Consider the following 120,458-nt stretch of genomic DNA (forward strand, 5'->3'; position numbering starts at 1 on the left):
ATATCACGGAAAAAGAAAATTATAGGCCAGTATCACTGATGAACATAGATGCAAAAATCCTGAACAAAATACTAGCAAACAGAATCCAACAACACATTAAAATGATCATACACCATGATCAAGTGGGATTTATCCCAGGGATGCCAGGATTCTTCAATATATGCAAATCAATCAATGTGATACACCAAATTAACAAATTAAGGAATAAAAACCATATGATCATCTCAATAGATGCAGAAAAGCTTTTGACAAAATTCAACACCCATTTATGAAAAAAACTCTCCAGAAAGTGGGCATAGAGGGAACCTACCTCAACATAATAAAGGCCATATATGACAAACCCACAGCAAACATCATTCTCAATGGTGAAAAACTGAAACCATTTCCTGTAAGATCAGGAGCAAGACAAGGATGTCTACTCTCACCACTATTATTCAACATAGTTTTGGAAGTCCTAGCCATGGCAATCAGAGAAGAAAAATAAATAACACAAATTGGAAAAGAAGAAGTAAAACTGTCACTGTTTGCAGATGACATGATACTATACATAGAGAATCCTAAAGATGCCACCAGAAAACTACCAGAGCTAATCAATGACTTTGGTAAAGTAGAAAGATACAAAATTAATGCACAGAAATCTCTTGCATTCCTATACACTAACAATGAAAAATCTGAAAGAGAAATTAAGGAAACACTCCCATTTACCATTGCAACAAAAAGAATAAAATACCTAGGAATAAAACTACCTAATGAGACAAAAGACCTGTATGCAGAAAACTATGAGACACTGATGAAAGAAATTAAAGATGATACAAACAGATGGAGAGATATACCATGTTTTTGGATTGGAAAAATCAACATTGTGAAAATGACTCTACTATCCAAAGCAATCTACAAATTCAATGCAATCCGTATCAAACTACCAATGGCATTTTTCACAGAATTAGAACAAAAAATTGCACAATTTGTATGGAAACACAAAAAACCCTGAATAACCAAAGCAATCTTGAGAAAGAAAAACGGAGCTGGAGGAATCAGGCTCCCAGACTTCAGACTATACTACAAAGGTACAGTTATCAAGACAGTATGGTACTGGAACAAAAACAGAAATATAGATCAATGGAACAGGATAGAAAGCCCAGAGATAAACCCACGCACATATGGTCACCTTATCTTTGATAAAAGAGGTAAGAATATACAATGGAGAAAAGACAGTCTCTTCAATAAGTGGTGCTGGGAAAACTGTACAGCAACATGTAAAAGAATGAAATTCGAACACTCCCTAACACCGTACACAAAAATAAACTCAAAATGGATTAAAGACCTAAATGTAAGGCCAGACACTATAAAACTCTTAGAGGAAAACATAGGCAGGACACTCTGTGACATAAATCACAGCAAGATCCTTTTTGACCCACCTCCTAGAGAAATGGAAATTAAGACAAAAATAAACAAGTGGGACCTAGTGAAACTTAAAAGCTTTTGCACAGCAAAGGTAAACATAAGGCGAAAAGACAACCCTCAGAATGGGAGAAGATATTTGCAAACGAAGCAACTGACAAAGGATTGGTCTCCAAAATATACAAGGCAGCTCATGCAGCTCAATAACAAAAAAACAAACAACCCAATCCAAAAATAGGCAGAAGACCTAAATAGATATTTCTCCAAAGAAGACATACAGATTGCCAACAAACACATGGAAGGATGCTCAACATCACTATTCATTAGAGAATCGCAAATCAAAACTACAATGAGGTATCACCCCACACTGGTCAGAATGGCCATCATCCAAAAATCTTCAAACAGTAAATGCTGGAGAGGGTGTGGAGAAAAGGGAACCCTTTTGCACTGTTGGTGGGAATGTAAATTAATACAGCCACTACGGTGAAGAGTGTGGAGGTTCCTTAAAAAACTAAAAATAGAACTACCATATGACCCAGCACTCCCACTACTGGGCATATACCCTGAGAAAACCATAATTGAAAAAGAGACATGTACCACAATGTTCACTGCAGCACTATTTACAATAGCCAGGACATGGAAGCAACCTAAGTGTCCATCAACAGATGAATAGTTAAAGAAGATGTGGCACATATATACAATGGAATATTACACAGCCATAAAAAGAGATGAAATTGAGTTGTTTGTAGTGAGGTGGATGGACCTAGAGTCTGTCATACTGGGTGAAGTAAGTCAGAAGAGAAAAACAAATGCCATATGCTAACACATATATATGGAATCTAAAAACATATATATGGTTCTGATGAACCTAAGGGCAGGACAGGAATAAAGATGCAGATGTATGGAATGAACTTGAGGACACAGGGAGGGGGAAGGGTAAGTTGGGACAAAGTGAGAGAGTGGCATGGACGTATATACACTACCAAATGTAAAACAGATAGCTAGTGGGAAGCAGCCGCATAGCACAGGGAGATCAGCTCCGTGCTCTGTGACCACCTAGAGGGGTGGGGTAGGGAGGGTGGGAGGGAGACACAAGAGGGAAGGGGATATGGGGATGTATGTACATATAGCTGATTTACTTTGTTATAGAGCAGAAACTAATACAAAATTGTAAAGCAATTATACTCCAATAAGGATGTTAAAAAAAATAAAATTATGTAAGTAGTTATAGGGGGAATGTGACTGCATTTGTATTTGAGTGTCAGCGTTCATGAGATTGAACATATTCTCAGCTTTACTATAAAAGACATTTCATTCTGAATGAAAAAGAAGTGAGAGTTGAAATAATCTCATAGATGGTGCAAATGACAGTGTAAGGAAGGAGACTCTGGTGAGCAGCCTGGGGCGATCAGGAAGAGAGTAGATGCAGCTGGGCTTGTGGGAGGGGTGGACGATCCACAACATTTTCTACTCGTTTTTTAAATCCCTTTTCTTAATGTCAATTACCCATTTAATAAAACACTATAAAATAGAGATTCCTTTTCTAAAATAAGGAATGGGTTTAATCTAAATCTTATGTTCCACTTTATGAACAAATACACTTTAAAAAGTCATTTTAGGATAAGAGTACTGTACGGTGAACCTGCAGCCAAATGCCTATCAAGATCATGCTTTCCACGTAAGTGCTTAATTAGAACAGATACACCTGACTGATTATAATGTATAAACTGCAGTATCATAACCTATCATCACTAAGGTTAAATCAAGAATAAATACAGATTAGCATTTGGGTACAACCCCTTCCCACTCAATGAGTGACCTGATTATTTTCAAAATGTTTGCCTGCAGCTTCAGCATCTGTGCTGCCCTGTATAGCCCCGGTCCTCACCAACCGCTGGAGAAGCAAGGAGTGTTCCTGGGCAGTGGAATGTGGCGCTGGGGATGCGCTCCCTGTCTCCTGCTCTTCCTGATGGTGAGTGGATGCTCAGCTGCCGTTCACAGGACACTTACCATCCCCTCAAAGCGTCTCTCATTCTATAAAAGGAAAAAGAGTAAAGGAGGGAAAAGAAAGTCAAGGAGATGGAAGAGGAAAGCAGGAACAGAAAGATGAATTAGAAGGGCTGTGGTTTTGAAACACAAAGGCTGAGTAACAGAAAATGGAAACAGAATAAAGGCATAAAAAAATTAAAGCTATGGAACAAAGGAATATGAGCAATGAAATCTTAAATCTGAAAAAAAAAATGTTTGATGATAACAAGTAACAGGAGACAGCTCAAGAACATCCTGAAATTTCATAGATTATACTAAAGGAAGAACTGGACCAAAGTGTTACTCATGGTCATTTTATGTCTGTAAGAATGTTAAGTGTAAAAATTTAATTGACGAAAAACAACCTCGTAGGGGAAATCAAAGTGCTAGTTTGGTTTAATATGGGCCTGAACAAGCTGAATACACCCACTTTCTTCAAGTGCTTTGCAATAGTCAGTGGACTTTGTGGGTTCTTTGAGACCATCTGGGATCCCAGCCATACTTGGGATCTACTCACTTTATAGTATTGGTACAAAAGCCTTACAAACGCGGTTTGTGTAGAGAAAGCAGTGATATTATAGAAAGCCAGCATTCATACAAAAAATTCCAAAGGGAGCAGTAACATAAAATGATGAAAATGCCAAAGATATGAAAAATAAAGACAATTGTTACAAGACACAATAGCTCTGAATGTTTGCTTTTATGTGACAGATGTTTTTAACCAAAGCTCAAAGTTGGCAGTTTAAGTACACTTATGATTTTAATTTGTGTTCTATCCCCTTTTCATATTGATGTCTACTTACAACATCTGTGAAGTCTCTGTAACCTGAATTTGACAGGGGAAAGTGAACAGACTGCCTTTGGAGTGTTTCCATTAAGTCCACGTAATAGACTGTTAACAAAAATCTTAAATAGCTATTCTAATCATCAACAGCAATCTTACACAAATTAAATTAGACCCAAAGGGCCCGATTAACTTTAAAATGCCTTACAGGCATGTAACATAAGTTTAACTCTTTTTTTCCTTTGGAATAGAATAGGATTGTTCAGTGTGAGTCTGAGGTACAGTTAAAAAAAAAAGTTAGCGTGCATGTTGGACTCATAAGGACTTGGAGACAGGGTTTCATTTTCTTTATCAGGAAACCATACTTCTGTGCATAGAAATTCAGTTACGCCACAGCCAGGCTCTCTGTTTACATGCAAAGTAGATGCTTTGAAAGAAGTACGGAACACAGCTCCTCTCATAAGCTCAAGGAGGTCTTACTGGTAAAGAAAGGAGGCATATAACAATAGGCACTAACATTAAAATGATGCCATTAGCAGAGGTAAGAGCTGAGCTAGAATTTCTGCAGTTCAAACATACCTATCAAGAAATAAGCTGGATTCATGATTCAAAGTATAATTATACCATGCATCAAGGAAAAACCACTGCTATAAATATCTTCCATTCTTTGCTTTAACCAAATCCCCAGAGGCCTGTCCAAATGCATTTCTTGAATTTTCACTCATCCCAAATCCCAGCCATCATTTGTACATTTTGGTATAGTCTCCAATCCTCACACATAGTTGATAACTTCTTGTAGGCAACTTCCTTCCAGCTGCATGGAACATGTCATTTCCGCCCAAGTCAGTAGCAGTGAGTGAGAAACCCATTTCATATTAAAGAATATGAAATTACCAAAATTACCAAAACTACATTGTGGACATTTGAGGAACAAATGGCCTTTCAAGTCTTATAAAGCTATCAGAGACACCCATACTTGTCAACACCCCAGTGTTCTGGTGCCCTAACTGTAAGTGTTTTCAACCACTAGGAGTTGTTCTCTGTTCCCCACCTCCCCAGATACTGGATCAGAGTCATGGAAGATGTTCACTGCCTGCAGAATATTCATTAGTACCTTACAGAACCAAAATGCTTTTCAGAAACTTATCCCTCTTCTATACATCCCAAGGGATTTGATGACCACCTAGATCTCCAAGGATAGAACCGGATTCATTTAAGTCAATGGCAGTCACCCAGCCACTGTCATTAGGCCAGGGATGGGCATGTAATCTGAGATGGTATAGGCAGGAAAAAAAGAAGGACTTCTATTTCATGCTTCCATGTAAACCAGGAAGCATGTAGCTCCCATTGCCCCTGGCAGCCAAATTGTGAGCACGAAGAGAGCCAGTCTTAGGATGAAGCTAAGGCTGCTCTACCTTTGGAATCTGGTTATACAGTTAAATGTTCTTATAGTTCGTGCCAGCCTGAGTCAGGGATTTTAATTCCCTGCAGTTGAAAATACTCAACTGATTTAAGCGGTCTTGTGTGTAATTTGTACTTCAATGTCTCTGAATTTTTCCTAGAATTCAACCACCAGTTCATGGGGCCTGGGCCAAGAGGCTCTAAATAGTAGAGCATGTACTCCGTACTGTCTCCATTCTCTAGTGCTAGAGACCTTGTTTTGAACCAAGCATGGGCTTAGCTCTCTAAGAATGAGTTCGTCTCCCTAGAGAATTCTATCCTCATGCAACTACCCACCTGCCAAGTGTGTTCGGTTATGCCCTAAAAATATGTCAGGCTAGGCTCAAACTAGAACCCCTGTTAAATAAATAAATGTATTTTTATACATTTGAGCTAAAACCTACTTTTTTAGTTTTTCCATCTTCACCCCCCTCAATTTTAGATGAAACCTGGACTGAGGAAGGGGCCGGACTCAGGAAAACAACTGACGAGACCCTGAGCTGGGACTGAACCCATGTCCCTGCTCTCAGTTCAGGGCTCCGCCTGAGGCTCTGACACACTGTGCCTTCCAGCGTAACCCTAATGCCCTTTCCCAATGGCCCGGGAGCATTATACACGCATTACGTTGGGGATTTGGAATAAAATTGTTGAAATTCTGTATTTAAGAAGTCTGAATTTTTCATATCTGCCAAATTAGTTGTTAGTACAATTACTGCTGTTTTCTGAGAAATAGTGCTTAGAGGCAGTGAAAATCTAAAGAAGGACAAACCATTGGGAAAGGGCTCTAAACTCCAGGTTAAGGCTCAGCAGATGTTGTCTGACTGACGATAAGGTCAGTCCATTTATACCTGGGCTTCATAGCATAAGTGTGTTCTAAAGTAACTGAGTGGTCATTTAACAACAACAACAAAATTTATATATTTTAACAGAAAACAGAAGCAGAAAATGCATGCAGACTTTTGTTGTATACCTAATCCGTGTGAAATATTTAATTGTGAAGACGGCTGCCGAGCGAATCTTGGAAGCGTGGTTTTCAATATACACCCCTGACCTGCTCAAGGACACACACTGGCTTCTCCCCCCACTCCCTCCTCAAGTCTAGGATTCTCTGGCTGATTTTCAGAGCATCCTGTGACCACACACCACTAATCAACTATTTCACTTCACCACCTCCCGTGCTCTCCAAAACATCTGCACTATAGCCAGACCCTCCGTTTAACAACATTCTCTGATATTCAGGAATATTCCTCCCTCAGGCTTTAGCCCACATTTAGCAGACATCTGAAATGCCCTCAACCCTTCTCTGACTGTTCAAGTTCCATCCATCCCCCAAGACTCCTCATAAACCCCTCTTCATTACCAGTGAGCCCAGTCCACAGTCTTTACTACTGAAGTGCTTGGCCTTGATTATCAATTGCTGTGTTATGTTTTTCTAATTATTTCACATGCATGGACCTTTTCAAATTTGATTGTACACTTTTTAAGAATAAGCAATGATGTTATCCTTTCCCATATTCATTCTGCAGAGCACCTTGCACAGTGTGGAATGTGAAAGATCCTCTACAAATGCTTGTTGATGATGGAGAGAAGTAGCCTGGAATAGAGGTGGAGCAGTGCCGTACCCTGCTTCACTGGTGCCCCCAGAGCCTTGGTCGCCTCCGTCCTGCTCCACTAGCTTCTCATGTTAGGAAAAGCTCTTATGAGGACTGATGGCCAAGATTTCTTGTTCTCTTCCTCTTTGTCCTTTCTTCCTTGCTGTAGATTCTGAGTAGATCAGTTAAGATCTTCAGATCTATAGAGTTGGCAGACAGAATCTCAAATTTCAAAGGACATCTATGACATAGATAATCCCTTCTAGTTCCAAGTAGGCTAGGATCTAAGCTGTTTCAGCAAAGCTCTTGTTCTCAAAATCCCCAGGCAATCTTGAACATCTTGCAGAGATATGAAGTTATTTCTCATGTCTAAGCTAAATCTCTTTGGCTGCAACTCAAGTCTGTTCCCTTTATCACAGCCCTAAGTAGATATAGGGACTAGGGCTTTCTTTGCTGAAAACCATGTCCACACCATATAACTGATTTTTTAAAACGTATTTACCAGCCTATCTTCTTTACAAATTAAGGACATGGTGTTGTGTTTTATATCTGGTCTCAGTTTTAAAGTAAATGGTTATCTGTAGTACTGACTATAATAAGGCAAGTCCTTTAAATTTTCAAACACTGGGGAAGTACAGAGAAATTTTGTCACATTTGCTTTAAATATTTTAAATATTAAGATATTATGGGTATAGTTGATGCTGCCTTTGTACCATTGTCTCTTCTCTCTCTCTTGAAACAAAGTGCATATTCTTCCTGCCCAGTTTAAAAATCATATATGTGTATATATCATGTGCATATATCATATGCACATATCATACATATGTGTGTATATATAGGGATATATAGCAGTCATTTCCTCATTACATATCTTCCAATTTATCACTTCTCTATTGACTGTGTCCAGTATAGAATTTATTCTACTTAATGCATTTATTTTAATGACTGTATTTTTCATTTTTAGGAATCTAAATGGATTTTTAAAAATATACCATTGTTCTTCCTTTATTTCTACCAATTTTTAAATTTTATAATATCTTGTCACTTCTTATGAGGGCATTCCTTTATCTCTTTGGGACTCTAAGACATTTATATTAACACGAGTTTCAGATTGCTCTGTTATTTTTGTACCCTGTTGAGAGAATCCAGGTTCCTATAGTAGATTCTGTGGGCCGTGTTTTACTCAGTAATTATCCTCTTCCACATGTGTTTTGGAATTCCAGCTTCCAGGTTCATCTTAAAAGGTAGGTTTTCCTTCTGTTTATCGTCCTCATCCTTACCTCCTGTTCCACTTCTGCCCCCTTATCTAGTAATCTTGTGATTTCCTCCACTCAGCTCCCAACTCAGAGCCAAGTCTTATATCTGTAGCTCAGGCCTCCTACCCTTGGTCATACTGGGGATACCCAAGGTCCGGTCACCTAGTCACGGATGGCTTTGCCAGGTCCTGGCTTCGAGTCTATGTCTACATCTTCCCTCATCCCATTATCCTGCGTTTCATCCATCCTTACCTCATTTCCTGGTTTGAAATAATGAGGCCACCCTGACCCCTGTCTCACATGGGGTACGTTTATTCCTGGTACCCACCAGAATGGAACTCCCAGCTGCCTATGCCTGCCTCTGAGCCCAGACTGTAGGCCTGCAGGGCCAGTTCCAACCTACTGTTCTGTATTTCCCTCCTTCCCATAGGGATGCTTGTCTGGCTTTACAACATGATCTATGCCTTTTCAGTTTTTACATCATGTCTATAAATGCTATCTGTTTGGACTAGTGTAGGCGGATACTTGAAGTATGAACTCACTGTGCAGTGTGAGCTGATGTGCTCACACTGCACAGTGGAGCGGCCAAGAACGTTGGAACGGCCAAGAGAGAACCTGGAGCACGAATGGAAGGAATGGCCTCAGTGAGGCTTAATTTGGTAAATAATTTAATAACCAGTAGGAACTTGGACATGGAAGATGAGAATCAACGAGTAGTTGCTTCACTAAGACATTCTGAGAATTCATAGAATGTCAACAAATTCTTGAGAAGACTATTTGTACTTTACAGGTTGTACTTAGAAGGTTTAAAACCTTTAGATAAAATTATCTTTATAAGCCAAAATAAATCATAATTAATACTTACTAGTTATTTTTCCTTTCATAATTATTCTACAGCAATTGCTCTAATTTTTAGACTTCAAAAAATTTACTTATTCATCCACTAACAAGAATTTACTGAGCATTGATTATGTGCCAGTTTCTGTGCTATGAGAAGATAAGACAAGATAGACAGGGTCCCTGCCCTCATGGACTTTACAGATATTAACTAAATATGTAACCACAGGGACAAGTTTAATTAGTGCTGCGACAAGTGCTCTCCAGTGCCCTTTTTCATCTTCTTCACATATGTGGCTCCTTCCTTCCTGCAGGGTCTCAATGAAAATGTCATATCCTCTGAGAATCTTCTCCCCACCTGCGATTATTCTCTGGTACAGCTCAGAGCCCTGATTTAAGATGCTATCACAATTTACTCTTATTTTGGTTATTTTAGACAGTCTGTCATCCTAACTAGACTAAAAGCTCCACAAGGACAAGGAGCCTGTCTATTGTCCTACCATCTTTGCTGTCACTTGCCAGCCCCTAGCACAACGCCTGGCCCATAGATGGGACTCAACAAACATTTGCTGAATGAGTGAGTGAATACGTGAGCCACGAAGAGAAGGAGACCTAAGAAATGAGTAGTCTTTGGCCAGGAAAGGAGGACGTGAGAGGACTTTTGGGTGGGAGTGGGAAGAACTTCCTGGCAGAGGGAACACCTTGTGCCCAATTTTTGAGGGTAGAAGGAACACGGCATGTTGCAGAGGCAGAAAGAAGACCTGAGAGGCTGGGGTCACGGTGACCTAGTGGTGGGCAGGGGTCAGCTCATCTTGGTGTTGAATGCCAAGTTGAGGATTTTAAATTTTATTTGTTGGAAATTGTTGGAATTTCCAACATTGCTGGAAATAAAGGGGGTTTAAGCAAGGCAGTGACTTGTTCAGGTTTTCACATCATCCACATTTCAAGTGCTTAAAAGCCACAAGTGGCTAGCAGCTACCTTAACAGAGAGCACAGATATAGAGCATTTCCATCATTGCAGAAAGATCCTTTGGATAACACTGTGGGAAAAATTGGACACTTGCTGTGTGGTAAGTGGGTTGGATTGGAGGGGATATTTCCAGGGTACAATAAAACTTGAACCTATGCAATGGCAAATCTAAGAACTTTTTGCAGTGGCAAAAAAATATATTTAAAAGTATAGCCTAGTTGAAAACAAATTTTGCGTTTTGAAAGGACAATTTAATGGTTCTGAAAAGTACCAGTGCTTATATACTCATAAAACCAAGCTGTTCTCAAACATTTTGAGAAACTCTCAAAACATTTTGAGATCGAGTTCTAAAATTTGCACTGTTTTCTAAAACAAATATATCTAAAGATTGGTCTGGAGATAATGAACAGAAATCTATTAGCAAATTTACTAATTAGGGTCATGTCTACGCTTCTACGGAAACATTAAACATTTGTTTATTTGAAGTAAAGTCTCTTTAGTCAACTACCATAAATATTGGCTGCCTGTCAGAAATGATGTACCCGAATTTCACATGTTTTACATTTCCTAATAGTGACTTAGCCCACACAATATTTTTATATGACGACAGCTGTCATGAAAGCAGAGTATCTTGTATATACATTGGCTTTTGATTAATGAGCTAAATGGTGGTTCCCTGTTTAAAGTCATTAGGCCTTATGTATGTTTAGCCAAAGCTCACTCAGAGTTGACAATGATGTTGATTATGTCATCCACATGTTAGGGTGTAGCCAAAATGATCATATTACTGATTAGCAGTGCTCTTTTAACTGTACATCACAACCCGTTACTAGGTTGTGAAATCAACTTAGTAAATGTTATCAGCATTGAATAAAGAAAAGAAATCTAATAGCCTAGAATTAGAGTCCATTGAACATAATGTGTGTAAGTATTGGTTTGTGAAACTTCTGTTTTATTTGTATGTGTGTGTTTTGTGTGACGGCTGGGTGATGCTGTAAAGTATATTTCTTACTGTGGATTACAGTGGAAAGCTTTTGAGCGACACTGGGCTTCTTTCACGTTTTTAGTTGCAACTATGCTTGGTTGTTCTACCTTTTTCCCTTTTCTTATGCTTTATTACACTCTTAGCACTCCTTGGTCAGCCCTCTGGGGAATCCCATTTTACCCCCTCCCATGGCATGTAAGGTTCTCACTTCTCCAAACTCATCTCCTGCTACCTCTTCCCCTTGCTCACCCCATTCAAGCCACGCAGCCTCCTTTGCTGTCCTCGAATGTGCCATAAAAGCTGCAGTCTGGAGCCTTTGCACTGGCTGTTCCCTGTGCCTGAACACCCTTCCCTCAGATATATGCATGCCTAACTCCCTTTCTTCCTTCAAGTCTTTGCTCAAATGTTACCCTCTTAATGAGGCCCACCCTGATTGCTTTATTTAAAACTGCAACCCTCTGAGTTCTCACAAGGCCACTTGCCCTGTTGTATTTCTTCCCTACACACTACTGGCCCTCTTCTACTGCACTATAGAATGTGTTTATTAGGTATATAGCTTCTCTGTCTCCCTCTGCTAGATGTAAACCCCAGGAGGGTAGGCATTTTTATATGTTTTATTTACTGATATAGCCCAAGCAACCAAAACAGTGTCTGGCACAGAGTAGGTGTCAGTAATATTGTAGAATTAATTTAGATTGGCCCAAGTGGAGAGAGAGAGAGAATGAGAAGTACCAAGCACCAAATACAAAGTAACAACCAGGAGATTGTTATTTCATTATTAGGTTATTTCCTGCCTTTTATCAAAAATTTCTAAAAATTGAAGTTTGTACGTACTTTTAAAGGACAATTGTTTTATTAAGTTCTTAAAAAAAATAGGAATATTTAATAAACTAATGAAGGAAGACTGAGTTTTCAGGAATGTCACATGGTCACTGTAATTACAAAAGTCAACATGAAATTGACTATTATTCTGTAGAAGATGCAGCAGTTCCTCTTGAAATAGTCACTCATTACTTATTTTTGCTGTTGAACAAAACATGGGGTGGAATTCACATTACCAGAAAAATTGTTAATCTTTTGCAACAGATCAGCTATATTTAGCAGTTGCAGTTCCTATTTTCAGCTAGTTCAACAGAATTAGTTAATAAAATATCTTATTACTATTTGAAGAGTATTTTACTTGTAGGCAGAGAACAGCAGCAATGTACTGTTTTGACGTTATACATGAATGTGTATCTTTTAAGTCGCTTAATTATGAAATTATTAGTAAAAGCAATCAGGACTTACCAAAAAGAGAACCAGAATATTATTGTTTTAGCACCTAGGAGGAAGCACAGAGTAAAAAACAAAAACAACCTAGAAATTAATAATATTGCTATTATCAAATTAAAAATATTAACTGAACAATTTTGGAAAATATATCAAAGTAGAAAGAAATGATTAAAGGACAACTATGGTTAGATGTTAGTCACCAATCTTTTATTTTTATTATTCTTCTTAGTTGTAATCATATTCTCTATACAAGTTTGTACCCTGCTTTTGAAAATTAATATTTAAATGAAAAAAATTTTTTAATTAAAAAAATAAAAACTATGATGGATTTTGTAAACAGGAAAAATAAAGAAGTCAGTATGTTTAAAAAAATAACAATAAAATAAATGAAAAATAGCCAGCATTTTGGCATTTCTCCATTCGTTAACTTGTTAGGTAACTCATAGCATAAAAAACATGTCTCAAAAACTCTGCACTGCAGAAAATATTAAAAGCACATATAAAAGCAAAGTGAGAATAACTAGGACATCGAGCTATTGAAATTTTCTGAAGTGTATGGTGATTGCTTAGGCTGTCATGCAGCAAAATATGTAATTATCTGACTATCTGATTCACTTGACCATGGTGGCCTAGCCCTATAGGTAGTTCAGTTGCAAAAGTACATCTTGGAGCTTGAATTGCCTGAATTTTCTTACTACCTTAATTTTATGTGAATGTATGTCAGGTTTATAAATGTACACACACACACACACACACACACATACACACAGGGAAATGAGTAAACACAGTGGCAACCCCAAGTTTAGCCCAAGACCACCAGGAACACCCCTGCAGTTGAATGGGAGAACACAGGCCATGGGAAGTCAGGGGCGTCTTACTAGATGGAGGATGTTGGGAGGAAGCTTTGGAGGGTTGGGCTCTGGTTGGGGGACTTGGGGAGGGTCTAAGGATGCAGGGATCCACTCTAGTTTGGGTGCTGTTAGAAAGTGGTGTCCCAATAAATCTCCTCTACAGGGAGGGGGGAGCTGGGGTGAGGATGAAGCTGGAATTAGTAAAGAAGTAGCAGTCACTCATTTCAGCTAACAGATGAAGTGTTCAGTATTTTGTAGGTGGCAGAGTGACCTGTGTTTGTCTGTGCTTTGCCCAAATCATGAAGTGGCCTTGCTCTGTCCTCATTTTATTGTGGTCTCAGGACAGCCTTGTCTGAGGCGGGTGTTCTGGGAGATTTGTTTAAGATACTGGGAGAGTCACCATGATCCAGCTGGGAGCCCCAGGCCAGCTTCTGAATGTCTGGGGCTGCTCTTCTTTCTTTCTCAATAGCTTCAGTCATTCTTGTTGTTCTATAACTGGCAGATCTCACAGTTTTATATGTGGGTATTTGCATACAAATTATGCAACCTTTTGCAACAAGTAGGATCCTGTTTTGGGTTGGGTTGGATAAGAGAGTGAATATAAAGGAAATATTCTCCCCAGAAAGAATGGTTCAGTACCACTGCTTGGTCTCTTTTCTAAATAGTTGGCCCTTTTGAGAGCTGATGCCTTTCTCCTCCACATATGATTCTCCAGTACCGTGTCACCTTCCCTGTTGTCCCTAGATGAGCATTTGGCAACAAGACAAAACACAAGGCAACAATTCTTTCTTAGGATGAAAGTGATGATAAACATGGATTTTCATTCTTACTTTGTTTTGAAAGAAGAATTCTCATAAGTGTTTAATAATCAGAGGAAAAAAAAATCACTACCCTTAGTTCAAGCTCTCTCTGTTCTGGTCACCACTAAGCACTGGTAGAGGTCACTGGACTCTGAACTGTTTTTAAAAATTTTCCCCAGTTCCTTTTATTTTTCCACTAGAAAATGAACATTTCTTATTTCTGGCATTTAGAAGAGTTTCTATGTTTCTCTACTCAGAGGTATTAATGTTGCTGTTCCCTTCTTATTCCTTGAAGAACGACCTGCTTGTCTCTTTGCGTGTTAGTATAACTAGTATAAAAATTAATTTATGGAATATTTTATGATATACTAGATGTAATCACTTTGTTCTTGTTTATAAAACTTAGGAATGGCACAGGCTACACTGACTGTTACCATAACTGCCTATCTATCCACATACATGTTTATTCAAAAATATTTGTGGAGCATATGCTATGTGCCCATACAGCTTTGTCCTAGGCATTGGGACACTAGGGAAGGAGGGAGGGAAGGTTAAGAGCACAATTTCTGGGTTGGAATTCCTGCTCTGCCACTTGCTGGTTGTGTGTGTTGGGTAATTAGTTGATCTCTCTAAACTTTACATTCTTCCTCTGTAAAACGTGGGGATCATACTGATACTTCCCCTTAAGACTTTTGGGAGGACTGAAAGAGTCAGAGTTACATGTTCAGCGCAGTACTTGTCACAGTTGGTATGCAGTGAAAGGCATCATTATTTTTTGAGGATAAACTGGTGAATTATTAGATGCTGTCCTTCCTCAAGGAACTGACTGAAAATCAGGCTCACTCCTTAGTGAGGTAACTGAGAAGACTGGAGGCATCTCATTCATGGGGAGGATGTTTGGAGACAGGAAGTGGAGTGCAATGAGAAGGTTTTGTCTCAGTTAGCCTGATACATGATGAAATGTTGTCTAGGCGAAGTGGAGGGTGAGAGAAAAGGCAGAGGAATGAGGCTAGTTGAGAGGAGCGTGGTTCCGACATTAGGAACACAGTGTCAAGTGCTGGATGTGACAGAGGGGGCAGTTGCTCACGGCCAGACTGTGGTCAAGGTGGGGAGGGAGGGAGGCGGTAGAAACTGTGGCTGGAGGGGCAAGTGAGAACCAGATCTCACGGGCCATGTGTTCCAAGCTTAGTACCTTGGACTTTACCCTGAAGACAATAGGAATCTTGAGCCAGTCTCCAACATCACCACTGGTCCTCCTTCCAAGAAGGTACTTAAATAATTTTTTTAAGTGAATAAATGAAATTGCTTAGAGATGTTTGTTGCAGCACATTTTTTTAAAAAAAGTTTTCATCCTTGGACCTAAATGTCAGAGAATGTATTATACTCTCATTCATAGGACATAGTGACAGTCATCCACGTGCACCCTGGCCCCTTTTGATTTTTCTTGCCTTCTCATTCCTTATCCATCCCCAATCCTATTCCCCTCCCTTTTAAAGGCACCCATTTTTTATGTGATACATGGCCTTAAATGTGCATATATCCTTCTAAAAGATATAATGTTGTTTTATGTGTGTTTTTAATTTACCTACATGGTTTTCTGCCATAAATCTCTTCCTACTTCTTTGTTTCCCTCTTGATATAAAGCATCCATGCTGCAACGTGTGCATCTAGTTCATTGCGTGTACCTCTAGTTCATTGCTTCAAACTGCTGCATAGTCCATATATAGTATACATTGTAGCATTTTTTAGAATAACATTTTGAAATAATCTAAATATTGTACACTAAGGATTGGTCAAGTAACCTTGGTACATTAGCAATGTGAAATAGCATGTCTTCAATGACAGTTCTGGATGCCATGGGAAATGTATTCATGGCAATGTTAAGGTACAAAAGCAGACAAAACTGTCTTTGCATTGTGAAAACAACCACATAAAAACACATGTTCAAACAGCCAACGGCTGGAAAGGATCAGAAAACGATGAAAACAGCTCTAGAGCAATACCAATCTGCTGCCTGCCCCAGAGTTAGCATCTGGGTCCCCCTCCTCAACCAGAAAGGCTTCCTCTCTGCCAGGTGTGTCCTGCAGTCAACTTGAGCTGCATTTGTCTCCCCTCATGGGAAACAGGACTGAAATAAAAATATCTTTTCAGGGCTTCCCTGGTGGCGCAGTGGTTGAGAGTCCGCCTGCCTATGCAGGGGACACGGGATCGTGCCCCGGTCCGGGAAGATCCCACATGCCGCAGAGCGGCTGGGCCCATGAGCCATGGCCGCTGAGCCTGTACGTCCGGAGCCTGTGCTCCGCAACGGAAGAGGCCACAACAGTGAGAGGCCTGCATACTGCCAAAAAAAAAAAAAAAAAAATATATATATATATATCTTTTCAGAAGGCTGAGATCTAGTGCTGCACAATTTAACTCCCTTCAAGATTAAGCAAAAAAAGTTAAGTGCATTAAGAGTTATGTATATTCTCTTCCATTTGTGCAAAAAAAAAAAAAACACATAAACTTGTTTTTTAATGTAAAAATTCTGAAGAACAGACAAGAAACTGTTAACAGTGATTGCCCCTGGGGAGGGGGACTGGGGATCTGGGATAGCAGGGAGTCATACTATTCTGAAATATGAGACAAATATTATCTTCTTTTCTAAAACCATGTACTATTAAAATTTTATTTTTAAAAGTTTAAATCCCGAAATTTCATGACTCTTAACTTTTTGAACATCGCTTTTAAAAGTCTTAATTTTTAACTCATTACAAATCAATGTCTTCCAAAACAACAAATGCACGTTTTGAGCCTCAAACTGTGCCCCTCTTTTTAGTAATGAGGACTAACCCCAATTTGAGGACCGCTTTACATGCATTTTGTTATGAATCACAAAGCACACCAGATTCTGACATTAATTCCAACGCAGAATGCAAATGATGTAAAGAAACGTTGACAAGGAACGGTGGCATTAGGATTCCGATGTGATAGCTGTTGTCCTTAACGTGGATTTGCTCCGGGCTTTTCCTCCCGCTAGGTGTGCGCGAGTCCGCCAGCCCTCAGAGGTGGTAGGCGTCATCCCTCCGGGAGCCCCTCTCCGCAGAGACTCGGCCTCGGCCCGCTCTCCGCAGGGTGGGGAGTCCCTGGGCGGAGGGCCGCTGGGCGCGGTGACCGGGCGCCCCGAGACTGAGGCCACCCCGCCCGCCGCCGCCGCCGCCGCCGCCGCCGCCAACCTGGGTCGCCGCCCCCCGCGCCGCGTCACTGGGCGCCGCGGGTGAGCACCTACCATTGGCCGAGCCGCGGAGGGGAGAGGCCGTGACCCTTCCCCGCCGGCGGGCGACGCGCCAGTGGGCCGGCGGCCTGGGCCTGGCGCTCAGTTTAAAAGCTTAACCGGGACCGCTGGCGGGCTCCGGAAACGAAACGAAATTCGCCCCGCTGGCCGCCCTCCGGGCCCCGCCAGTCCTTCCGCGCGCCGCGCTCCCCGGAATCGACCCTTCTCCCGCCATTTGCCACCGGGCTCTCGCTGAGCCCGCCCTCCCAGGGCTCAGAGGCCTGCAGCCGCCGGAACCGAACGGGCGGCATGGCGGCAGGCGTGGACTGCGGAGAAGGGGCTAGCGCCCGGCAGCACGTGTTCCTAGTCCCAGGTAAACACGCCCGTCCCGGGACGGCGGCGCGCCCGGCCCAGGCCGGGCCTCCGGCCCCGGGCGGCCCGGCGCTAGAGCGCGCCAAACAGCGGCTGGGGCGGCTCCCGGGCGGGTTCTCGGCGGCGGCGGGGCGCGCCCCCTCTGGCCCGCGGCCCCCGAGCGCGCACCCCAGAGTGTTCACGGGTCAGCGCAGAGCCGAGGCGCAGCCGGAACAGGCCCTGCGCGCCCCTCGGCCGCGCGGGCGGGACCCGAGTGCCTCGCGGAACACGTGGTTCCTCATCTTGGTTACGAGTGCCAGCAGCTCCGCTTTTCAAAACCTCAGCAGGAAGCGCAGAAACCGACCAAGCGGATTTTCCCCGTTCTGGTTCTTTGTGGATCCATCGGGTGGGCTGGAGGGAGCGGCCCAGGTGGGAGGAGAGCAGTGCGGGTTCAGGGCCTCGAGGCCTGGAGGTGTCTGCTCTTGGGGTGTAATTAGGAATCCCCCACTCGACAGCTGGCTTGGCGGCTGAGTCCTACTGGATCGGAACTTAGGATCCAGTAGGTCCACATTGGCCTGGAGGCTGCGCTGTCTTAACAGGATCCCAGCCCTGGGACAGGCCTTGGTTTGTGAGGCAGGAGGGGAGCTGGATGGTGGCAGGGGTTAGGACAGGGGTGGTTCAGAGAGGTTCAGGCAAGTAGCTAATGACAGAAATGCTGGAGCCAGTATTGTCAGCCTCCCCCGGGATGATGACCACATCCAGGGTCTGCTGGGGCTCGGGATGATGGACATCAGTTGCCACCTATGATGGCATGAGGTGGCAGAGTAAATGGAGTTTGGGACCAGGGAGTGCAAGACAGAAAGGTTTGGCCTTTTCATAGGATGAAACATTGATTTGACGGCATAACATTGGCTATAAGGAAAACCCATTGTCTTCTTTATGTAACTTTGATATTTAGCTTAGCAAATACAGTATTTTTGCAGTAAATGATACTCTGATAACTATATAGTCGCCCAGTAATCTAGATTTTTATGATGGATATTGAAAATAGTTACATGACCACCTGTCAAGACTATGTGTGCATGTTTAACTTTTTCTCCCTTTATAAAGAAGTGTACCATACATAACGTGTACCAGTTTAAGTGTGCAACTCAATGAACTTTTCATATGTATACACCCCTGTAACCATTCCCCAGGTCAAGACCTAGAACTTTTCCAGTGAGCTCCTCTTGCCTGTTGGTAGATAGCCTCAGTAACCTCTATGCTGACCTCTGTCACCAGAAATTTGTTCTGCCTGTTTGGATAAGTGTGTGTTAACTTTGTACCTGGCATCGTTTACTCAGCTGAGGTCCACCCATATTCTGTGGAGCAGTAGTCTGGTTTGTTGGTTGGTTTGTGTTTTCTTTGCTGGGTGTATTTTATTGTATGCATATTCATAATATTTATCTCCACTACTGTGGGTGGATGTTCGGATTATTTCCCGTTTGTAACTATTACGAGTTACACTTCTAGGAACACTCTTTTATGAGGCTTTTGGTAGATGGAAGCGCTCATTTCTCTGCAGTATAGACCCAGGAGTGGAATTGCCGGTCCTGGATATTGTATGGTCAGCTTTGGTAGACTCTGCTCAACAGTTTTCCAAAGTGCTTGTACTGATATATACTCCCAGCTGTTTGTGAGAGTTCCCGTTGCTCCATATCCTCACTAGAGATGTTTGTAGTTTGTATAGGAAAAGTTAGTGCAAAATTCAGGGTTTTCACAGAATCTAGTAAAGGGCTACCTGATACATGCTTTACAGTAGAAAACATCTCTTCTCACTGTTGTCACATCAATTCAATGAGATTTTAACAGTGGGAACTCATTCAGAATCAAGTGCATTATTTTTATTCAGATACACACAATGGCTGAGAATAATTTGAATTTCTTATCTTGTTCTATTTAATCAGTATTGAAATTTTCATTCTTAAAGTATGTCTGTATCCTCACCGTATTAAACACAAAAACCTTTAAGATCATTTAATATTGATCGCATCTCTGATAACTGTTGGTTTAATATGTCTACTGTCAGGCGGCGAGAAGAATTTCAGTCTAGTTCCTGTTCAAAGCTGAGTTGAATTGTGACCTTCCAACTCATTGGAGGAGGCTGAGCCAGCTGTTAAGGAACTGTTAAAGAAGAACAGTGTAGTCAGGCAGGCTGGTTCTGTAGGACTTAGAACTTGAGCTTCTAGTGCCTGTAATTCTTCTAGCTGGACTTTACTGCCATCTGCAGGCCCTGGGTGTAGAAATGCTGGTGGTCTGATAGTTAACTGCTGTGCAACTATGCTTCTCAATCTTGAGGGCATCAGTCATCTGGGGAGCTGGGCCCCATCCCCAGAGTCTCTGATTCAGTAGGTCTGGGGTGGGGGCCCTGAGAATGTGCATTTCTAACAAGTTCCCCCCGCCCCCAGCCCAGTGCTGCTGGTGCTGCTGGTCAGAGGACACCACTAGGAACCACTGAAGTAGGACCAGCCCTAGGGAGCTGGATTGGGAGATAGGAACAGCCAGCCTCAGATTTAGCTGTCTTTCTGGTGGGTCAGAATTTTCATGGTCAGGGGAGTGCATGTAAGTACAGGGTATGAGGCCCATCTTCACAGATGTATTTGTTGTTTTTTCCAGCCTATGGGAAGTCATCCCCAGTAAGTTATGCATTTAAGAGATGGAGACTATACCCTACCATAGGGCTGTATTATATAGTAACAGAGGTCTCTCTGCCACTCGTTTTCAGTTTGTCTGGAAAAGTCAAATATCTCAGAAAAACAAAAGCTGAAACTTGGAAGGGATACTTGGAGGTGGTCAGACATAGCCTTGATTTTCATAGGCCAGTGGAGATAGAGCTGCCTTCCGTTTCAGCAGGGTAAGCATTCCTTGCACTTTGGGATGATCTCAAACATTTCTCCCACACTCCCTGGAATACTAGCCTATTCGCAGCTTTGGTTACTGTAAGAGACCGTGAACATCTCAACTTTTTGGAATAAGGTAGAAGTTTCCATCTCTCTTTGCTGCCCTAAAAGTAAATGTTTAAGTTATATTTTTAATATTTTTCTCTAGTCCAAGTTTTGTACGTTTGTCAGTCCTAATAAGTTGGAGTGGATGCCAGCGTGAGAGGCCAGCGGGAACAGATTCACTGAATGTAGGAGAGAAGACTGTGTTATATGCTTCTGTGGCTGAACTCTGTTACTTAGCCATCTCCAAGGAAATGTTAAAGCATTGGGAAACCCTAATGTTACTTGAGGAAAAAGGGAAAGACAGAAATGATCTCAGGATCCACTTAGGCTGAAATCATCCCCCAGTCAGCCCCCTGATTAAAGAGCCTCCAGGTCAAACTGGAATTCAGATAACATCTTCAACTGTAGACAAGTTTTGCAATAAACTTATTCCCCTTCATTTTATGAAAATACACATTTAAAAGTATTTTAGGAAGAGTATTTCTCTTTGTTATTTTTTTCCCCCAAGATAGCATAAGTAATGCCAGTTTCTGGGGGGTAGAGGAAGGGGTACCCTTTGGGAGATAATCCCAGGCCTGCCTGCCTACCTTAGACATTCCAAATACAGTAATGACCCTTTTATGTGAGGTGCCATGATAATCACCATAAAATGTCATATTTGTCTCTCCAAAAGGAACACAAAAATAGATTTGTATAACTGCAAGCTTTAGAACTGTATTCTAATTAAAGGATTAAAAAAGAAATCAAATTTAAAAGGAAAAACTAATTTCCTATTTAATAATGGAGAAAATTTATGTTATTTCTGATTAGAGACTTGTAGCTTTTTAATAAGCCCACAAGAAACACCTCTTGTTTGAAAAGTAGAAGTTTAAAGTATGTGGCAAAGGAAGAATTACTATAGACCCAAATGACTTTTCAATGACCCTAAAAAAAAAATAAAACTTTTCCTCTTTTACCTGAGGGCATGTGGTTAGTCTCAGAAGAAGAAGCAAGTATTTTGTTCTTTGTCAACAGTGTTTGCTTGTATGTATGTTTGTGTTTAGAAATATACCTTGTGGGCTGAAAGCTTCCCTACTTTGAGAAGAGCTTTTTCACCAGGGAGGAACCTGCATTAACTTGGCCAGAGATAGGGAACCTGGAGGATTCAAGTGCTGACTTTAGACAACTTCTGAATCATTCAGCTCAGCTTCTTGGAAGATTTGTCATTTACTGAATAGTCTCCTGCAGGCTGTCAGCCGTTAGGGAGTCTCTGAGTTTTCCAGCACAGAGTGTATTTAACATTTTCCACACAAATCCTGAATCTGGCTTTGTCTTTATGAAACGTTTTTGGAGGGAACCCGACTGACCTTTCTCAGATGGCCACTCACTGGATCTGCTCCCCTTGCTATCCGAGCACATTCTGAAGTGGATGGACTTAATCAGTTGCCAATTGGTATAACTGGGCTGTTTCCAGAGCCTGATCTTGTCATGCTAGTAATTGTTCCAAAAGGCCCCTGGACGTTTATAAGTCAGAACTCATGACTCCCACATATTTATCCTCCAGGGCAGAAAAAAATTCATAAAAGGAAAGTAAGAAATGTTCATGATTTTTTTTCCACTTCAGTTGTGGAATAGGGGCTGAATGGGTTTTCCCCGTATCCTCTGAGCTTTAACCATGATGTTAAGAAACAAACAAACAACAGTGTTCTTGAAAGCCTGGCTGTAATAAAACACACCTAAAACTAGATTTATGCTATTTATGAGCTCTGTGTCCTTGGACAGATTGCATGCTCATTGTAAAGCCTCGATTTCCTCATCTCTGCAGTGGGGAGAACAGTACCGGTCTCACGGGGTTGTTGTCTGTTGGTTTGAATTACACATACACTCTCTCTTGCACCCCAAGCTTTTAGCCTCCCTGGCCTGGGACAGAGCAGGCATTCAGTAAACATTTGCTAAAAGAATAAATGGCTCACATTCTGTTTCTCCCTGCAGCCTTTGTCTTTGCTCACGCTGTCCTTTTTCTTCCCTTTCCATTTCCATCAACTTTAGTTTCCATGAAGCTAAGACATTTGTATGTATCACAAAGTGAATTCCAGTGTTCTTTTTTCTATTTCTGCCTTTATTTTACTATCTATTCTTACAACGTATTTATTGGAACACCCACTAAAATACTTAGCGATATTGAGGTTGCATAACTTCTCTTTCTTTGAGTGCGCATGACTTTGTGTCTGCCTGGACCCCTACCCACTCTTTCCCACGTTCTCTGCTTGGCAACTGCGTACTTATCTTTTAAACCCAGTGCAAGTGTCACCTCTTCCTGGAAGCCTTCCTTCTGGGCCTCTCCCCGTTAGTGTGCAAGTTAGTGGTACCTCTTAGACCACCTACACATTTCATCGTCGTTATTCAGTTCACTGTCATTTTTATATGAGTATGTATGTATTGGACGCCCAGTACCTGCCAGAAGCTGGGGAGGATCCAGGCACGTTCTCCCCGGGTGGCCCCCGTTAGCTCCTCATTGGTGGGCTCATTGGCCTTAAGCTTCTGAAAGCAAGCATGCCACCTAGGCCTTCCAGCCTTCAGAGGTCCTTTATATTTGTTTTTAAAATATCTTTGAAAGTGCCTTTCTGTTCTAGGTATGACTGTTCGCTAAAGTGGAGTGAGCTCAATGGTGAAAGGGTCCGATATGCTCTGAGCCTGTTTCCTTACCTGCCTCTGGAACTGCTAGAATCCAGGCTGGCTGAGGGCTCCCCAGCCAGAGCTGATTTCCCTGCGAGGGCCTGAAGTCCTCACAACATTTGGCAAGACTCTCTTCCATTGTCAGTTGCTCTTTTAACTTCAGTTCTGACCATCTAACTCTTCACTTACACGTTTTTTTCCCAGTGGTTTTTTTTTTTCATTAACTTTTTTTATTAGAGCAGTAGTACGTACCCAGTGTAGAAATTTTAGTAATGCAGAAAAGTATACAGAAGAAAAGAATTTGTCCATCATCCTGCCACTGAAAAATAACAATTTTGGAAATATTTTTTCCAGGCTTTTTGTGTTGTATGTATCATAGAATGAATTCCAGTGTTCTTAAATTTTTTCTCATTTTTCTATTTCTGCCTTTATTTCACTATTTACTCTTACTTCTTATTTGAGGGAACACTGACTAAAACACTCAGGGACACTGAGGTTACACAAGAGTACTGTCTGGTTCTGTTTACTATAGTTCTACATAGAATTAGAAAAAGATGGTTAGACTGATTTAATGGGGAGCTAGGGGGCTGAAATTTTTTTCTTTTAATTTTGATAAAGACAGAAACTCAGACAGTGACATGAATAAAGCTGACAGAGAATCTGTAGGTCATATTTTGAGCACTGAAGAGGCTTGTTATGAGTTTACTTACAACAAATATACCAAATAAGAAGTATTGCTTCACAGAGTAGGCAGTACATACTTGAAATGGATTATCTTTTTTTTTTTATATCTTTATTGGAGTACAATTGCTTTACAATGTTGTGTTAGTTTCTGCTGTATAACAAAGTGAATCAGCTATACATATACATATATCCCCATATCCCTTCCCTCTTGTGTCTCCCACCCACCCTCACTATCCTACCCCTCCAGGTGGTCACAAAGCACCGAGCTGATCTCTCTGTGCTATGCGGCTGCTTCCCACTAGCTAGCTATTTTACATTTGGTCGTGTATGTAGGTCAGTGCCACTCTCTCACTTCGTCCCAGCTTACCCTTCCCCCTCCCCGTGTCCTCAAGTCCATTCCATACGTCTGCGTCTTTATTCCTGGCCTGCCCCTACGTTCATCAGAACCATATTTTTTTTAGATTCCATATATATGTGTTAGCATACGGTATTTGTTTTTCTCTTCCCTTTTTTTTTTTTTTGTGGTACGCAGGCCTCTCATTGCTGCGGCCTCTCCCGTTGCGGAGCACAGGCTCCGGACGCACAGCCTCAGCGGCCATGGCTCACGGGGCCAGCCGCTCCGTGGCACGTGGCATCCTCCCAGACCGGGGCACGAACCCGCATCCCCTGCATCGGCAGGCGGACTCCCAACCACTTCGCCACCAGGGAAGCCCCTGTTTTTCTCTTTCTGATTTACTTCACTCTGTATGACAGACTCTGGGTCCATCCACCTCACTACAAATAACTCAATTTCATTTCTTTTTATGGCTGAGTAATATTCCGTTGTATATATGTGCCACATCTTCTTTAACCATTCATCTGTCGATGGACATTTAGGTTGCTTCCATGTCCTGGCTATTGTAAATAGTGCTGCAGTGAACATTGCGGTACATGTCTCTTTTTCAATTATGTTTTCTCAGGGTATATGCCCAGTAGTGGGATTGCTGGGTCATATGGTAGTTCTACTTTTAGCTTTTTAAGGAACCTCCATACTGTTCTCCATAGTGGCTGTACCAATTTACATTCCCACCAACAGTGCAAGAGCGTTCCCTTTTCTCCACACCCCCTCCAGCATTTATTGTTTGTAGATTTTTTGATGATGGCCATTCTCACTGGTGTGAGGTGATACCTCATTGTAGTTTTGTTTTGCATTTCTGTAATGATTAGTGATGTTGAGCATTCTTTCATGTGTTTGTTGGCAATCTGTGTATCTTCTTTGGAAAAATGTCTATTTAGGCCTTCCGCCCATTTTTGCACTGCGTTGTTTGTTTTTTTGATATTGAGCTGCATGATCTGCTTGTATATTTTGGAGATTAATCCTTTGTCAGTTGCTTCATTTGCAAATATTTTCTCCCATTCTGAGGGTTGTCTTTTCGTCTTGATTATGGTTTCCTTTGCTGTGCAAAAGCTTTTAAGTTTCATTAGGTCCCACTTGTTTATTTTTGTTTTTATTTCCATTTCTCTAGGAGGTAGGTCAAAAAGGATCTTGCTGTGATCTGTGTCATAGAGTGTCCTGCCTATGTTTTCCTCTAAGAGTTTTATAGTGTCTGGCCTTACATTTAGGTCTTTAATCCATTTTGAGTTTATTTTTGTGTATGGTGTTAGGGAGTGTTCTAATTTCATTCTTTTACATGTAGCTGTCTAGTTTTCCCAGCACCACTTACTGAAGAGGGTGTCTTTTCTCCATTTTATATTCTTGCCTTCTTTATCAAAGATAAGGTGACCATATGTGCGTGGATTTATCTCTGGGCTTTCTATTCTGTTCCACTGATCTATATTTCTGTTTTTGTTCCAGTACCATACTGTCTTGATAACTGTAGCTTTGTAGTGTAGTCTGAAGTCAGGGAGCCTGATTCCTCCAGCTCCGTTTTTCTTTTTTTTCTTTTTTTGTGGTACGCGGGCCTCTCACTGTTGTGGCCTCTCCCATTGCGGAGCACAGGCTCCGGACGCGCAGGCTCAGTGGTCGTGGCTCACGGGCCTAGCCGCTCTGTGGCATGTGGGATCTTCCCGGACCGGGGCATGAACCCCCATCCCCTGCATCGGCTGGCGGACTTTCAACCACCGCGCCACCAGGGAAACCCTCCATTTTTCTTTCTCAGGATCCCTTTGGCTATTTGGGGTCTTTTGTGTTTCCATACAAATTGTGAAATTTTTGTTCTAGTTCTGTGAAAAATGCCATTGGTAGTTTGATAGGGATTGCATTGAATCTGTAGATTGCTTTGGGTAGTATAGTCATTTTCTTCCAATCCAAGAACATTGTATCCATCTGTTTGTATCATCTTTAATTTCTTTCATCAGTGTCTTATAGTGTTCTGCATACAGGTCTTTTGTCTCCTTAGGTAGGTTTATTCCTAGGTATTTTATTCTTTTTGTTGTAATGGTAAATGGGAGTGTTTCCTTAATTTCTCTTTCAGGTTTTTCATTGTTAGTATATAGGAATGCAAGAGACTTCTGTGCATTAATTTTGTATTCTGCTACGCTACCAAATTCATTGATTAGTTCTGGTAGTTTTCTGGTGGCATTTTTAGAATTCTCTATGTATAGTATCATGTCATCTGCAAACAGTGACAGTTTTACTTCTTTTCTGATTTGGATTCCTTTTATTTCTTTTTCTTCTCTAATTATTGTGATGAAAATTTCCGAAACTATGTTGAATAATAGTGGTGAGAGTGGGCAACCTTGTATTGTTCCTGATATTAGAGGAAATGGTGTCAGTTTTTCACCATTAGGAATGATGTTGGCTGCAGGCTTGTCATAGATGGGCTTTATTATGTTGAGGTAGGTTCCCTCTTTGCCCACTTTCTAGAGAGTTTTTATCATAAATGGGTCTTGAATTTTGTTGAAAGTTTTTTCTGTATCTGTTGAGATTATCATATAGTTTTTATCCTTCAGTTTGTTAATATGGTGTATCCCATTGATTGATTTGCATATATTGAAGAATCCTTGCCTTCCTGGGGTAAAGCCCACTTGATCATAATGTATGATCCTTTTAATATGCTGTTGGATTTGTTTCGTAGTATTTTATTGAGGATTTTTGCATCTATGTTCATCAGTGATATTGGCCTTGGATTATCTTGAGGAGTGGATAAAGACTGAAAATACAATCAGATGCAGGAGGGGTGAAGATAAATTCACAGAACCATAGTGAACATACAGCCTGGCCAGGATGTTTTGAAAGCCATTTGAGCTTGAATTTTTGAAGACAAGCATGGTTTTCTGCAAACGACCTTGGTGTGTTTGCCATAAATAGGATGCCAGTTTGAACGGACCATGAGTCTACCTTAGTATGGTAATTACTCTTTCTTTAGTGTGGGGCCAATGCATCCTGATTGTGTATTAGAAAGCGTGACTGATGCTTCTTCAGGACTTCCTTAGCAGGGCCACGTGTTCCTAAGAAGGGCCGGCTGTGTTGGGGGCAGGGTGGCGGGCTGGTGGAGAGCTCAGAGACCTCTGGAATAGGGCATTGCAGTACCAGGAGGTCCAGGGTTTCTGCCTCTCTCAGTGTTAACTTCCTTGTCTCAAATCAACTTCTTCCGATTCCTGTCAAACAGGCTGCATACACCCTGCACCCAAGCCCCAAGCCTCCTGGTGTCTGCTGGGAGAAGCGACCCCTCTTTTCTTAGTTCTTTGTTTACGGTTTTCAAGACAGGCTTCTGACCAGCCCCTGAGATCACTTGTAACCCTAGCCTCTACCCACTATGAGCTGTAGCCAGGGAGTGGTGAGCTCCACTACCATTACAGGTGGGAGAGAGCGATGGCAGAGGGCGCTGAGGGTAGGGAGTGTTTTGTCCAGAGGAAGGAAAAGGTGCAGGATGGACAGCACAAGAGCCGACCACTGCCCTCCCTCTCCAGTGAGACCCGCTCCGGCCAGGAGCCTCAGCCACGTCACCCAGCCTGTCTCAGTCCAGCATTCTGAGTTTCCTGTTAATTGGTGGTCTTTGAATGGCATAGAGATATGGCAGAAGTTTATTGTATGGAGAATTGGGTTTGGCTATAACTTATACTCTCCTTCCTTTGCCAAGGTTTATATAATTTTTAGGAAACCTGTCTCCTAGGCCCATATCTTCTATCTCTTATACCATTGTAATACACTCTGATGATATTGTGTGTTATTGTATTTGACCCTCACAGTGACCATGGGAAGTAGGCAACACAAGCTTTATTATCACCATTTTACAAGACTCAGAGAAGTCAAATAATCTGCCCAACACTCAACAGGAATTAAGTGGCAAAGACTGTCAGCTCTCCTGTGTCCTCAGGGCCCCTGCTCTGTGCGCAAGGCCACTCTGCTGGCCGATGATGGTCCTTGCCCCTGTGGGAGAGGTGGGAGGACAGGAGGGCTGGGTGTCCTCTGTTGTCAGTTTGATGACCAGGAACCAGGCACACCTCCTCTCCGTGAGCCAGTGCTATTGTCATTGGACGTCCCAGTCAGGTCTGTCCTTTCTATCTCACCAGAATTTTCCTGCTTCCCGGATGTCTCAAGGCCTCGGCTCCATCTCTATATGTTGCTGTTCTTTGTGGCTTTGAGTTGGCTACAAACTTGAAGTTCTGCATCAGTTTCTTCTTCAGTGCACAAGCCATTCCTAGAAATGTGGCCATTGATAGGTCAGCCCTAAAAGAATGGAGATTTTATCTTCTATGGTCTTGGCAAAGGCCATTTTCTTCAAAACTTCAAAATGAAAAGATACTCTTAGAGGAACCCGGTACTTGGAAATTCTTTTTCTATTGCATGCCACTCTCTAGCTTTTCTTGGTTTGCCTCCTGTAGTGTTTGAGGAAGCTGAGAGCTTCAAAGCCAGGAAAATGACCCAGATCTCTTTGATGGCAGTACTAACATCTTGGGAAAGGAAGGCATATAGTTATTACTGAAATTAGCATTCCTGGAAGCGGCAAGTAACTTGGAAATTATGCTGATTTGTCTTGCATGCATCGTATTTGTGTCCTAGCAAAGCGTTCCCAAGGAGGTATCTCTGCCAATGAGGCAGAAGGGAACCGGTGGGTCTGAATATATTCTAATGGCTGAAGTCTAAAGAAAATGAACTGGGACCTGTTTAGGGCATATTGCATGAGTGTGAGAGTGATAATCTCTCTCTCTCTCTCTCTCTCTTTTTTTTTTTCCTATTGGATCTTCATAAGAAACCTGAATAGCCTTGATATGGTATCTAAAAATAAAATGAGTGGTGCTTTGATGTCTGTTCTTTCTTCTCCATTTAACAGGGGGGGTGTGTTTCTCAGAGCTTATCTGCTATGTGCCAAAAATCGGACAGGGTCACGAACAAATGCCCATTGCTTCCAAGTCATAAGAACACTTGGCAAAAAGGTGGCTCTCTCTCTCTCTCTCCTGTCTCGTGTCTTTGAACTTTAAACGATATGAAGAAACTTGTCTTAACCAAGAGAGGGATAAGAACGAGCTGCCAAGTTTAAAAACTAGTTGATAAATAACTTCATATCAAGTGTACAACACCCCATACTGTATACTCTGCAGATGAAAAATAACGTTCCATTTCGGCTTGTACAATACTTCACGAGTAACTTTTCAAACATACTGAATGTTTAAGTCTATGCATTGATAATGTGCTGTGCACTCTAATTTTTAAGCATTAAGATGTCATAGATAATTGGGGGCAGAGGATATATGCAGCTGTGCATAGGGTATTGTAATCGCTAATAACATCAGTTTCCTTTTTTTCCCATTGGTCAAATTTGACTTTATCTGTTTTTATCACCAGATGTTTCTTGTATCCCACAACAAATTTCTCTCATCCTTCTTTTATCTATTTTTTGATCCTTTCCTTTTCTCTTTCTCACTTTCCTTAGCTCCCCCTCCTTCTCTTCCTTCTGCTGCACCCCTGACACTTGGGGGGTACTGGCTGGATTGGAGTGGGGCAACTGATGAAAAAGAAGCCTCTGAGGAGGACAGGACAGGAGGGGGACAGATGAGTTTGAGATGTTGTGTCATAGGAGAACAGTTATACCAAGATAATTATTGTGCTTCACAGCCACAGTTTTGTTTCCTGAGTTAAGAAGGAAGGATGGGACTTCAGATTAAGAGATTCTCTAGGGCTTCCCTGGTGGCGCAGTGGTTGAGAGTCCGCCTGCCGATGCAGGGGACACGGGTTCATGCCCCGGTCCGGGAAGATCCCACATGCCGTGAAGCGGCTGGGCCCGTGAGCCATGGCCGCTGAGCCTGCGTGTCCGGAGCCTGTGCTCCGCAACGGGAGAAAAAAGAGAGATTCTCTAAAGTGTCATAGTTTAAAATGTTTGTTGCCTGATTTAAATCTTGGCTCTGTGTATAGGTGAATAGCTCTGTGACCTTGGACAGGTTTCCTAACTTTAGGCAAATTTATCATCTACAAAACTGGGAGTTAAAATGGTACCTACCTCATAGAGATATTACAAGGATTATATGAGGATTATATATACATATAATCTGATGAATATATACGTGTATATATATATATATACACACATACCTCATATATATATATAATGTCTGGTATACAGTAAATGCTGCATACATATTAGCTTTTATTTGTTATTTTACATTCACTGGACACAGTTGTCTCTTTGTCATGGGTATATTTTCTTTAAAGTTCAAATGTCAGGAAAGTAGCAATCAGAGTTTCCTTTCTGTTGAGGTATTTAGATCAGGATGGTAAACAGATGGAAGATTTGCCGCTAGAGTTCGTGGTGACCAGTGGGACATAAAATTGGATCTTTATAGAGAAGGCAGAGACCATAAGAAAACTGTGTGGAATTGGTTAGACATCAACTCAAGAGGCAGGGCTTGACATAATTGGAAGTTTAAGATATTATTGAATCTGAAATGCCGAAAGAGACTGAGGACCTGCTTCTGATTTGTCTGATTTTTTTCTGTTTTTGTAAAATACTCTTTTAGCCAACATGGCTTATGTCATCTCTTATGTAAGAGAAAACAGTCAAAAAAAGAAAGTGTAAAGCTTACTCTTTAAAAAATGAAATGTGAAGTCTTATTTTATTCAGCATGGTTTTAAAAGACGGTGTTTCACATGAGTAAATTTTCCATATAAATGAAGTTTGGCTCCTTAAATATAAAAACTTGCTTTTATCATTTCTTACTGAGCTTGTTCTAAAAATCAAACAACACATTCATGTAACATTTATCGAGCATATTCCATGTGCCAGAAACTGCTGGGTACTTTACTATATGTTATCCTAATTTTTGCACATAAAATGCATTGTGTTCTGGCTTCTTAAAAAGAATACACAAGCATAATTTTATTGCGCTTTGCTTTATTGCACTTCACAGATACTGCATGTTTTTACAGATTGACAGATTGTGGCAACTCTGCGTTGGGTAAGTCTACTGGCGACATTTCTCCAACAGCATTTGTTCACTTCATGTCTCTATGTCGCATTTGGTAATTCTTAGAATATTTCAGAGTTTTTCATTATGACTGTATTTGTTATGTTGATCAGAGTGATCTTTGTTGTTGTTACTACTGCAAGATTACGACTCACTGAAAGATCCAATGATAGCATTTTTTAGCAAAATTTTTAAATTAAGATGTACTTTTTTTAAGCATAATGCTATTACACACTTAACAGACTACACTATAGTATAAACATAACTTTTATGTGCACACTGGGAAACCAAAAAATTCTTGTGACTCACTTTATTGCGATATAAGCTTTATTGTGATATTCACTTTATTGCAGTGGTCTAGAACTGAACCCACAGTATCTCCGAGGTGTTCCCATACTGGTCCTAATTTAGTCTGCTCTTGGAAAGCTAATTGTTAGGCCCTTTGGTAGTTCTGTGCTTGGAATTCTTGACTTTTCTATTTTGATCTTAATATTCCCAACACATTCTTAATGTTTCCACATAGTTAAGAGCAAGGACACTGGTTCTTAACTGAGTGCTTATTGCATGTTCTAGCCACTTTCACATTTATTTAAGCCTAACAAAAACCTGTAAAATAATTACTATGCCCGTTTTGTAAATGAAATAAGTGAGGCATGAGAGGTTGAATATCTTGCCCAAGGTTACACTACTGAGTAAGAAGAGGAGCTGGGAATGGATTATGGATCTGTCTGACTTCAGATCTTGTGTTCTTTCTATGCTGACATGACAAAGAAATAGGTATCAGTTAAAAATAGGTTTATAGAAGAAAACCCTTCTTTACAGTCCCAATCCTACTTTTCTGATTCTTTCCCATTATTCTAAAAGCAGATATTTTTTGCTTTCCTAATTAATTTACCTATCCTTCAGCTGTGCTGATGTTGCAGGTAAAAGTTAGAAAAACGATGGAGCTTCCAAGCCTGGTGGGTGAGGAGCTAGCCCATGGGATAACCCAGGATTTTCCAAATTTAAATGAAAAATTTTAAACTATCTTTTTTTTTTTTTTTTTTTTTGCGGTACGCAGGCCTCTCACTGTTGTGGCCTCTCCCATTGCGGAGCACAGGCTCCGGACGCATAGGCTCAGCAGCCATGGCTCACGGGCCCAGCCGCTCCGCGGCATGTGGGATCTTCCCAGACCGGGGCACGAACCCGTGTCCCTTGCATCGGCAGGCGGGCTCTCAACCACTGCGCCACCAGGGAAGCCCTAAACTGTCTATCTTTGACAGAGCCTTTAGCTTATAGTCAAAAGTAATTTTGTGTGCTTAAGGGACACACACAAAACTATCAACTAAGGGATATATTAGAAGTATTATAACAATATGAGTTATTTTTTCATACTAAGTCTTCAAAATCTGATGGCGGTAGATCCACTCCTCCGTAAAAGCAGTGAAAACATTGGCAAAGATGTCCAAAATCAACTTTTTCAGAACTCTTGAAATTAGCCAAAGGCTTCCAACAATCCGAGGAGTGTTTATTCAAGAAAAACTGCTGAATCTCACTGAGCAAGGTTTGTGGCATTGCAACTTGAACTGCTCCCATCTCCCTTTGCTCAGATCTACCGTAACCTTGAAAACCAGCAGGCTTGCAACCACTGGATGGGCAGGCCATGTTTGGGGCTCCTCAAAAAAAAGTCCCATTCCCAGAGCATTATCCCTATTTGACCTGTCTTCCAGCTCCCTGGAAAAGCCCTGTTCACAGGGCATTGTTGTCATTTGACCTGACTGGAGCTCAGAACTCACTCGGCAGGAAAACCCTATCCCCAGGACCTTTGTCAAAAACACTCAGCGGCAATTGATACTCAGCTGCTGAGGGGGCAATGCCAGTTGCGGAAATGAGAACATGGCCAAAAACTTAAAAGGAAGATACGGGAATAAAATCTCTGTAAAAGGCTTTGAAAAGCTCTGACATATTCCTAGGGAATTACAGCACTGTGCACACATGCAAGGCTGTGTGCATACCTAGGAAAGACCTGAGAAGCCCGATTCTCTCACCTCTGACTGACCTTGAGGCCCAAGGGAAGCAGTAAATAAAAGCTAAGGCAGAAGTTTAAATTGCCTGAGTGTTGAAGGCATGCCCCAACACATATGAAGATCCCCTCAGCAAATGTTGGGAGACTTTTTGGTTCAAAACTTTTAAGGATATCTCAGACCAGTCATTAGCTAACGCTAAGCTAACTGAGACATCAGTGTTTGCAGACAACAGGGAATAGAGACTACAGGATTTGTCCAGAAAAGTCACTAAACAAACAAATTGTAACAATTGCAGCGATGACCAAAAGCAGTAACAACAATAAGTCTTAGAGAGTTAGGTAAAGGGACTCTGATTTCCAGAATTGTCACATTTATTGTTATATTATCTAAAATGTGCAGTTTTCAATAAAAAGATATGAGACACATGAAGATATAAGAAAGTATGCCTCATACACAGGGGGAAAAAAGTAATCAATAGAAACTGCTCCTGAGGGGTCCAAGATGTTGGACTTATTCTACAAAGATTTTAATCAGCTATTATAAATATACTCAAAGAACTAAAGTAAACTATGTCTAAAGAATTAAAAGAAAGTATGACAATAAAATCTCACAAAATAGAGTATATCAATAAAGAGATAGAAATTACAAAAGAATATATAAATTCTGGAGTTGAAAATTACAATGACTGAAAAGAAAATTTCATTAGCAGGCTCAACAGCAGATTTAAGCTAGAAGAGGAAAGAAACAGCAAACTTGAAGATTGATCAATTGATATTATCCAGCCTGAGGAATAGAAAGAAAAAAGAATTGAGAAAACTGAACAGTCTCAGAGACCTGTAGTACACCATCAAGCATATCAGAATATTTATAATGGGTCCCAGAGGAGGAGAGAAAAAGAAAGGGGGACAAAGAATATTTAAACAATTAATAGTGAAACATTTCTCAAAATTTTTTTTTTTTTGCGGTACACAGGCCTCTCACTGTTGTGGCCTCTCCCATTGTGGAGCACAGGCTCCAGACGCGCAGGCTCAGTGGCCATGGCTCATGGGCCCAGCTGCTCCGTGGCATGTGGGATCTTCCCGGACTGGGGCACGAACCCGTGTCCCCTGCATCGGCAGGCGGACTCTCAACCACTGCGCCACCAGGGAAGCCCACATTTCTCAAATTTGATGACAATATACACATTTAAGAAGCTCAGTAAACTCCAAGGGGGTAAACTAAAGGGGATCCACACCTACTCACATCATAGTCAAACCATCAAAAGACAGACACGAAGAGAGAATCTTGAAAGCATCAAGAGAAAGATGACTTATCAAATACAGGGAGCCTCAATAAGATTTAACAACTGACTTCTCAGTAGAAACCATAGAGGCTGGAAGTTAGTGGGATGACATATTAAAGATGCTGAAAGAAAAACTGTCAACCAAGGGTTCTCTGTCTGATAAAACTATCCTTCAGAACTGTGGGAGAAACTAAAGCATTCCTAGATAAAGAAAAACTAAGACCTGAAAATCACAATGGGGTCCTTCAGATTAAAAGGAAAAGACACTGGATGGTAACTTGAATCTGCATAAAGACTATAGATCACTGGTAGAGATAAATACATAGATAAAAATATAAAAGGCAGTACAGATGTATTTTTGTTTGCAACTCTTTTCTCTCTCTGATTTAAAATACAACCTCATGCGGCAATAATTATAAAACTGTTGATGGGCTTATATAAAGATGTAATTTGTACGATAATAATAGTACAAATGAGGGGGTAATACATTGCAGGGAAATTTCTTTATGATATTGAAAATTTCAAGTTAGCATTAATCTGAACTACGTTCTTGCAAGTTAAGATGCTGATTGTAATTCCCAGGACAACCACTAAGAAAATAACTCCCCCTAAAATATAGTGAAAGAAATGACAAGGGAATTAAAATTGTGTGCTAGAAAATATCTATTTAACGGGAAAGAAGTCAGTAATAGGGGAAAAGAGGAACAAAAACTTCATGACATATAGAAAACAAAGAGTTAAATGGCAGATGTAAATCTTACCTTATCAGTAATTACATGAAATGTAAATGTATTAAAAGTTGTTACTGGACAGAAAAGGGGATAATTATAATGATAATTAGGAAGCTATAATAATTATAAACATATGCACCTAATGACAGAGCCCCAAAATGCATGAAGCAAAAACTGACTGAAAAGAACGGTAATGTGGAAAACTGAGCAATAATAGTGGGAGATTTCAATAACTCATTTCAATATGGATAAAACAACTAGGAGGAAGAGCATCGAGGAAATAGAAGTCTTGACCAACTCTGTAAACCAGCAAGACCTAAGAGACATCTATAGAGCATTGCACTCAACAACAACATTCTCCAGAACAGACCATAATCTAGGCCATAAAACAAACCCCAATAAATTTCAAAGGACTGAAATCATACAACATATGCTCTCTAAAAATAGTGAAACGAAAATAAGCAATTAATAGAAGAAAATTTGGGGAATTCGGGCTTCCCTGGTGGTGCAGTGGTTGAGAGTCCGCCTGCTGACGCAGGGGACATGGGTTCATGCCCCGGTCCGGGAAGATCCCACGTGCCGCGGAGCGGCTGGGCCCATGAGCCATGGCCACTGAGCCTGCGCGTCCAGAGCCTGTGCTCCGCAGCGGGAGGGGCCACAGCAGTGGGAGGCCCGTGTACCACAAAAAAAAAAAAAAAAAAAAAAGGGAATTCACAAATATGTGGAAATTTTAAGCAGCATACTCCTAAATAATCAATGGATCAAGGGAGAAATTACAAAGGAAACTAGAAAGTACTTTGAAAAGAAAGAAAATGGAGCACAGTAATGTAAGGAATGGAAGTAAAGCAGCGTTCAGAGTGAAATATATAGCTGTACATGCCTATATTAAAAAAGAAGAAAGATCTCACATCAATAACCTTATCTTTCATCTTAAGAAACTAGAAAAAGAAGAACAAACTGAACCCAAAGCAAACTAGGGGAAGAAATAAAGATTACAGAAAAACAACACAGAAAAATCAGTGAAGTCAAAGGAGGCCATTTTGAAAAGATCAACAAAATTGGCAAATCTTTAGCTAGACTGACCAAGAAAAGGAAAATTCAAATTACTAAAATCCGGAATGAGAGAGTACATCATTGCCGATCTTATAGAAATATTCAATAAAAAAGGAACATAAGGGAATACTATGAACAACTGTATGCCAACAAAGTAGATAATTTAGATGAAATGGACAAATCCCTAGAAAGGCATAAACTACAAAAACGGACTCAAGAAGAAATAGACAATCTGAACCGACCTATAGCAGGTAGAGAGATTAGATTAGTAAATTAAAACCATTCCATAGAAAAAAGCCCAGTCCCAGATAGCTTCATTGGCAAAATCTTCTAAATAATGAACAAATTAATACCAGTTCTTTACAAGTTTCTCCCCAAAAATGGAAGAAGAGAGACTACCTCCCAACTCATTCTGTGAGGCCAGTGTTACCCTCATACCAAAACCAGACAAAGATGTCATAAGAAAAGAAAACTACAGAATATATCCCTTATGAACATAGATGCAAAAATCCTCAAAAAGTAACAAACCAAATCCAGGAGTATGTAAAAAGGATTATACACCGTGACCAAGTGGGATTTGTTCTAGGAATACAAAGTTGGTTCAACATACCAAAATCAGTCAATGTAATATATTGTACTATTTCAATAAAATAAAGGCCCCAAACCACATAATCATCTCAACAGCCACAGAAAAAGCATTTGAGAAAATACTCTTTCGTGATAACAACACTCAAAAAATTAGGAATAGGAAACTTTCTCAGTCTGTTAAAGGGCGTCTGTAAGAAACCCACAGCTAACATCATGCTAACATATTTCATATTTTTGAATGTATTGAAATAAAAATATTTTAGATATATACATTGGGTTAAATAAATCATTGAAAATTTATTTTATGTATTTTTAATATGGCTTCTAGAAAAGTTTTAATTACAATGTGGCTCATATTTATGGGATGCATTTTATTTCTGTTTGACACTGCAGTTCTGGACACGGGGGCTCTAGGTTCTGGCAGATCTGAGTCTTACTCCCTGCCCTGTAGCACTGGATAGTTGAGGCGCGAGGGCAGAGGATTGAGGGACTGGGGTGGAGAAGAAGCAGACAGGGGAAGATGAAGGGGTGTATTAAATGCAGTCTTTCTGTGAGCATAGGGGCTTTGTTTTATTCACAGCTATATCCTCAGTGCCTAGAATAGTAAAATTGGTAATAGAATCAGTTTCAATAAGAGGATAGTGTTTATTACTAAATGGTTACTTATTCACATCTGGTATTTGCTGTAGGTACCTAGAATCTAGAAAATGAGAATGCAGTTTAGTGAGCACAGACGTGGCATTTGATAATCATCCAACCATGAGGTGAGTGTACAGATGCCTTGGAAGACTAAAGGGAACTAGACAGTGGTAGCTGCCGTTTAACAAAATGTTCCTTGTTGCCAGGTGTTTTGATAGTGCAAGGCAAATCTTTGCCCAACGATTTTTTTTTCATATTTAGGGAAAATATATCTCATGTAAAATTACCTGGTTTCCAAATATTGGCACCTAATTCAAATTTTTAAAAATGTGCATAGCAAACAAAACCCTCCTGTGCACTGGATTTGACCCAGAAGCCAACTGAATATTTAGCTGGTAAAGTGAATGCATGCTTCCTTTGACTCCTTAGGCATCAAAGCAAAGAACTCAACCAGTGTTACACACAGGAAGCCTTCCCAGACCTCCTTATCTGTGTTACATCATCTTTCATAAGGTCTAATAGTCCATGTATTTCTTCTCAGCAGTTGTTGCATTTGCAGTCTACATTTGTGTGATTATTTGATTCAAGATATGTCTCTTCCATGGGACATCTGAAAACTCCCCATGGGTAGAGGCTGGGTCAGTTTTTACTAATCAATAATTAACAAATGAATGAATGAATAGGGCAGGAGAGATGAATTTTGAAATGCATGCTGTGTTAAAGAGTATAGCATCTCACTTGGAATTCTGTGTTGAAAGGTTGAGTCCAACAGCTAGTTGTTTTGTAGGCTGTATATGAGAAAAGATGACTTTTTTTCCCCTGTTACATAGACATTTCAGTGTTATCTACACTAATATATCTTAAAGCCTATTTCAGAGAACACTGGCATTTGCAGCAGAACACATTAATGTCAGTATTTATTTGTACTTAGTAATTCCAAAGTTCTCATAGTTTGACATTTTAGGCTGTAGCTAATCCTCTGGACTTACTGCTCTTCCTGGGAAAAATGGAAACACTGCTTCCCTTGAATAGTTATTAAAAATATCTTTTTAAGATTTTGGATATTTGTAAAGTTTGATTATTTTAAGCTCTGGAGGAATGGGAAAGCTGGAGGAAGAGCCGGCAAGGGTCACTAGAACCAAAGTTTTCTGTTAAAAAAAAGAAAAACAGAAATCAATAATAATTTGCCAAGTTACAGTTGAAAGATTTACTGTCATACTGAAATAAAATAAAGGCTGTATTGCTGAAAAAAGAGAGGTCACCTTTTCTGTGCCTTGAGACATAATGAAGAAATGTGATGCTGGGAAGTGAGAAACAGCAGGCAGGGAAAGGAGAGAAGACCACAACCTGTTTTAGTTTGTGGACAAGTTTTTAACAGTGCTAAACTTTATCCTTTACATTTTTATAAGTTGCAGAAAGGAAAGTCTTAAAAGATTTCTTAAAATTGAATCTGTATGGTTCCATTTATATAACATTTTCAAAATGACAGCATTTTAGAGATAGAGGACAGATTAGTGATTGCCAGGGGTTAGAGATGGGGCAGAAGTGTCTATCAGTTTTTGCTTTGTGTATCTTGAAGCTCTGTGTGTGTGATTGTAAACATGGAGGATTATTTCCTCCTGACCCTTCTATCATTATGAAATGACCTTCTTCATCCCTGGCAATATCCTTTGTCTGTTATTAACAGAGCCATTGCATCTTCCCTTTAATTAGTGTTAGCATGATAAGCACACTGTATCTTCTTCCTTTTACTTTTAATCTACTTGTATCTTTATATATAAATGGTGTTTCTTATAGGAAGCATATAATTTTATCTTACTTTTTTATCTAGTCTGACAATTTCTTTTAATTGGGATGTTCAGTCCATTTACATTGAATGTGATTATTGATATGGTTAGATTTGAGTGTCATTCTGCTATTTATTTTCAATTATCTCATCTGTTCTTTGTACTTTTTTTTTTTTTTTGGTGGTACGCAGGCCTCTCACTGTTGTGGCCTTTCCTGTTGCGGAGCACAGGCTCTGGACGCGCAGGCTCAGCGGCCATGGCTCACGGGCCCAGCCGCTCCGCGGCATGTGGGATCTTTCCGGACCGGGGCACGAACCCGTGTCCCCTGCATCGGCAGGCGGACTCTCAACCATTGCGCCACCAGGGAAGCCCCTTTGTACTTCTTTTACTCCCTTTCTGCCTTCTTTTGAATTGAGTGCTTTTTATGATTCTATTTCATCTCCTTTGTTGTTGTATTAGTAACAGCATTTTGTTTTGTTTTGTAATTTAACTGGCTGCTTTAGGGTTTACTGTACACATATTTAAATGATTACATCTACCTTCAAGTGATATAACACCACTCCACATATAGTATAGGAAACTCTCAATGGTATATTTTCATTTCTCCCTTCCTGGCCTTTATGCTATTATTGTCATATATTTTATTTATGCATATGTTATAAACCCTGCACTAAATTGTTATTTTTGTTTAGTCAATGATCTTTAAAGGTATTTAAATAGTAAGAAAAATTCTTTACCCCTGCAGTCACCACTACCAGTGTTCCTCATTCCTTTGTGTAGATTCATATTTTCATGGGGTTTCATATTCCTTCTAGCAGAAGAACTTCCCTTAGCATTCCTTGTCATGTGGGTCCATTGGTGATTATTTCTTTCAGCCCTTGTATTTCTGAAAGAATCTGTTGACCACCTTCACTTTTCAAGGGTATTTTCTCTGGGTTCATCATGTGTTCTTTTAGTATTTTAAAGATGTTTCCCCATTGTCTTCTGGCTTGCATTGTTTCTAATAAGAAATTTGCTATCATTTTTAGCTTTGTGCTTCAGTACATGATGTCATTTTTTTCTCTCTGCTTTTAAGATGTTTTCTTTATTACTGGTTTTGAACTATTGATTCTGATGAATAATTTTATTCCTGCTTCTTTGTGCTTTGGGTTTATTGAACTTCTTGGATGTGTGGTTTTATAGTTTTCATCAAATTCAAAACTGTTCTGCCATACTTCAAATACTTCTTCTGTTTCCCCCCTGTTCTCTTTCAGGAGCTCCAATTCACACATAAATTATTAGGGTGCTTGAAGTTGTCCCACAGTTTGCTGATACTTTATTTTTAATTCTTCTTTCTCTGTGTTTTCATTTTAGATAGTTTCTATTGCTATGTCTTCAAGTTCATTAATCTTTTCTTCCACCATCAATCGCATCTGGTGTATTTTTTATCTCAACTTGGGTCTTTTTAAAAAATCTTCTGTGTCTCTACTTAACTTTTTGTACATGAGGAATACTGTGTTTAATTCTTTTGTCTCTTCATTCTAACATCTGTGTCTAACATCAGTACCCCCTCTCAATAATTGATTTCTTTATTTTTCTCATTATGGGTCATATTTTTTTGCTTCTTTGAATGCCTAGTAATATTTGATTAGACATTGTGAATTTTACCTTTTTGGCAGATGAATATTTTTGTATTCCTATAAATAATCTTGAGCTTCACTCTGGGACACAGTGGAGGTACTTGGAAACAGTTTGATTCTTTTAGGTCTTGCTTTTAAAATTAGTTCGGTGGGACTGGAGCAACATTTAGTCTAGTCTGTCCCCTACCACTGAGGCAAGACCCTTTGGAGTACTGTACCCAGTGTCCTCTGAATTATGAGGTTTTCCAGTCTGCCTGGGAATAGGCCCAGTGCAGGGCCCCGAGGGCATGTGGGGTACTGTTTCCTCTAATCTGTTCAGCTGGTTTTTCTCCTGCCCTTAGGTAGTTTCATCACGTGCATGCACTGATCAGTACTCTGTTGAATACTCTACTCAAGCAGTACTCTTTGCTGATCTCTGGGGTTTTCTCTCTTTGTTGCTCAGTTCCTGCATGCTGACCTGTGAACTCTAGCCATGGTGTCTTGAGAACTCTCCGCTCCATCTCTACAACTCAGGGAGTCATCCAGGCTTCACCTGGGTTCTCCTATTCTGCACCATGGCCTGGAAACTGTCTCAAGGCAGTAAGCTGGGGCGATCACAGGGCTCCCCTCATTTGTTTCCCATCTCTCAGATAACTGTCCTGCATGGCTCAACCTCAGTGTATTGAAAATAGTTGTTTTGCATATTTTGTCCTTTTTATTTTTGTTTTTTGGCTGTTAAATTGGGTTTCTGTTATTCCATTTGGTTGCAAGTGAAAATCTCAAAATTAGGGGTTTTTTCCTTTATATATTTAATGTCACTATTGAGAAAAAAGTTGTACCTACACCATTTATCAGTAAGCCAGTTTCTAAACATGCTTGCTATATTTAAGTTTATGAAGATCTGAAGTGGGGTAAAGGGAGTGGGGCTGTAGAAAATAAAGGTGACTGTAAGTTCCCTTCCTTCCTCAGAGCTTTCTCCTTTACTCTTTGGTAGATTGTTGCTCTGCTCCCTTATTAATCAGAGTCCCTTGGTTCCTTTTGGAGAGAGATTCTTTAAATGGGTTTAAATATGCCACTCAAAATATATGAGGATGTTATAAATAAAATTGTCATGGTCTTTATGTTTTAATCTATATGATTTAAACTTTGACATTAAAATATCATGGAGGAAACATAACGAGAGGACTTAACTCACCAGATATTAAAATGTATTTTAAAGCTACAATAATTAAAATATTGAAGTACTAATGCTAATATAGCCACAGATTCATGGGTCAAAATACAGTGTCCATAAATAGACTCATAAATGTGTTTGAAACACTTAGCATAGGTTATTCAGTTAGATGGCATGGAGACAACTGAACAACTCATTGCAAAAAATTAAAGTTGGATATCTCCTCCCCATATCTTATACAGAGATGTATTCCAAATAGGTTAACTATAATCTAAAAGTGCTAGAAGAAAATATGGGCAATTCACATTATCTTGAGGGAGAGAAGGCCTTTCTAAGTATAACACAAAAGATACAACCATGAAGGAAGTTATTGATGAGATTACACAAAGATTTTACATCTCCTAAGTGGTGAAATAATCATTAAAAACAGGGAGTTCCCTGATGGCCTAGTGGTTAGGATTCGGGGCTTTCACTGCCATGGCCTGGGTTCAATCCCTGGTCTGGGAACTGAGATCCCGCAAGCCACATGGTGCACCCCGTCGCCCCCACCCCCCAAAAAAATAAAAGCAGATTTGATATCCTTACTGTGTAAAGACTCCTAATACAGTAGTAAAAAAAAAGATGAATGCCCTACTAGAAAAATGGGCAGAGGACATGAGTAGATAATCATAATTAGGGGCAAAAAACATGAATGTCCAGTACATATTGATTTTTTAAATGTTCTATTTAATAATAATAGTAACAAAAAATAATAAGAGCTATCACTTATTATTTATTATTTCTGTTTGTCTGAATATACGAACTTTAAACAAATTAGCTAGTTTAATCCTTTGAAAGGCAAGCGTGCATATTATCATCATCATTTTATACATGTGACGGCTGAGACGGGACATGAGGACCCTTGCCTGAGGTGACAGAGCTGTCGGGTGCTTGAGCCAAGGTTTAACCCTTCTGAGCCCTGCTCCTCAGCACTTCTCAAAGAAGTAAATTAAAACTACCTTAAATTCCACTGCACTTCACAGAGAAGTTGATAATTTGCATAAGATCACACAATTTATAAGCAATAGAAGAGAGCTAAAATTTTTAGGAAGAAAAATCGTAAAAACAGAAGAAAGAAAAAGAGTAAAGTAAGTAAAGTGAGCAACAAAACAGATGTCTTTTAATTTTACAAACTCACCATTTCTTTTCAGAGTATTTAAAAGATGCTTCAAAGAAGATGAAAAGTGGGCTTATGTTTGTAAAACTGGTTAACCCGTGTTCAGGTAAGCGCTCCTGCCCCCCCCCCCCCCGATAATGGTAACTTGAACATTTTTAAAACGTTGTGGCTGAAAAGTGTGTATATTTATTTGTCTTTGTATGTTTGTTCTTCCTGAATAGCTTTTAAAGGTAGGATAGCATTACATGGTGACAAAAGCAAGCTAATGACATAACCAGTCTTCTAAGATAATTCACTTGACTTAAACGTTTTTTTATTTCTTCTTAAATTTAATCCATAGAGCTGTATTCATCAGAAATGATGGCAAAACAAAAAAAAATGGAGCGTGTTTGATTTCTCTCTGAAAACAGATGAATTTTCCTTGGCCTTTTTAAGCTAACTTTTCCTAAAGTAGTTATCCAATATTAGCCTCCATTTATACTTATTTTATGTTATAAAGTAAAATAAATAACCAGAGTTTATTAAAAAAAAGGAAGGCTTTTACTGGACATGCCAAGATTTTGAATAGTTTCATTTTTAGCTGTACTTTCCTTATTTTGTTCAGACCGAAAAGTAGTATATATATTTTTTCCTGTCAAGGGGTGATTTTTTTGCATTAAAAACACTGTATTTTGAGGAGATACATGTTTTATCAGGAACAATTTTACCTTTATAGTCAGTGTATTTTGCTTTGTCTTATAATTTTTAGGCAAAAATATTAAAATACACAATAAGTATATAGTAATATTGGTGATACTATTTATCTCTGTGTGAAATTTTTCTCCATTAGTTTATTTTATAAGATTTACAAGGTTATTAATTTTATAAGGCTTTGAGTAGATACCTGATATTTGGCAAATTAGAGCATCCTCTTGGTGACTGTCGTACTGAATAGTGAAAGCAAGAGAAATCCAGTGAGCAGTGCCGTGTTGTTATTGTTGTTGCAAAGACACAAATAGAAACAACAAGAGAGGCAAAAATTCCGGCTTCCTCCAGTTTTCTTTTCCTCAAAATGAAATTGAATGTAATTGGTCAGTTATATTATGTGGAACTCCTAGGTATATGTAAGACTAAGATGAGGTGAGAAATGTTTTTTCAAGAGAAGTTTTAGTTATCAGTAAAGCATTTAACAAAAGGAAGGTACAAAAAGGGTCAGGCTTCTTGTAAAATTCATTTCATCTAAATGTCCGTGGACAACATTTTGCTATACTGACTATGGAGAAATAAAGGCTAACTTTTGCCGAGCGCTTACTAACGTGCTGTGTTAGGAGCTTTACGTGTACGTATTCTATCTTTTCAATCCTTATAAAAAAAATACTGAGGTAGGTTCAGTATTGCTCGCATTTTACAGATATGGAGAGAGAAGTACAGAAAGGATTATATAGCTTCCCCAAGGGCTCACGCCCAGCATGTAGTTGAGATAGACTCAAACTCAGGGCCCTGGATTTTGCTATGCTTAGAAAAAAAATTCGTGCATTGGAGGGATTCATTCAGATTCGTGCAGATGCGCCCAGTCCCCGCCCCCTTCTAACTTCCTTTTTTTTTGGTGTTTTAAGAAAGGGAAATTTTCATCCAATTGGGTGTGGCTTTCCTCACTCCTCATGGCGTAAAGCACGTTGCTGTTGTAGGGCCCTGGCCTTTCTCCTGTGGAGCTCACCTCAGGTGTGGAGCTCGCCTCAGGTGTGCAGGCCCTGTCTCCCGCCCTCTGTATGGGAGGCTGTACACCGCCCTGGAGACAGGGCCCACAGGCCAACTCAGTTCATCTGGCTGAGCCATTAGGTTTGGGTAGTTTAAAAATGGGTTTTCCTTCCTGATCTGATAGAGGACTCAATGAGAGGCTCTGTAGCAGTTAAGATAAATGATTTGTACTTTTGTGTTTATTGGTCTAAGTTCAGGATTATACAGTTGGAAAACAAGCATCTGTATGTAATAGCTACAAGCGTTCCTTGGAGTCACTTTGTGTAGACTATATCTATGTATGTTTATGTTCATATTAGGAACATTCCTCAGAACTATTAGATAGTCTTTTGATATTTGTGTGTGTGTGTGTGAAAACTTACAAATAAAAAACAGATTTGTTTTAACAGGGGAAGGAGCCATTTACTTGTTCAATGTGTGTCTACCACAGCTGTTTGAAATAAAAGTTTTCAAGGAAAAAAACCATTCTTGGTTTATAAATGAATCAGTTCAATCAGGTAAGTGACTAGTGTATATATTTACATTAACACATACCCTGACTTTGCCATCCTTCACATCTATCTGCCCAGTTTGGAGTCTGGTCCATGGTTTTTTCTTTGTTGGCGTCAGAGCAGGGTTTAATCAAGGAGAAAGGAAAGATTTAAACAAGTTTAGATCAATAACTGTGTGTCTTAGATGGTAGGAAATTTTTAACTAACAATTCTGATTTTTCTCCTAAAACACTGACACACCCCGAGTCAGACGACTTTTGTACTATGGAGTGCACATTGTGTTCACTGGAAACTCTTTGCTCTTATCCATTTTTGAGGATCTTCAAGTTTTTAACATCTTATTTCCTTGCAAATGGATGTTGATATAGCTTCTAGAATAAAATAGAAGAGAAGAGAAGAGAATGCTTTCTCATATAAGTTACTATGGCCACCCCACCTGCCCCCAACACACACACCCAACACCCAATTTCTATTTCTTTTAAGAGCGTTCCTTTGATTTGGGGCTCAGTGTTGACTCTGAAGGAAAAAGGATGCCACACGTAGCCCTGACAGTTCTGGGTGAGAGTGGGAGGGTGCGTCATGGGGTATCTCAGTTCCCTCTGTCCCTCTGTCTCTCATTGTTTGCAGAGAGTGCTTTCCATTGCTTTCTAAGCCCTCTGCTTTCTGTTGACCGTCTAAGTCACTACTTAGTGCTAAGGTAGAAAGGCCACTTTGCCTTTCTTGTAAGGCATACAGAAGAAGAGTTTATTGCTGGTGTTGAATTTCATATACCTTTGTGCATGAGAAGATTTGAAGTGGTTTTCAGTTGCCGAAATGCAGTGGTAGACTGTGTATTTAGCCTGGTAGGTGCCAAGTATACATTCCTTTTTATTGTTCTCTTTTTTTATTTTTCATTTGGCAATATATGAGAGTTCCCACTTCTAATGTAGTATACTTGCCTTTGAGTTTGGCTGGGTAGACACAGTAATATCCAGATGAAACTGGAAAGTATTCAGAAGCAGTGATTGATTAGCTCTCCTGGACTGTCTGACTTGGTACCTGCTTTTTTTTTTTTTTTTACCGGACCGGGGCACGAACCCATGTCCCCCCATATCGGCAGGCGGACTTTCAACCACTGCACCACCAGGGAAGCCCAGAAAGAGCTGTTTATAAGAATGGCTACCAGGATATTATTTTCAGAACAAGAAACCTGTTTCTAATTTCTGAATATAATGGATGCCTCATATAAACTGAGCTTAGAGCTTCTGATAGGTTGTTTCATAAACTTCTCTTCTACTTTAAAAAAAAAAAAATTAACTAATGTCATCATGTAAAATTACGTCCTTAATTTTTTTTCAACATACTGTGAAATGGATTCATGTATATAATTTACGGTTAGAATTTCTTGGCTGTATAGGTAGGTTGCTCTGTTAGAGAATAAAAGTCAGTACATGTTTCCTGAAACCAAATTAATAAGCATGGAGATGAATTGTTTATTGTTCTTTTTGATGAAATACCTCTTCTGGTTCATTTCCATGGAAGAAGGACTCTGGGACGCTTGGAGGGGAGTGCGGTAGAGAAAAGTGGGGCGCAGGCAGCCTAGTTGATTTGCCTTTTTTCCTTTCAGCGTGGAGAGCACCACTCATCTTACTGCAGAGATTCCAGTTTCTTATGCTCAGTCTTGTTAGACTCCTGCCCTCTTGCATTTTTCTTTGGGAGGAGGGATGGGGTAGTTTCTGGAGTGGGTAATGACCTCTGAGCTTTGAGTCATTGACAGTTCAGAGCTGTGAGCCCAGAGCCCATAGGAGAAGCCACGTACAGAGGGAATAATATTGCTTTCCCATGGCTTTGTCCTCAAAAGCACAGGAAATTACATTTTACTGCAGCTTTGTAGATAGACTTATACAGGTTTCCTAATGTTTGCCTGATTCACATTCTGTCTGTATTCCCCCGAACCCTGCTATTTTTTTTGGCAGGGGGTGGGAGGTGGGGAGAGGAGGGCCTCTATTAAAAATGATTTCTAAAAAAGAAAGGGAAAGTTAAAGATCAAGTTCAGTGTCTTGGCTGTCCTCTCCACACCAGGGATTTGAAGCTGTTTGGAGTGAAATCTCGTGGACCATGTTCTGCCTTTTGAGAGAATCATATAATCTTGGGCCTGTATAGAAGGAGCTTCTGAATTTGGAATTTCACATATATTTTTCAATGAATGGTTCCCACATTGGGATTAAGGTGAAATAACTAAGTTGTCTTTCCATGTTGTTGAATTCTCTTTTTAATCTGTAGGAGGTCTTCTTCACTTTGCCACACCCATGGACCCTCTGTTTCTGCTTCTCCACTACCTTATAAAGGCTGATAGAGAGGTGAGTTTCCCAGTTTGGGATATTAACAGTGGGGAAACAGAATAGATTGTTTTTTTTAACATGATCTCCTCTCTCTCCTTATAATGGTCCAAATGTAGACTTCCCACAGTTCAGATTTAACTTGGTTGGTATACAACACCTATATCACGTGTGCTGGTACAGATCAGAGCACTGATCGGCAGACCTGAGATCCAGCATCATGATCTTGGACTAGCTCACCAACGAGTCCTGAGAACTGCCTAACTCTTTGTGTTATCTGCCTTACTTGTTTGACAAAGTCTAACAATGAAATTCTCATTACGTACTCACTAGTTTTGAAATACAGTACAAATGTTAAGACCTCAGGCCTTAAGAGAATAAAGAAGATTTATCGTCTTTCATTTTCTTCTGTGTGAGACACTGTGAAACAGGTACTCTGGGGGTGTGTCCAGCAAAAGCTCCTTAATGGGGAAGCTGTAGTTGAGGAATCCCAGATGGAGTAAAATTTACCTTTGTGATATAAGACAGAGTTTATTAATAGTAATAGTTCCAGCCAGAGGTCCCAGGATACGTTTACAGTTGACAATTATTAAGGATCCCAAAGAACTTTTTGTTCCTGTGTGTTTTATCTATCAATATTGACTACATTAGAAATTGAAACTGAGAAATTTAAAAATAATTTTATTATTTTTAAAATAAAAATAAGAAGCCCATTATATATTAACATATGACATGTTTCTAATGAAACAAACAGTAAAAGTCAGTGAGGAGTATGGTACTGTTTTACATTTTTGCAAATCTCTTTGATGTCTGGCTTGAGAGAAGACAACTGGATTTTCACATCTTGTTCTGCATTCGGTCTGTTTCCATACACTGTTTGAGTGGAAGTGTGTAAAGAATATGCAGCCTTTCACATGTGAGGTCAGAAAAGGAAGGAATTGTATATTAGCCTTTTAGATAGTTGTGGATACCCTGCTTTGATACTACTCCAAAAACCAACAAGTGGTGGTTTCTTAAAAGTTAGTTGCAATGTGGAATCTGAAACCCTGTCAATGAACTTTCCGTGTTCTTGTTAAAAAACAAAATTCAAATGAGTAAATTTTAACGATCTTATTGGCTTTCTTGAATGATTCACGAATTGGGCAGCATCTATTCTAGCAGACAGAAAGGAGCTCCAGGGAACTGTACAAAATGAAAAACTTTTCCAGCCAGAAGGGAATAAGAACAAGAAAGTTCAACTAGACTAAGGGGGGATTGGTTGTGGCAAGGTCACGTTTCTTTAGGGCATGCCTGGCGTCTATCAGGCAAATGACCTGGCTAGTGCTCGTTAGCAGATTACTGATTGGCTGGTTTAAGATTCCTCTTCTGGGTGAGCTGAAACTAATTAAGTTAAGTCTCTGTTTGGGCTTAGCACAAACGACTCCATTTTGGGCCTGCTGTCTGGTTTTTAACACTCTCTCGCCTTAAGATCTATTGGATCTTTCACGCATATTACTTTGCAATATCGTGCATTGGTCATTTGGGAAATATTGTCTCACTGAATTATGCAGGTCTTCCAAATGTCTGCACAACTTATTACACACACACACACACACACACACGCACACACACACACCTTTGTTAATTTATTATTACCAGTGATCTCTTTAGAAAACTGAGTGTTGGGAAGCTTGTCATAGTGGCAGACAAATTCTCTACAATTCTAATTTTTGCTTTAAAGTTCAAATTTTATTGTTGGCTACAAGCACTGTCAGTCTTTCCCTTGAAGTGACAGGTTCACTTCATTTATGTGCTGTCAGTACTCAAGTCTGAATAACCATAGTTCATAGTGGTTCTTTTGGGTAAAAAATTGAGAAAAAGGCAGCTAGTTCTGCTCGCAACTCGGACAGTCACACAGCGCTTTTCCTTGAGATGATCCCTGAGCCTCGGTGATAGCCGAAGTACTTCAGCCACACTTGACTTTCATCACACAGAGCATTTAACCTACTTGCACTCCAAGGTCAAGATTTAAATAAAAGAAATTGCTTTCGCTCCTTGATCAAGGAAATCCTTAAGTGCAGCTGGGATTTTTTTACCTGCTTGTCCGTGGCGGTGAAGAGTGCAGCGGCTGCTGGACGGTTTGCTGGTACCACCCTGACTGGTGCTGAGGAGCCAGGGCTTTTACCCACCTTTGCGTTGAAATCATCAGTGCAAATGTTGACACAGTGAAAATGCAAGTAGCGTTGTAGCCTTAGCTTGAAAATAGTTTGGAGCTTGTGGACCCCCTGCAGGGGTACTGTATCTCCCAGGGATCCACCAACCACAGCTTGAAAACCTTCGAAATGACAACTTTAAGGAAGGGTGTTATTTAAACACTTAGAGGAATCTTATTTTTGCACTCTCATGTCTGCAAATAGTTTAAGTGCTTATGGGTTCTCACTGAGTACTTAGATCCATTCTCCAAAACTCGTGTTTTGTATTTATATTGGCTTAATTTGTGATAAATACTGAGAGTAATAAAACTGACTTAAAACTTTAGGTGGTGCTTTCCCCTGGTGCACCTTGTCGTCTCTTATTCTCCTCTCCTACATTCTGTGTTCTTTATTGTGCATTAGTGAAGTTTTATTCCTTAGTTTAATCATGTTTCCCCTTACCTGGAAGCTACTGCGGTAGCCGCTGTAATTAGGACACGGCGAGCAGTGAGGCCGGTGAGCCGTGTATCTCTAAGGAGCAGAAACGGTTCTAGTCCCTACCAGGAAGGCCCTAGAAGTATTCAGAGAAGAAGATGGAAACTTCAGGTGGCTCCCATTCCTGCTGTTTCTAGGATACATTAGCGGGAGGAAGCCACCAACCAGCCTTAGTATCAATACCTGGGTTGATGCACCTTTAAAGGCCCTCCCCCCATTTGGGGGAACTGTTTGCCTATTTCCCATTAAGACCCTGACTCTGGTGAATTAATCCTCACCCTGGCCCTCTGGGAGGCTCTGGGGGTGCTGTGGCTGGTTCAGGGAGGCAGATGCAGAATGAAGCTCATGGTGGTAGTTGGCTTTCACTGTAAACCATCTTGCTCTCTCTTCTCAAATACTTAAAGTGCCCCTTAAAGTAGCCCATGAGGCATTCAGATATTTCCTCCCCTACATTTTAGATGTGATCTTTTCCAATTTAATTAAAAAAATATTAGTATGTACTTTCAAAATGTTGACCCATTCTTTGTTAAACATGATTTATTTTAACGTCAGTAAAAATAATAATTCTGTCTAGCTCTCCCAACTGTTATTAACTTTATATTCAAACAAATTTCTTATTGCAAAACCTTTTTATGTATATATGGTAAAGAAAACAAGAATGAAACATTAGTATATTATGAAATGATGATGTCAAGACTGTGTGGTAGTCCATTACATATTAGTAAAATATTGTTTTAAAGTAGTTAAATATTTAACACATTGGGTGATCATGGAAGAATATAGATTAAAGTAGGAATCTAAAGACAGTAACTTGGGAAACCTGTGAATTATTCTTACTATCTGAAGGAAAAAGAGAACATTTAAATTAAAACATTTCTTGCCACTTGATGGAACCCAGGCGCTTTCAAGAGCTTCCTAAAGGGAGCTGAGAGTCAGTTCTGGAGCCTGTCCCGTTAAGGGAATCCTTAGGTGGAACAAGTGACTTTGAATTTAGTTTAAAGGTCCAGCTATGAGGTTATATATCTTTGTCTCTTTTTTTTAATGTATGAGTTTGTTGACTGGAGTACTTGCATCCTGACTGACTAAAGTCTTTTTTTCAGGGAAAGTTTCAGCCCCTGGAACAAGTTGTGATGGATGACATGTTTCCGAATTGCATCTTGTTGCTGAAACTTCCTGAACTTGAGAAGTTACTTCGACATGTGACAGAGGAGAAAGGTATGGCATACGGCCTTTGAAATCAGGTTTATGGCTGCCAGAAAAGCTGGGCATCTGTCTGAGAATGCAGTGGCTTGAAGGCCTGTGGAATGTGATGCTTATTCTGTGTGGGTCATAGGGGAAGCTGTCGTTCAGATTCGCTTCCACTTGTCAATATTCAGCCTCTATTGCACTGGCTTGTTCAGTCGGCGAAATTTGAACCAGTGAAATATGGTGGCCTGTCTCCTGCAGGGCCAGGATTCACGAGGCTCAGGCTTTAGTCTCAGCTCTTCTTTCAACTAGGCTGTGACTTTAGGTAAGTGCCTCAACTACTTTCTGCCTCGGGTTTCTCATTTGTAAAATTGAATAAAATCTATGCCTTTATTGATTCAAGAAACATTTATTGAGCACCTACTAAGAAGCATATGTTGAGCACTAGAGCCAGGCTCTAGGGATAGTTATAAATAAAATATTATCCTTTGCCTCACTTTGCTTCTACTCTGATGGAGACAAATGACAAGTAGGGCAATGACAATAGGGAATAAGGGACGTGAACTCGGGGTTTTGTGGGGACGCACAGGACAGGTTTATAACCTGGCCTAGGTAGGGTGGGAAGTGCGGGTAGGGGGGTATTGTGTTGCTTTCCTGTGGGAGATAACCTCTAAGTGGAGGCTAAGTCAGAGTAGCAGCATGGATGTATGGAAAAGTTTGTCATGCTTAGCAAGATCCAAGAAGTTCAGTGATGCGTTTAGGTTAGTAAGGAAAGAACAGGGGAGAGTGCTGCGCAAGGGTTCAGGTGGTGAAGGGCCTTATACGTGTCTGGACTTGACCTAATGGTAGTGGAGTGTCAGCAGAGTTTTAAGTAGGGCAGTGCTATTGTGTGGAGAAGCTAAGGTCTGGTCCCCAGAGGCTGCTGCTGTGGTCCAGGCGGGAGGTGATGGTCACCTGAGCTTAGGAGGTGGAACCAGAAGGAAGTAGCAGCCTCGTGTGTTGACTGGATGATGGTCAAGAGAAGGAGGAATCAAGGATGGTTTCTGGGTTTGTGCCTTGACCCACAGAATGGGTAGAGATGGCCCCCTGGAGACAGGGGACATGGGTGCGAGGAGCAGGCTGGGGGTGACAGAGATGAGTTGTAGACATTCATTTGAATTTTGAGAGGAGGAAGTGAGGCAGTGTGTGCATGTGTTTTGACAGGTTTTGTAATAGCATTCAGACTTAGCATCAGTGTCTCCAAAAATCATCCACGTAGTTTTAGAGTTAATACGGAAACACAGTGTGAGAACCGAAACAGCAGGCTGATAAGTTATGGTTATTTGGGGTTCTAGATGGTTTGGCCAACTAGGGTAGTTCCTCTAGGACCAAGAAAGTGGTGACTCCAAGAAGTGTAAGCTTACGGTGGAAAAAGGGAAAACCTCATTCATTGCATTTCACATTCGAAGGGTCTACTAAATTCACACTTGGCCAGACACAGAGCTCTGTTTTGAGCGTGAGGGGTATGTGGTGCCCAGGTTTTTATCAAAGCAGCGCTATTAATGACACTCCCTGGTGCTGATCTTGGCAGGAGACAGTAATCTTTTTGTGGGTGACAAATGAAGTAGCTCATAGCCATTTCTGAAAGCTAAAGCAGTGAGGAATAATTACAAGTCATTTTCATTTTGCCAAGTTAATGGAAGCTGACAACACGATTAACTCATTAGCCAGAAATCTTCCAATAGCTGTATAAGAACAGTTGCCTGAAACCAAAACCCAGCAGCCCAAATTCAGAAATAGTATTAAAGCATTGTCATTTGTTAGTGTACAGCCTGTGTTCCAGAGCAGGAGCTTCCCTCACTTCCATTCCTTCCTCCTTGCTCACTGACCCCCTGACCGTCTGGTGAATCATTATCTGAACTCCTGTCCTAATCTCTTTCACTTCTCAACATCGCCTAACTTTTGGAAGTTCTGCTGTAATAGAAAGTGAATGCCCTATACTTGTCTTGTTTGACCAGCTCTAAATAACCGGTTGTAAACTTCAAGCTACTGTGTGTTTCTCTTTGGATCTTTGTGGAAGATGATGTCTGTCTTAGTATGCTGTCCTTGTATACAGAAATGACATGAAGAAAAATATTTCACATATTTGTGTTCTGCGTCAAGGGGTGAAGCAAGCGATGTGGAATTGCTTCTGTTTTGATGAAGAGGCCTTTTTGAAGGTTGAGGCATTAGAGATCTTATTATTTCTTGTTTTTAAAAAATTGGTGGGGGGGGAATTCCCTGCCGGTCCAGTGGTTAGGATTCCGTGCTTTCACTGCCGAGGGTGCAGGTTCAGTCCCTGGTCGGGGAACTAAGATCCCGGAAGCTGCGCGGCATGGGCAGAAAAAAAATTTTTTTGTTTTGTTTTGTTTTTGAACCTTCCATTATTTTAAGATTTACAGAATGTAGTTCATTAGGGGAAGAATTAAATTATGAAGGAACTGCCAAGACTTCCAGAGAATTGCATACATCTTTTACCTGCGAAATTTAACCTAAATTACTTTGTTTTGCCTTACTGTCATTAAAAAAGAAAGAAAGAAAAATTTGAGGCCTAGGGTTTTTAGAAACCTGGCATGTATAAAGGTTGATGATACAACTGCTTTGAAAATGAAAGTACATGGGCAAGGGAGCCAGTCTTTTTAATCAAAAAATTTAAAGGTACAGAAAAACTCGGGAAAAAGCTACAAATATTTGTCTCCAACCGCAAAATCAACCAGTGTTAATGTTTTGTTATTTTTGCTTCATATCTCTTTCAGGGAAAGAATTTCTTTAGGAACAATCTGGTAATCTGATCACAGGATTTGATAACCTACAAGAAAAATTAAGAATGTATTTGCTACATGGTTTTGAGCAAATCATTCAAACTTTTCAGCATCCTTGATCTGTGAGATGAAGGGTTAAGAGTATCCCTCATACTCTGCCATATGTTATAATTAGTACTCTGCAAAGTTGTTCTAAATCATAAAATAAAGCTTTCCTTCTCTTGCGTTTAGAGTGTTGAGATCTCTAAATTACAGCATATGAACATTATTTAAGAATTGCAGTTAATAGTATCTACTATCTACCACAAAGAGATGCTTTAGGAATTAAATGAAATCATACAAGTAAATCAGTGCCCAGAGAGTGCTGGGTGTAGAGTAAGTGCTCAATAAATGTTTGTACCATTAAGGCTTGTGAACTAGAAATTTTAAATTCTTTGCTGATGTTTAAGTACTAGGTATACAGTAAGTGACCAATGCACATTTGTTTGATGGTCCATTGATTAATACAGAGTCAAGTGGTTTAGGTAGGAGAATGGGGATAATTAGATAATAATAAAAATGTCTACCATATACTAACAAATTATTATATGTCATCTCTATGCTTGTTGTTTTACGTATGTTATTGAATTCTTGCAGTAATTCCCTTTCATTGTTAGTAGAACCAGAATTTTTACAAATGAGGAAATTGAAGCTCAAAGAGTTTAAGCACATTGACTAACATCATAGAACTTGAAGTGGTAAAATCAAGGTTTGAACCCATGTCTGTCTGATGGCAACTCTTCCTCTTCCTTCTTACAACTGTGTAACACTTCCAAGAGACTCTGTTAGAGTTTTTAGGTGTTGTCTCATGTAAAAATAGAAACTTAATTTTTTGTTAGTCTTGTATATCCCATTAATAATGTCTCTTTGTGAGACAAAGAGAAAGACAGGAAAGGAGACAGTGGGAACTTCTACAGCTTAAGGAAAAGACAGTTCTCATCCTGGCAGTGAGCGTTCTGTTTTCCAGGCATGTACTCTTTTAGTGATTGCCTTGGGTCCTGGCTGCTTGTTTGAATTAGATTCTTGTCTATTTTTAAGTTAGTATTTGGTTCCATTCTCTTTATTTTATTGCTAGGGTTTTTAACTAAGAAACAAAGAAGACTGCTAAAGAGTGGTCAGGTACTACCCGTGACAGGGAGCAGAGATAAAGAGGAAAGTTGATGTTTTTTCAATTCCATCCTCCCCACAGGCACTGTGCAGAGAGAGTAAAAACCTGAAATGCTCAAATTCCCCAGCCAGCTATTTTGATATTGGACTCCAGATGCTGTCTCAAAAGTCTGTGGCATTAAAGATCTCGTTAAGCCTGCTAAGTTTATGAGAACCTTTCCTTCTCCCTGCCGAATAAACCCAGCCACAGTTGTTTGCATCCTGAATGATGATGGTGGTGACCTTAGTTAGTTAGCACTGCCTGCTTTATTAGTGAAGGAAACGATGTGTCTCAGTTTGCTAGCTCTGGGGCTCAGCATGCTTCTTGCCAAAAAAGCTCCCATTCAGTGGAGAGATGACAGGGGAAAGAACTAATAAAGGGTTATGAACTTCATCTTGAGTATAATACTCTGTTTCGTATTGCAAGCAAAAGCTATGCTGTGCTGTTCATTGTGATTAACAGGAAGAGCCAGGAAAACTTACCTGATTAAAATACCCCAAGCACAGTTGCCAAGTTTCTATCCCCAGGAGGCAGGAAAAAAAAAAAGAGACCATATGAGTTTGTCAGTTATGGAAAACATTCAGAAAGTAGATGTGAAAATCTGCTCCAGGCAGTTTGTTCAACAATACATCAGGGAAATTCAAGTTTGTGAACTGATTACCCAATTGCTGAACATGTTATTTAATTGTGGACTCCTTTTTATTCCATCTTTATTTTGTAAACCCAATCTTTCCAGATGTTTGAGACCAGTTTTATAGGCACCAGACACATTAGGGAAAGAAACCTTTCCAGCATGTGCACATGTCATCTAACTCACAAACTCGCAAATATTAAATTTAGGACACAATAGAACATGTTATGGTATTTTTCATAATTGTGGGTAATCTGTGGCCTTCGTGAATATTTTAAACCACCTTGCTTATCAAAATGTGTAAATTTTAAAATTAAACAGTAGTTTATGCACTTCATCCTTATATAGTATTTTGGGATATTCAAGCTTGGTACTTCTTAGTGATCATCTTGTCCAGGGGAATGTTTAGTTAGAAATAAATTTGTAATTTAAAAACTTCCTAGGAAAAAAACTCCAGGCCCAGCTGGCTTCACTGGTGAATTCTACCATACTTTAAGAAAAAAATAATACTCAAAGAAATAATGATACTTAGTCAAATTCTTTTAGAAATTAAATGAAGAAGGCATATTTCCCAACTAATTTTATGAAACTGGAATGGCCCCAATACCAAAATCGAAGTTATTACAAAAAGAAAACTAATCTAGTATCCCTTATGATCATAGATGGAAAAATCCTTTAAAAATATTTGCAAATTAACTATGTAAAAAGGATAGTACATTATAACCAAGTGAGGTTTATCATAAGAATGCAGAGTTGGTTGAACATTAGAAAATCAATCAGTATGAGTCACCATATTTATACATTACAAAAGGAAAACTGTGATCATCCCAGTAGATGCAGAAAAAAACATTTGACAAAATTCAGTCATAATATAAATTCTCAGCAAATTAGAGATAGGAAGGAGCTTCTTCCTTCTGGTAAAGGACATCCATGACAAACATAAGCTAATATCATACTTCATTACTTTTGCAAGTAATATCATACTTGTAAAAGACTGAACACACTTTTCCCCTAAGATTGGTACAAGATAAGGATATCAACTCCTCATCCTGCTAGCGGAAATCCTAGCATTTGCAATAAGATAAGAAAAAAATTTGGACTTCCCTGGCAGTCCAGTGGTTAAGACTCCATGCTTCCACTGCAGGGGCATGGGTTCAATCCCTAGTCAGGGAACTAAGATCCCACATGCCAATAAATAAATAAATAAAAGCTATGCAGATCAGAAAGTAAATAGTGAAACTATCTTTTTTTCATAAACAGTATGGTCATGTATGTAAAAAGCTCCAAAGAATTTACCAAAAAAAAAAAAATCACTAGAACTAATAAGTTCTCAGGATATAAGGTCAATATAGCAAAATTCTATTTCTGTATATTAGCAGTGAACAATTGGACAGTGTAATAAAAGCACACCATTTATAATGTAAAAAATCATGAAGTTGTAAGGATAAATGAAACGTAAAATATGCAAGACCAGTACACTGAACATTACAAGACATTGCAGAGAAATTAAAGAATTAAATAAGTAGAGAGATATACCATGTTCATGAATTAGAAGACTTAATATTGTTAAGATGTCCATTCTCTCCAAAGTAATCTATAGAGTTAATGGGATGTCTATCAGGCTTTTTTTTTTTTTTGGTAGAAACTGAGAAGCTGATTCTAGAATTTATATGACTGTGCAAAGGATCTACAGTAGCCAAAACAATTTTGGCTTACACAACCTGATTTCAAGACTTACTGTAAAGCTACAATGATAAAGAAATTATGGCATTGGTATAAGCTTAAATAGATAGATAAATGGAACCAAATAGAACAGAAGTAGACCCACATTTATGTAGCCAATTGTTTTTTTTTTCCAACAGTGTCAAGATAATTTAATGGGAGAAAGGATAATCTTTTCAACAAATAACCAGGAAAAATTGGATATCCATATGAAAAACAATTAACATTAACTCTCACCTCAGAGTCATACAGAAAAATTAACTTGAAATGGATCAATAATTTAAATGCAAAAATGAAAACTATTGAATTTCTGGAAGAAGCCACAGAAAAAAACCTTTGTGACCTTGAGGATTGGCAAAGATTTCATAGGACACAAAAACTACTAACCATACAAAAAAATTATAAATTACATGTCATTAAAATTAATATCTTCTGGTCTTTGAAAGATACTATTAAGAAAAGAAGACAAGTCACAGTTGGAAGAAAATATTTATATGACATATATCTGATAAAAGATATATATAAATGTAAAAGGAACTCTTTTAACACAATAATAAGATGATATCCGGCCCTGTAGAAAAATCAGCAAAAGGTTTGAACAGACTTCACAAAAGAAGATTTATGAATAAGGCACATGAAAAGATGTTCAATATCATTAGTCACCAGAAAAATGTAAATTAAAATCACAGGGAAATATCACTGATATCCACCAGAGTTGCTAAAATAAAACAGACAGACACTACCAGTAAGTTATGGAACAACGGGAACTCACCTGCCTGGCTAGTGGAAGCATAAAATGGTCAAACCACTTGACAATTTCTTACGACTCAGTAATGCTACTCCTAGGTATTTGCCCAAGAGTTATGAAGACATATGCCCATACAAAGATTTGTGCAAGAATGTTCAGAGCAACTTTTTCAAAATAGCCCAAAACTGGAAAAAACCTAAATGCCCTTCAGTAGGTGAGTGGGTATACAAAACATGGGATATCCATACACAGGATACTACTCCATAATACAAAGGAAAGAGCTATTGCTAGCTGCAGCAAAATGGAAGAATCTCACAGAAATTGTGTTGAGCAAAAGAAGAGGGTCACAAAAAAGTACTTACTGTATGATTCCATTCCTATGATGTTCTAGAATAAAGCAAAAACAATTCTGTAATCATAGCAGATCAGTGGTTTCCTGAGGTCTGGATAGGGGTGAGAGAATTGACTGTAAGCTCAGGGGAACTTCTTGGGCTGGTGGTTACATGACTGTATGTAGACATTTGGCCATACTCCTCAAATTGTACACCAAAAATGGGTGTGTTAATCATACGAACATTATTCCTAAATACAGTTGTTTTTTTAAAAAAATGAAGTAGAACTGATCCAGCACAAGAAGCTAAGCCTCCTGATTTCAGACACAGTTTGTTTTGGGGTTTTTTTGTTTGTTTGTTTTGATTCTTCCTCCCTCGTTGTTCTCTACAAGATAATGTTGGCTCCTTCCTGTCTCCCACGGAATCCAGTGGGAAGCAAGGCAGGAGTGACTCAAGCCTGGGCGACCAGGAAGGTGATTTGGGAGGAAGATGACACACAGAGCCTCAGCTCGGGGCTCTGGGCTTCCTGGATGGGTTTAGTCTTGCTAAATCATGCCCAGAGAGAGATACAAGTTGGCGTCCAAGGAGGAGGCAGTGGAGCCGGAAAAGAGTCAGAGGAAAAGCCATTAGAGATGCAGAACGACCAAGAGAAAGGTTGTATAGGTCCATGGTGGAGAGTCTTTTCCCATAAGGAATAGGGGCGGAAGTACTGAGTGGGGTGAGGACTAATTGATCTCAGTAAAATGAACACCAGATGCACGGCTTTGAAGTCAGGTTGGGAAGGAATCCATGCTCCTGTTTACCAGCTCAGTGACTTTGGACAATTTATTTAACTTCACTCAAACCTAATTTTTTAATATGGGGACAAATAGTAGTTTTTACCTGAGATTCATTCTGAGCATTCAGTGAGAAACTGTGTATGAAGAACTTAGCACAGGCCTGACTATACATTAGACTCTGATGTTATTATCATTAACAAGTTATAATTTAATTTTTTCATAACTAATACTAAGTATTTGATGTGTGCCAGATGTTGTGCCATCACCTCATTCAATAGGTGACTTCCTGAGGTGACATCGTGCGCTGGGGGTGTAGGAGCCCCAGCAGTACGGCTCATAGCCTGGTCTCCACTTCTTCTGAACCAGCATTTCCAGAGGGAAAGAAGGGGCCTGCAAGGGGCTCAGAGAGTGAACGAGAGGGAGGAAAGCTATGGCAGGTTGTAGAACGTCCTTTCAGGAAATTTGGAGGTAGAGACAAGAGACAAGTGAGTTGCAGAGTCAAGGTGGGATTCCTGGGAGAGACCTGACCACTGAGCCTCTATCGAGATTGTCTCAGGCGATAATCAGAACGTCTGAGGCTCATTCAGCAGCATACATGTTCTAAGTGACTGCTGTATGCTCTTAGAATTCTCCCTATTTTTGTACAAAGAAATATTGTATCACCTCCAGGGAGGCTGAGTCTAGCCTCATCTGCCTTGGTTCCACAGCATGCTGTTTGCCAAGCAGTCCTGGCTCCAGGAGAGCGGGCATTGCGCCTTGGAATTCTCAAACTTCTGGCAATGCCAGAAGTGGGTCCCTCATTTTCATTATTCCAGTGACGTGTCCTGAGGAGATGGGTGCAAAGGTCCAGCACCCACTCCATCCACCTCCTGTTGCCCACAGTGTTGACGACCACAGTCTGAAATGGGGAGGAAATGTGCAAGAGCTCAGGCCAGCCCTTCCCCATACCAACCGTTCAGTGAAACTTCAAGCAGTTTAACAGATTGCTGAAAACCACCCCTGAACAAGCAGTTTCCGTTTCCCACCATGATCATGAGGAAAGAGAAAGCGTCATTCTGTGTAATTCAAGCAGAGTCACATGTGGCGAGTTTGCATCTGGTCGTGGGAATTCCAGTGGTCACGAAGGTAACTCCTGCATGGAGGCGGGAGGCCGGAGTGGAAGAGCTGCGTCTGCTGACTGCACCGAAAGCAAGAAACCCTGTGAATGAAGTGTTACCAAGGAAATAACGGCTTAATATCATATACCATGTATGACATTAAGTCGTTAGATTACATAAAGCTAGCTGGATTGTGAGGAGAGGAAGTATAATTTATATGAGATGAAACTTTTATCTCCATAAAGGGCCAGATTGAGCCTATCGTTACTCTAAATTCCCCTGAAATAGCTATGGCTATATTGGTAATACATTGAAAGATAGATATATCTTTTCTTCTTTCTCCACTAATCCCACCAGAACAGCACTAAATAGTTAACAAGATTCTTTTCCTGAATGAATGCAGTAAACTTCATAGGCACCTGCATTTAGCTTAAATTTTCTTTCTTGGGATTTCCGTTTTTATTTTACAAAAGGAGTCTTTCATTGAAAACATTGAGGTGAGCTTAAAATTATTCAGAAAAATTAAGATTCCTCGGTATGTTAATTTGCTGAGTTTTAAAAATTACCTTTTGAGACGATGACTAGATTTATTGTGGTGATCATTTCAGAATGTGTATAAATATCAAATCACTACACCTGAAACTTAATATGATATTGTATGTCAGTTATACTTCAATTAAAAAATTACCTTTCCTCCAGATTTATCTGTAGAATTGTTTTCAGTTTTATTGAGAAATAATTGACATATATTACTGTGTAGGTTTAAGTTGTACAAAATGATGGTTTGATTTACATATATTTTGAAATGACTATCAGTAGATTTAGTTAACATCCACCATCTCGTATAGATACAATAAAAAGAAGGGAAAAAAATTTCTCCTTGTGATAAGAACAGTTTGTATAATTTGATAATTTTCTTAAATTTCCACTCATTTAATAGTTGTTTGAGATCTGAGGTATCCCAGTTCTGTTTAGGGATTTTTTTTAATGTCTCAAGTACATGTTCCCAGGGTTATAAATTGAGTTTTTCAAAAGTGTAAAATATTAGGATTTTTTTTTTTTTTTTTTTTTTGACCACGCCTCACGGCTTATGGGACCTTAGTTCACCAACTAGAGATTGAACCCAGGCCCTGGCAGTAAAAGCAGAGTCCTAACCACTGGACTGACAGGGAATTCCCTGAAATATTTTAAAGCTGTTATCTTGTATACGATATAAACTTACGAGTTTATTTTTTGTTTAATCCACTGCACTGTCTTTTTTTTTCTTTTAATTTAATCCAGAAATAGACAAGAAGAAATATTACAAGTACAGCAAAGAGAAGACATTAAAATGGCTGGGAAAAAAGGTACGGTACCTCTCCAATGCCTTGTGGCAGAAAGAGTTTAATGCTCCTTTTTAAACATATTTAGAGAAGGTAGTAAGCCTGACCCCAAAGACCATCTTGAACATCAACTGCAAGAGAGAAGCTGTACAAAGACCTCCAAGTGGGAGAAGAATCTTTGGCTTTTCATTCTCCCTAATTGATGTATTGTTTTAGCTTAATGTGTTCCTTTGACCTGCATCCCCATTTCCCTGTGGTCCTCACCAGTGAGAATGAAGAAGTTCTTGCTGTTTGTTGGTGTAGACTTGAGTCTTTCAAGCCAGGTGATACCAGGGCTACGTGCACTTGATGCTGTCAGTCCTATAGGCACCTCAGAGGTCGACGTTGCTCACACATGACCCACAGGGGACCAGGCAGATGGGATTCAGGCTTAGTGTCTGGATGCTGAAGAGGGGTCATCTTCCAGGCAAACCCTGTATCTTAGTGATCCTAAGAATTAGACCAATATAAGGTCTTGGGCAGTGTTTTTCAAATCGATTTAGTGCATCACAATCAGTATTTCTCTTAGAATGGAATGGAATAGAATAGGATAGGATGTATTAAAAGATAGCACAGAGTATGGGCAAGTATTAAGTATGACTGTATGAAACGTACTTATATATGTTTTGGGGTATTGGGTTGCTGTGTATTTCTTATTATGGGTATAGTAAAGGAAAAAACAAAAAAGCTACTGGTCTAAGGATATTGCACACTTTCACCGTGACAAAGAATCTCGCCAGACCAGATCTATGGATGACAAAGTTTTTGTAAGTTCAGTGGATACCAGTTCTAGTACTGATTCCTAAGATTCTCTTCTATCTTGTATGTGAAAAACGTGTTTGTAATATCATGTTACTGAGCACATTGGGAACTTGGGAACATAGAAATGAACCTTGCAGAATTAATCAGGTTCTTATGTACAGAGTGGTGAAAAGATTTGAAAAGTACCCATGTTTCACTTTTCATTTGCTTTAATGGTAAGTAGTATTTGCATTAGTAGAATTCTGTGTAGGTGAAGAATGAGAAGTACTGAGCAGAAACTTGGCGTTTTGTTTTTGCTCTTAGCAAATGATAATGACACAAAATAGCAAAGTGAGGTTTATGTTTATTGATTGTGTTTCCTTTCTTAAATTCCTAGGAAGTGAGAAATTTATATTATTTATTCTATTTAGAAAATCATTACATATAAGCTTTGTGCCATTTTCTGTACTAAGAGCTTAACGTACATTAACTCATTTAATCCTCACAACAGTACTATGAGATAGGTACTATCTTTATCCCCCTCTCATTGATAGAGGCACAGAGAGGTTAAGTAACTAGCCCATGGTCACAGAGCAAACCCAAGCAGCCTGCCTCCAGAGTCAGTGCTCTCATATTGTGAGGCCTTAGGAAGTCCATGTACTGAGCTCATCCCGTAGTGCTGTTACTACCCTTCACCCTTCTTCAGATGTGCAGCTATCTCTCATCTTGTGATATCTGGTGAAGGTATTTCTAGATCCTCAACTACTTCTTCCTGGATCTTAACTGGATTGAGGACTGTCTGGAAAGTCATGGGGTTTCTAAAGTTAGTTGAAAATACCCTGATATTCCCCTTTCGTTTATTTCATAGGTTAATCAGACTATGGCAGCGTTAAAAACCAATAATGTAAATGTCGGTGCCCGGGTACAGTCTACTGCATTTTTCTCTGGTGACCCGGTTTCCAGTGACAAGGAAGGTAAGTAAATCATTTCATCAGAAATTATTTTTGTCTGGAGTAAGTTGCTGACCAGAGTAAATGCCAGTCTTATGATTTTAAAATCTTAATGTCTCAGAAGCTTCACATTCTTGCCGATGTGTTCTCATAGATCTTGTGGCAGGTGTGCATTTTATTTCAGAACCAAGTAGTACTTCTGCCGTAGTTCACTTCTTTCACTAATTGATACTTAAATCATTCATTCAAGAAATATATATTTTGTGCTAACAGTAATAACAGCCCTAACAACCCTGGCTATCATTTATTGAGGGTGTGTTGTGTGCCAAGCCTTTTACTAAGCTGCCAGTGTGCACACATTAGCCCATCTGACCCTCCATCTAAGTCTCATTTTACAGTGAGAGTCCTGAGGCTGTGTCCAAAGTCACACAGCTAGTAAATGGTAGAGCTGAGCTACTAATGGGGCTTGCCTGACTCTTAAGCCCACACTCATAACCTTCCTGTTGTACTGTTCGTGTGGCACAAGGATTTCCAATGAGCTGTATCTGTTTGCATCTTACTCTCAAGAAGCATAGGTCCTACTGTAGGTCTCAGTATTTTGATTTTAGATGAAACTTTATTCAATTGGCAGTTTTTTCTTTTAGGTTATTAAGGTAAATTTTTTGCTTTTTTACAGTGTAGTGTCCTCTTATTTTTATATGTGTAGTTGAATAAAAACAGCTATCTAATACAATTAACTTTCTGAAATGGTAGGACAGACATTATTCTGACTTTAAGCTCCAATTCACTGTTCCCCTGTTCCAGTATACAACTCCAAAACATCAGAGTTTCATCATTAAAAAAAAAAAAAGAAAAAGAACTAGGAACGGTGGCCTGTTGGTAATTCAGGCAATCTTCGACTCGCAGAAATCCACCTTACAGTACGTTGTACATATGGATAATAGCTGGCTCCTGCCATTCTGGGAGTGGTAGACTTGCCCTTGACATCTGAGTTTACCAGCTCTCAGTGTCTTTGATTGGCTTTAACAAAAGAAGAGAAGGGACTGAGTCAAATGGCTGGACAGATAGACAGATGCATGGATGGATGGATGGATGGATGGATGGATGGATGGATGGATGGATGGATGGATGGATAAAACCATAGATTTTTGTTAAAGTAGGAGAAGAGGTGTTAGAGGTTATTTAGACAGATCTTCTCATTTTAAAAATGAAAACCTGTGGTCTTAGAGAAGCAGATGACTTATTCAAGGTCACCCATCCTAGCACCCATCTGCTCTGAGGCCAGTGTTTGTACCAATCTCTAAATATGAGTCTGGGCTTGGCTACATGACCATTTAGGTTCCCAGCCATAACGTAAGCTTTATACTCTGCATTCTTTCCTTTTTTAGATCTTTAGCTTGATATGCTACCAGAAGAAGCAAACAGATGATATATTGGCTTTCTTAAAATAACTTTCTTTGTCTATTCATGACTCATTAGATAATTACTAACTCAGAACCATGAGCATATTTTAAGGGTCCGGTGATAACTTTCAGTTCTGTGCTGGCAGTGAAAATCTCTTACTGAAGACTTTTTGAGAATGAGGTGGACCAGGCAGCAGTCACTTCCTAAGTAATACTGAGGCAAATTGTTATCCTAACTTTGAAGGTAGAAGAGAAAGGAAAAAAAGAAGAAAATGAATATCCCAGCAACAAACCTGGGATATTGCTTTTGGTAGTTTATATCCCCTTGTGATTATCCCATCTATTAAGTTTGATTATCCCCTAGTATTCTACAAAAAATACTGAATTAAGGAACAGAGCTTTAAAACAGATTTTCTCTTATGTTCTGTATTTAATTGATACCAGAGTTTCATTTTAGTACTGAGAATCCAAATACTTTAGAAGTAATGATTATACTCTCTGCTGAGTTTTGTTTTTTTCTGTTTTTTAAGGCATTTTATTAGTTTGGGGTTATATATAACATTCAGGACTCTTATAAAGCAAGTACTTAATAGAGACATATCATGTATTATTTCTCTTAAATGAGCATACTCATTTACTGTTAAATAATTAGATTTATTTTATATTGAAACAGGCCTAGAAAAGATTAGTCTTTTAAAAAGACATGAATATTTCATATTGTTACATCTGATTTTTGAACTTTATCTGTATTCAAGGGCCTCAGCTAAGAAAAGAACCCTGAGTTTTTACCTGTTATTTAGTGGGCATCTACTGTATTGTGCTTGATTATCTCATCATATCTTTGATATCATCCTACATATCCATCCATCAGATTACCCCACTACTGTGACAGATAGATATGAGCATCCCCGTTTCACAAAAAAAAGCTTAAGTGACTCTCTAAGGCTAGACAGTGCCAGAATTTGAACTCTGGTCAATTTGACTGTAAAACTACCATAATTATTACTAATTTTTTTTCATTCTCCATTCTATTTCTTTCAGAGGATTATATTTGTTATGCCCATGGTCTGATATCGGATTACATCTCTAAAGAATTGAGTGATGACTTATCTAAATATTTAAAGTAAGTGTGGTTCAGCTTTAGTCATAACTAAGCATAATTGTGCTTCTTGGTTTCCAAGAAATAGGGTTTCTTTATGGCTTATATCACTTTTTCTGATAAGAGATTATTCTTGAGTTATGTCATAGACTGTATGATTTGGAGGTGATTTTTAATGGATAGTTTTTTGATTGGAACAAGCTGATTTAATGGATACTAGTTGTAGGAACCCCTGAGTGTTAGGATTGGGGTTATCGGTTGTTTTGATATTAGAGGGTAAACTGTGTTAAAATTTTATCCCCAGCCAGACTTAACTAATTTGGTTCGTGGGAAAGAAAGAGTAGAATGGCAGAATAGAATATTTTTGAAAGTTATATTTAAAGGTTTTGTACCATTTTTATTATCATTAGATGTTCACTAAGTATTTTTATTATGCCCAACACTTGGAACTCAATGAAGAATGAAGCACAATCTGTGTCTTTGAGGGGGAAGAAGGGTTTGAGAATGACCTGATTTGTGTTCCTTCCTTCATAATGATCTTTAATAAAATATAAAGACTTTATCTTAGGCTGAAAAAAATGTTTATTTTCTGTATTTTAGCAAGTGTTGTTCAGATTTCATGTGTGTGATGATTTAATAGCCTTTCCTGATTCTTATAATAATTTTTTCCTCTGATACATGAATATAAGATGACTTTTTAATAGATACAGTTGCTGTTTTTAGCAAATTGCATCTTAGGTCCTACTTTAAAAAAACAATTAGTAGATACTGGTTTCTGTAGTATAGTAATATAGTATGTTGAAAGCCTGCTTTGAATTGATAAACATATCCTTCTGTTTAATATTTTCCTGGATTTCTTTGTACCTGCTTATCTTGTTAGAGACTTTATGTCTTTGTATTCCATTTTTTTTAATATTATTTTTCTAACATCTTTATTGGAGTATAATTGCTTTACAATGGTATGTTAGTTTCTGCCTTACAACAAAATGAATCAGTTATATATATACATATGTTCGCATATCTCTTCCCTCTTGCATCTCCCTCCCTCCCACCCTCCCTATCCCACCCCTCCAGACGGTCACAAAGCACCGAGCTGATCTCCCTGTGCTATGCGGCTGCTTCCCACTAGCTATCTACCTTACGTTTGGTAGTGTATATATGTCCATGCCTCTCTCTCGCTTTGTCACAGCTTACCCTTCGCCCTCCCAATATCCTCAAGTCCATTCTCTAGTAGGTCTGTGTCTTTATTCCTGTCTTACCCCTAGGCTCTTCATGACTTTTTTTTTCTTAAATTCCATATATATGTGTTAGCATACGGTATTTGTCTCTCTCTTTCTGACTTACTTCACTCTGTATGACAGACTCTAGGTCTATCCACCTCATTACAAATAGTTCAATTTCGTTTCTTTTTATGGCTGAGTAATATTCCATAGTATATATGTGCCACATCTTCTTTATCCATTCATCCGATGATGGACACTTAGGTTGTTTCCATCTCCGGGCTATTGTAAATAGAGCTGCAGTGAACATTTTGGTACATGACTCTTTTTGAATTATGGTTTTTTCAGGGTATATGCCCAGTAGTGGGATGGCTGGGTCATATGGTAGTTCTATTTGTAGTTTTTTAAGGAACCTCCATACTGTTCTCCATAGTGGCTGTATCAATTTACATTCCCACCAACAGTGAAAGAGGGTTCCCTTTTCTCCACACCCTCTCCAGCATTTATTGTTTCTAGATTTTTTGATGATGGCCATTCTGACTGGTGTGAGATGATATCTCATTGTAGTTTTGGTTTGCATTTCTCTAATGATTAGTGATGTTGAGCATTCTTTCATGTGTTTGTTGGCAGTCCGTATATCTTCTTTGGAGAAATATCTATTTAGGTCTTCTGCCCGTTTTTGGACTGGGTTGTTTGTTTTTTTGTTATTAAGCTGCATGAGCTGCTTATAAATTTTGGAGATTAATCCTTTGTCAGTTGCTTCATTTGCAAATATTTTCTCCCATTCTGAGGGTTGTCTTTTGGTCTTGTTTATGGTTTCCTTTGCTGTGCAAAAGCTTTGAAGTTTCATTAGGTCCCATTTGTTTATTTTTGTTTTTATTTCCATTTTTCTAGGAGGTGGGTCAAAAAGGATCTTGCTGTGATTTATGTCATAGAGTGTCCTATGTTTTCCTCTAAGAGTTTGATAGTTTCTGGCCTTACATTTAGGTCTTTAATCCATTTTGAGCTTATTTTTGTGTATGGTGTTAGGGAGTGATCTAATTTCATACTTTTACATGTACCTGTCCAGTTTTCCCAGCACCACTTATTGAAGAGGCTGTCCTGTATCCACTGTACATTGCTGCCTCCTTTATCAAAGATAAGGTGACCATATGTGCGTGGGTTTATCTCTGGGCTTTCTATCCTGCTCCATTGATCTATCTGTTTTTGTGCCAGCACCATACTGTCTTGATTACTGTAGCTTTGTAGTATACTCTGAAGTCAGGGAGCCTGATTCCTCCAGCTGCGTTTTTCATTCTCAACATTGCTTTGGCTATTCGGGGTCTTTTGTGTTTCCATACAAGTTGTGAAATTTTTTGTTCTAGTTCTGTGAAAAATGCCAGTGGTAGTTTGATAGGGATTGCATTGAATCTGTAGATTGCTTTGGGTAGTAGAGTCATTTTCACAATGTTGATTCTTCCAATCCAAGAACATGGTATATCTCTCCATCTATTTGTAGCATCTTTAATTTCTTTCATCAGTGTCTTATAATTTTCTGCATATAGGTCTTTTGTCTCCTTAGGTAGGTTTATTCCTAAATATTTTATTCTTTTTTTTGCAGTGGTAAATGGGAGTGTTTTCTTGATTTCACTTTCAGATTTTTCATCATTAGTATATAGGAATGCCAGAGATTTCTGTGCATTAATTTTGTATCCTGCTACTTTACCAAATTCATTGATTAGCTCTAGCAGTTTTCTGGTAGCATCTTTAGGATTCTGTATGTATAGTATCATGTCATCTGCAAACAGTGACAGCTTTACTTCTTCTTTTCCAATTTGGATTCCTTTTATTTCCTTTTCTTCTCTGATTGCTGTGGCTAAAACTTCCAAAACTATGTTGAATAACAGTGGTGAGAGTGGGCAGCCTTGTCTTGTTCCTGATCTTAGTGGAAATGCTTTCAGTTTTTCACCATTGAGGACGATGTTGGCTGTGGGTTTGTCATATATGGCCCTTATTATGTTGAGGAAAGTTCCCTCTGTGCCTACTTTCTGCAGGTTTTTTATCATAAATGGGTGTTGAATTTTGTCAAAAGCTTTCTCTGCATCTATTGAGATGATCATATGGTTTTTCTTTTTCAGTTTGTTAATATGGTGTATCATGTTGATTGATTTGCGTATATTGAATCCTTGCATTCCTGGAATAAACCCCACTTGGTTATGGTGTATGATCTGTTTAATGTGCTGTTGGATTCTGTTTGCTAGTATTTTGTTGAGGATTTTTGCATCTATGTTCATCAGTGATATTGGCCTATAGTTTTCTTTCTTTGTGACATCCTTGTCTGGTTTTGGTATCAGGGTGATGGTGGCCTCGTAGAATGAGTTTGGGAGTGTTCCTCCCTCTGCTATATTTTGGAAGAGTTTGAGAAGGATGTGTGTTAGCTCTTCTCTAAATGTTTGATAGAATTTGCCTGTGAAGCCATCTGGTCCTGGGCTTTTGTTTGTTGGAAGATTTTTAATTACAGTTTCAATTTCAGTGCTTGTGATTGGTCTGTTCATATTTTCAATTTCTTCCTGATTCAGTCTTCACAGGTTGTGCATTTCTAAGAATTTGTCCATTTTTTCCAGGTTGTCCATTTTATTGGCATAGAGTTGCTTTTAGTAATCTCTCATGATCTTTTGTATTTCTGCAGTGTCAGTTGTTACTTCTCCTTTTTCATTTCTAATTTTATTGATTTGAGTCCTCTCCCTCTTTTTCTTGATGACTCTGGCTAATGGTTTATCAATTTTGTTTATCTTCTCAAAGAACCAGTTTTTAGTTTTATTGATCTTTGCTGTCGTTTCCTTCGTTTTTTTTTCATTTATTTCTGATCTGATTTTTATGATTTCTTTCCTTCTGCTAACTTTGGGGTGTTTTTGTTCTCTTCCTCTAATTGCTTTAGGTGCAAGGTTAGGTTGTTTATTTGAGATGTTTCCTGTTTCTTAAGGTAGGCTTGTATTGCTATAAACTTCCCCCTTAGAACTGCTTTTGCTGCATCCCATAGGTTTTGGGTCATCGTGTCTGCACTGTCATTTGTTTCTAGGTATTTTTTAATTTCCTCTTTGATTTCTTCAGTGATCACTTCGTTATTAAGTAGTGTATTGTTTAGCCTCCATGTGTTTGTATATTTTACAGATCTTTTCCTGTAATTGATATCTAGTCTCATAGCGTTGTGGTCAGAAAAGATACTTGATACAACTTCGATTTTCTTAAATTTACCAAGGCTTGATTTGTGACCCAAGATATGATCTGTCCTGGAGAATGTTCCATGAGCACTAGAGGAAAATGTGTATTCTGTTGTTTTTGGATGGAATGTCCTATAAATATCAATTAACTCCATCTTGTTTAATGTATCATTTAAAGCTTGTGTTTCCTTATTTATTTTCATTTTGGATGATCTGTCCATTGGTGAAAGTGGGGTGTTAAAGTCCCCTACTATGAATGTGTTACTGTCGATTTCCCCTTTTATGGCTGTTAGTATTTGCCTTATGTATTGAGGTGCTCCTATGTTGGGTGCATAAATATTTACAATTGTTATATCTTCTTGTTGGATCGATCCCTTGATCATTATGTAGTGTCCTTCTTTGTCTCTTCTAATAGTCTTTAAAGTCTTATTTTGTCTGATATGAGAATTGCTACTCCAGCTTTCTTTTGGTTTCCATTTGCATGAAATATTTTTTTCCATCCCCTTACTTTCAGTCTGTAAGTGTCTCTAGGTCTGAAGTGGGTCTCTTGTAGACAGCAAATATATGGGTCTTCTTGTATCCATTCAGCCAATCTGTGCCTTTTGGTAAATGTAGCATTTAGTCCATTTACATTTAAGGTAATTATCGATATGTATGTTCCTATTCCCATTTTCTTAATTGTTTTGGGTTCGTTATTGTAGGTCTTTTCCTTCTCTTGTGTTTCTTGCCTAGAGAAGTTCCTTTAGCAGTTGTTGTAGAGCTGGTTTGGTGGTGCTGAACTCTCTCAGCTTTTGCTTGGCTGTAAAGGTTTTAATTTCTCCATCAAATCTGAATGAGATCCTTGCTGGGTAGAGTAATCTTGGTTGCAGGTTTTTGTCCTTCATCACTTTAAATATGTCCTGCCAGTCCCTGCTGGCTTGCAGAGTTTCTGCTGAAAGATCAGCTGTTAACCTTATGGGGATTCCCTTGTGTGTTATTTGTTGTTTTTCCCTTGCTGCTTTTAATATTTCTTTGTATTTAATTTTTGACAGTTTGATTAATATGTGTCTTGGTGTATTTCTCCTTGGATTTATCCTGTATGGGACTCTCTGTGCTTCCTGGACTTGATTAACTATTTCCTTTCCCATATTAGGGAAGTTTACAACTATAATCTTTTCAAATATTTTCTCAGTCCCTTTCTTTTTCTCTTCTTCTTCTGGAACCCCTATAATTCGAATGTTGGTGCATTTAATGTTGTCCCAGAGGTCTCTGAGACTGTCCTCAGTTCTTTTCATTCTTTTTTCTTTATTCTGCTCTGCAGTAGTTATTTCCACTATTTTATCTTCCAGGTCACTTATCCGTTCTTCTGCTTCAGTTATTCTGCTATTGATCCCATCTAGAGTATTTTTCATTTCATTTCTTTTGTTGTTCATCATTGTTTGTTTCATCTTTAGTTCTTCTAGGTCCTTGTTAAATGTTTCTTGCGTTTTCTCTATTCTATTTCCAAGATTTTGGATCATCTTTACTATCATTATTCTGAATTCTTTTTCAGGTAGACTGCCTATTTCCTCTTCATTTGTTAGGTCTGGTGGGTTTTTATCTTGCTCCTTCATCTGCTGTGTGTTTTTCTGTCTTCTCATTTTGCTTATCTTACTGTGTTTGGTGTCTCCTTTTTGCAGGCTGCACGTTCGTAGTTCCCGTTGTTTTTGGTGTCTTTCCCCAGTGGCTAAGGTTGGTTCAGTGGGTTGTGTAGGCTTCCTGGTGGAGGGGACTAGTGTCTGTGTTCTCATGGATGAGGCTGGATCTTGTCTTTCTGGTGGGCAGGTCCACGTCTGGTGGTGTGTTTTGGGGTGTCTGTGGACTTATTATGATTTTAGGCAGCCTCTCTGCTAATGGGTGGGGTTGTGTTCCTGTCTTGCTAGTTGTTTGGCATAGGATGTTCAGCACTGTAGCTTGCTCGTCGTTGAGTGAAGCTGGGTGATAGTGTTGAGATGGAGATTTCTAGGATATTTTCGCCGTTTGATATTATGTGGAGCTGGGAGGTCTCTTGTGGACCAGTGTCCTGAACTTGGCTCTCCCACCTCAGAGGCACAGCACTGACTCCTGGTTGCAGCACCAAGAGCCTTTCATCCGCACGGCTCAGAATAAAAGGGAGAAAAAGTAGAAAGAAAGAATTAGTAGAAGTAGAAAGAAAGAAAGGAGGGAGGGAAGGAGGGAGGGAGGAAGGAAGGAAGGAGGGAAGGAAGAATAAAAAGAAAGTGATAAAATCAAATAAAGATAAAATATAATAAAGTTATTAAAATAAAAAAATAATTATTAAGAGAAAAAAAAAAGGGATAGAGCCCTAGGACAAATGGTAGAAGCAAAGCTATACAGACAAAATCTCACACAGAAGCATACACATACACACTCACAAAAAGAGGAAAAGGGGAAAAAATCATAAATCTTGCTCTCAAAGTCCACCTCCTCAATTTGGGATGATTTGTTGTCTAAAAGAGGGAAGGAAGGAAAGAAAGAACGGAGATAAAGTAAAATAAAATAAAGTTATTAAAATAAAAAGTAATTATTAAGAAAAAAATTAAAAAAAAAAACGGACGTTTAGAACCCTCGGACAAATGGTGGAAGCAAAGCTATACAGACAAAATCTCACACAGAAGCATACACATACACACTCACAAAAAAAGGAAAAGGGGGAAAAATCATAAATCTTGCTCTCAAAGTCCACCTTCTCAATTTGGGATGATCCGTTGTCTATTCAGGTATTCCACAGTTGCAGGGTACATCAAGTTGATTGTGGAGCTTTAATCCGCTGCTTCTGAGGCTGCTGGGAGAGATTTCCCTTTCCCTTCTTTGTTCTCACAGCTCCTGGGGTTCAGCTTTGGATTTGGCCCTGCCTCTGCGTGTAGGTCGCCGGAGGGCGTCTGTTCTTTGCGCAGACAGGACGGGGTTAAAGGAGCAGCTGACTCGGGGGCTCTGGCTCACTCAGGCCGGGGGGAGGGAGGGGCACGGAGTGCGGGGTGAGCCTGCGGCGGCAGAGGCCGGCGTGACGTTTCACCAGCCTGAGGCGCGCCGTGCGTTCTCCCGGGGAAGTTGTCCCTGGATCCCGGGACCCCGGCAGTGGCTGGCTGCACAGGCTCCCTGGAAGGGGGGTGTGGATAGTGACCTATGCTCGCACACAGGCTTCTTGGTGGCAGCAGCAGCAGCCTTAGCGTCTCCTGCCCGTCTCTGGGGTCCGCGCTTTTAGCCGCGGCTCGCGCCTGTCTCTGGAGCTCCTTTAAGCAGCGCTCTTAATCCCCTCTCCTCGCGCACCAGGAAACAAAGAGGGAAGAAAAAGTCTCTTGCCTCTTCGGCAGATCCAGACTTTTCCCCGGACTTCCTCCCGGCTAGCCGTGGCGCACTAACCCCCTGCAGGCTGTGTTCACGCCGCCAACCCCAGTCCTCTCCCTGTGCTCTGACCGAAGCCGTGCCTCAGCTCCCAAGTGCTCCCGCCCTGGCGGGTGAGCAGACAAGCCTCTCGGGCTGGTGAGTGCTGGTCGGCACCGATCCTCCGTGCAGGAATCTCCCCGCTTTGCCCTCCACACCCCTGTTGCTGTGCTCTCCTCTGCGGCTCCGAAGCTTCCCCGTCCGCCTCCCGCAGTCTCCGCCCACAAAGGGGCTTCCTAGTGTGTGGAAACCTTTCCTCCTTCACAGCTCCCTCCCACTGGTGCAGGTCCCGTCCGTATGCTTTTGTCTCTGTTTATTCTTTTTTCTTTTGCCCTACCCAGCTATGTGGGGGATTTCTTGCCTTTTGGGAGGTCTGAGGTCTTCTGCCAGCGTTCCGTAGGTGTTCTGTAGGAGCTGCTCCACGTGTAGATGTATCCCTGGTGTATCTGTGGGGAGGAAGGTGATCTCCGTGTCTTACTCCTCCGCCATCTTCCCAGAAGCACTCCCTATTTTTTTTATATTCTTTACTGCTGAAATTTTTAAGTTTTGGTTAAAGACTTGAGGAGAAAGATATGTCAATTAAACTCTAATAGAAGAAAAGTAAAGTTTGTATGACTTTTTGTCAACAGTTAAAATAATTTTCACTTTTGTATATATTCTAGATTCATCATTTATGATGAAAAAATACAGTACCAAAATGCAAATTTTTAGAGGCTAAAGAAAAGCAATTCCATTTCAGCAAATGACTTATCATTTTGTTCTTTCTCAGACAATTCCAATACTTAGAATTAAGGAGGCAAATGAACATTTATTCACTTAGAAAAATTTCACTCTTTCCACTGAGGTGATTGAACGTTAAGATATATGGAGGTGAAACTACTAGATGAAAGTAGGACTTACTAAGTCTGAAGTTGGCCCAGTTTTTCTGTTTGCTTGTCTATGAAAAACCATGACTATGATTTTTATTTTTTACTCCTCAGGCTTCCAGAACCTCCAGCTTCAGTGCCAAGCCCTCCATCAAAGGTAAGAAGCTGTGACTAAGCTATCTTTGGAGGACTTAGAAAAATATTATACTTTTGCCACATAAATTTAGTTTAGTATATTTTAAAACATACTTCATTCAACTTATGTGGCATAAAGATTATACTGGGTTCTTCATCAGTATTTTTATTTCTGTGGCTTTTACGTGAATGATAAAGTGCTGTGAGAATCAAAGAGTTGATTTTAGCTGGATACCTATATCAAAATATTAAGTATAATTAAAATTAAGTCTTCTTGAGTGAGCTAGATCCTGTAATTAACTTTATTAATCACCAGGAATACTCTAGAACTAAAACTCATTTTTCCAAATATAATTGTCATGGGCACAAAGGCACATAGAGCATGATTTTTGCAACACAGAGAAGCTATCAGTGGAAAACCTTTCCCCTTCCAGATGTTCTCAAACTGCCACCCACAGCTCCTCTGCACTGTGGGCTATGGCCTAGGTTTGTCTCCCAGATATAGGGAGTAGAGAAGCCAGCTATAAACCACACTTGAGAGCAAAGAGTAGCATCCCGAAGTCCAGGCGTGATCGCAGACCAGTGAGCGCTGCTCAGACACAGGGAAGTAAACACGTGCAACAGCTTGTCAGTGAGGGCATTCTCCTGCCAGAAGAGTAATGAGTGCTTTGCAAATGAATGTAAGGTGGGTGTTAAACAACTTTCCTTTTTCCCTGTTTTCGAGGTGACCAACATACTCAGGATATTTTTTTTCTTTAACATCTTTATTGGGGTATAATTGCTTTACAATGGTGTGTTAGTTTCTGCTTTATAACAAAGTGAATCAGTTATACATATACATATGTTCCCATATCTCTTCCCTCTTGCGTCTCCCTCCCTCCCACCCTCCCTATCCCACCCCTCCAGGCTGTCACAAAGCACCGAGCCTATATCCCTGTGCCATGCGGCTGCTTCCCACTAGCTATCTACCTTACTACGTTTGTTAGTGTGTATATGTCCATGACTCTCTCTCGCCCTGTCACAGCTCACCCTTCCCCCTCCCCATAACCTCAAGTCCGTTCTCTAGGAGGTCTCCGTCTTTATTCCTGCCTTACCCCTAGGTTCTTCATGACATTTTTTTTTCTTAAATTCCATATATATGTGTTAGCATACGGTATTTGTCTTTTTCTTTCTGACTTACTTCACTCTGTATGACAGACTCTAGGTCTATCCACCTCATTACAAATAGCTCAATTTCGTTTCTTTTTATGGCTGAGTAATATTCCATTGTATATATGTGCCACATCTTCTTTATCCATTCATCCGATGATGGGCACTTAGGTTGTTTCCATCTCCGGGCTATTGTAAATAGAGCTGCAATGAACATTTTGGTACATGACTCTTTTTGAATTTCGGTTTTCTCAGGGTATATGCCCAGTAGTGGGATTGCTGGGTCATATGGTAGTTCTATTTGTAGTTTTTTAAGGAACCTCCATACTGTTCTCCATAGTGGCTGAACCAATTCACATTCCCACCAACAGTGCAAGAGTGTTCCCTTTTCTCCACACCCTCTCCAGCATTTATTGTTTCTAGATTTTTTGATGATGGCCATTCTGACTGGTGTGAGATGATATCTCATTGTAGTTTTGATTTGCATTTCGCTAATGATTAATGATGTTGAGCATTCTTTCATGTGTTTGTTGGCAGTCTGTATATCTTCTTTGGAGAAATGTCTATTTAGGTCTTCTGCCCATTTTTGGATTGGGTTGTTTGTTTTTTTGTTATTGAGCTGCATGAGCTGCTTATAAATTTTGGAGATTAATCCTTTGTCAGTTGCTTCATTTGCAAATATTTTCTCCCATTCTGAGGGTTGTCTTTTGGTCTTGTTTATGGTTTCCTTTGCTGTGCAAAAGCTTTGAAGTTTCATTAGGTCCCATTTGTTTATTTTTGTTTTTATTTCCATTACTCTATGAGGTGAATCAAAAAAGATCTTGCTGTGATTTATGTCAAAGAGTGTTCTTCCTATTTTTTCCTCTAAGAGTTTGATAGTTTCTGGCCTTACATTTAGGTCTTTAATCCATTTTGAGCTTATTCTTGTGTATGGTGTTAGGGAGTGATCTAATCTCATACTTTTACATGTATCTGTCCAGTTTTCCCAGCACCACTTATTGAAGAGGCTGTCCTTTCTCCACTGTACATTCCTGCCACCTTTGTCAAAGATAAGGTGACCACATGTGCGTGGGTTTATCTCTGGGCTTTCTATCCTGTTCCATTGATCTATCTTTCTGTTTTTGTGCCAGTACCATACTGTCTTGTTTACTGTAGCTTTGTAGTATAGTCTGAAGTCAGGGAGCCTGATTCCTCCTGCTCCTTTTTTCGTTCTCGAGATTGCTTTGGCTATTCAGGGTCTTTTGTGTTTCCATACAAATTGCGAAATTTTTTGTTCTAGTTCTGTGAAAAATGCCAGTGGTAGTTTGATAGGGATTGCATTGAATCTGTAGGTTGCTTTGGGTAGTAGAGTCATTTTTACAATGTTGATTCTTCCAATCCAAGAACATGGTATATCTCTCCATCTATTTGTAGCATCTTTAATTTCTTTCATCAGTGTCTTATAATTTTCTGCATATAGGTCTTTTGTCTCCTTAGGTAGGTTTATTCCTAGATATTTTATTCTTTTCGTTGCAGTGGTAAATGGGAGTGGTTTCTTGATTTCACTTTCAGATTTTTCATCATTAGTGTATAGGAATGCCAGAGATTTCTGTGCATTAATTTTGTATCCTGCTACTTTACCAAATTCATTGATTAGCTCTAGTAGTTTTCTGGTAGCATCTTTAGGATTTTCTATGTATAGTATCATGTCATCTGCAAACAGTGACAGCTTTACTTCTTCTTTTCCGATTTGGATTCCTTTTATTTCCTTTTCTTCTCTGATTGCTGTGGCTAAAACTTCCAAAACTATGTTGAATAACAGTGGTGAGAGTGGGCAGCCTTGTCTTGTTCCTGATCTTAGTGGAAATGGTTTTAGTTTTTCACCATTGAGGACGATGTTGGCTGTGGATTTGTCATATATGGCCCTTATTATGTTGAGGGAAGTTCCCTCTGTGCCTACTTTCTGGAGGTTTTTAATCATAAATGGGTGTTGAATTTTGTCAAAAGCTTTCTCTGCATCTATTGAGATGATCATATGGTTTTTCTTTTTCAGTTTGTTAATATGGTGTATCATGTTGATTGATTTGCGTATATTGAATCCTTGCATTCCTGGAATAAACCCTACTTGATCATGGTGTATGATCCTTTTAATGTGCTGTTGGATTCTGTTTGCTAGTATTTTGTTGAGGATTTTTGCATCTATGTTCATCAATGATATTGGCCTGTAGTTTTCTTTCTTTGTGACATCCTTGTCTGGTTTTGGTATCAAGGTGATGGTGGCCTCGTAGAAGGAATTTGGGAGTGTTCCTCCCTCTGCTATATTTTGGAAGAGTTTGAGAAGGGTAGGTGTTTGCTCTTCTCTAAATGTTTGATAGAATTCGCTTGTGAAGCCATCTGGTCCTGGGCTTTTGTTTGTTCGAAGATTTTTAATCACAGTTTCAATTTCAGTGCTTGTGATTGGTCTGCTCATATTTTCTATTTCTTCCTGATTCAGTCTTGGCAGGTTGTGCATTTCTAAGAATTTGTCCATTTCTTCCAGGTTGTCCATTTTATTGGCATAGAGTTGCTTGTAGTAGTCTCTTAGGATGCTTTGTATTTCTGCGTTGTCTGTTGTAACTTCTCCTTTTTCATTTCTAATTTTATTGATTTGAGTCCTCTCCCTCTTTTTCTTGATGAGTCTGGCTAATGGTTTATCAATTTTGCTTATCTTCTCAAAGAACCAGCTTTTAGTTTTATTAATGTTTGCTATTGTTTTCTTTGTTTCTATTTCATTTATTTCTGCTCTGATCTTTATGATTTCTTTCCTTTTGCTAATTTTGGGTTTTGTTTTTTCTTCTTTCTCTAGTTGCTTTAGGTGTAAGTTTAGATTGTTTATTTGAGATTTTTCTTGTTTCTTGAGGTAGGCTTGTATAGCTATAAACTTCCCTCTTAGAACTGCTGTTGCTGCATCCCATAGGTTTTGGATCATCGTGTTTTCATTGTCATTTGTCTCTAGGTATTTTTTGATCTCCTCTTTGATTTCTTCAGTGATCTCTTGGTTATTTAGTAATGTATTGTTTAGCCTCCATGTGTTTTTGTTTTTTACGTTTTTTCCCCTGTAATGCATTTCTAATCTCATAGCCTTGTGGTCAGAAAAGATGCTTGATATGATTTCAGTTTTCTTAAATTTACTGAGGCTTGATTTGTGACCCAAGATGTGATCGATCCTGGAGAATGTTCCATGGGCACTTGAGAAGAAAGTGTAATCTGCTGTTTTGGGATGGAATGTCCCATAAATATCAATTAAATCTATCTGGTCTGTTGTGTCATTTAAAGCTTCTGTTTCCTTATTTACTTTCATTTTGGATGATCTGTCCATTGGTGATAAAGTTCCCCACTATTATTGTGTTACTGTCGATTTCCTCTTTCATAGCTGTTAGCAGTTGCCTTATGTATTAAGGTGCTCCTATGTTGGGTGCATATATATTTGTAATTGTTATATCTTCTTCTTGGATTGATCCCTTGATCATTATGTAATGTTCTTCCTTGTCTCTTGTAACATTCTTTACTTTAAAGTCTGTTTTATCTGATATGAGTATAGCTACTGCAGCTTTCTTTTGATTTCCATTTACAGGAATATCTTTTTCCATCCCCTCAGTTTCAGTCTGTATGTGTCCCTAGGTCTGAAGTGGGTCTCTTGTAGACAGCATATATATGGGTATTGTTTTTGTATCCATTCAGCAAGCCTCTGTCTTTTGGTTGGAGCATTTAATCCATTCACGTTTAAGGTAATTATCGATATGTATGTTCCTATGACCATTTTCTTAATTGTTTTGGGTTTGTTTTTGTAGGTGCTTTTCTTCTCTTGTAATTCCCACTTAGAGAAGTTCCTTTAGCATTTGTTGTAGAGCTCGTTTGGTGGTGCTGAATTCTCTTAGCTTTTGCTTGTCTGTAAAGCTTTTGATTTCTCCTTCCAATCTGGATGAGATCCTAGCTGGGTAGAGTAATCTTGGTTGTAGGTTCTTCCCTTTCATCACTTTAAGTATATCATGCCACTCCCTTCTGGCTTGTAGAGTTTCTGCTGAGAAATCAGCCATTAACCTTATGGGAGTTCCCTTGTGTGTTATTTGTCATTTTTCCCTTGCTGCTTTTAATAAATTTTCTTTGTCTTTAATTTTTGCCAGTTTGATTACTGTGTGTCTTGTCTTGATTACTGCTGCGCTTCCTGGACTTGGGTAGCTATTTCCTTTCCCATGTTAGGGAAGTTTTCGACTATAATCTCTTCAAATATTTTCTCTGGTCCTTTCTCTCTCTCTTCTCCTTCTGGGACCCATATAATGCGAATGTTGTTGCATTTAATGTTGTCCCAGAGGTCTCTTCGGCTGTCTTCATTTCTTTTCATTCTTTTTTCTTCTGTTCCACAGCAGTGAATTCCACCATTCTGTCTTCCAGGTCACTTATCCGTTCTCCTGCCTCAGTTATTCTGCTATTGATTCCTTCTAGTGTAGTTTTCATTTCAGTTATTGTATTGTTCATCTCTGTTTGTTTGTTCCTTAATTCTTCTAGGTCTTTGTTAAACATTTCTTGCATCTTCTCGATCTTTGCCTCCATTCTTTTTCCAAGGTCCTGGATCATCTTCACTATCAATATTCTGAATTCTTTTTCTGGAAGGTTGCCTATCTCTACTTCATTTAGTTGTTTTTCTGCGGTTTTATCTTTTTACTTCATCTGGTACATAGACCTCTGCCTTTTCATCTTGTCTATCTTTCTGTGAATGTGGTTTTTGTTCTACAGGCTGCAGGCCTGTAGTTCTTGCTTCTGCTGTCTGCCCTCTGGTGGATGAGGCCATCTCTGGTCCGTATTGTTAAAGACACTGAAGGCCATATCCATAAGAAGGTTGAGAGGGGTTTGGGGACCCACGGCAAGCTTTTGCAGCTTCCTATGGATGTCAGGGGCCGAATGGTAAATGAAGTAAGTTGCAAGCACAATGCGTCCCTCAAAAGCATCTGGGTCCACATTTGTATACTTTCTGAGGGAATCTACCAGCCAGGCCCGAAATAGGGCTGGATTTTTGTCCTCACCTTGGGCGATCTCTTAAACCTCATCATAGTTGACAGGTTTAATTATGCGCTGGCGTCTCATCCCTTCAGTGAGGCAAAGGATCATGTGGTCTCTTCTAGGGATACTAGGTTGGCCTAGTTCATAGTCGCAAATGGGATCAATCAGTGGCACTGCTGTCATGCCCACAGGGTAATAATTGGGTTGGACAATGTATAATCCATCAGCATATGCTTGAGCATGCACCCAAATACAGGTCTTTTCCTCACGGGTGCTGCAGTGGGAAATGGCAACATTCAGGTCCTTCCAAATAAGGCCGTAGGAAAGCATTAGTTCCTGGAATTCTTCAGTGAACTGGCTAGGATCCTCTGAGAATCGGCCTAAGTGAGTGCAGCACTGGTTGAGGTCAGACAAAGAAAGGGGGTGCAGACTCTGGTCATTCCCTGAGGTCTGCCTGTTGCTTCTTAGAGGGGGCAAAGGAGCTCTGGCTGCACTTCTGGTATGGAAGGATAAAGAGGCTTATATGGTGCTGGAAGGGCTGAAGATGGCGAAAGAGGACTTGGGTCTTCTGTCTGAGACTTATTTTCCTGCAGAGATACTACCAGAGGGGGTTTTTGAATAGTTTGAACAGGTCCCAACCTGCAAGGTTCCCTAACACAGGACTTGCATAGCTCCAGGTTCTCTCTTAGGGCCATAAGGGCCTGAACAGAAGGAATCTCTGTCCGTTTTCCATGCCTCTCGCAAAAAAATTCTAACTGTACGATGGTATTATAGTGGAGGCTTCCATTTTCTGGCCAGATCTTATCATCCTCAAGTTTATACTGGGGCCAGGCTGTATTACAGAAGAAGATGAGCTTTTCCTGTTTAAAAAAATCTAGAGAAAACTTGTCCCAGTGACTTAGAATGCACCCTGAGGGGTGAATCCTTGGGGATGGAGGGGATGCTCCCCACTGATCCTTCAGGGAGAGAGGGCTCCCGTAAAAGAGAGGAGCACTACAGTTAGGATGTCCCTTTAGGGGTTCCCTCTGTCAGGACTGGCTACAGGCATCCCTGTTCACCTAGTCCTGTCAACTTTGGCCAATGTCAGGGTAGTTAGTGGCCCTGCCACATGGCAACTCTGCCAGCCCCAGAGTGCTGGGGCCTGTGTCCTATCCTGACAGCTCTGGTACCCAGGATGAACGACCTTCCTGAGGGTTTCTCTATAGATTCTCTGACCATTGAGTAATCCATGTGTTCCAGGGTGTATTCCCCTGGAACAGACGTCTTCATAGTTCCAGGAGCTATTTAGGTCCCAGTCCCCTTTCTCTAAAAGGGTGGTCAGGATCTGAAAACAGGCACTGGCCACTAAGGGAGGTGGTATGTAGGACTGTGTACAAGCCTCCTTTCTATTATCTAGAAAAGTCTTAATTTCCTTTCATTTACAGTCCAAGTAAGGCTGCATTTTATATTTCCACAAAGTTGAACCTGATCATAGTTAATCAAATGGTCCGTGTCCCTGGCTGCCTGTGAAAATGGCTGGAAACTTTTCTTGACATGCCCTATGCATATGCAATAGTGAAATGTGTAGGGCCTAGCAGCTAGGTTGGAAAACGCCTGACAAATTTCTTCCCCCCATTTCCAAGGAAGTAATAAGAGCAAGATAGAGACACAGAGACAAAGATAGTCAGACATAAGTGGACCTAAAATAATCCTGTGGGGATAGCCACAGGGAAAGGGAGGGTGTTATGTTTTAAGCTTGTGTGCCTAAAAACGTTACATGGAAGTTGTTTTAAGGTGGGTGGACAGACCTATCTTCTCTCTAGTCCCTTCCATGACCCACATATCCTTACACGGCAGGAGTCTTGTGGTGGGAAACACCCTGGTGTCTTATATATGCTTGACCCATGCCCACGTATGTTGCAGCAAGCAGGTCCAAAAGGTGACAGGCAAAGGGAGCAAAAGGGAGAGTAATGACAAGAAGTCAGGCAGTGGCTCTCAAGCACAAGTGAGATGAGAGGCTAAGACTTGCCAGGGAAAGGAGGAGGGATATTTGACCTCCCAATAATTCTCCTGGCTGGCTTACCACAGATGTTGCCAGAGGGTAGGTTCTTGTTTCCTCACAGAAAGAATTCAGAGACAAGTCACAAGAGGCCAAGTAAGCAAAGCGAGGATTTATTGAGAGATAGTAAACTCTCAGGAGGGAACACGGGCAGGCTCAGACAAGCTGAGGCTCAGCCCCTTTGAAATGACTAATGGTAGGCCCTTTCTACCCTCAGATATTTTGGTGGACACCGAAACCAGTGAGGTCACTAAGTTCCTAATAAATCAGGATAAGTCCTAAAGGTGATTTCAGAGTCTGGAAATCAGGTTTTGCTGGCCCTAGCCAAGAAACTCACCCCATCCCTCTTGAAGTTCATATCCCATCCCTAACGCAGCTTCCATGCTTGGATCTCACCCCTCACATCAATATTTCTAACCAATACCAAGTACTCATTCCCAAGTGCAATGAGTCTAGCCTGTCTTGCTGCCCCTGCCCCTAGTGACCAGTGGAAGAGGGAGGGAAAACGCCAGTTGTCCGGCGTTTACAATATGGCCCTCCTAAGGCCTACAGAAAAGTCCCCACACCTCACGACCCCTCTTGTAACGGTGGCCTCTCTCCTCAAGCCGCGTGGGTACACCCTCTTGGGCAAACCACTTACAGGAATGGCTCAGCTCCTCAGAAGTGCGCCAGGCGTGCACTGCCCCAGACGCCTGTCCCTCTGCGGCCTGAACATAAACCAGCTGCCTTCTCAGAATAACCCCAGCTCTCCTTCCCCTGCCCAGGATTGGCTGTGGCCTTGCCTTGGATAGATAAGGCCCTGCTTGCGGGACAGTGCACGCTAGGCCAACTAGTAATCAGATGAACCTAGGCGTATCCATCCGTAATATCCGCCACTCCTGAAGTAAGAGGCTGATGGGCCTCATCCTGGCAGCAACTGGAGCAGCTGTTGTTTGGTGGCCCCATGGGCGGCTTTGCCTACCTTGAGGCAATGCTTTGTAACCTGCCAGATATTCTGTCTCCTCTGGCCAGGACCATGGGGGAACCCCCTTTATTTCCTAGCAAGTGTGGTGATGGATAACAGACTGGCCCTGGACTATCTGCTGGCTGAACGGGGAGGGGTATGTGCAGTAATCAAAAAAATGTGCTGCACCTCCATCACCACCACTGGCCAGGTGGAAGAAGATATGCAAAAGATACAAGAACAGGCCCAGTGGCTCCACTTGTGGGAAGGGTGACCCCAGTGCCAGCTCCACATGGACTGCAGTCAGGGGGGTATTACCAAACATGACCTGGTTCCTACCCCTGCTTGGACCTCTGACTGCAATAATATTTTTGCTGATTTGGGGCCCCTGCCTTTTTAGTCTCCTGTTTGTTAAGTCTGTTTCTTCAGGTTACGACAGTGTCACCTACAGGTGATGGTATGCCAGGGATTTCAACCCATCCTGAAAGAAGATGGGGACCATCAACACCCACTGGACAGGGCTGCAGCCTCCTTCTACTCCCCACTCCCCATCTCTGCCGCTGTCCATGACACTGAGACCTCCTGTCTCTGACAGAGCAAGGTGATCTGGACCCCACTGCTAGGGACAATGCCCCTGCTCAGCTTGAAGCAGCTACGGAAGACGGACCATCGAGCCTTTGACCCTTAAAAGATTTTAAGGGTCCAGACTCCTCGAGGGGGGAGACGTTAGAGCAGGCAGTTAGCCAGACATGAGCAGAGGAGGGAGGCACAGGTCATGTGACAGGAGACCATAATACATCTTGCAATGACAGGGGTTCTAGGGGCAAACACAGAAAAGCGGGAACCTCCGGGCTGACAGGAGACCATATGTCTTGTGAAGACAAGGGTCCTAGAGGCAAACAAAGAAAGGCAGGAACCTCCTGGTCGGAATGTAACCTTTTGCTCATTATGCCCTCATTACAGTAGAATTAGCATTGCAACCAGAGCAGTACCCATCATGCACCGGCACCATGACAGATCCAAGCAAAGCCAAATAAGGACAGAAACTCCCCCTCCTCTCGGGAAGGTGGACCTGGGATGAAAACCAGGAAATTACTCCCCAAATCCCTCCCTCCCTGATGAATATTCCACCCAATCATTTTCACACCCGGTATAACCAGCTTGCCAAAAGGACTCACTGCTGCTCACCTGAGCCTGCCTGCGCTCCCTCCTGAGAGTGTACTGTCACTCAGTAAATCCTTTGCTTACTTGGCCTCTCAGTCTCAGCTCTGAATTCTTTCTACAAAAATACGAGAACCTACCCTCTGGCCGCACGAAGACAGCCACAGACAATTCATAAGCCAATCGGTATGGCTGTGTTCCAGTAAAACTTCATTTATAAAAACAGACAGCCAGCTGGACTTGGCCCCTGAGCGGGACTTGGCTAATCCCAGATTTAGATCTTGGCATCTCATTTCTCCTACATCTCAACTTCACCTCCTAGATTATTTTAGTTGCTTTCTGAGGTTTCCTGCTCTATTGTGTCTTCCTGGGGCTCCGGTTTGTACATTGCAAACTTCACTGGATGATGTACCATAGTTGAAACAAGTGTAGGATAATGTCTGCTACTAGGTTTCCCATCTGTGTCTAGGATTTGATTGATTTTTACAGAAATATAGTTGATTGTTTGCAGGAAATAACGTTCCAATGACTGTTAGGTATCTTTGCATCTGTGTTGTAATCCGTAGCATGGAGCCTCTCATCCTTAATATGTTTTGCATTATTTTATTACTATTATGTTTGACTATGTTGAGGCCCGGCTTCCAGTTCTCACCCCCTTGCATCTTTTGAATTTATCACTGTCAGCTGGCAGAGCTGAATGCAATCAGTGGATTTGGAGATGTTCCTAAGTGCCTTCTTTGCAAGTCATTTGTAAGAATAAGACCAATCTTAGCATTAGTTCCTCTGTACTTTTCTGTCTGCCTTTTTTTCCAGAACTGTACCCATTTAGTCAGACCCTTTGTTACTGTCTTTCTGAGCCACTTTTCTATTTCTTCTGAAACATTCCCCCAAATCTGTGGTGATTCAGTCTTTTAAATAACAGAAATTTAAGTAGATGTTACAGTTAATGTTTTTTTCCCAACGTATTCAACAGTGTGCTGGTGAAAAATTTCAAGACGTGTCATTTTACCCACTTGTATTGTACATGGGCTGTGGCATCTTTTAGTAGCGACTCTACAGTTCTTTGTGTAGTGAAAGCTGGGTGTGAAGAGTGAAGCTGGGAACAAATCTGCATTTCCTAGGGCGGGTCCATATTGGGTCTTGTCAGCCCAGCGTCTCCACAGAGAGCTTGAAAATCTGTAAAAGTCCAAGTTGTGATCCCTGTGCAGTCAGTTCTCCATGTTAAACATCAAGACTTACCTGCCCTGCTATGTGCCTTTTACATAATAAGTGTGTCAGATTCCTACTGTAATATGAACATATGGCCACAGTCTAGCTCTTGACAAGATTCTCACATTCATTGATTGGTGAAAAATGCTCATGTGAAAGGTGAAATCATGAAGTAAGGGTTGACTTAATTGCATTGGGTCCAATGGAAAGAGCACTTGTACCATAGTTGAGATCTCACCTCAAGTCCTCTGCTAGGTGACCTTAAGCTGTTCACTTAACCTCTGTGCTTCCTTCTGCTTGCTTTGCAAGGTTGTTCTTATGTGGATAAAATGAGATAATTGAATTGAAAGGAGGTAAGAACATAAAGCTATACAAAGATGGTGACAGTCAGAATGCTGTCCCTGTATTCCTAAATGGACATTACAGCAGCCCTGCAGGTGAATGAAGTCGGGGTTCTGGCTGGACCCCGGCCATCTTAAAGGAAATTCTCTTCTTTGCCTTCTGTGCCTGCATTCACCCCCCCTTAGACTGTCCTGGAAGTCAGCAGTCACCTCGATGCCCCCTGTCCCTGGTACATACATTATGTGATCATACCGCTAGACAGCCTAAGGGCTGGGTCATGGGCTTGCCTGCTCACATCTCCCCATCACCAAGGCTGCTTCTTGGAAGGGACGTCTGGCTTAGTTCCTAGATAATTGGCAAAAAGCGAAGGGACTTGTAAAAAGTAAGCCCTCTGCAGGGTCTGCTGCTCTATTTGACCTCGCTATTGGTCCAAATTGCACATACATGTTGGGTTTTTTTTTTAATGGACTGATGTAAGTGTCAAGCTGACGTTTGACACTTCACTGCTCTAACATTGCAGAAAGTAAAGTTATCAGATGAGCCCATAGAAGCAAAAGAAGATTACACTAAGTTTAACACTAAAGATTTGAAGACTGTAAAGGTATGTGTCTGGGTGCAGCAGCAAATACTCTTGAATCCTGTGGCTGTTGCTGCATGGGGACTTTGAGGAACGATTGCATGCTTGATTGTGATTTTATCATTTTAACCATGAAGAATTATTAACTTGCATTTCTGTGACTTAAGAATTAATTCAAAATTATGAATGGTGATGAAAGTGTCAAGCAAAGAAGACTTTTTACAGATAAAGAAAGGCAGTATACTTATTAGCAAGAGTGTGCCTAAACTTTGCGATATATTCAGAGTGATAGGATGGGGCAGAGGAAGGGGCTCCAAAGGTAATTTTTTGTCGACTCTGCTGCCCAGTAGCTTCCCAGAAATTATGACAATGACAACAATTATTAACAACTCCATAATTCAGCAACCACCCCAGCAAGTATTTTCACAACATTTCTTACTGATTTATCCTATACATCATCATATATATATATACACACACACATATAGTTTGGGGTTCTGCCTTTTTCATTTAGCTCTATATTGTGAAAATGTTCATGTCATTAAGCTTTCTTTGAAAAATTATTAATGGTTTTGTGATATTCAGTCATGTGTTATTTTATTTCACCACAGGGAATATAGTCTATTTAATCATTCTCCTATTTTTGGACACATAGGTTACTTCTGCTTTTTTGTTTTTGTTTTAATGAGGTGATAAACATTCTCATTTATAGTCTGCATCTCTATTTCATTAGACACAATTTAAAACTAAGAGTAAAGGCTTAGAAAACATGAACTCTTTCCATGATTACTGGTATACATATATATAGCTAAAATGCTTTCCAAAAGTGTAGCAGAAATTTGTACTCCCAGCCGTTATTGCTGATGAGTGTTCATCTCACATTCTTGACAACATCAAGTATTATTTTTATTCTTGAAAAATTTGCCTAAGTAGGCTACTTTAGGTAGAAAGGTTGTTTTTCCAAATGCTTATTGCCTATCTGCATTTTTGCAAATTGTCAATTCATGTTTCTTGCCTGTTTTTATATTGGGATAGTAATATTTTTCTTGTTGATTTGTAAGAGCTCATTCTAAATTCAGGCTATTAACACTTTTCATGACATATAGGGTACAGATAATTTTCCAGTTTGTTTAGGCTTTTCATTTGACTTTTGAACTATTTTAAGTTTATCTGAGGATTAAATATGGAAGTTTTTTATGATTTTCTCATTATTTTTATGCTTAGAAAGACCTTGCCTTGCCCCAAGATAGGTTAACTTCCACCTAGATTTTAAGAACACTTACTCTCCATAGATTTAATGTTTTCTAAAAATTGTATTCTTTAATCTACATGTAATTTATCAGGGCATGGGCTATCAGGGGATAATCCAACTTGAGATTTGGCTAAAATAGCTGGTTATCTCAGTGCCTTCTGTAAGCAGGGACATTTTCGAGTTTCTCTGTGAGGAGTATTTCTGCCCCACCCTTCTAAGTGCTGCTTCCCATTGTATCCATTTGGGCACCGCACCATTGAGATAAGAGGTTGGACCAGGATGTCAGTTAATTGCAGGGGATGGAGGATAACTTGTCTCAGAGACTGTCACTTTTCCCCATCCAGCCAAAATATAAGCCTACTAAATTATAAGTGACAGAATGTAAAAAGCAAATTTTTAGGGATCATATATTGACTGTGCCCTTAACAGATACCTTGGCAATGGCTCTGTCTCACAGTTCCCAGAGAGACAGATGATTTTTTCTTTGCTGATTCCCATCATTTATGCTTTTGCTGAACACTGAAGTAAAATCAGCTGCTATTTCCCTTCTGCCAGTGCTTGTTATAGGACATTGCAAAACAAAACAAAACAAAAACAGTGACCAGGAAGAGAGAGAATTTTAAAAGGCAGAGTTATTTGGAGTCAGCTTTTTAGAAAGTATTTTTTTGTTGGAGAAAAAATGGGACAGCTATCCTGCTGGTCCTGGATGCTTTGCAATACAGGTTATCTTTTGAATATAATAGCTTTGTCCTTGGTTTCCCATAGAGCCTATGAATAAAATCAGATGGTAGATTGTTGTGAATTATTCATCATTTGGTAATACAAGGCTGTAATTCCTCCCTCTGACAATTGCTGCCTGTGTCAGTTCCATTGTTTGTGTTATTTCACTTAATACACCCTCCAGAATTATTTCCCCTAAAGTAAACCGTTGGTTGTAACATTCCACTCCTTAGAAGGCGGCAGTTTTGTCTCCTGCCTCTTTTAACATATTTTGTCTCTTAGATCTGAATTCTGAATAGAAATCAGAACTTTTAAAAAGAATCACTCCTTTATGAAGCATGTCAGCAGCAAATGCTTACCTCCCTTAACGAACCTTGAGACATGCATGGTCTTGTTTGATTTGCATGTATGATTTATAAATGTTACATTCATAACAATTTTTCTCTCTTATTTTCAATAACAGAAAAATAGCAAAATGACTGCAGCTCAGAAGGCTTTGGCTAAAGTTGACAAGAGTGGAATGAAAAGTATTGATTCCTTTTTTGGTGCAAAACATGTTAAAAAAATTGGAAAGATTTGAAACTTTGAAAATTAAATCAAGCAAAAATATTTGCCTTCTACATGTCCCATTTTCAGCCTTCCTCCATTCCACTGTACTTCCTAACCCTTAATTACCACCTTTTAAAAAAAAGTAGGAAGGGGGCAATTTTCAGATTCACTTGAACATTTCTTTGTGTTTGATTTTTGTATTTTCCTGAACAAAATATGGGAAAGTAATTGTATAACTTCATGGCTTGTGGCCTTTGGAGTTTTGTTTGACATCATGAAAAGTAATCAAGTGAATAGAATTAACCTCTAGCATCACAATTTCCTCAATAAACTGATGTGTGACAATATTTGAGTGTATGCCTGTTATTTTATGCAACGTTGCACATGGTAGCTATAGCAATATGGTTTTCAATATACTGAGAGAAATATAACACAACTATCAGATAAACTACTACTTTTTAAAAGCCTTTAGTTTTGGGTAAATCTTTTGTTTAATGTATTTTCTGTTTTATGAATACATGTTCTTTGCAGAAAATAGAGAAAAGTATAAAACAAAAATTATAATCTCCCGACTTTTCATTACCTGGAGGTAATATGGTGTATTTTCTTCTATAATAATTTTTAAAGGAATTATAATAGTAATTTTATAACCTTTTTTCTTGACATCATTTTGTGAGCATTTTCCCAGGCTACTCTTCTTCATAAATATACTTCTTTAATGACAGTAATTTTTAATTATTTGAGTATTTATTTAATGATCATAGTCCTATTTTGGACATTTGTATTATTTTTAAACATTTGCTATTGGAAGAATCAGATTCTATGTAAATATTTGTCCGTATCTTTTATTGTTTTCTTAGAATGGATTTTTAGAAGTGGGCTTACTGATTAATAACTAAGTTTTTCAAATATATACTTTTGGGAATATATTTCACAGAAAGGTTATAGTATCTTGCACTCTAACAAATGATGGTATGAGTCCTTATCTTATTAGCTTTGAATAGTGTCTTTGCAAATAAGTGGAAAAAAGGCATGTTGGTGTGGTTTTAATTCACATTTTCCTGATTAATAATGTCGACTGAAAAAAACCCCACACAACCTGAAAGTTGAGAGTTATGTTTTATTCAGGGAACTTACAGAGGACTATAGCCTGGGAGGCAGCCTCTCAGATAGCTCTGAGGAACTGTTACAAAGAGGTAAGAGAGAAGCCAGGATATGTAGGAATTTTTGTTGAAAAAAAAAAACATGCAGTCAAACATCAAAAGATTACTGCTAATCATACACACACAAAAAAAACCCCAGACATCTCAAGTTAATGAGTTTAGTGCTTTTCTGGGTATGGGAAGATGCAAGAGTCTGGGCTCATTGAAATTACTCCTTTGATATGCATCTGAACCAGTATTCTGGTTCAGGGCCAGTATTCTGTTTTTCTCCATCCTGAATTCCCCTCAGGGCACACCGAGGTGGGGGCGCGGGTGAGGGGAAGCTCTGCAGAGGCTGATGGCTTGATGGTGGGCAGCATTTGTTGTTTTCTGAAATGGCAGGCAACATTTTTTTGTCCACAGTAATAATATTGTTCATTTTTTCACATTTACCTATCATTTGCCATCTTATAGAGAATTATTTGTTTATGCCCTTTGTTAAATTATTGGAGTATCAGTATTTTTCTTATTGATTCTAAAAAGTATTTTATAACTTAAAGACATTCATTTTTGTCCACTGTGTTCATTGTAATTTTTTTCCCTTGGTTTGTAATTATTTTCTCACCTATTTATTTTTTCCATTAGATTTGTAGGATCATTTTTACAGGTTCTAAGAGTAAATTCTAATGGGTTTTACTGAGATTTTGAAAGACCCATAAATTATTTTGAGAAAAACACATCTTTACAAAAGTCAGTGTCCTTATTCAGGAATATGGTATTTGTCTATATTTTCTAAAATCCTAATCATACCTTTCACTAACATTTGGTTCTTCATCTTCATGTAGGTTCTAGTTACTTCTTTTTAGGAGTATCTCTAGGTATTCTTGTTGCTATTAATGAAATCTTTTTTTTTTTTTTTTTCAGTTATATCTCCTAACTGGCTATTTTGTGGTAAAGTATTACATTTTTATATATTTATCCTTTAAATAACTAATTTACTAAACTATTAATCTAAATTTTAAAATTTTATTCATATTGGGTTTTCAATGCATAATAAGGTACATAATCTTAACTTCGAAAAATTTGTGTGCAGTTCTTTCTGATAGTTATAGTAGCTCTTTTGTATCTTTTATATCATATTACATGGGTAAGACTATCTAGAACAGTATTGAAGAATAATATGTAATAGTAGTTATCTTTGCCTAATTTGTGATTTTATTAATGTGCGTTACCATCAGTTCTGACACTAGCTATTGTTAATGGGATAAAGAATATCTATCTTTGGTATTTCCTTTTATACTTAGTTTCCTTAAAGTTTTAGTTAGTCATTGGTATTGGTTGTTATCAAATATCTTTTTGGCATCTCTTGTGCTGGTTGTAGAGTTTTTATCACAATTAAACTGTGCTTGAGTTCCTACACTAAACTCTACCTGGCAGTAGATAAAGGAGAGCATCATGGATGCTCCCTATCTGGTTTAACCATTGTCAAATCTAGTTCTCAATTAGGTTTTCTAGGCTTTTATTTAGAATGTTTGCATCTATATTCGAAAGCAATATTGCTGTTAGATCTTAGTGTTAGAATTCAGCTGGCTTTCAATCTTTCCCAGTATTCTGGAAGGAATAATTTTGCATAAGAACATTCTATTTCTGGAAACTTTTAAAGAACATCTGTGGTAAAACTATCTGGCACTGAGCCTTCTTTTGTCTTCTTTAATCTGGAAAAATTTCTCACCTATTCCTTGTCTTACTTGACCTTGACATTTTTGAAGAGCACAGGCTGGTTATTTAGTCCAATGTTCCTCACTTTGAGTTTGCCTAATGTATCCTCTTGATTAGATCCAAGTTTTACCTTTTGGGCACCCACAGAAGTAATGCTGTGTCTTTCTTAGTGCACCATGTCAAGAGTCACATGACCCAGTACCAGGGATGTTAACTTTGATTGCTTGATTAAGGTGGTGTCCACCAGGTTTATCCACTGTAGAGTTATTATTTTTCTCTTTGTAATTAATAAGTGATTTGTGGGCAAATACTCTGGCACTTTTAAGTATCCTATTCCTCATTCAGCATTCACTCACAAGTTTTAAAATAAAACTGATGTTTTTTTCCAACTCCATCATTTCTTTTATATTTATTTATTTTACATTTATATTTATTTACTTTGACATTTTTCTAGAAGGAAGGGCTTTCCCTTCTCTACTTATTTATTCATTTATGAGCTTATATCATCATGCACTTGAAGGTTATTTTATCCAGTGATTTAAATTACATTATTCTGTTCCTCATATTGTCCCAGAAGGTCCAGTAGGAGTCCCTTCAAGCTGCCTACTGTATCTTTTTGTTATGTTTCATTCATTTTTAAATACTTCATTACTTCTTCTGCAAGAGGGTATTCCAGACTCTTCATGTATTTTCCGTGTCCAAGCCCTGGAATCAGCCTCTTTCCCAAGGAGCCAGGGTTCCTTTTAGAGGAGAATGGTATTTAGAAACCAAGACCCAGGCAAGAGGTGTGCTTGCTGCTACTATCCATCTATGTGTGTGGTTTTTGTAGATTTCCTTTATCAGACTGAGGAAGTTCTTCTCAGTGAGAGTTTTAATCATGAATGGATATTGAATTTTGTCAAATAAGTTTTCTTCATCTATTGAGATGATCATGCAGTTTTCCTTTAGTAAAGGAATATATTTTAATATGTGAAGTATAATGATCGATTTTTGAATGTTGAACTTTATATTCCTGGGATAAACTCACTTGGTCTTTTCATATATAGTATTGTGTTTTATTTCCTAATATTTTATTAACGATTTTTTTAATCTCTGTTCATGAGGGATATTGGTCTGTAGTTTTCCTTATTTGTAATGATTTTGTCTAGTTTTGGTATCAGAGTAAAGCTGACTTTATTAAATGAGTTGGGAAATAGTCTGTCATCACCCATTTTCTGAAAGCGTTTTTGTGAGATTAGTATTGTTTTTCCTTTTTATGTTGGACAGAATTCACTAGTGAAGCCATTTGGGCCTGGAATTTTTTTTTTTTCTGGGAAATTTTTTAGTTACTAGTTCAATTTCTATAATGTAAAGCTATTCTAATTTTCTTCTTTTTCTTGTGCCAGTTTTAGTAATTTATGTCTTTCAAGAAATGTATCTTTCATCTAGTTGTCAAATTTATTGGTATAACTTGTTTCTTATATTTTTATTATCCTTTTTATGTCTATGAATCTAGTGATATTCCTTCTTTCATACCTGATTTGGTTGTGTCTCTTCTTTGTTTTCTTGATTATTTTCATTAAATTTGGAAAATTTCTGGCCAGTATGTCTATAAATTTTCTGTTCTTCACCCACCCACCCCCTTTTCTCTTCACCCTCTTGGCTTCTGGGACTCCAGTTACATGTATGCTAGACTACTTGATGTCCCACAGGTCCTTTAACTTCTGTTCTTCTTCTTTATTTTCAATTTTACTTTGTCTTGTAGTGTTTTATTTTCTATAACCTCAGTGAATTTTTATTTCATATATTGGAATTTTCAGCTCTAGATGTTCCATTTGGCTCTTTTTTATATCTTCGCATTTCTCTCCTCATTGTGTTCTCCTTCAAGTAGTTCGTTAACAATAGCTGCTTAAATGTTCTTGTCTGCTAGTTCCAACATCTCTGACATTTCTGTGCCAATTTCTTTCTTTTGTCTTTACTTTTTTTACTTTGAAATAACGTTAGACTTATAGAAAAGTTGCAAAAACAGTAGAGAGTATACATATACCCTTCACTCAGCTTCCTCTAACCTTAACACCTTATATAACCAGTACAATTATCAAAACCAGGGACTTTACAATAACACAATATTATTAACTAATCTACCCCTTTGTTTGAGTTTCATCTATTTTTACACTAATGTTTTTCCATTCCAGGGTCCAGTCCATCCTTCCACATTGCATTTAGTTAAGCATATCTCCTCTTTTCTGTAATGTGTCTCTCAGTCTTTCTTTATCTTTCCGTGACCTTGACACCTTGAGAGTACTGGTCAGTTATTTTGTGAAATGCCCATCCATTTTTGATACCTTGAAATTGTGCTAATATCCTGTTTCTCATGTGATCATTTCATAATACTAATAACTAATGATACTAATAACAACAAATACTGTCTAGCATTTATGTGCTTGGCACTGTTCTGAGCACTTTACATATAATAATTCATTTAATCCCCACAGCAGCTGTAGTTGTAAGGCAGGGTGCCATAGGAGCCAGGAGAGTGACACCCAACCCAAAGGGCAAAAGGATGAGAGAAAGGCTACTTAAACTCTTGAATTATCACCCCTGTTGAAGGTAAGCTACTTAACAGCAGGAACTCTGTGGTATTCACCTTGTGTCTCGCACAGAGTATGCAGTTGGTAGATGTTGGTACACACTGGATAGGTTGGGCACAAATGTTGACTCTGTACTATTCACCTTGTGTCTCGCACAGAGTATGCAGTTGGTAGATGTTGGTACACACTGGATAGGTTGGGCACAAATGTTGACTCTGTACTATTCACCTTGTGTCTCGCACAGAGTATGCAGTTGGTAGATGTTGGTACACACTGGATAGGTTGGGCACAAATGTTGGATAGGTTGAGTATTCTAACCAGTGTCCTCACTAATTGAGACTTGACCTTTTTATCCCAAGGGTCAAAGTCATGATCTTGGTCTATCTTGGTCTTTCAAATTGTCTAAGCTAGTACATGACCTTCTTGTTGGTCCTTGAATATGCCACACTGTTCCCATATCAGTGCCTTTGTGTGACTTGTTTATCTTTTATATCCTTCCTCCAGATCTTCACATGATTTGTTCCATCATGTCATTTCAAGCATCTCAAGCATCATTTTCTCAGAGATGCAATTCCTAATTCCTCACTTGCCTCCAATCCTCTCCCATCTTCCTGCCTCACCCTCTTCACAGAACCTTGCCTGACTAGGTCACAGTTATGTCCACAGCACCTAACATGGGACAGCGCAGAGCAGGCCTTCTATAAAGGTATGAGGTAATCAATCGATCAATCAGTTAGTCTGTACCGGACACCTCAGAAAAGTGTTCTGCAGTACAAAATGGGGTTCCTTGACATTCTATGGCTGAACTTTGGAATTCAAGTTTCATTCTGAGTGGTTTTCTGTGGTGCTCTTAGAGTTGAAGTTTAAGAACATATTCATAAACTCCTTGTAGAGGCTTAATAGAAATAGATATAATCTTTAATCTCTGGATAAAGGGCTGTGAATTTTCTTCTATCAGTTGATTAAACTTCACTTACTGTAGTCATTTTATCTGCGTCAGAACGTCTCAAGTTAGAATACATTGTTTACATCTGTGCTGTTAATAAATTTGCTTTTACATGGCATTTAAAGATTATTCATATAAAGCCCATAACCTAAATTATTGAAGTTTGAGAGTATATGTGGTCTATATACTCCTTGTCTTCACAGAAGCTTTTATTTTTTTCCAGCTTTATAGAGGTATAATTGACAAATTAAATTGTATATATTTAAAGTGTACAATGTGATGTTTTGATACACAAAGATTGTGAAATGATTACCATAACCAAGCTCATTAACATATTTGTCACCTCACTTGTTTACTCTGTGTGTGTGTGTGTGTGTGTGTGAGTGAGATAAGAACACTGAAGATCTATTCTCTCAGCAAATTTCAAGTATACAATACAGTATTATTAACTATAGTCACTACACTGTACATTAGATTTCAGGAGCTTTAAATAGGAGCTCACATCATGACTTAGCTATAGATTAAATGGGAATCTGTGAAATCATCAATTTTGTTTTCTTCCATATTTGAGTTTACTTTTGATGTCAAGATACTAATCCTACTTGCAATGTGCAGTGTTAACTAGGAGTTGAATAGTGGTTGAAGAGTGAAAAACTAAAGGTGTTACACCTATCTGCCAAGTGCTATTTTGGGGAATAATATTAGGAACAAATCAATGTGGACTTTATATATATACATGCACAATATACACAAATTGACACACATGTATATACACACACACTTAAATACAAATACATGCACATATACACATATGCACCCACAAACATACATACGTATATACACACATACACATATATATCCTATCCTTCCTTCAAATTTAAAGAATTTCAAACTAGAGACTTTTTAGACTTTATTACCACAGGTACAGTACCAAACATTGGGGTAGCGCAGAAAACTCAGATCCTTTGGCACTTTGCTTGTCTTACTTACATCATTTATCTTTTTGATTAATGTGCTGAGTTTGGGGAAAGTTTCAAAAGATTTCTGCAAACTCTAAAACCACTTGTGTACACACACAAGAGCCTCCATCATTTTCATCAAACCATTCGTATTTCTGAAACTGATCTCAGATTACCAACATCCTTTCCTTTTTTGTGCCTGGTTTATCTTCGTAAATCTTCCTTGTACTCTAGCTCTCAGGCTCTTTCATCTTCCAGGTTTGTGCTTCTCGGGTTCTGACTCCCAAAGAGATTCCCCTCCATCAGGTTTAATGTGCATGTCAAGTGGGACTGGGTTTCATCCGTTCAGGTCTATTTTTAGTGCGCCGCCCTCCACTCCCACGCTCCCGTTTCTCTTACTCTTACTCGGGGCTTTAGCCAGACACAAAGGCAATCTGGAAGTGAGAAGCTGAAATGTACCCATTTACATTTACTAAATGTACAGTGTTTATACTGCATGCAAACTTATGATGACAATAACAGTAAACAGATGAAAATGAAGTGAAAATGAGCAACCATGTTTCAAACTAAACTAAAAAGTTTACTTTTAAAAAGTAAAATAGTTGGTCTAAAAAGGCCAATTAATTTAAAGGAGCTGGATTTATACTTGGTTGTAGTCCTAATCCTGCCTTAACTCTGATCCATGGACAAACCACTAGCATGGCTGACCCACAGTGGTGTCTTCCGTGTGAGATGAGACTAGATCATTGGGTTGTTTGATGTCCTGCCCTGCGGTCACTGCTGCTTGGGGCGCTTCATCTCCTCCACCCCTGTGAGGCTATGCCCTTGATTAGCATCTGTCCTGTGCTCACCCCGCATCAGGCCCTCGTCTGAGCTCCTTGGGTGGATTCTCTCATCTGTTTGACTGGAAGCAAATACACCAACATGTTCACTCTGGCTATTGTGTTCATGTTATATATTTGTCTCTTTTCTTCATTTTCCATAGATTACATTACTTTGCAGTGGAAAGAACTGCAAAGAACATAATTCTTAGAAAGTAATAACAAAGACTGGCAAAGTGCCTTGCAATTTTTAAGCACTTTTCCCATGAATTTATGTGTTTAAAATCCTTCCGGAAACCATGTGGCACAATTGGTATTATTTCCTCCATTTTACAGTTGAGAAGGGTAAGGTCATTTCATTTGCCCAAGGTCACACAGCTAGTAAATAACTGAGCCAGAACCTAAACTCAGGACTTCCGACTGCCGGGCTCTCCGCACCAAATTAACTCCCTTCCCCAGAGGCCCTAACTTTGACTTGCGTTGCATCCTGGGAAGTCACCCCTTCACCAGATTTGAAAGACAGCCTCTTCACATAGGTTAAGATTGACTTTCTCTGTTCTTAAAGTTGATCTAACTTAACTAGCTGCCTTGTATCACGTATTTTTTTTTTCCCAAACAGCCCTTTCTCCAGGACTAATCCAAGATTTGGAGATCTCCAGAGTTAGCTGCATTATACAGTTGAACCTCTTGGTGGAAGGCAAGGAGCTCTGAGTCTAGGAAGGCAAGTGAAAGGCCATTTGTTAGTGTCCTTGGAAGATGTCCACAGGCTGTGACCTCATCTGAATAAGGCAGAAATGGTTAGATTCGTGCACCTTTTGATACACAGACTTATATACTCCTCCAGTTTATATACTTCTCAGGGTCATTAGACTGATGGAAAGTACCTTATGTTTAATAGTACTTTACAGTTTTTACAGCAATCCTGTATCAGTAGTTAAATTAATCTTTACAGCAACCTTCTAAGGTAGACTGGAAGGGGGGTGTATCCCTGTTTCATAGATGGTCCAAGTGAGGACACCCAGACTGTGAGTGGCCAAGCCCGAGGCTGCCCTTCCACCCTCAAGCCCAGCCCTCTCTTTTGCCTCCCCAAGGTTCTTATCGTTGTGTATATAGCTTTATGGCCATTTCTCCTTCAGTAGTCTGTTTTAATTGTGAATTTTATCCTAAGAAAGGAAAAATCAGATTTATTCTGTTTCATCTTTTTGCTCTATTCATAATGAATTCTGCAGGTCAATTTATCCTCAGCAGTGCTGAGCCAGAATGAAAGCTTCTACTTAGCTATTGCATTTGCATGCCAAGTCTTTAATTCAGCTGTCAGCTTTTTAGCATTTACTGTACTTTTGTTAATAAATGTTATTTTGATGGTCTCACACTAATCAAGCCTATTTGAGACAGGGAGGGGCGGAGGGAAGCACCGAATGTGATTTACAGAAGAATCAGAGCTTCTTTATGGATGTTAAGAGAATTGTTACCTTACACATGTGCTTTAATCAGAATGTGTAAAATTAAAGTTAGTCAAGTTATAAGTTCTTTCAAAAGAAAAAAGGAGCCAAGGAATAAGCTTAGATTCATTTATTCTTTTAAGAGCATATACTGAGCACCCGCTTTGTGCCAAATGTTGTTCTAGGCACTAGGAATGCAGCTGTCCACATGGCAAAAAAAACCTGCCTTCGAGAAGTTTCTGATCTGGGGGGCGGCTAGATGGAGTGTCAAATATTGCCGGGGTCTGTGGAAGAAGCTGAGCAGGGAAGTGGACAGAGTTCTGGTGAGGCGGCTGGTCAGGGAAGGTCTAACCTCTGTCACATCTTATCCACTTATGGCATAGAAGTCTGATTTCCATCAACTTCTTTTTTTTTGATACCTTATATATATAGCTCCAGAGTAAATTGTTTTGACTTTGTGATCAGTAAGAAACCAGCTTTCAATAATTACACTTGTTCCATGGCATTTTTCAGGAGGATATTAAGGACTACTACTTCCACCAGCAAGTCTATATTTATTTTTTATACATTGGATCTGCATAGGAAAAGAGAAGAAAACATGGTTTAAGAATTATTCACCTTAGAACTTTTTTTCATCTGTTTCTTGTATTATCAATTTTTTCCTAAAATTAGGGTATCTATTCCCTGAGTTTGGGCAAGCTTAACATTATTTTGTATTTCACTCCCTTTGAACACTGGAAGGAAAATGTGCGTCTCACCCACCTCCAGGAGCCTAACATTAGCCCTAGAATGAGGTCGCCCCAAAGGAAACCGCTTCCTTTGCCTGAGGGCTTCTCTTTTTTATTTATTTATTTTTGGCTGCATTGGGTCTTCGTTGCTGTGCACGGGCTTTCTGTAGTTGCAGCGAGCAGGGGCCACTCTTCGATGTGGTGTGCAGGCTTCTCACTGCAGTGGCTTCTCTTGTTGTGGCCAGGCTTCAGTAGTTGTGGCACGTGGGCTCAGTAGTTGTGGTTTGCGGGCTCTAGAGTACAGGCTCAGTAGTTGTGGCGTGTTAGTTGCTCAACAGCATGTGGGATCTTCCCTGACCAGGGCTCGAACCCTTGTCCCCTGCATTGGCAGGTGGATTCTTAACCACTGTGCCACCAGGTAAGTCCCAAAGGCTTCTCTTTGAAGCACAAATGCACAGCTGCTGATCTCAGGACTAACCCAACCAGCCTTGCTTTTCTGTTCTGGAAGGTGCAGATGGTCCTCGGGATTGCAGGTGACTGCTTCTCCTCACCAGGATACAACATGTATTCTCCTTCTCTCCCTAGGTGGCAGCACAAAGACAGAAAAGGGACAAGTGACAACAGATCCACGCAAGACTTGGCTGCTTCTCACGTGATTTAAGACACTCCCAAAGGGCTAAAACTTTTTCTTCTGCACTTCCTAGAAAATCACCGACTGCCAAGAGATGTAAAGGACTAACCAGGAATGTTTTATTTCTGTGATCAATACCGCTAGTCCCTTCAGGCAGCAGCAACTCCCCCTGGAGGCGACTGGCATGGAACTAGAAAGCACCCCTAGTGTGATTCTGCCCTGAGGAATTCAAGCCATATCACCCCTCTGCCCCAGCCTACCCACCATAAAGGTATGGGTTTTTAACAGTCTGGTGCTTCAGATTTCAAAACATTGGGAGGAGACGGCTCATTGTGAAAATCGGGTCATTTCTTAAGCTGGACCCTGTTGGCCTGCTGTTTTCCTGGGGTCAGGACAGCACTTTTAGGTTTTCATGTGGTGACTATAAGTACTAGATTCCACACCAGAAGACTTGACAGACCGAGTTTCTACCCTTATTAAAAAAAAGAAAAAGGGGGAATTGCCGGGAGGACCAGGGGGAGTAGTCAGCACGTTCACTGCCATGGCAGGGGTTCAGTCCCTGGTCAGGGAGACAGGATCCGCAAGCTGCATGGTGCAGCCTCCCCCCCCCAAAAAAAGAAAAAAGAAAGCCTGCCCTTTCTTTACTCCTTATCAGTTTGGCAGCTTCTAGTTCATAACAATACCTGAACATGTGCATTTTATGGTGTGCCGGAGTTGTAAACATTGCTTCATTTTTAAAAGATTTGTCCAATGTGTGCATTATTGTAGTTATTTAGAGTGCGGGCATAAGATATGGGGGAAAGTTAGAAGTAGATGCCAAAAAGTAATTTAGCAGGGAATTCTGATGCATAGTGAAGACGTTTAGGGGGCGTAGGCAGGTTTTGTGCAGACAAGTCCAGGAGTTTGTGCTGACTCATCAGCTTGACCTGCAGGAGGATTCGGGTGGAAGCCACTCGGGTGATCTTCGTGCCTCCAACAGGACCCCAAACCTTCTCTTTGGGAAATAATTTTGTTTCTGAGTCTCTAACTAACTCCATCAGGTAAGTAGGTTCTGGAAAGTACTCTGTAATTTTTTACACACCTCCTTTCACACAGGGAAATTTTCTTTAATCTGTAGGACCTTTAATACTCCCGCGCTTCCGTACCTGATCGTGTGGTGTAGTTGTAGTGAATCCTCGTCTCCAAAAACTCAATTCTAGGAGTCAGTTGTGGAATTCGGGATGTAGCACAGGCTTCCAAGAGCGAGCGCTCCAAAGAAATTTCCTGTTTGATTGATAGCCAGGCCACGTGGGTAAGAATCGAGAGCCTGACACATAGGTCGGCATAACACTGTGGTGTTAAAATTGGGCTTTTTCTGCCTTCTCCTTGCACGATCCCAAATACTGTCCTTGGAGGTCAGTGGACATATATTTTGGCCCAGAGCAACTTCGGGGTGTGTTGTGTGTCTTTGAGCAAATCGGTTCTCCTTTCAGGACCACATCTCAGGGTGGGAGAGAAAACTGGCTTGATGCTGACTCTCCCCTCCTCCTGGAAGACTCACCCCTGGGAAACCTGTGTGGGCACTGTGCTCCCACTTGTGTGAGGCTCCCCCAATTTGAGAAAGACTTGGTGGAACAGTTCTGTGTCTTCTACTGGCTCCACTTCTCGGCTGTGTCTTGGCCCTCTGCCTCCCCTCCACCACCCTCTCAGCACACACACACGCTCACACGCGTACTCACTGCCTCAGATTTCGTCCAGCCCTTGGTGGCCAAAGCCACTGGATCCTGAGGACACCCAGGTCGTCACTGGAAGCCCTACTCTCTTACCTGTGCCCCAACCTCATATTCCACTGGCCTCTGAACTTTGAATAACTACTAACATTTCAAATGCAGCACACCTAACATTACAGAAATTCATTATTGTTTTTTCTTTACACAAGTAAAGATGCTTCCTCCAAAAGTTAAAAAGAGAAAGCAAGAGCTGTTACCAGCCTCACCCCCACCCAGGCTCCTCTAGGAACTGTCTCCTTGGCCCTGAATAAGGTCCTTTTAGTTACCCAATTTCCAATATCCAGTTTCCTCTATCCTTTTTCTAGCTGGCAGCCCTATAGTCACTTTTCATGCAACCAACTTCATTGTTTTATCTAAGAATCAAATCCTGTTGATTCCTCCTTCAGAAATAACCCCAGGACAGAAATGCTTCCCAGCACTCTCACATAAACCCCCTCCCTTCTGCAGCCAGCTGCCACCAAGCATCAGGTTTCCCACCTGATTGTCAGCTGTCTTGAGGGCAGAGATCACATGGCTCAGGTCTCGTCACAGAGCTGAGTGTGTTTCGTGTGTTCCACGAAAGCACGTGAGTCATTGATGCACAAATAAAACGAGATGCTTGGGTTTCCCTGGTGGCGCAGTGGTTGGGAGTCCGCCGATGCAGGGGATGCAAGTTCGTGCCCCGGTCCGGGAGGATCCCACGTATCACGGAGCGGCTGGGCCCGTGAGCCATGGCCGCTGAGCCTGCGCGTCCGGAGCCTGTGCTCCGCAGCGGGAGAGGCCGCAACAGTGAGAGGCCCGCGTACTGCAAAAAAGAAAAAACAAAAAAAAAACAAAAACAATAAAACGAGATGCTCCTTCTCTGTCAAATTGTCAGTAGTGCTCAGAGCTGGAGTAGCTGTGGGAAATGGGCACTGCTAAGGAGAATATAAAAAGGTACAACTTCTGGGGAGGCCGGGTTGGAAACAAATGTCAAAAGCTTTAAATGTTTGCACTGCCTTTGCTTCAGCAATACCCACTGTTAGAAATACAGGCTTAGGAAATAATCATGAATGTGTGCAAAGCATTAGCTATAAGAGTATTCGTTGTGAGACTATAAATAGTGAATAATTGGAAAAAAAACTAAATTGGAGAGCTGAGGGAAATTAGCTTTTAAAATTGGTGTTCAAAGTATAAGTAATTTCTCTCTCTTTTGTCCTTTTTTCTTCTTGTTTGTCTCATGTTAGAAATTTTTATGACAAACATATATTACTATTACATTAATACAAAAATAATAACCTTAAAAATACTGGGTATATTTATACCATGAGTTCCTTAAATTTTTTCTTTCAAGCTTTTTTTTTTTAGTTTTTAAAATTAAGTTTCTTGGAGAAAGAATTGATGTTTCACTATTGTGTGTTTAGTATTCAAGTGTATTCTTAGCAAATCTATAAGTAATCACTTAATTACTCTTCTTTCCTCAAAGCTCTGACAGTTTCAGATCCCTGCCATTGCTTCCTTGGCTTCACTTACCCAGTCAAAACTATGTTTCGCTTTAAACTGTATGCATTTGACATGTACCCGGATGGTGAAATTAATTAATTTTGCTCTGAAGATTTACTAAGAGCCCCAGAAATCATTGCAGATACTCTGGGGTATTTCACAACCAGACTGAGAATTACTGTATCTGTCTACAAAACTGAGGTGAAGCAAAAAAAACATGACTGATTAAAGAAAACACAGAAAATAACCTGACATTTGTTGCTACTCGCCCTTTTCTGGTTTTCTTCCCTAGCACACAGTAACCAAATTACTCAACTTCGAAGTAAGAACTGAAGTCCCTATCCCACCACCCCCTGCTTCACTTCTGACTTCTCGGTGCTTTCTCACTGCTCTTAGGGTGAAGCCCCACATCCTCCCCGTGACCTGCAAGGCCTTGCCTGCCAGAACTCCAACCCTTCCATCTCGGTTACAGACACACTACTTTTTAGATGCTTCCTCTGGCTCCACGGCTGTTAGACCTGCTGTTTCTCACCTAGAAGGTTCTGCCAGCCCTTGCGAATTAACTAAGTTCTGATCTTTCTGAGTTGGCCATGGGAAGCCTTAGGGAGGCTCGGCTGACCTTCCAGGCCAGGTCAGACTCCCTGCAGCAGCTCTCCTGGCAGCCGGTACATCTCCTTCCTGGAACTTTCACAGAGACGTGGTGATATTTGTACACATAACGATTAGACAAATGTTTGTCTCTCCAACTACACAGAGCTTCAGGAAGGCAGAGACCATTTCAGCTTAGCATTTCTGCAGCAAACAGGTCACACAGCAGGGCTGAGACCACCTTCCTTGCCTGCTTGCAGGGTTGGCCCTTGGTTGATGTCTAGAACCTTGGCTTCTCACACTGAGATCCTCCGAGCGGCCCACTGTGCCCCAGATGGCACAAACAATGTGGTGTATGCTGAACACCTGCTTTTCTACTGGGGCGCTGGAATTTGGGAACGTGCTGGCCAGGGGGTGCTCACGTGATCAGCCCCCAGTAAAGACCTCAAGCCGAAGTCTCCAGTGGTCTCCCAGACAGTCACTGCCTGCCTGTGGCCGCACTTGGCTGGGGGTGCACTCTGCGTGACCCCTCTCGCGGGGGCGGGGGGAACAAGCCTGAGGAAGCCTGCACCTGATCCTTCCCACTCGCCTTTCCTTGGGATTCGCCTGTGTCCTTATCACACAGCTGTGATAAACCTTGGCCGTGAATACAACTGCATACAACTGCTGTGAGTCCTCACAGCAGAGAGCGGTATGGTCAACACACCATTGTATCCCCAGAACCCTGCACAGTATTTGAGATTTCGTAAATGATTTACTACCTATTTTCTGAAAGGAAAATGAAAATGATCTCAGAGGGCTAGGGCTAAGGCTACCCTGTGGAAATTCTCAAAGGAACTAAGAAACAGAACTTATCAACTACATTCTAATAACCCAAAGAATGTACATACTTCTAAAAACGGCAGAATGAAATTGATTCAGGAAAGTTAGCAATGTCAGAGCCTGTCAGAATTTCTTTCTCACAAAGACGAATGTTCTGGATCTGTGACAGGGCTGGGGAGCCATGGGCCAGGACCTGCACACGGCTCCCCCCATGAGGTTTCCAGCTTTCCTGTCCCCTCCCTCCTTCACCACGTCTGTACACTGTCAGCCCATTGGACCAAGCAGAGTGACACTCAGTATTGGGAGCAACGCAACTTTGGAATCATCTGGAAGCCTTAAAAAAGACATGCTGGGACCCCCACCCCTAGAGATTCTGATATAATTGGTGTGCTGTGTGGTCTGGGCACCAGGACTTCCATGTGCAGCCCCTCCTGATACCCTCACTCCCCTTCTTTTCCTCTACTGCCCCATCTCTACCTTGACAATTGTATTTCCCAAGGTCCAGGCTCCCACTCAAGGCCAATCTCTTCTTATTTTTTGGAAGACTTCTTAAAATTTCTGTTCTCAAAATTACTGTTTTCTGCCAATAGGCAGGCACACTGATCAGAGAAAGAAATAACACCTTTTATCTCAACAGTATCGGAGGGGAGCCACTAGGACAAGCAGGCGGAACTCAAAACCGTAAAAATCAGAGCCATTTCAGAGCGGGTCATGACTAAGAACATCCCGACAGTGCGAAGTCATTCCTGAGAATATTGTTTTTAACAATGATCAGCCATCTACACCACCACTCGGCTGCCCCCTCTCCCCCATGCATGCTTCACTGACCTATCAAATGAAGTTAATTAATTTTATTTTGAATATTTGATAAGAGCTCATTATCCTTGATTAGGGTGCGCATGTCACTTACTGCCTTTGGGAAGCACTCTCCTCCAGGAAACGTAAACTCATCCGTTGCCAGTTTTCCACTCTTCTCTGGGGAAGACAGCCGACTCTGAGATGCATCAGCGTTAATTGGCAGAGCTGATGGTGATTTCTCTCTTCTTTGTAGCACCCAGCAGGGCTGCTCAGGGAATCCAGTGGGTGATAAACTGGGTGAGGAGGGTTATCTAGGTCTTGAAAGTCAGCAGAGGAGTTTGAAGTGGATGGAAGTGTAGGTTCTCAAACAGAAGAGAGGAGCCGTGAAAAGAGGGAGGGCTCTGTGGAGAAGGTGGGCCTGAGCTGGAATGACTGGATTTAGGCAGGTGTGGCCCGAAGCCAGGCCCAAAGGAGCAAAGAGCTCCTTTGGGAACGCATGCACCTACTGTGCGCCCACCTGCCCTTTGCTCAGAAGGAAAAGTGGAGAATTCCTGAGGCAGTCTCAGCTCTGGAGAATCCCTTTAGGGTATAATTACACTCTTCCTCTGCTTGGTGCTGTGGCCTAAAGGTGGCAGTGGAAATGCCAAGTCAGGTTGTGGTTAGAACCTCTGCCCCTGGGAGAGTCCACAAAGGCTGGCTAACAGGCCTGGGTGGACGTGGCCTGTCCAGGGGCCCTGGGGTTGGGCAGGCCCAGGCAGGAGTGAAGTCAGGAGACCTCATTTACTCAGGTGCTAAGAATGGCGTCAACTTTCAAAGCCCTCACCAGGCAGAGGTGACAAATCACTTAATGGGCACTAATCATTTTGTGGCTCATTTATCTTCCCAGAGAATACTTTTCAACACAAGCATTTACATTTCCAAAGAATAAGGCCTTGTAAAAAGGCTGGTGGAATTTATGGCTGCAGGAAACTGGCTCCCAGTTTGCTCTGCTGACAGGTTTATAAGGCCAAGGAAGTTCATAAGGTAAAATGAATTTCCAAGCAAATGAATTTTTCAGAAATGAGTTTTTGACCTTTTTTTAAAAAAAAAAAAAACATATACCAAGGTTATTTGCATTGATTTCATTAGTGAACAATGAGAAGTTTTCAAAATGCAGTATATCTTAATTTTTTTAATGTGAGCAAAAGCACCAATGGCTTGTTTGTCTTATTTTTAAGAAACGATCTGGGTAAAAGATTCCTTGGGTCTTCAAAGATATTTATTTGGTCTATTTTTTAAATGGATGATTTGTCTAAATAATTTTGTTAAAGTTAGTAAATATCCTGTCGTTTAGAGTGTAGTTTCCAGAGCACTGGCCTGGCCAGGCAGAACGTGGTTACCGTAACACGTAACAGCCCGAATTCGGTCATCAGGGAACCGAGAGCAGAGGGGGATCCAGTTATTTCGGTTGCATTCAGGGTTAGAGACTAAATCAGTACGTATTAAAAGGCCTGGATTTTAAAAAATTGCCATGGAGATGGGAAGGAAGGCAGGAGGCAAGGGCCCTGGAGACTGGAGATGCTACCGCAGCCCACGCATGTCAGGCAGGACAGGCCTTCACACCTGCGAGAATTGCTCCGAGAAGAACATTTGGCCCCAAAACCAGGAAGGCCAGGATTTCAGTCCTGGCTCTGCCATCCTGAATAAGTTATCTAACCCCTTGAAACCCCTATTCCCATGCCTCTAAAATGGAGCAGGTAATAATACGTGCTCCCAGGAGTATTAACATATGTAAAGTTCCTAGCCCAGAGCCAGGCCCTAGTCATTTTTCTCTACAAGTTAATTCTTCACTTGACACTTCAGAGGCCCAAGCTGCTCCCCATCCAAGCAGCCTTGAGCCTAGATTCCACTACCCGTGATTCGTTTCTTGGACTTAAACCTTGGGTTGTCCACCCTGTCTTAAGGCTTTAGAGAGCCTTTCCCCTCACTGGAGAAATGAGGTCCAGAAAGATAAGACGTCTTGCCCAAATGATAAACTAAGAAAATACCCTGAATACTTTAAATCTATAACCGGGGGTAATCACCAGTTAAATCCATTTCACCTGTAACCTGTCTTTACACATCGAAGTTGTTTTACTTGTTGCTGCAAAAGACCTGCACGTCATCCAAGGATCAGGGAGCCTAAACAAGATGTTTGCCCGAGGTGTTTTCCAGAAACTTGGCATCACCTGTGTCTATATGGAGCTGAGAAAGTTAAGTCTGGAAAGGACCACTGACCCTCCAACCCGCCATGCGCGAGTGTCCTCTAGGTGACCTTTTGATGTCAGAGGGCCGAGAACTCCACCCTCAGATCAGGCCGGGTGCCTCCGTTTTTGAACGTGCAGAGGCCTGTAGCTTAGTTACACTTGCACAGAACGACAATTACCCACCTTTTCCCAGTAACCTTTCTGCGAGCTCTCCACGCCCCAGACCGCCCTGCTGCTTTATGCTTTATCCCATAAATACCTGCGCCCCTTGCCTTCGGGGAGGTGAATCTGAGACCTCTTTGCTCGGATGCCTCTCTTTGCTGCAAACCTCGGTGTCTCAGCGTTTTGGCTTGCTGAGCATCAGGGAAATGAGTCTGATTTGGCAACAAATCTACCTGAGTCTTCAAGATATCTATATGCTCTGGAAAATGAAATCCCCTATCCTATTATTTTTCTTTAAAGGATTTTCAAAATTAGCTGCTTCAATCATTTAGGCTTTTCATGTCGAAATCTGAAATACTAACATCTGCGTAGCTTTCTGGTTTAAGGTGAAGGTGGGAGGTCTGTCTTTTCTTCTTTGAAGTTGTAGAAAGCAAAAGGGAAATAAGAAATGAAGACTTAATTTCCATTTTCACGAAAAATAGGGAGTTAAAGCTGAAAACTACAAAACAGGTGGATGGGCTGGAAAAAGCAGGGGAGCATATAGGAGGGAGAGGAGAGGACAGTACTTGACTGCAGAAATCAGGATGAGTCAGCAAAATGCATTTGTAAAAGAGATCAGCTGAGGAACAGAATCTAAGCGTCATGTTTACAACAGAGAGACGATGTACAAACACGGCAGCAAAAACCCTCCAGGACCCAGTTTGGTTGTGGAAAGTAGAGGTGATGGGGTTTTAAAAAATCGCATACTTGCAGGGAACGCCCTACCTACAAGCAGCAGAGAAAAAGATGCTTTTTGAAAAACCCCACAGCTGCTTGTCATTATTGGCTGGGGGGAATATATCTATAACCAGCACAAGACCCTGGTTCATAATGAAAATTCCTGCTAGGCTGGGATGTGGCCCTGCAAGTATCTGGTCCAAGAAAAACTCACCTGCCTCAAAGGTGAGGCATCAAAAAGAACAAACCCAAGTTATTTCAAAGATACAGACCCAAAAAAGATCAGGAAAAATAAACAGCAGATAAAATGCTGCCAGAGAGCAGACAAAAACAGTAAGAAAAAAAGTATTTTTACTACCAATGTAAAATATTTAATGAAGCAGTTACCTCTACAAAGCCTGGGCACAAAGCAGAGACGCAGAAATCTATTTGGCAGTGATAACAGGACAACAAGAGACAACATGTGAGCGGACAGGGTCCAGGGTACAAATAGGAGGAAAAGAAAGAAACCAAAGAAACAGGGATGAATTGGAAGGGAAAAGAGATAACAATAAAAGCTTAAGTAAGGAGCTTAGAGGATCAAAATGAGAAAAACCAAGCAAAATTAAATGGAGATGGGTATAAAAAAGATTTAAACAGGACACAAAGTGAGCATAATATTGACGCAAAAACCTGGTAATAATTGTACAACTGAAAAAACTTTACTGATGCAAAAAAAACAAAATCTTACCAAATAGACTCAAGGAACTCAAAAGAATAATACAATGTGACAAAGCGGGGTTTATTCAATGCAAAGGTGGTTCTGTTACTGAAAGTGAGTGTCCAGCTGCTCGCTGCTCAGAAGCCAATAAAGAGACAAGCTTGGTGGAAAGGAAAGTTTGCTTTATTTCAGAGGCTGGCGGCTGGTGGGGGGAAATTCCCGGCCAAAGGCTGACTCCCCCCCACCTCCACTGACAACCAGTGGGGCAAGAGCTTTTATAGACAGAACAGAGGGAGGGGGCTACCTATAGTGATAGAAACAGCACGGTCAGCTCTGACAATCATCTTGAAATTGGTCCTGCAGTGATCTGATCAGCATCATCGTGATTGTTTTAAGTAGAGTTAGGCTTCAGTTCCAGGGTCAGTTTGTTCCCATTTCCTTGAGGCCAGTTCTCGGAATCGCGGCAGCTTATGTCATGGCTACAGTCTGGTCATCGTGTAGTTAACTTCTTCCGTCTGGTGGGGTTATAGGATCTACAAGCCAGCTCACAGGATAGGGCTCAGAATATTACCTATAGCCCTTGAGAAGGAAATAAAGGTCCTTAACTTTGCTCCATGACTAAACTATTATTGTTTTGTCCTGTTTGACCGATTTTCTTTGTTTCTGCATTTTCTCACTTCTCTGATTAAACTTATTCTTTGGCTAAAGTTTTTCTACAGACAAAAGGCAGTCTGGGGACATAGGGAAGGACCATAGGGTACTGCTCCATTTCAGTTCAACATTAGGAAGTCTAGTTATGTGAATTCAACATATTAATGATCAAAGAAAAATATGTATCTCTTTAGATGCTTAAAAGTAAAATTCAGTGTCCATTACTGACGTAAAAATCAGTGAATTAGGAACAGATGTGTACTTCCCTAACAAACCAAACTGAAAGTCAACATTATGTTTAAAGGAGAAATACCAATAGCATTCCTATTAAAGGCAGGAATAAGATTTAAATGTTATAAACAGTTAGAAAAGAGAAATTAGACGTACAAAAATTGAAGAGTAAAGTTATCATAATATGTATACTTGGATAACCCAAAAGGATCATCTGAAGATTATGAAAAGATTTCAGTAAGGTGGCTTAATATAAAATGAACATTTTCAAAAGCTTTCATGCATTTAAACAACTTGTTAGAAGATGCAATGCAAAAAAAGACCTTTTTACACTTACAGTAACAACAAAAAAAGCCAAGGTAACCAAGAATAAACCTAAGAAATGTTCCAGATCTATATGAAAAAAACTTTAAATTGATCCTAAAAGACACAAGAGCAGTCTTAAACAAATGCAAATATTCTTGAATAAAAGGAGTGAATTTTATAAAGATGTCAAATCTCCCTGAATTAAATATCCCCGTGTTTAAATACTACCAAGATAATTTTGTAACTAGTAACTATATATGTATGCATCAGAACAAATTCCAAGTGGATCAAAGATTAAATGCTAAAAGTAATAGAAGAAATTTGGGAGACTTAAAATTCTTTATAGCAAAAATCAACATAAGCAAAGTTCAAAGACAAGTGGGGAAAAAAATATTTGCACCTCATCACAAAGAACTAATTTTCTAGAAACTGAGAAGTAAAAGGGCAAGCCAATAGAAAAATGGGTGAGCAAATGGACACTTTAAATGAATGGAAATAAACCAGATTGCAAATGCATTTTTCCTTTGACTCACTAATTTTAGTTCTGGGAACTTATACTTGAAACAGTATAAAAAAGATATACAAGCAAAATTATTCATTACATCTTTGGTTGAAATAACACAAGATTGGTAACAACCTGAATGCTCATCTATGAGAGGCTAATTAAATAAATCATGTGTACCTGCATAATGTGTTCAGGTTATCAGTTGGTATAGGACCTCAAAATAACAGAAGTCAGAACAACAATGTATTATTATCTCTCACTTCTGTGGGTTGATGGGGCTCAGCTGGGTGCTTCTCACTTAGGAATTCTCGTGGAGTTGAGGTCAGATGGTAGTTGGGCTGGAATCACCTGAAGTCTCCACTGTTTTCCTTGCCCTATCTGGGGTGTGGGGCAGCATGGCAGAAATAGCTGGGGACCAACCGAGCATCTCTCTATGCAAGGTCTCTCCATGTGGGCTAGCTTGGGCTACCTCACAGCATGGAGGTCTGAGGGGCATCAATGACTTCTCCCCAAGCACCTGGCCCCCGAGGGGGAGTGTCCCCAGTGGCAGGAGGTGGGAACAGACAGCTTCATTCATGACCTACAAACACAGCCTCACTTGCACTATATTCTGTTGGCCAAACAAGTCACTAAGGCCACCACATATTCAAGAATCCATCTCTCAATGAGAAGAGAAGCAAAGAATTTGGGGCCACCTTTAACTTGCCACATAATGAAAGCATATGCAGTTATAAAAAAGAATGAGGATGGTCTCTACACTGACATGGAAAAACTCCCGGTTTTGTTGAGTGAAAAAAGCTAGGTGGAGAGCGCTGTAAAAAGTTTCTTTTGAGTAACACAGGAAGGAGTGGGGAATACAAACACCCATGTGAGTTTACTTGTATTTTAATACAGAAAATATAAACAAAACAAAAAACCATTTTGTCAACGAGAACAACGGGTGCACAGGTGTAGAAATAGGAGAAAGATATCTTAACATACGCCTTTCTATATTATTTTGACTTTTGAAGTAAATTGACAAAGAAAATACTTGGATCTTAAAAAAAAAAAAAATCCAAAGGTGCTCAACTTTGCTCCTTTCCTCAGAGCGTTGGAGCTACTTGGGGAAGGAATAAGGGGTCTTATTTTTACAATCCTATAGGTTTCCAAGGAAATCCTCTGTTTTACCTCCACAGTAGTTAAAATCAACCCAGAAAAATGGTCCATCAGTTATATGGTTAGTTACAGCTAGTAATATTGCCTACAAATTGTCATATTTGTGCTGGCCTGAGGGTATGGACAGGGGGTTTATTGTCCTTCATCGTCAAACCCAAACTACCATTTAAAATGCAGTTTAAAATGTTGAAATTGTCAAAGTCGAAGATAGGGGTGTGCTGGTTCATGAAAGCCAATTGTTAAATATTCAGGAGTTTTGCAAGCCATTTGTTAAACTATTGGTAGCTTAAAATCAACAGGACGGCTGATTCCAGTATATAAACAAATCAATTTCAGGTTGCAATGAGTGTTACCAATGAAAAACACAGGGAAGTGCGGCACAGAAGGAACTGGAGAGAGTGCTCACTTATACCAGGCCATCAGGCAATGTGGCACATGAAAATAATAGATTTCATCAGTGAGACAGGATTTCCACTCTCTATTTTTGTAAGAATCCATACAGACATGGGTTGTATAAGGATTTTTTTAAAAAAAATAGTTAACATTTATTGCACAGTACATGTGCAAGGCACTATGTGCTTTGCAAGCATTATCTTGCTAATCATCATAACAACTTTTTGATGTAGGCACTGTGATGATTGCCATTCTACAGAGAGAAAATTGAGAGTCCAAAGGTGGAAAGTGATTTGCACAAGCCAATAAGCAGCAGAGCCAGACTCCAAATCTGGTGGCTTGGCTCCAGTGCCCACTCATTTAAACATCTTGCTGGAAAGCCCATTACATTATTATTTGAAAAACTCAAACACATGAAGGAGAAAAATAAAGTCACCCATAATTCTAGTTCCTGAAGATGACCACTATTAACATTTTGATCTAAATCAGAGGCTTTCAACTGTTTCTCCACCCCGATCCATCTGAGGACTGTGGCTCACTTCTGTGAGTAACCGTGGCTCAGTCTGAACAGATATTGTCAAGGGTATGAAGACTGAAATCTGAAAAATCCCACATGTGGTTTTTATACAGTCTGCTCACTGTCTCATTTTATTTCTTTCAATAAAGGGCATGGTTTTTCAAAGTTCACATTGCCCACGATCAAGTGTAAAGAAGTTTGATATGTTTTTATTGGAATGGCTAATGGAAAGCTTTCCTGCATTGTTCCATCCCTACTGATTTATCGGTACTCTCACTGGCCAGCAACTTGCTTTACTTCTCTGAAGATGCTAAGGTATTATGGAGCTATACGCATACATGCAGTCACGATACGATACGTATGTTACCTGAAAGCATGGTTAATATTCAGATACACACAAACACACATACACTATTTTTTGCAAGAGCTGGGTCAAAATCAATTCTGATTTTGCCAATCACAATCACTTTGAGTCACAATCACAAGATTATAATAATATTTTCAAATGTGTTAAAGAGAAAGGCAAAACCAATTCCTTTTTTTTTTTTTTTTTTGCGGTACGCGGGCCTCTCACTGTTGTGGCCTCTCCCGTGGTGGAGCACAGGCTCCGGACGCGCAGGCTCAGCGGCCATGGCTCACGGGCCCAGCCGCTCCGTGGCACGTGGGATCTTCCCAGACCCGGGGCACGAACCCGCGTCCCCTGCATCGGCAGGCGGACTCTCAACCACTGCGCCACCAGGGAAGCCCCCAATCCCTTTTTAATCAGAGGGTTTTTAATTTTTTTCTATCATAAGTTGATGGCCACAAAGATTTTGAATGGTTTTCTAAATGTATTTCAATATTTGGGAAGCTAAAATGACTAATGATTATATGCGTGAGTGTGTATTTCTGATGCTCATTAATCACAGGCAAAGTAGTAGACAGCTCAGGTTCAATTAATAAATTATCCCTGCAAGTCTGGGCATCTTGAACTTTCACAATGGCACTTGTTGAATCTGGGAAAGTGTGAGAGGCTTCTCTGTAAACTGATTTTTCTTTTGGTCAAATGCTTAATTTGAAAAACTTTTTGATGTGTGAAGAACTTATAATGAAGACAAATTTTTGTGTAAAGATATTATATGCCAATAACTTTAACTGATCATGGACATTAACCAGTTGAATCACATTAGCTATGACATATTTCGAGGCTGTTAACCTCCATTTTAGTTCTCCTTGATTTAAAATTTTTTTAATTCCTGATTTTTAATTGGTTTTCCCATTTTCTTCACTCTGATTTTTTCCTCTCAGTTCATTAGTGCTCGGTCTCTATGGAACAAGGCCTTGCTGTGATGGGGTGTGATTCAGTCTGGCTGGTCCCGCCCACGGGGTGATGTTCTTGTTGCTTTGTTGAGTGCCTGAGTGATCCATTCTTGAGCGATTTGTGACTTCGGTCTCCTTTGTGTTTGTCACTAGTGTTTTCAATCCTTTTCAATTCAGGTCTTTATTGAAGAAGATACTTTAATGATGTTTTTCATTCTTGCAATGCAAGTTTATAACAGTATTTCCAAACAAATGTGTTCAATAGAGATGAAAAAAGTCAAACTGATTTTTCCGTAAGCAGAAACTTAATTTTTTCCTAACGTAAGACGAAGCTGATGCTCTAAATGATTTTGAATCTCCTTAAAAGTTTTTCCACCCTTGAATAAGATAAAACAAGTCATGTTCAGAGTGGTGTTTATTAGTCGCTGGCAAATTAGTAGACGGTTCCTGACACCCCCTGCTTTGTTTGATTAATGTATTCTCTCTACAGTGGGGCCTCATTGGCATTTGTTGATCTGAGAAAGCATTAGAGATTCCTACATAAATCTATTTTATTTATTTTATCATATGCTTAGTTTAAAAAGTGTCTTATATAAAAGATGTCTTTCCTTTTTCTCAGTTCCCATTGGCATCAGCCTAGCCTAATCCAAGGCCATGACATCGGAGGAAAATTCAGGGGCTGCAAAGTCCACAGCCACGGAACAAAGCCCACTCTGAGTTTTCTCCTCCAGGACAGAAAAGAGCAATGGCCAGGATCTGAGGGCACTTTACTTTTTGGTAATATGGGTTCATTCCAATCCAGTCTGGGACACACTGAGTGAACCTTACTGCATGTTTCAGGCTCCAAACTAACCATTTGTTTAAACAGCTGGATAGTTTAGGTGAAAAATTCAGCTTTAACGTTTTTTTACATCTCTCCTGTTGAGTTCACTCCAACTATATGCATCTGATGTAGGTGCTTTATAAGGGTGCACGAGCTAGTATGTATCGGTTGAACATTAGGAGGGTGCAACCTGGTGGCCAAGAGCTAAGACCAGAGTTGGGCAGGGCCCAGTTCTTACCTCTGCACCTGTTTCCCCGTCTATAAAATGTGGATAATCATGGCACTTACCTCACACGTGCAGGACTACAGCACGTGGCTGATGCCTGGCCTACAACAAGTACTGGACCGATAGCACCCACGACAGTATCACCACCATAGTTTCCCACATGAGCACCTATGTACCTAACACTGCCTGTTGACTGGAAACTGCTCTATCAGGTAGACACCAGGCTATGACCAGCCCCTCTTCTCCTTCAGCCAACTGGAGCCCTCCATGCGGGGGAAGTGAAACAAGAGAAAATACTCTGAGGCTTCGCATTTGGAAACCGGAAAACAGATGCGCAGAGCAGCGCCCACCTCTGTTTGAATTGTACACTGTAACAGGTTTTCTGATGCCACCTTTACAAGGATGAGTTAAGCAGTTCGTTGACATATCATTATCACGTTTTGAAGTTAAACAGCCACAGGATCTATGAACTCTCATCACGCAGTTAATTATTCCTGGATTTCTCTGTGCTCTTGAAACATATTCTATTTATTTAACCCTCCCCTGGGAGCGCTGGCTGCCTTTGTCCCCGTGACACAGCCAGTGGTGTAAAACCTCTGCATCTGTCAGATTTCTCCATGTGGAACATAATTGCCTAATTTCCATTTGAAAGTACAGCCCTGACATTACAACTACATAGACCCACCAGTGATCACAATGATGTCCTGACACCTACAAGGGGATGGGGGCGGAGGGGTGCCTGATGCCATAATAAATGTGCACCAGATGAATGCTTGCCTTCAGATGGACCAGGTCTGAGTTTACAGCTGCAGATGAAGTGTTCCATGGGAACAAAAAAAAAAAAAAAAAAAAAAAAGAAAAGAAAAGAAAGAAAGAAAAAGAAAAGACTAAAGAAAAAGAAACCAACAGATTAGCATCAGCGTGAGTCTGGTGGAGCCAGATGGCTCTCTGTGGAAACGGAGCTTTCCCGCTTTCTTCCAGTAACCCCGACCAGCAGACAGCGAGCATGCTAAGAGGGGAGAAAGATGATCTCATGCCTCAGCCAGGCACATGATTCTCCTTCTTTCTCTCACACACAACTTGAGCTGAAGGAAAGTTGGAAAAGAAAAAGGGTGAAAAAGAAAGGGCGGGGAAAGTCAGGTTGTCATTAAGAACAAGCTGGTCAGAGCCCAAAGGAGGGTGAGACACAAGCCCCTGGCCAGGCAAGGCATCGGACAGCCAGGCTCAGATGCCCACGAAGGGGAGAGCCATGCCGAGGGAGGTCCGGGAGGTGGGAGGGACTCAGCCCATGTCCACCAACTTGTCCACAGAGGCTTCGTGTATAAGAGGCTGGGAGATGGGTTAAGAAGCCATGGGATTAAGCTCTGCGCTCCCTTGGGGAAGGACGGTGGATGGTGTTTTCAAATTCTTACTAATGAAAATATCCGCCTCTCTCCGTGGGCTGGAGGCCAGGGTGTTTGTAATAGTCCTTGGCCTGCTGGACCAGGTCGGAAGCCGCACCAGCCATCTGCTTGGATCCCAGTCTTCTGTGCCCCTGGCCTGTGCCCTGAGGAAGGCACTGGAGCCAGACAGAGTTCCTGGGTAAAACGAACCTAACAGGTTTTAAGTGTGGGAGGGGACCTCCGAGGACCTAAGGCTGAGAGGAGGCTCATCCCAGCGTCACTCCGCCTTCCCTGCTGAGCAGAGCATTCACTGCTCATAAACAAAAGTCTGTGATCTGGAGTGACAGCCAGACCTTGGACTGATGCACCTGGGGCGGACCACCAGATGTTGGTGTCAGCACACAGCACTGGTGGAGGCCGGCAGTGTGCAGGAGTACCATGAGCTAATCTGCCCTCTGAGTGAGTGTGTACACACCCCAGCTTGGCACTGAGGCTCCCGAGGGCTCCCACCCAGAGAGGTGCGTCCCAGAACGAATGCTCCCTCGGGAGTGCCGGGGGCTCACGGAGCACGTTGTCGGCCTGGCTAGGTCTCCCTGGGCACCTGAAGTTTGTCTCCACCAGTGTTTACTCCAAAGAATAAACAGTAGGCTCCAGGGGGATGCCAAATGCACGATGTAGTCATTCAATTACAGCTGAAAAAGATTATTTTGATCCTAATAAACATGGAACAAAATCCTCTCCATTTTCAACCAGGGCTGGGGCACCTGCCTCGCCATTTCTGGCATCTTCGGTAGAGCTGAGCATTAAACTGGCATATTCTATCAGGGCCAAGGAAGCTGCCAGCTGGGAGCTGGGGCCACAGGCTCCTGCTTTTCTCCTTCCAAAAACAAAACAAAAAGCCACTACTCCACCAGGCAACCGTTTTGCTCTTCATCCCTCAGGCAGTGCTACCACCTAACTGCTCCTAGTTCTGTCTGGGCTGGCTTTCCTCCCTCACCGCTGAGCTAAAGGATTTTGAAAAGAAAGCACACAGGGAAAGTAACAGGAATCGCGAGCTGGATCATCTTTCCTTAGCCCCACTTTAGCAGTAAGACCACTTAACTGGAGCATTAAAAAAAATCACATTCACAGAGGGATTACTAAGCGTCCGTAACTCTTCTAAGGGCTTTGTGTATATGTCACGCAATCCTCATGACACCCCTACAAGGCAGGTCCTCTGATTATCCCCATTTTACAGAAGGAACATTCAGACACAGAGATGATGAGCAACTTTCCCCAACACACACAGCTGCCAAATGGTAGAGCCAGGATTCAAACCGGGCTCTACCTGGCTCCAGGGTCCACACGTCCAGGCTGCCCTGACTTTTTTGATGTTGTCGTAATGTTGAACAGCACGTCTTCTGCTTAGGCTATTTGCCAGCGCCAGGGGTGTGATCTTGGGCTACTAAATCTCCCTGAGTTTGTTTCCTCATCTGTCAGTTAGGGACTGGAAACATTGTCTTATCATGGGGTTGTTGCCAAGAGCAGAAGTAACGTGTCACATGCATGCAAGGCCAGTGCCTAGAATTTGGTTATCTATAAATGTTAGTAGTTACTATTGTTGTAAATATCAAGAGCATCTTTGTGCTCTCGTATTTCACTGTGAGGCAGTGAAATGGGTGGCGCAGCTGTCATTAACCCCATTTTACAGGTAGTAAAATTGAGATACCAAGACATCAAGCAGCAGAGGCTGGCCAAGAACCCACATCTCTGGAGATTGCATTCAGTCTAATCCTGGCTTGTTCTGGCCCTTCTGAACTATGGGCCACACCACCTATTTCTAGACACAAGACACAGTTGTTGTCTGGAAGGACAGCAGAGCAAAGAATTCAGCTCTTTCCGCCTTCCCTTCCCCTCCTCCTCCTGAGATTGGCAGCCGACAGTCAAATCTGCCCTCCTAGGAACTGCTGAAGACAGTTAACGCCTCTTGGGACAAGTAAGGTCCCAGCAAGAATGAATCACAAAATTACGTGTGCCCTTCAGATTTTCCTTCTTACATAGGTTAAAAGAATACTTATTTTTTCACCATCACCAAGTGCAGATGCTAGACCACCAGACCGCTTCTCTGCCGCCCCTCGCCCCTGACCCCAGGCCTCTGAGAGCATTTCCAGCACTCGCCACTGCCCAGATGTCCCCATGCCGCAGGAAGAAGCAGTAGAGGGGCCTTCTGAGTCTGAAGGCAGCCG

The 120,458-nt window shown here is 40.3% G+C and overlaps 1 protein-coding gene and 1 long non-coding RNA gene across 16 annotated transcripts; one reads left to right on the plus strand and one right to left on the minus strand.

Moving 5' to 3' along the window:
- Positions 1–3,257: 3,257 nt before the first annotated feature.
- On the plus strand, positions 3,258–102,243 carry RNASEH2B (ribonuclease H2 subunit B). Of its 15 annotated transcripts, none has more exons than XR_004485746.2 (14): positions 17,540–17,842; positions 31,470–31,517; positions 43,575–43,646; positions 45,667–45,774; positions 48,031–48,107; positions 51,853–51,967; positions 62,494–62,558; positions 64,183–64,288; positions 66,709–66,790; positions 75,569–75,611; positions 87,968–88,048; positions 92,612–92,638; positions 95,881–95,995; positions 101,458–102,243. XR_004485746.2 is itself a non-coding variant. In XM_033436892.2 (13 exons), the coding sequence occupies exons 1-13, from the start codon at positions 17,779–17,781 to the stop codon at positions 101,488–101,490; spliced, it is 921 nt and encodes a 306-aa protein (XP_033292783.2). In that variant the 5' UTR covers positions 17,540–17,778; the 3' UTR covers positions 101,491–102,243. The 15 variants fall into 15 exon arrangements, 11 of the variants coding, with proteins under 11 accessions (XP_049557035.1, XP_049557036.1, XP_033292788.2 ...); XR_004485747.2 differs by lacking the exon at positions 101,458–102,243 and adding an exon at positions 99,322–100,937; XR_007473044.1 differs by lacking the exons at positions 87,968–88,048; positions 101,458–102,243 and adding an exon at positions 99,322–100,937 and having other exon boundaries at positions 17,539–17,842.
- On the minus strand, positions 48,761–56,732 carry LOC117203109 (uncharacterized). The gene is made up of 2 exons (XR_004485751.2): positions 56,386–56,732; positions 48,761–50,828 (listed from the first exon to the last, which is right to left on the minus strand). It is a non-coding gene; the product is annotated as an uncharacterized LOC117203109 (long non-coding RNA).
- Positions 102,244–120,458: the final 18,215 nt, after the last annotated feature.

This window comes from Orcinus orca, chromosome 18 (assembly GCF_937001465.1).
Source record: "Orcinus orca chromosome 18, mOrcOrc1.1, whole genome shotgun sequence".
Lineage (NCBI taxonomy): Eukaryota > Metazoa > Chordata > Mammalia > Artiodactyla > Delphinidae > Orcinus > Orcinus orca.

Excerpts from the sequence above, each read along its gene's own strand:
- RNASEH2B (XM_033436890.2), top strand. The coding sequence starts at position 17,779 with ATGGCGGCAGGCGTGGACTGCGGAGAAGGGGCTAGCGCCCGGCAGCAC. Across the intron at positions 48,108-51,852 it reads TTATAAAGGCTGATAGAGAG|GGAAAGTTTCAGCCCCTGGA; the intron begins GTGAGTTTCCCA and ends TCTTTTTTTCAG. Across the intron at positions 75,612-87,967 it reads TGCCAAGCCCTCCATCAAAG|AAAGTAAAGTTATCAGATGA; the intron begins GTAAGAAGCTGT and ends CTAACATTGCAG.